Source organism: Corylus avellana, chromosome 11 (assembly GCF_965113065.1).
Source record: "Corylus avellana chromosome 11, dhCorAvel1.hap1.2, whole genome shotgun sequence".
NCBI classification, from domain to species: domain Eukaryota; kingdom Viridiplantae; phylum Streptophyta; class Magnoliopsida; order Fagales; family Betulaceae; genus Corylus; species Corylus avellana.
Genome location: NC_142500.1, coordinates 4,468,388 through 4,599,276, shown reverse-complemented (window position 1 = coordinate 4,599,276; position 130,889 = coordinate 4,468,388). Strand labels below are relative to the sequence as shown.

The 130,889-nt window shown below is 36.9% G+C and overlaps 13 protein-coding genes and 1 non-coding gene across 17 annotated transcripts; 4 read left to right on the top strand and 10 right to left on the bottom strand.

Moving 5' to 3' along the window:
* Positions 1 to 6,097: 6,097 nt before the first annotated feature.
* On the bottom strand, positions 6,098 to 6,179 carry TRNAS-AGA (transfer RNA serine (anticodon AGA)). Its single transcript has one exon. It is a non-coding gene; the product is annotated as a tRNA-Ser (tRNA).
* A 4,500-nt stretch (positions 6,180 to 10,679) lies between these two features.
* LOC132166532 (uncharacterized) lies at positions 10,680 to 13,402 on the bottom strand. The gene is made up of 5 exons (XM_059577361.2): positions 13,282 to 13,402; positions 13,073 to 13,193; positions 12,787 to 12,890; positions 11,049 to 11,180; positions 10,680 to 10,940 (listed from the first exon to the last, which is right to left on the bottom strand). The coding sequence occupies exons 1-5, from the start codon at positions 13,282 to 13,284 to the stop codon at positions 10,914 to 10,916; spliced, it is 387 nt and encodes a 128-aa protein (XP_059433344.1). The 5' UTR covers positions 13,285 to 13,402; the 3' UTR covers positions 10,680 to 10,913.
* A 1,305-nt stretch (positions 13,403 to 14,707) lies between these two features.
* Positions 14,708 to 26,844, bottom strand: LOC132166201 (Alkaline-phosphatase-like family protein). Its single transcript, XM_059576982.2, has 20 exons — positions 26,499 to 26,844; positions 26,377 to 26,411; positions 26,171 to 26,292; positions 25,766 to 25,855; positions 25,528 to 25,647; positions 25,326 to 25,409; positions 23,989 to 24,066; positions 23,426 to 23,551; positions 23,250 to 23,339; positions 21,231 to 21,266; positions 21,068 to 21,123; positions 19,417 to 19,564; positions 17,297 to 17,741; positions 17,097 to 17,188; positions 16,123 to 16,672; positions 15,744 to 15,870; positions 15,546 to 15,587; positions 15,233 to 15,386; positions 15,048 to 15,131; positions 14,708 to 14,960 (listed from the first exon to the last, which is right to left on the bottom strand). The coding sequence occupies exons 1-20, from the start codon at positions 26,768 to 26,770 to the stop codon at positions 14,820 to 14,822; spliced, it is 2,892 nt and encodes a 963-aa protein (XP_059432965.2). The 5' UTR covers positions 26,771 to 26,844; the 3' UTR covers positions 14,708 to 14,819.
* Positions 26,845 to 28,199: 1,355 nt separating this feature from the next.
* Positions 28,200 to 32,672, top strand: LOC132165927 (uncharacterized). The gene is made up of 8 exons (XM_059576639.2): positions 28,200 to 28,349; positions 28,799 to 28,911; positions 29,580 to 29,651; positions 29,908 to 29,943; positions 31,207 to 31,252; positions 31,511 to 31,604; positions 32,006 to 32,063; positions 32,343 to 32,672. The coding sequence occupies exons 1-8, from the start codon at positions 28,271 to 28,273 to the stop codon at positions 32,391 to 32,393; spliced, it is 549 nt and encodes a 182-aa protein (XP_059432622.2). The 5' UTR covers positions 28,200 to 28,270; the 3' UTR covers positions 32,394 to 32,672.
* A 693-nt stretch (positions 32,673 to 33,365) lies between these two features.
* On the bottom strand, positions 33,366 to 40,386 carry LOC132165381 (chaperone protein dnaJ 49). Of its 2 annotated transcripts, XM_059575915.2 has the most exons (3): positions 40,175 to 40,386; positions 38,838 to 40,071; positions 33,366 to 33,626 (listed from the first exon to the last, which is right to left on the bottom strand). In XM_059575915.2, the coding sequence occupies exon 2, from the start codon at positions 39,965 to 39,967 to the stop codon at positions 38,852 to 38,854; it is 1,116 nt and encodes a 371-aa protein (XP_059431898.2). In that variant the 5' UTR covers positions 39,968 to 40,071; positions 40,175 to 40,386; the 3' UTR covers positions 33,366 to 33,626; positions 38,838 to 38,851. The 2 variants fall into 2 exon arrangements, with proteins under 2 accessions (XP_059431898.2, XP_088367869.1); XM_088511743.1 differs by having other exon boundaries at positions 38,838 to 40,386.
* A 6,345-nt stretch (positions 40,387 to 46,731) lies between these two features.
* Positions 46,732 to 50,152, top strand: LOC132166542 (adenine nucleotide transporter BT1, chloroplastic/mitochondrial). Its single transcript, XM_059577373.2, has 3 exons — positions 46,732 to 47,751; positions 49,078 to 49,239; positions 49,330 to 50,152. The coding sequence occupies exons 1-3, from the start codon at positions 47,167 to 47,169 to the stop codon at positions 49,801 to 49,803; spliced, it is 1,221 nt and encodes a 406-aa protein (XP_059433356.2). The 5' UTR covers positions 46,732 to 47,166; the 3' UTR covers positions 49,804 to 50,152.
* Positions 50,153 to 51,914: 1,762 nt separating this feature from the next.
* On the bottom strand, positions 51,915 to 54,259 carry LOC132165795 (uncharacterized protein At2g34160). The gene is made up of 5 exons (XM_059576477.2): positions 53,993 to 54,259; positions 53,756 to 53,804; positions 52,965 to 53,027; positions 52,770 to 52,834; positions 51,915 to 52,234 (listed from the first exon to the last, which is right to left on the bottom strand). The coding sequence occupies exons 1-5, from the start codon at positions 54,110 to 54,112 to the stop codon at positions 52,130 to 52,132; spliced, it is 402 nt and encodes a 133-aa protein (XP_059432460.1). The 5' UTR covers positions 54,113 to 54,259; the 3' UTR covers positions 51,915 to 52,129.
* A 7,442-nt stretch (positions 54,260 to 61,701) lies between these two features.
* LOC148583020 (large ribosomal subunit protein eL34) lies at positions 61,702 to 63,323 on the top strand. The gene is made up of 4 exons (XM_088511687.1): positions 61,702 to 61,876; positions 62,014 to 62,093; positions 62,795 to 62,904; positions 63,022 to 63,323. Exons 1-4 carry the CDS (start codon positions 61,798 to 61,800, stop codon positions 63,113 to 63,115), a joined length of 363 nt encoding a protein of 120 aa, XP_088367813.1. The 5' UTR covers positions 61,702 to 61,797; the 3' UTR covers positions 63,116 to 63,323.
* A 1,452-nt stretch (positions 63,324 to 64,775) lies between these two features.
* On the bottom strand, positions 64,776 to 70,415 carry LOC148583019 (DEAD-box ATP-dependent RNA helicase 37-like). Of its 2 annotated transcripts, XM_088511735.1 has the most exons (6): positions 69,480 to 70,415; positions 69,295 to 69,378; positions 67,761 to 68,003; positions 66,867 to 67,034; positions 66,283 to 66,396; positions 64,776 to 65,638 (listed from the first exon to the last, which is right to left on the bottom strand). In XM_088511735.1, the coding sequence occupies exons 1-6, from the start codon at positions 70,137 to 70,139 to the stop codon at positions 65,111 to 65,113; spliced, it is 1,797 nt and encodes a 598-aa protein (XP_088367861.1). In that variant the 5' UTR covers positions 70,140 to 70,415; the 3' UTR covers positions 64,776 to 65,110. The 2 variants fall into 2 exon arrangements, with proteins under 2 accessions (XP_088367861.1, XP_088367862.1); XM_088511736.1 differs by lacking the exon at positions 67,761 to 68,003.
* Positions 70,416 to 72,650: 2,235 nt separating this feature from the next.
* LOC132166100 (binding protein) lies at positions 72,651 to 78,869 on the bottom strand. Of its 2 annotated transcripts, none has more exons than XM_088511617.1 (8): positions 78,695 to 78,869; positions 78,495 to 78,623; positions 77,737 to 77,852; positions 75,821 to 75,902; positions 75,538 to 75,597; positions 75,347 to 75,454; positions 73,809 to 73,854; positions 72,651 to 73,267 (listed from the first exon to the last, which is right to left on the bottom strand). In XM_088511617.1, the coding sequence occupies exons 1-8, from the start codon at positions 78,764 to 78,766 to the stop codon at positions 73,035 to 73,037; spliced, it is 846 nt and encodes a 281-aa protein (XP_088367743.1). In that variant the 5' UTR covers positions 78,767 to 78,869; the 3' UTR covers positions 72,651 to 73,034. The 2 variants fall into 2 exon arrangements, 1 of the variants encoding a protein (XP_088367743.1); XR_015909415.1 differs by having other exon boundaries at positions 73,214 to 73,267; positions 73,809 to 74,097.
* A 4,758-nt stretch (positions 78,870 to 83,627) lies between these two features.
* On the top strand, positions 83,628 to 91,040 carry EMB1187 (Protein kinase superfamily protein). The gene is made up of 11 exons (XM_059575879.2): positions 83,628 to 83,990; positions 84,307 to 84,398; positions 84,520 to 84,626; positions 85,339 to 85,444; positions 86,432 to 86,554; positions 86,717 to 86,808; positions 87,510 to 87,594; positions 89,895 to 90,000; positions 90,103 to 90,169; positions 90,489 to 90,581; positions 90,676 to 91,040. Exons 1-11 carry the CDS (start codon positions 83,866 to 83,868, stop codon positions 90,802 to 90,804), a joined length of 1,125 nt encoding a protein of 374 aa, XP_059431862.2. The 5' UTR covers positions 83,628 to 83,865; the 3' UTR covers positions 90,805 to 91,040.
* Positions 91,041 to 91,851: 811 nt separating this feature from the next.
* On the bottom strand, positions 91,852 to 95,751 carry LOC132165358 (F-box/kelch-repeat protein At1g55270). Its single transcript, XM_059575880.2, has 2 exons — positions 94,855 to 95,751; positions 91,852 to 93,334 (listed from the first exon to the last, which is right to left on the bottom strand). The coding sequence occupies exons 1-2, from the start codon at positions 94,879 to 94,881 to the stop codon at positions 92,075 to 92,077; spliced, it is 1,287 nt and encodes a 428-aa protein (XP_059431863.1). The 5' UTR covers positions 94,882 to 95,751; the 3' UTR covers positions 91,852 to 92,074.
* A 5,929-nt stretch (positions 95,752 to 101,680) lies between these two features.
* Positions 101,681 to 105,294, bottom strand: LOC132165359 (testis- and ovary-specific PAZ domain protein). Its single transcript, XM_059575882.2, has 4 exons — positions 104,142 to 105,294; positions 102,296 to 102,460; positions 102,155 to 102,206; positions 101,681 to 102,064 (listed from the first exon to the last, which is right to left on the bottom strand). Exons 1-4 carry the CDS (start codon positions 104,396 to 104,398, stop codon positions 101,975 to 101,977), a joined length of 564 nt encoding a protein of 187 aa, XP_059431865.1. The 5' UTR covers positions 104,399 to 105,294; the 3' UTR covers positions 101,681 to 101,974.
* Positions 105,295 to 106,069: 775 nt separating this feature from the next.
* Positions 106,070 to 111,219, bottom strand: LOC132165360 (RNA polymerase II transcription mediator). The gene is made up of 8 exons (XM_059575883.2): positions 111,054 to 111,219; positions 110,456 to 110,651; positions 108,961 to 109,074; positions 108,657 to 108,742; positions 107,893 to 108,280; positions 107,342 to 107,806; positions 106,924 to 107,244; positions 106,070 to 106,602 (listed from the first exon to the last, which is right to left on the bottom strand). Exons 1-8 carry the CDS (start codon positions 111,140 to 111,142, stop codon positions 106,279 to 106,281), a joined length of 1,983 nt encoding a protein of 660 aa, XP_059431866.2. The 5' UTR covers positions 111,143 to 111,219; the 3' UTR covers positions 106,070 to 106,278.
* Positions 111,220 to 130,889: the final 19,670 nt, after the last annotated feature.

Below are 130,889 nucleotides of genomic sequence, written 5' to 3'. Positions count from 1 at the left end.
TCACTCGTGGGTGCTTGTTTGTGTAGCCCCCACAAACTTTTAGGTTATCCTGTCTTTGAGGAGGTACTTGGAAATGTTTTAATTTGTTCTTGTTAAGTTTTCTCAATAAATTTGTATTTATCCAAAAAAAAAAAAAAAAAAAATTGTTGACAATGATGGTAAAGTGAGGCCGGCACGTAAAAAATCCATTTGGAGTGCATATCAGACAGTGAGATTGAACAAGGAAATGATTGAGAAATGGGGTTGAACAAAATCATTGTTAACTCATCATAATATATAAAGAGTTGACAAACACTCCAAAACATTGATCCATGTGCTCTTCACCTGCGCAGGTACCAACTGCCACCACTAAGCTGTACCATATAATCATATACCCACCGGCCATTAAGCACTGAAGCAAACATGTAACGTGGAAAAGAAATCCCCCACTGAACTCGGGAAGAGAAAAAAGCCAAACAATACCTAAAATATGGCCATAACCTCACAACCCCTCTGTGGTCCAACAACTCCTCCCCCTTCCTTCCACTAACACACAATGTGCATCCGACGATTTGTTTAACTCCTCTTCTGTCTCTTGACAATTATCACATCAATCGCATCGACTGAAAAGTTCCAATAGACACGTACGGGGCCTACATAAGGATAGAAATTTATCAAATTTATGTCTTTATTATGAATACACTTAGTGATAAGACGTAAATATAAGATTATATAGATCAATATTTATTCGATGAATTTAATTTATTGTGTCAGATCCTTTAATACTAATTTGGTAGTTTCGTATTGAGGTTGTGAGTGGTGTTAAAAATTATTTATCCTAAATATTGTGTGTTGGATTCAAGTTATGCTGATGTATTGATATAAGACTATTTAAGTCAACCATTGTTAGATTATATATGTATAGCTTGGTTTTTGTATCTGACTCGCTGGACCTGGTTCGACATTTAAAGCATTACAGTTTAAATGAGATATTATGAGGCTTAGCCGCTTAGAGCATATCTGGGATTGCGTTTGAGAAATAGAACTTTTAAGTCAAAAAGAGCTTTTGGGCAAAAGCTACATTTTTTAGTTTTTGCGAAAAGTCCGTTTTAGTCATTTTTAGGTTTTTTAGACCCTTAAAAGTGCTTTTAATTTTTTTACCAAACAAGTATTTTTTTCTTCAAACGGACTTTTTAAGTATGAAAAGCAATTTTAGGCCCTTCAAACGCAATCTCACACAGGCCCTTAATCCATGGAGCAAAAGCTTGGCCCGTTTTGGTGTTTTGACCAAGTTAGGGGTTGTATTTATAGTCACTTCTAACGGGAGAGTTTTGTACAGATGTAATTGATGACGCCTATATTGTGTCTCTCGAAATAGTGAAAACCTCATTAAAACTCTATTGACGTAACCCTCAGTGATGAACCACATAAATATTTTGTGTTTGTAATTACTTGTTTTTGCGTTCTTCTTCATTTTTCGCATCTCACCAGTTCTGAGAAATATTATAAATTTTTTAACAACTATAATTGAACCCATTTAATTAAGTCAAATTTTTCAATCATAACTCAATAATTTTATATTAATTCTAATCGAATATGGGGGTAAAATTAAAAATTGCCGGCCATACGCCTACATATATATGTCTCTGTACATGAATGCTTCAAGCGTAAAGGAGGGCCAACATAAAAACTGTGTAAATATTCTCTTGGCTTTGGCCCTTTGGAGGAAGAAGAAAAGAAGATAATTCTCAATAAAAGAAAAGTGCTTGTTGTTTGAATCTGAAATGGAAAAAACGACATGATGGAATTGGTATGAATGATTCGCAATTATGGTTTGGTGTGAAAAAACATACTTTTGGCATCAAGGTTTTCAAAACATTTAATCATTTATTTCCCAATTTGTCTTCTGTTTGACTATTTCTTCTTCCTTCTTCCATCCTACGGCACCAAACGGAATTAGTATCACTGCAGTCCGCATAGTGTTTAGAATAACCCTTATGGCTCGTTTGGTTTGCAAAATAAACTCTTAAAATGAAATGGCTATAGCTATTCCTATGGAATAGTTATTCTTTTATTTGGTAATAGTATATTCCTAAGAATAGCTATTCTCATAAGAATCAACAATCCTTTACACACAAGAATAGCTATTCCTCTAAAAAAAAATGAGAGGAATAGCTATTCATAAGGGAAATGAAAAAGTTTTCCAAAAAAAACTATTTTTGTTCTCTTCTCTCAAACTTAAAAATAAAAATAAAATAAAACAAAATATCATGTAGCCGACCACCCCAATGGGTGGCCGGCCACCCACAAAAGACCCTAGGGTGACAGTGCCACCCCCGGAGGACCTCATGGTGGACCGGATCCTCTTTATTTTACTTGAAATTGACAAGAGCTATATATTTTATAGTTGAAATTTTATTTTGTTTCACCTACTTACATATATGATGTCGCATAAGAAATTGAGAGTTCAGAAGCATCTTCAATTAATGTTGATTTTATTTGGGCATAGTACTGAATCCATTACTTCATAATGTTTTACAAGATGTTGCCAAAATATAAAACCGTGTAGATTAGAAAGAAAGAAAAATAAATAAATAAAAGAATAAAACCATATAACATATATATTTCTTCACTTGTATGCACCTGACCTTGTTTATAGGGTTGTAATTTTTTACACGATCTGTGGACTCAATACGAAATTAGGGAGTTAAAATTTATGGGTCTAACCCCATACATTACATTTAAAGTTGTAAATCTTTTATACGACCCGCAAACTGGTATGAACCCAACATAAAATTAGTGAATTAGGGTTAAGGGGTCTAATCCATTTAATTAAATAAGTTAAATTATTGTTGATTTATATACTCTTTTATTTATGTCTCTTGACATAATCCGAACCCAACACTTAAACACAAATTGTCACCCCTACCTTATTAGTTATTAGTCATCTTGACCATGGATGTGTTAGTCATCTTCCCAATGTTAAATTTTGTATTTGTTTACAACAAAAAGGCTTGCAATTTGTGAAAGAGATCAAATCAATCCGCGAGGACGAATGATTAAGAAGCCAAAATTAAGCTTCTAACTTGCTTTCACTTTGACCCTAAAGAAATGCACATTAAACAAAGATGCTGCCAGCACTAATGATGGTCAAGGGGGCGGACTGAAGAGATTTTGACGATGGTAATCAAATAAATTAATGATCATCATACATTAATTATAAATCCAGTAAGATGAGTCCAACAAGGCACATTCATTTTCCTCACTATATTTGTCTCTATTAACCCGGTGACTCCTATGGTTTTGTATTTTCCTTGCTTTTTTCATTCCAATGAGAATGCCGTCTACATGTGAAAATAATATTATTTATATAAACAGACGGACAAGATGCATACATCGTCTCTCCTATATTTTATAATGATACAAATTTCAAGTAAAATTTACTTTTGAAAACTGACTTATGAGAGGTTGGTCGCCATTTCTGTTACTCAAGCACAAAGTTGCAACTACTCATTCGATCTAATACTCAACGAGCTATCTATGTCCAATCTCATACTTGACATGGTAGCGTCTCTAATACTAATTGATACAAATTTCAAATAGAAGTAGCTCATTCTTGAAACCCGACTTGTAAAAAAACTATCTACCCATGATTAAAATTATACTTTACTCATGTGAAACACTTAGAATCGTAATATATAACTTGTTTCTATGTGTTAAGGCTCCTTAATTAGCATATTATACTTGAAAAAGTTGTCCAAATTATTTGAAGCGGGAAAGATCTGGTTCACGGTGATGAGATTGGTTGTGTTTATCCAGAATGGTGTGCATTAGGTGTCCACATAAAGAGGAATCATGTCATGCTTAAAAGATTTGCCCAAGTTGGTGGCAAGCAAGAAAAATAGGATACGAATCGCAGTGATGTGCAATCAGAGGCAAAGATCATGCGCATGCGTTATGGGGGCAACATATATATATATAAAGTTTATTCTTTTTGCCTGACGACACGTATAGTTTATTTATGTGCTCAATAATTGTGACAAAATTGTCGCATGTCGCTTTCACTTCTAAAATATCTGCTTAGAGGTCGAAAAGCCATCAATAAAACAAGCGGCTACCATTAGTCAAATGTATAGCATTTACGAATGAGCTAGACTTGGGAGACCAAACCCTAATTTAATTAAGGCAACTTTTTTCAACGATATCTTCCATGAGAACGACGTCGTTGATCTTTTACGATGGAGTAAGCCAACTTTTCCACCTAAAAAAATTAAAAAAATTAAAAAATCAAAGTAATTGTTGTAGGACAGAACGGATTAAAAGTGCTGAATCAATGCTTTGTTCCAAACTAGGTTTCAACGGGGTTGCAAATGGGACAATTTGAGCTGAGTCAAAATGCATGTTTTGTTTGAAATTATATTTGTTTGAAGCGGACTTGCAAACACGACATTTTGAACTGATCAGACAGAATGCTCAGCTCGAAACCAGGTTCGGACATGAATGCAAACATGATAATATGTGATAATTAGTCAGAATGTCCCATTAATTCAAACGTGTGTTATTTTGAGAATTTATAATGTCCGAGACAATAAAATGTATATTTTATTTTTTAAGGAAATAATAAAATGTATAAAATACCCGCTAATTAAGGTGAAAGTGATATCAAGTAAAAAAAAAAAAAAGGTTTTGAGGGTAAAACGATAGATTTTGAGCTAAAATATATTCTCGTCCAACTTTACTTACTGACCACGACGTATGCGCTAGAAAGAGTTTTTCGAATTAGGGTTATATGCACAATTCCAACACATGTAGCAAAAGTTATGACCAATTTATAATCGCATGAGCTTGAAAATGTGCTCACCCAACTTTGTTAGGTGACCACGAATGCTCACTAGAAAGAGAGTTGGGGTCATGATGTGCACGATTCCAACACCCGTAGCAAAGGTAATGACCAATTTATGATCACATGAGCTTGGAAATGTGCTTACCCAGCTTTACTAGGTGACAAACATAAATTCAATGATCAAACAAATTTAGAATCTTTACAATGTCCTCAAGTGATAACTCAAGCAGCTGAAACCACGCATAATGAAGCGGAGGTCACTAGTTCGAATCTCATCTTCCCTCTCGCGCGAACATGTCAAAAAAAAATAAAAAAAAATCTCCACATATCATCTAAAGGAAAAACCTACGACGGACACATACAACGAATCAAACAAACACAAATTTTGCTTGATCCAAAATAATTTTGATCGAAAATAATATTTCTACGTATTAGTCAATGTGTGAGGTTTGGTGGGACGAGACATCACCTGACAACTTTGAATGTGTGTTTGATCGAAGGAAAATAATATCTCCGTGTGTCACTCGTCATGTAGAGTTAGGTGAGACGACGGAACCTTTTTCTTGTGCCTTACTTTCGCTTCTTCAAGAATTAATTCAGCTTGTAAACTAATCCAATCCTATGTTTATGTTGCACAAATGTGAAATTTAGTGTATAGTATATATTAATATATCTAGTCCTCCAAAAATGATAATTTCATAAACATTTCATTTAAACTAAATAAATAACAAACCTCAATCTCTTATTTCTTGATATCTGGGTTTAATTTTTCAGAATCAAGTATCAAAGTTAGAAATTATGGAAGGTTTATGATCGAATGCGATATTTGTAAAAACTATTGTTAATTAAGTGGTGTTAAGTTCATAAATTTGATAAGTTCATATATCATAACATAATATTAATTATGTCTTCAAGAGGTAACTCAATTGGTTAGGGACCACACCTCATAAAACGGAGGTCACTAGTTTGAATCTCCCCCTCTCCTTCTTGTGTGGACATGTCCAAAATAATAATAATAATAATAATAATTTTAGAAAAATAACAAAAGAAGTTAGAACATTAACCTTAACTAAAAAAAGTTATATTACGAAATTAGTTATCTTTCAATCGAAAAGAGAAAACACCAAAAAAAAAAAAAAAAAAAAAAGTTCGTTGACATGCATCAAAGATTGAAGAGAGTAAAGGGACAATGATATTCAATTAAAAAAGTTAAAAATTTAAAATAAATAAATAAAAGGTAAAAGCCTAAAAAATCTCAGTAAAACGGTAGAAAAGCGTGGTCGGCAGGATTCGAACCTGCGCGGGCAAAGCCCACATGATTTCTAGTCATGCCCGATAACCACTCCGGCACGACCACTTGAATGTTGAGATTATTGACAACTTTTAGTAAAGTTGATTACTATAACTCCGCCATCCTTTGTATTCATCATTTGACTCCCATTCCATTAATTAACATACTTTGAACAAGCTTTAGGCATCTAATTTATTGATATCCTAAAATTTTTATGAGACTAAAACAACACTCTTATTATTATGTATATCATATTAAATGAAATCAAACAATGTTTCCATATTTGTTGTGTTGCAATAGATTCTCATTTACAAAAATTAAATAGCTAGTTTAATGAGTATGAGGTACAGAGCTGCTTATTCTTCATTTGACTCGTGATCCTAAAGTTGCACATGAATCTTTTAAAATTAATGATACTTTTCAATGGATAAACAGGTTTTATTCACAAGACTTTACCGATCATGAAAAAACAAAGTTCAAAATTGAACTTCACTATTACGAACATAACGTAGTTCAACAACTTGTACGGATTGTCAAATATTTATGAGTCATGTGCCAGTGGTTGATAAGCACCAAAAGACCAATTTTCTACTAACTTGTTTTTCAACTTCTATTTATGCTTACTCTTCTTGTTTTTACTGCAAACTACAAAATAAGCATTTTCTACACTCTGTACTTGTGCTTATTTTTCCCCTTTTTGACTGACTGTTTGTTATTGTACATCAAAAAATAAATTTAGTACATATTCAATTGTAAATGAATTTCGGGATCTAAAAGAATATTGGGTTTTATTCTGAAGAAAACCTTACCCACCCTGCCTACCAATGCAAGGCAATTTGTCCCCTCAATATCCTTGAAAAGGCAGTATGTCCCCTCAGTATCTTCAAACCCTTTGAAACCCAACCCAAATTGCTTTTCTCTAGTTTCCGAAGCCACTTTATTTACCATCTTGTCACAACTTGATAGCTCAAAGCCTCATAGTCATAGATATAGAGAAAATCTAACCAACTACCAATGCAAAGCAGTATATATGTCACAACTTGATAGCTCAATGTCTTCAAACCCTTTCAAGTCCCAACCCAAATTCTTTCTCTAGTTTATAAGCCTGTTTAGATATGGAGAAAATCTTTCCAACCCCGCCTATAAATACAAGGCATTATATATTGTTCTCTGAATAATGTTATTTGGTAGACTGCTATATAACTGTCATACAACTTGATGATATAACACTGAAAATTAATCATTGTAAAAGACAAATTATCAATTGCTGGTTTTTAGTGCCACAACATTCCAATTGTCCTTTTTGGGATGTGACTATGTTGCTTAATCCAAAAGCCTAGTATTTCTATGATAAAAAATGAAAAAACAAAAAAAAAAAAACAAAAAACAAAACCAACTGTAATCAACTTTGTTAGGTCTTCTAGGGTTGATCAACCCATTTCAAGATATTAAGCTTGAAATTCTAATGAGCCCATTCCTTTAATGAAGGATTACATAAAGACAGGATTGAAGGCAAAGATGGGATATTGTACGAAAAAACAGTAATAAGTTATATTATTCATGAATAATTCAAGCTCGATTCTTATAAATTTAACCCTAGTTCAATTTATTAAATAAACTCTTTCAATGATTTAAAGAGATGAAAAAACTCATCTTTCTAATGTAATAGACAGATGATGTGTTTATGTATGAACATCCATATATCCTAAAAGGATATACAATATATAACCTCAAGATTAGATCCCTTAATTTATAAATAGGGTCATAATATTTTAATATAAACAATATATTTTTTAAATAAATAAAAAAATAATAATAATAAAAATAAAAAATAAAAAATAAAAAAAAAGGTAAAGTCCACATACCCCCTCAAGCTACCACCAAATTGACAATATCTCCCCAAACTTTTAATTGTGACAATGTCCCCACAAACTACCATAACATTCTGAATGTCACTCCCAAAGCTAGCAAAAAGATAAAAATGCCCCTATATATTTCTCAATAAAACAAAAATAACCTTATCAATTCAAAGACGAAAAATTTTAATTTAAAAAGAACGATTCTTTTATTATTTTTTAAACGAAAATTTTTAATTTTTTTTTAAAACGATTTTTTTTTTAAACGGAAATTTTTATTAAAAAAAAAAAAGAGTTTTTTTTTTAATTTTGTTTGAAAAATTTTATTTTCTTAAACGAAAATTTGTGAATTTTTTTAAAACTGGAAATTTTTATTTAAAAAAGTTATCAAACAAAACAAAAAATCTCAATTTTTATAAAATTAAAAAAAGAAATCGGATTTTTTAAATTTTTTTCTTATAAAAATGTTTTTTTTTTAAAAAAAAAAAAATTTAATTTGCCACCCTTTGGATTTATTTATTTTAGTTTTAGATTTTTTTTCTAGAAGTTTTAATATTTTTTATTTTTATTTTACTAAGGGTCTAGTTTCATCAATGTGGGAACATTGACAATTTTTTGTAGTTTGGGCGGGACATAAGGGCATTGTCACAATTGAAAGTTTGGAAGGCACATTATCAATTTGATGGTAGTTTAAGGAAAGGTATATGGACTCTCCCCAAAAAAAATTATATATGATTTGTTACAAATCCCAAATTAATGAAATTAGTCTTTATAAGTTCATAAATAACAAATTAATTTAACTAATTAACTCAAATGACATAAACTTAACAACAACAAAATAGCAATGATTAACATAGACTTGCAAACATATGTAAATAACTACGGTATTCGTTTTTTATAAGCAATAAATTAATTAAACTACTCCAAAAATAAATGAGCCAAACGAAAATATATCATCTAGGCGTGGTGGTGATAAGCTCAAATCGCACTCATACTCGAAACAAGAAGATTAAATAAACCAAGCTTAAATCTTCAATACCCATCCCAACTCAGCTCTATTACATCCTACTAATATGAGAGATGGATAAAACCGCCACACAAGACCCCTGATTACTCTTCCAACAATATTTCATCGACTTTTTTTCTTTTTTCTTTTATTTTTTATTTTTTTTTCTAATCAAGCAAGGGAAAGGGGGTACATGATTAATCAAACACAAAAGGAGAGGGCACCCGACAACAAAGTCCAAATGGTAAATGCAGTACAAATACAGGAACAAGTTCTGGATCTAGTCCAAAAAGACTAAACAGCAGGCAATGGTGATTGTCAATGGTCCCAAAAAAACCATAAGCAAGTTCGACATTTTCCAGGGCCGCACAGAATGGTACAAATTGCAAAGAAACTCCGTGAAGAGTCCGTTGCGGTAAAAGCAACAACCACTGTTAAATGGTTGTTGCAGGGTAGACACTGCAGATAACCAAATAGGAGCTGTTGAAAGACGACCACCAGCATCAGTCTCTTTCTCAAGATCAAACCATATCATGGCAGGGAAATAAAAACCCACAAAAAGCAAGAAAAACAGCAAAATAAAACAAAAATTACAGAAAAACAACTTAAAAATTACAACAAAACAAGCACCCAAAACAGCAACACCGGATCGGATGAGAGGCGGTTGATAATAGGGCGGAGCGAATGGCGACAAGTCAGCAATGGAGGAGCAAAACACCACAAAGCATTGGTAAGGGCGAAGGTCAGAGCGGAGGAGCGTCGACCAAGCTTCGGAGCATGCAGATCATGCATCCGCGAGTGAGATCCACTCTCGAGCTCGTGAGGCACATGCGTCGGTGAGCATTGGCAGGATGGAGATGCTGATGACTGCGACAGGAAGCGTAAAGGCCGTAGAACTTGATGGTGAGGCATGTGTTATGGAGTAAGTGCCTGATGTTGACAAATCAGGTTCTGAAAAAAAACCAAATCAGGAAACACTAGTAAGGGGGCTGCGAAGGTTGATGGGTGGCTAGTAGAGGCTGGGCTCGGCCGATCTGTGGCGAAGATAGGAAGGAGCTGAACGGCAACAGTGGCGGAGCGATGGGAGCTGCTGAAAAGGGGAGAAAACGACTAAAAATGAAAGAAAGGAGGAAAGCACGAGAAACAGGGAAGAAAAGAAAGGAGAACAAGGGGGAAAGGGAGGAGAAAGGGAAAAAACTCCATCCCTCCTCTCTCAGGCAGCCGCATAAGGTGGAGGATGCACAAGGTGAAGGAGAGACCTCACAAGGTGGAAAAATTTCATCGACTTAATCACTTAAAAGTGCTCACCGCAAATATCTTTGGCATTTGTGCCAAATTCTTCAATATGCCAAGCCAAAGCAAAAACCTAAACGTGCAACAAGATTAAAAAATAAAATATAATAAAAACACAAACAAAAAGGTAACAAGAAAGCCAGCTAAAAAATTGTAAGGTACACTACCAAAAAAACCAAAAACTTGTAGATTGTAATTCAGAAGGGTCGGGACTAGGAAAAGCTTATAGATCAAATTAAGTGAATCAATAATATAAAAGAAATTATATTATGACACCAATACCCTACTTTTATCTTAGTATAATATGACTACTAGACTCTACTCCATTAGTATAATAAGATAATAAGATAAAAGTGAGATGTATTGCATTACTCATAATAATAAAACGGGAAAAAAAAGGGAGGAAACTCATTGGGCCCATTAAACTGCAGCCGACAGGCAAACAAATTACATTAAAAACACGTTGAAAGAGTTCCTGCAAACTACTAGCAAATATAATTTGAAGAGTATTTGATCACAATACAGAACTAAAAATCTTAATATACGTCACTAGTAGCACAACTTCATCAGTCAAAGCCTCTAAAGGAGCGACCACTATGATCCAAGAAGCCCATCATACCGAACCGAACATGCACGCCATAACACTCAGATCAAGAGCTTCTCGATGGCATCCTGCATTTTCACAATCAAAATCTCAGAATCCATGACCAAATTCAATGAAAGCCCACACAAGCCATTATTGAAGATAACATGTAAGAAGGCAAACAGTACAATGAGTACCTTGAGTTGTTGTATTTGGGATTTCAATTGGCTTCCCTCATTTGTGGTGACTGAACAGGCAATAACAGGTCTGGTGACTCCACAAGCTCGGCCAAGTGCTTGCTTTGAACTGACAAATACATAGGGCACATTCTGCAAAATTCAAGTAGAATTGTTACATGGATCTGAACACATTGAAGGAATCAAGGAAAAAACCAACTATATAGGAAGCTATAAAATCCTACAACTCAATTTTTAAATTTTTTTTCTGTTTTGCTCTACGAAATTAAAAGGTCAAGCTCCATGTCCTCGACATGAAGGAAGAATTGTAGGGATTGGTGGGAGCACGTCTCAAACCAAGACCCCAACTCAAGTCAAGCAAGAAAGGTATCAAAACCTCTTCATTAGTAGCACAACCAGGATGAAATGGTTACTGTGAATCAAGACTGCAATTTGCATATGACATGTGCCAGGCAGCTCATGAATTATTTTACTTTGTAAACTGATTCCAATAGCAACCATTCTAGAATCAACAGCATATATTGAATTGCATCTTAATAACATTAAAGAAGTTCAGAGTTCATAACCAATACACGTTATAAGTCACAAAAAGCTACCATAAATACACAAACCAAATGACCCTTACAAACAAAAGCTCAAGAATCCAATAGTATTTTCTTCTTGGGATAGGTACAGCATATGATAATGATATAAGTGACCATTAAGTATGAACCACAATAAAGTATATACCGTTTTGTTATTTATAAAGCAAATGAAAGCATCCAAATTATTAAACAAGTTAGCTGCCACATTAGTGCAAAATAAAGGCTGCAGATGCAACTAAAGCACACAAAAATTGAAGATCCATAAATTCAATAGGTTAAAAAAAAGCTGGTCTGGAACCATTTCTTAGCATGATAAATCCTAGGTTAACACACATGCTTTCAAAGACCATTTTTTGGCACATAATATATCTTCAAAAAAACACATTACATCCATATACAAGGAAACAAATAGCCCTACCTTCTTCTTTTCTTTTTAATAAGAAAGACAGCTTATTACCATGTACCAACCTAGAGCCAGAAATATACTTCTTCCAGGTCATTTGCCCAAACCATTTACCTTGTAACTATATTAGTATATCTTGATGGAAATATTTACCATTCCACGCCTCTGTTTACATGTAAGAACCTTCGAAGACAAAGTTATTTAGAAATCCCATGACTTTGCAGCCTGGTGGTATTCCCCCTAAAAAGGTGAATTTTTGGGGTCCAACCCCTCAAAGGTATGAGATTTATGAGGAAACAGATTATTCTACTGTCAAACCAAGCAATAAAAACAAGAAAAATTAGCACAATGGAAGAAAAAGGACCATTATTTGCCCTGCAATTGAAACGTATCAGGAAAAAGAGGAAATCGTGGCAGAAAATCTGTTCAGGATAATGTAGAAAGGAGGGAAACGGTCCTAATTCAAACCACTAGTTTTTTTTTTGAAGATCCACATGAATGATCTTCACACTTACTCTCTTTGCACTGCCTCATTCCAAAAGCCTAACAGCTTATTTCAACCAGACATTACACAAAGAAATCATAATCATAAAACGTTACAACACTATCAATTAAAGGGAACTATCTGCAAAACTCATATACCCAAATGAATCAAAAAGTTAATTCCACGAAAAGCCCATGACATGAATAATTTAACACTTCAAAAACGAGTAAATTTTCCTTCTCCGTGATTAAGAATATAAAAAACTACCTTATCTTCAGCAAGCAGCGGAAGATGGAGAAGGATCTCAAGCGGCTCGGTGTCGGCAGCCATGACTACGAACTCAGAAATACCCCTGTTCAGTGTCTTCGTAGCTGAAACCCCATTATAACAAGTAAACCAAAATCAATAAAACAAAACAAACTGACCCAAAAACCAAATATAAAACGGATCCTTCTCTAGCACCTTGCTATTTCATCCCCAGTATTAGAAAGCAAATACAAGTTTCTAAAAAGTACAAAGGAAACAGCAATCAAAATGGTGAGAAAGCAGAGACCTTCATTAGCGCCCTTCTTGAGCTGCTTGTAGTGGGCGGCTTGTTGAATAAGGTCCAGAATTGTGATTGTGAGCTGAGAATCGGCCAAAGGGTACGCCTTCGAATTCACTGCCTCTCCTGTCTGCAAAAAGAAAATAAGAAATACGCATAAGCAACGACCAGATCGTATATCAAATTACTCTCACAGAGCAGAGATAGAGAGAGAGTACCATTTCGGTGCGGATGATTGGTGCGAGGAGAGGAGAGGGCTAGGGTTTTTGCTGAGACGAAAAAGGGGACACACAGATTAGGGTTTAAGAGTAAGAAAGAGCAGCTGCTAGGCCTAGGAGCATCGTAGAGATTATATAGTGAGAGATGAATTATCTAGCAATACGACGTCGTCGGTACCCTACTCTACTCAACGCCCTAAAGGAATAGGGCCTAGAAGCCTATGGGATCAAACGTTTTGGGCTGAGACTGAGATTATGGAGTTCAATTAGACCTAGCCCGGCCAGCCTGATCAGGCTTAATTTGTAAGACAACATAATTACTGGCCCAAATTTAATTCACGACCAAAAATAAAAGTTTGATCCTATCAGGAATAAAAAATAAAAAATAAAAAAACATCATAATAAACTTCCCTTTTAAAAAAAAAAATCTCAAGTTTTTTCATCTTCATCTATAACAAAAATCTATTTGTTAATATTTATTAGAGGGTGCTTTTTATTGTTTCTTCTTTAAAAAAAAATATTTTGATGTTACATAAAGATGAAAGTAATTTTGATTATTTTAAAAGTGTTTGTGTTTTTAATTGTTTGTTAATGCTTTTGTTTTGAAAAAAAAAAGTATTCTCAAACAAATCTTGTTATAAATGTTCCCAATTGATCGCAATATGACATTCACTTGACCAAAACAAAGACATCGGTAAGTATGTGACCCACCAAACTGACACAAACTTTGGAGAAAAAACCACCATACCTTTAAAGATATTAAGCTGTAAATGTATCAAAATAAGAAGTAATAGTGAATGGATGTACATTGTGGCATGCTATGCATGGATAAGAGGCAAACAAACTAATCCCCAACTCCTCAACATGCTCTACGCTAAAGCACACTTTCCTTCATACTTTTTTGCTTATTGAGTGAAATTGAAATATATCAACTCAAACAATTGATGCAATCATGTAGTAAGTTTACTCCCTCGATATGTTTTTCTTATTGGGACTTCTAGGGTTTTCAAGAAGGTGCGAGAAACCACAAATGAATCTAGAAGAGGAGCATTCACAAAAGACGCAAGTGATTCGAAGAGTGTGTTGGACCTGAGAGCATCTTTCAGCGAAGAAATAAGTTGGCTTCTTTAGAAATACACAAAAATTGCGTTCAAGGGAGACGATATAGCACCGATGAATTCCTATACATTTTATTGTAAGAGAAACCGATCCAAGCGGCTGGCTAGAGGCTTTTCTCGGTAGAACTGATAGAATTAATGCGTCACCTAGGGCTAGGGCATGGTGGGCATCATATATGGCCCATGTCCATCTCATCCAATTTGATGATTTAGTCATATATGAGAGGACAAAAAGATACTGTTATAGACAAGACATGCCTGCTTTGGCAGGTTACAAAACAAAAAAAAAAAAAATGGTTCCACAGAACTTGAAGTAAATAGCTCATGTATTTTCCACCTTAATCTTAAAATGAATTGTTATAAAAGCAATTAATAACGTAGCTAGGAAAAAAGTATTCCGAGTCGATAGTAACATGACATTCACTTTTCAGTACTTTCATTTTGTAGCACATCGTCCTCCACTTGACCAAAAGAAAAAAGTGAGGCCAAGCAAATCAAGACATCTGTAAGGATAAGACCCACCACATCGAAAACAAACTTTGGAGCAAATAACCCCCATACCTGTAAGGATATTATAGCACTAAACATCAGTATGGCATTATATATACACAGATTTGATATAAATTAAACAATCTTTGCAACATTCACCATTAAATGCCGCCTGTGAATTGTGACACATAACATCGTGACCATAACCGTAGCGGCCGTAATGAGCCCATATATCATATACACCTGAAATATTAAAAGCAATCAATCACCATTTACCAATTAAAAGAAAAAGAATAAGAGAAAGTGACAATAAATCAAAAAATTGACCAAGTGATTTAACTTACTTGAGATACCCGCATTAAAATGAACTGTTTCTTACTCGACATATACTGGTGAGCAACAAGAAATGGTAGTCCAAATATCGGAAGGAAGTGAGAAAAACCAAATGTGTCAATTGTAAGAAAGATTGCTTGGCGAACTAGGATAAATTCATCAAACCTGAAAACGATTAGTGTCAAATCATTCATCAACATGGTAATGGCAATTATAACAACCATTTCTGATTTCAGGCCTAATAATATTGGCATAACAACTACATCAACAGTGGGGGAGTCAACCGTTAATGAAATCTCATGCTCAAGAAAGCCCATGACTCACCCGATAAATGCAGCACCATATCGAAGGCCATCGAAAGCACACCTGGAGAAAAAATTATTGCAGGTTATGCAAAATAAATTTATAAATGAGTGAATACTCGCCCACACATCTATTTATGTAAAAAAACTAGCCTATTGGTGGACAACCAAATGAATTTCTAGAGCTGCAAATCGAGTAAGTAGAGAACAAGAAACATACCAGTGACCGGTGCAGAAAAACAGACACACAGCTAAAAGGTTCCATTGTGTTACAGGAAGAGGATCAACAGCCAAAACGTCACTGGTTCCATCCTGTTCTATATTGTCCAACCTAATTATGCAATAACCTGAAAAGACATAAATCTACATATAAAAAATTCTTTGTAAAAGCATGCTACAGTTGCAAAGCTCATGGCACTAATATGCACAGAAGTATTATCTTCAAAGAAAACTCTATGACTAAACAAATACAAATCCTCAAAATCAAATAAGCGGAAAATCCCTTAGATTAATGTAAATATGAAATTGCAAAAAACATCTTTCTAACCTGGGTATAATACAACCTACGGCAAGGAGAAGCTACAAAAAATAACAATCACCTGCAATTATGGATGCTAAAGCAACCAAGGGACCTTGTTTTCCTGATAGAAGAATGACTACTGGGCTCCAAGTAGATAGCATCCCCACAGTTCTAATAATTAAGTTTTTCTTGCAATCTAAACATTTATCTTTGTTGAACACCTGACCACATGCCAGTAGTAATAATTGCCCAAACCCAATAGCATAAACAATTTGTGGAATGCAATTTCTGCCAATGCCATAAGAAACCAGAGCCAGACTCCACATGCTACTTTCTGAGGCCCAATGCACTGCTATGAGCATATAACTTAAAATGGCTCCCATGATCACGTACTTCCAAACACCTTCAAAAACGCTGCTGGAAATAGTCTTGTATAGCAAGTATGACAAGAAAATCAGCACTAGCAATGGCACAACTTCAGCTGCATATACCAGAGCAGGAATCCCTGAGGCAATACTCATCATCCATGAAGGATATACATTCAGAAATTGAGATGTTGCAGCCTGCTTTGATAGCCCAACTTCAATAGTAAATCTGCAGAAGGTGGTCAAGAGAAGGAAGACAACTGCCTGCAATACATGCCTGAAACATTAGCTTCAAAAGAAACAATCTTAAATAACCTTCCAACCATACATTAATCACAATTATTAAATAAGTATGGGGGTGTTTGGTGAACCGCATAAGTGAGCCAAGCATAATTACAGTAACTGATTTATTATTATTTAATAAACTTTTTTAAATTGTGAAACAGGTTCTTAATTTGACATTTTTGAGTGTAAGAAAAAAATTCCTAAAACAAAAGGCTTAGCTTCCAAATTAGTTCACCATCTAGTCTTGACAAAGCGCAAGTAAAATTATATGGGTTTAAGTTTGACTTTTTCAGTATCGTCTCAGAACGAAATTGACCAAAATCTTATGCTTTGTGAACATCCCCCATAAGAAAAAAAGGTTACTGTAAAATGAAAATCACAAGAATTTAAGTAAAATACCTACTTCTAATAGCATCCTCTTCTTCATGACTGAATAACGTAACTTAACAATGCCAGTTGTAGTCAAAAGAAAACTAGCAACTTTTCCTTCTTCCACTGATCCCAAGGTTCCCATAATAAAAAGAACAACAATTGCAAATGTCAGCATACAAAACGGAACATGCAACCATAAGAGCAGTGCAAATTCAGAGACTGAGAGCTTACAGATATAACTATTTGAGAGGAAGCTGCTTGCACGTATAACCACTACAAAACATGCAACAATTAAGCCAAAAGAAATCCCAGAATCTTCGCATGAAGTAACAGAAGCACCATGCTGCCTCGTCACCCTCTTGATAGAAAAGAAATGGATAAGGAGTGACACTAACATGATGCCGAAACCAATACCCATCATGTTTAGATTAAACTCGGTCCATTTTGAGCGTGCTAGCTCAGCAACACTTGTTTGGAAATTAACAAATAAATCAATTTGCATCTTAAGAGCAGGTAATAATGAATCACTGCATTCATTTTTTTGTAACAATAATCTCTTTGTACTATGTGACCAATTCTCCTCTGCTTGAGCATATATGTCTGCTATTTGCAACAAGTCTTCATGCGAAAATCCAATGACAGATGAAGCTGAATATACATCAATGTACCTTTTCACCTAAACAAGAAGAATCCTTGTATTTCTGAAAAGAGATGATGAACCCAAAAAAAAAAAAAAAAAAAAAAGGGTCTAAATGAAGAACTTGTAGCCTGCCTACTTATCATTCAGAAAATAAAGTATAATACATTTTTAAAAAATAGCCCACAAAACTTTCAACCTTCTTAATACATAAAGGTCTGAAGCTAAATCCTCAAGGAATTTTTTTAATGGATATAGATCTTTATGCATTTTGAAGATATTCTGGACAACTTTTTTTTTAAAAAAAAAAAAAAAAATACATGTTCTCTCAATCTTTTTACATTCCTTCCTAACTCTCTTGCAAAAGGTGCAACAGTTTTGATGGCGTAACAAGATTAGAATAAGAGGTTTTTCTGAAATGAACATGGACAGGATGGCTGGACTTAGTAGCGCTTAGAAGGATGCAAGTTAATTCATCTCTTTGTACAAACTCAGCCTTGTAATCAATAGGTTGGAAAAGCTTATCATTGACATTCTCTTGGCTCGTAAAAAATGAGTTTAAGTACCACAATGTGATGTGTCAATGATGGTGTGCACCACCTACGTGGGTCTTGCTGTAATCATCCAGAAAAGCGCTAGTCGCATATGTACTATCACACAAAAATAACTAGTCAAGTTGCAATTGGAGCTCCCTAAAATCACCTATAAAGCTTAGTCTTACCTAATAAATAACCAATGTGGAAGTTTGCACCCATGAGAACTTTTATAATCCATACACTCAATGCGGGCAATCCATTGGGACTAACTTTCTGTGATATCACAAATCTCTCCCACTCAAATCCCCGACATCCTCGTCGAAGCTCATGCCATGTAATGCCTCAGTGCCATATGGTGTTACTAAGTAACGACTTAGGGAAAGCGCTAACTACATCTACACTATCACTCCAAAAAATACTAGTACACTTGCAATTTGAGCTCCATAAAATCATTTATAAAGCTCAGTCTCACTTTGTAAGGAACCAATATAGGACTTTACACTCATGAGCAGTAAGCACCTTTTTAATCCACCAACTCAATGTGAGCAATCCATATTTCCAATGTGAGACTAACTTTTTGGGATATCACACTTGCGGTGAAGAGGTGGCTGAGAATCAATCTCAAAAGCATGATAACAAGATTGGGGGGATGCTGGAAAATTAAGGTGCCACAGTATGTGCAGGATTAGCCTTTATAACTTTGTTATTAATGGTCATAATGATTGTGTAAAAGGGTTAAGGTTCAAAATGGGAGATGAAGGTTTCCAGAAGGAAAAAGAACACATGAAGAATGAAAACTCTCAACACGGAGAAGTTACCAAATCTTTTAGGGATCTCAGAGGATAAAGAGCTATAGTGTGGAATAACAAAAGAGTTAGGGGAGGTGGGATAAGTGTAATTGGAATCTTTTTCCAATCTAAATTTCCATGCCAAGAAGTAGAAAGTGTGCTACCTTTCTTCAAAATGCTTTACTTAAGAGTCATGTTGTGAATACCAAATAGCATCCACAAAATTATTTGTCAAAATCTTTTCCAAGCTAAAACTCCACCATCTTGATTACATTTTATAACCCACTGAATCATTCATTAAAAAAAAAAAAAAAAAACCCATTGAATTAAATTGAAAGGAGATGAATCATTAAATCTTCATTAATGATCTAAGTGCAACAAGATAAATACCTGCCAAGAATTGATACAGAGCACATTGACATAATTTTGCATCCATTGTTCCAATTTTGACTGATTTTCACAATTTTCTATATCAGTGCCTTCCAAGTCCAATGTACCAGCACCTAAAGCATACAGATTGGCATCAACACGCCCAATGCTGGACAAAAAAAGAATGTCATGAGTATTATACCTAAAAGAGAAAATTTCCAGAATAACATGAAAGCAAAGCTTAAACACAATGCATTAGAGGTGAGCTAATGGTCAATACATTGAGTATTGTCATATATATTAACAAGTTTTCTGAGGAATAAGAGAAAAACAAGATATGGTTTTGAGCAAATGTAAATCCAAATGGCTACTTCTACAAATATATCAATTTAGGTTGGCCAGCTTCACTCTCAAAAAAAGTGTCCACACAAGGACACAAACTAAATATCAAATTAACAACATATAGCACTACCATAAAAGTAGGCTAATATGGACAAACTCTTGCGGTCGACTCATTCCATTTCCCAAAAACTCAGCTAAAATTAATAGAGCCCCTGCAGAATGCAATGCTGCACATCTGTGAACATCATAGAAGTTTGCCACATTGACAGCTTTGTCTCATTAGATTACAGAAAAGGTACTTTGCAGTTTCAGAAAAGAGAGTGCATGGCCGAAACTAGACTTTTAGGTAAGGGGGGATGGGCAAAAAAAATAATAAATCAGGGGGGTAAAAAATTAATTTGATAGGGGTTATCCCATAAAAAGAAATAATTTTTGGGGCATTTTGAAATTTTAGGGGGGAAGTTTGTGACACTCCAATCCTATATTGGGAAGATGAGGAGTAGCCCACACAGAGTGGGTGGTTTATAAAGATAGTTATAAATGCTAATTCCTATATTGCCTAGTTACTAGGTAAAACTGAACTTTATAAGGACATCTATGGAAGCTTCAAATTGACTACTCATTTTAGGGTGATAACACAAATGTTGCTAGCACGTTTCCCTGGGTCATTACACAGGTAATCAATCCTTGGTTTCGGAAATTGCTTTTCCTTGTTTATTGGACTAGGATTCCTGAACTTGAAACTAAAAGATCTTTTTTTAATAAGTAATCGATATTATCATTAAAAGTGTAAAAGCGCCAGTAAGTACACAAGAGGAAGCACCTAACTAGAAGGAGAAAAAGGATCTTAGAAAGTTAGATTGTTAAAACAAGCTTAAACCACCATAGGCTGGACATAAAGTCATGGGCTATTACTAGAGCCTATCCTAGTAAATATGGAAGTCATAATCGCTGACACAATGAAAAATAGTTGGAACCTAGATGGTCTTGTATCATCATTATCTATCTCAAACTAAAACTTGAGTGTGGGGAACAGCCTTTGCTCCTCTCTCAAAAAGTCTTCAATGGGTTGCCAGAAACATTCTAGGTCAAAACTCTACCCCACCAAACTGTAACAACCCAGCCCCTCTACATTAGACCTAAACTTTAAATATCCAACTTATAGTTCTTAATCTAACGGATCATGCATCACTAGCCCAAAGCATATTACAACGAAGTGAGGAAAGAGGAAGTTGAGGTTAGCAATCCATTACAAAATTCATAACATAAGTGTACAAAAATAAAATGAACATCTAAAAAAATTGATGTTGACATGATGCTTACACTGCACCTTCCAAAAGGAAAGGGGACACCAATCAGCGCTGACAGTGTTACTGCAAAGTCGAGCTGCAGAGAGTGACTTCACTAAATAAAGGTCGTACAAGAAATATATAATTATATCAAGAGAAAAGATGTGCCAAACATATGCTATCAAAAAGATAAACCATTTCAACCTGTTGGATAGAGCTGATGCACATCTTCCTCCTATCCTGAAATTGGAAGATGAAAGAACTTATTCAGGAAGATGAAAAAAGAATCAGAAAGAAGAAAAATCCAAGGGCCTTGACTTGTAAAAACCCAATATTTTTTTTCTGCTGATTCATCAAAGACATTTCATATTTTTGAAATTCAGGGACAAATAATAGGGACTGGAGCATCATATAAATCTTCCTCTATATGGAGAGCATTGTAGAAAAAATGGAAAGGTGTTTGGCTAGTTGGAAGAGGTTTTATTTGTCGAAGGGAGATAGGGTTGACCTTGATTAAAAGTACATTGTCCAATATGCCTATGTACTATTTGTCCTTATTTCCCATTCCGATTGTTGTGGCTAAAACCTCAGCGAGAATTTTTAGGGGGAGGAATAAATGATGCAATTAAGTTTCATTTAGTAAATTGGCCAAAGATTTGTTCTCCATAACAAACGGGTGGTTTGGGGGTGAGAAATTTGTTTCAGTTTAACCAAGCTCTTTGAGTAAATGGCTATAGCATTATGCTAGCAAGACGGAGGCTTTGTGGAGATCAATGGTGAAAGTAAAATATAATAGCATGAGCGGCCGTTAGTGTTCTAACTTCTAAGGAGGTAATGGGACCCTTTGGAGTTGGTTGGAAATATATAAGGAGGGGGTGGAGAGTTTTTTTGAGATTTGTTAGATATGAAATAGGAGATGAAACCAAGTTAAGGTTTTGGCATGATTTATGGTGTTGGACCAGCCACTTAAGGAATCTTTTCTGAAGTTGTTTAGTATTGCTTGCTGTAAGGAGGCGTGGGTGGTGGATCATTTGCAGTTTTCTAATGAAAGTATTCAGTGGAATTTATCTTTTATCAGACTTGTGAAGGATTGGGAGGTAGACTTGGTGACGACATTTTTTTATGTGTAGTACTCTCTCATAGTGAGACAAGGTGGTGAGGATAGTATTTGGTCAATCCCATCCAAGAGGCGAAAGCTTGAAGTAGAGTCATTTTATCAAGCGATATCCATCCCAACTAGTTCAACATTTCCTTGGAAGAGTAATTGGAGAGCCAAGGTTCCATCGAGAGTTTCTTTGTGTGGACAGTGGCTCTAGGGAAGATTCAGATTTCAATAACCTAAAGAAGAGGAAAGTCAGAGTGGTGAACTGGTATTGAATGTGTAAAAGGAGTGGGAAATCCATATATCATCTTCTTCTCCATTGCGAAGTGGAAAGAGAATTATGGACTTCGATTTTTCGTCTTTTTGGAGTAGAATGGGTTATGCCTAGAAAGGTAATAAAGTTGTTAGCTTGTTGGAGAGGTCAAATGGTAGTCGTACCATTTTAGACACTTGGAGGATGTCCCCTTTGTGCTTAATGTAGTGCATATGAAGAGAACGGAATGCAAGGTATTTTGAAGATCGAGAGATTTTGGTGGAAGAGCTAAAGAAGATCATGGTCAAATCTCTGTATACACGGACAAGGGCGTCTAATATCTCATATATTTCTAACTTTTCTGAATTTGTAGATTTTTGTTCTTATTTTTCTTCTTAAATAGGTTTTCTCTTGTATACTTCTTGTGTACTAGGATTGAAATCCTTTGTGCTTTTAATGAAATTGCATTACTTATAAAAAATAATAATAATAGGGATTGGAATAGATACATATTTTCTATGATTCTTTTTTTCTTTTTTTTTTGATAAGTAATAAGAAGTTTTATTAAATTTTACATCCTTACGTTTCTATGATTCTACATAAATTTTTTTTTACTAAATTTTGTTTTCTATGATTCTACATAAGCCAAATCTAATTACGTTTCATTCATCCTTACAACTTTCTCCGTTTTCCCTTTTCCTATATTCAGTGTCTTATTTTTGGCAGAAGAAACATGAGCATAAAAAGGAACAACACCAAAAATGAAGCTATTCCTAATCCTGCTAAAGTAAATAGCAGGCAAGCCAAGTAGAAGCAACCGATTGAGGGGAGGATTCTTGAATCCAACAGCTTATAAGAGAGGCAATACCAAATCTTGTTCACAAGACAAACTATCAAACTCCAATGGTATTGACAGTGGAGGCTTCTTAAAATTCATGGCGAATATTGATGTTTCCACCTGCACTATGTGACAGGAGTCAGCATGAGCAAAAGATTTAATACCCGTAAAGTAAAATTTGTAAGAGAACAGGATATAAATTACACCTCTTCAGGACTCCCTCCACCATGATCACCATTTAGGGTTTGTCCGTGGTCACCCATCACAAGAAGAATCGTATTATCATGTAAGTCACCTGGTCCAGACTGGTTCTGCAGCACTTCAATTACTTTCTGAAACAAAATAAATGATAGGTCCGAAAGAAGATGACGTCAAACTAAAGCAGGATTTTAGGTAATTCAGGAATGATAACAGCAAAGTACAACCTTACAAAATAACTTCTTATGCTCCTAAAACTTTATATTCCAGGAAAAGTAACCCCTGAATAACTTAATCATGCAAGTATTTAAGAAACAAAAGAAAGAAAAGGAGCAAACGCTCCACTATTTCCAATAGTTAATTGTAAAGTAACATCTACCAGTATAAGAATTAGGAATCACTTCTCTGACTCTGGTGGGAAAAATTATAACTTTACAAAACCTGAAATCTTTATCACGGGCCACGGCGACTTGATTTGTGCCAACAGCAAAATGAACATGGACCCAGAATTCATGGAAGCAAAATGCAAGATCAAGAATAAACTTTGTATGTATATGTTAAACAGACATACCTCCAAAATGTCATTGTATTGCTCCAATTTTTCTATCATTGGACTGGAATCAACACCAAATATGTGGCCTGCATGATCCTGAACCACATAAAAGATCATGAATATAATTTTTCCCATACAGCCTGCAACAATATACATCAAGGGTAGACAATAACTTATGACTCATATGAAGCTCTAAATGACTTGATGTGGCTCTTCAGGAAAATAAAATAGTAAACATAACATCATATGTCTCAGTGCATTATAACAAAAAGGTTGAGAAAAATGTGGGGTCTAGGCAAAGATGATACTAATTGACAACATTTTTTCTTCCAGCTCTTTAAGGGTGAGCAATCTGATCGACTAAACACCAAGTACCAACCAGGTAAAGCTTGACTTCGACCCTCAAAGGGACTTGCAACAAATCACATACGAACATAGCAACTACTGGTAGCCCAACATCCCTCCCCAAAAAGCATAATGATAAATTTCAAAGTAAAATAAGAGGCTAGTATGCAGCTTGGACCATCACCTATCAGACTTTCTTTAAGAGTGATAACCCTAGGGCACTCCCTAACAATCTTGTTCTCATCATAGAATCACCAATGTCCTATACTTGTCAGAACATCACCATCACTAATGCAAGTTTGAAATCCACAAATTAAATAAATTATCATGGCTCAAGGCCAGGGCCATATTGCTGCATCTTTGAGAGGATACGTTCAATAGTATGAAAAAACTTCAGTCAGTTAAAAACTGATTCCCAAGTTGAAATATGGTCAGTTAGTCAATACCCACAAATACTAATCCCAAGTACGGTTATATCATTACTTTGCAGCATACGCTTGCAAATTACCTGATTGTGCCCTTAAGATCAGGAGAAATTTTTTTTATATAAGAAAATGAAAGCGCAAAGGGCACAACCCAAGTACACAAGAGAGACACCCAATTAAGAAGAAGAAGAAGAAAAGAATACAAGTCCATAAATTCTAGAAAATTAGAAAAGCAAGCACTGCTATAATCAATCATCCAAACATAAATAGATTTGAACATTCTATCACCCTTCGCTCACAAATCACAATCTTCAAAATTCAAGTATTGCGTTCTCTCTAAATACACCACATTACACACAGAGGAACCACCCTCCATACTTCTCTATTGCGTTGGTGATTTCCCCAACAAGCCAACAGCTAATACTTTTAAGAGATTTTACCAAACTGATCTCAGGAGGAAAATTAAACACAGAAACAAAGATTTTAACAAATACTTTTAAGAGCAGTTTTACAACCACATACACACAGAAAAACCAAAGATATCCAAACCAATTCTTGCTTGACAACAAAGAAAGTCAGTCATACCACACCAAGAAAATGTGCTATAAGAACATCCCAATCTTCTTCATACAAGGTTGGAAGTAGGTGCTCAATGCATCCATTGTCTACCTGGAAGACAAATTTCATTAACTTTTATACAGTGTAATAATTAATGAACAACATATTACTCAATCAAATATTACAGGGAAACTTGAAACTCAAACATGCATGGAGAGCTGATGCATACGGTATGTAGATCTTTAACATTGAAAGAGGGGTACGGATAAGACTTTTTGAAATGATTAGGGAACAATTGCGTCCATGTATCATCGCCCATCATCACTACTCGCTTTCCATTTTGAACCAACTGCAAGTGGGCCATATATTAGATTTAAAACATGGTAAAAGTTAACAAACAAAATAATTCCACACTAAGAAAACCAAATTACCACATAAACATGTGCAAATGAAATCAAAAACCCAACCTGATGTATAAAGTTATCTTCAACAATTGCTGGAGCACCGAAGCTATTCCCAACATCAACAAAAGTTGGCAGTCCACCGGTTGTCAGGCCCTAACAATATTTCAAGAGGAACAATATATCATTAGAGACTAATCCCATGCTTCACATGAACCAGAATATAATGCCAAAACATAAAAACTCTAAACTTTGCCCAGGTCCTTCAAAGTTGGAAATAAGTATGAACTAAAAAAAAAAAAAAAAATCCACCAGGACCAACAAAAATAGATAAAGCGTCTCTAAAGTTGGCAGTCCACGACGTGAATCTCTCAAACATCAGTCAAGCTCATATTGAATTCCAATATTTGGCATCAACACAATACTAACAATCAAATGCACAAAATCAAAATTAGAAAGGAAAAATCTCACTTTCAAACGCTGCAAACTCGTGGTAGGAGGATCTGCTATAGCTTTGAAAATCCTAGCAGATGATCCTCGCTCAGAGGCCAGCTTTTGTAGCACTTTTAATCTGTCCATCCATGGTTTCGACTCTGTGAAATTTACATGCACTCAATAAATCTTAACTTAACTATTCACAGGTTAGTCAAATAAACTGAAACACTAGAAATGCTAACCTCCGAAAAATGCACTGGGAGCAACGAAGTCAAACCTAAAACACAAAAATATAAACAAACATAAATAATAAGAGTGAAAGAGACAAATAGAGAAGAAACAGAAAGTGAGGGATTGGAAGTGCCTGAGGGCGTCGAGGACAATGATGACGATACGATCTACAGCAGGCTTCGTCCAGCAACGCGAAGAGTTAGAGGAAGAAGAAGAAGAAGAAGAAGAAGAAGAAGAGAAGCAAGGTGAGTGGGAAAGATCGGAGCAGTGGCTGTAATAGGGAAGCTCGGTCCGGGTGAGTAGAAAACCTCGGGTGAATATAAGAATGGCCGCGACGTGAAGAAACAGTATCAACCATAAGACTCGAGTCTGCTCCCATTTCCGACTCCGCCACCATTTCTGCATTTCGCCCCGCCTTCGTCTGTAACAGAGTCACCTCAACTGGGGCTTGAAAAACCGAATTTTATCGAGCCGCCCTCGAAAGGTTGGAAATTTTCAGACTGTAAAGGCGAAAATGTCGTCATAACAACGGGTTTCGAGAAGGAGCAATGTTCCTCCAAAAATAAAAAATAAACATAGTACATACTTACTCTCATCTCACTTTTATTCTAATTAGTTGTTATAACAACGTTTATAAGCGTTTAATGTTATTTAGTAAACAACTAAAAGTAATATTTTACATACTCATCTCTTATCTCACTTTTATATAACTAACTTGATGTGGCAATTTGGAGCGGAACTAGCATTTAAAGTTTGAGAAGGCAAAACTAAAATATTTAAAATTTTGAGAAGTAAACTTCTAATTTTTTAAAAATTACAAGGGCATTTAAAAAAAAAATGGAAAAACATGGAGGCTTGGGGCCTAATACATCAGCCATTTGATCTGTCTTTATTAAAAAAGAAAGAATATAAGCGGTGGTGAGCACTTTTATACGATTGCTATACAATTTGATAATGTGACAATAAAAATTAACATTTATATCAGCACTTATAAAAAATAAAAATAACGACTAATTTTCACTGTTACATCATCTTAATCATATAGTAATTATATAACATTATACTAAATATAATTTCTTTTTTGAAAATATTTTATAGAATTATAGCAATCCGACTAGATAATCGCTATAACTGACTTAGGTGATCAAATCACTCCTTTGGGTGTGATTAGTGGAAGAAGCCTTCCTAAAAAAAAAAAATTGAGTAACGTTATTCTTCATATTTATTTATTACACTCATTTTAATTGATACAGTATATTTTAAATGATTTTTTATGTTAATCACTTTTTTAAAAAAAAATGCCTAAAGTATAACAGAATGAAGTGTTATACATTTTTTTTTTCAAATCGACCTACGAGAGCTACATGTGATTTCACATATTCAACTATGAATTTGCCATCTCTTATGAGAAATAAATAAAAAATGGGCAGAAGACAAAAATTTATCAAGAAGTAGAGATAGTCTTTTGTTTTTTTTTTTTTGATATGTCCGTACAAAATGGGAGAAGGGAATTCGAACTAGTGACTTCCACTTCATTAAGTGTGGTCCCAGCCAATTGAACTACCTCTTGGAGACAAGAAGTAGCGTTAGTCATAAATAAATAAATTGACTCGAGATGAATAACATGAGAGAATCGGACCGTTCATTTTAAATGAACGGTTGTGATTTTAGGAATGACGCTCTATGCAGAGAATGCATACTCCTTGCCACATGTCGCAACAGCATTCGGTGTGACACGTCCGACATTATGGTCCCCACAAATTCTACGACCATAGAGTACGAAAGAATATATAGAACTTGTCAAAACATAACCCTCCGCGCCATATATATTATATTTAATCCAACACCGCCACACGCCAAGCGTTCAAACTTTCCGAAGAAGCGCTTCAAGTAGGAAAGAAGAACATGGGATGGATCGGAGACACCGTGGACTCTGTCAAGTCCGTTCAGATCAGAAAAGCTCTCTCCCAGGCCGTCAATCTTGGTCCGTTTGATCACTGTTACTGTTATAGGTTTATATTTGATTCAAATATTGCGTATTTGAATTCATTTGAATCTTGAAGAGGAGCTTTTTACTATACAATTTTTGTTTGTATAGGAATCACCAAAGATACTCTCTGGTTTTGCTTTAAAGCAAGCATGTAATTGTGCTATTTGTTGCATTACAGGCCTTATGCAGTCAAATGCAATGCTTGCATTGGCGTATTTTCAATAAATTTCTTCTTTTTTTAGGTGGGTTTGGGATTGTTCATCTCAGGAATTTGAGGGGGGGACAGAGACATATTCTTCAGTTTTGCTGATGTTCTGTTTGATATATAAAAAGGGGTTTTCGTTGCAAATGATGTTCAATGTACAACCAATACGATACAGTTTCTGTTTGCTGCTTGATGTTCTAAGGATCGTGTTTTTCATTTGCAATTTTTTTATTTTCAGGAGTAATTGTTACGTTGGCGCTAATTATATGGAAAGGACTAGTGTGTATAACTGGTAGTGAATCACCTGTTGTGGTTGTGCTCTCTGAAAGCATGGAACCTGGCTTCAGAAGAGTAAGTCCTTTAGTAGAACATAACAATTTTTTTGTTTCTGTGCAATTCGATTGTAGCAAAGTGCTTGATGAGTTAAATGATGACGATTTCTTGCTATCAAAATCATATTGCTTCAGTTTTTCTTCTATTGTATAATGATCAAACCGTCTAGAATGGCCGTCTTGTGTCACTCTAAGCCTGTGAAGAATTTTATTATCTGGATTAGTAGAGAAAGAACTTATATCTAATCTTAATTAAACTAAAATTTGCATGATTATGGATATGGAAAGATTATGGATTACTGGTGTGATATGGAAAGATTACTGGTGTTTATGAAGTTATGATAAGGAGTTGCTGCCGTGTGATGGCCATGCATTAGCAGTTGTATGAGTGATAACTCAGTCTGTTGTATTAGCTGATTCTATTTTTTGTCTATTTGCTGAAAAATATGTAGAAAAGGTTTATTGGATGATGTATAATTGAAAGTAAAATCTAGGAGTGAATACCTACATTTATGTGATGGTGGAGGTTCTTACTATTATGCATGGTGCTTAGTTCTTTATGGCAGTTTGTTTCATTATTTACTTTATACCATCCATATTGAAGAATTGTACTGAAGGGATTACATGTGAAACCCATGTATTTGTCTTAATTTGGTCTATTGATGAAACTTTCTGATTCTCTTGCAGGGTGACATTTTGTTCTTGCATATGAGTAAGGATCCCATTCGTGCAGGAGAAATTGTCGTGTTTAATATAGATGTATGTTCCTTTTTTCTGGTACCCATCCGTTGTTCGTTTGAGTCAGTTAGACCCGTCTATCTCTGAACCATTAGGTTCTGTTTCTGTTTCTGTTTAGGCCTGGACTTTGAGAGGGGCTATTAGGAGAAGTTCCATATTGGTTGCATGTTTGTAATTGATATGAGTTTATATGCTAGTTGCGTTTAGGCCTCTCCACTTACAAGATTAAAGTTTTTGGATTGGATTCCTCTAAAAGTATCTTTTACATATTGTCCAGGGACGTGATATTCCGATTGTCCACAGAGTAATTAAGGTAAGAATTTTCTGTTGAAGTTTGTTTTCCTTTCATTTCTATGTTTGTTTTATTCAAATGTCACCCAGACCCCTTACTTTTCCCTGCTATACTTGTATCAACCCAATATGACATAATTAAGATATAAATGCCTGCCAGGCACTCCAGAATGGTTGAGAATCTTTGGAAAAACAGGCAAATCTGACACTTAGAACACACTTGCACCAAATACCAATACCAGCGTTCTTTAAGTATAAAATGTCTTTCACAGGGGCTGAAGCAAAGCTAACTTTTAGGAAGAAGGTAGGAGCAAACCCATCATATTACCCACTTTTGCAATTTCTCAAGGACTTGTGCTCTATCTCTACCTGCAGTAGGCAGTTTGTGATTTTGTATGAAGTTGTCAACTATTGTTCCCAAATTAATCTTGAAAACCACTCGGAATGGAAGAGCAGCTAAAATGTTGCAATAGGTACTAAACCTAAACCATATGGACTTTTAAGGGAATATCTTGGTATGGTGTGTAACCAATTTCTTACTAGGGTTAAATCCTATTTTGGTCCGTGTGCTTTGGACCATTATCAAATAGCTATTTCGGTTTCAAAAACTATTATAAGTAGTGCTTGGAGTTGTCTAATTATTAGTGTTAGTCCCTCCGTTCTTGTTCCATCCAAAAACTTAATGATCCGCCATATCAGGAGCATTATTTAAAAAAGTTAAATTTTGAATATAAAAAAAATAGGGGAGATCATCCTCGCCTACCACCAGCGGAGATCCCACCCCACAGTTGTGGGAATCGCCCCTGCCTTCTTCTTCTTTTTTTTCTTTTTTTTTTTCATTTTTACTTTTTTTTTTTATTTGTTATTTGAAATAATGCTGATGTGGCAGAATGATGTGGTGAATAGGATACTTGTTGATCTCTGAGAGGTCCTGCCGTGGCGGCCCGTTAAGTTTTGGACAGAAGGACTAACACTGATAATTAGACAACCTCAAGTATCACTTATGTATCTATTTGATAATTGTCCAAAGCACAAGGACCAAAGTAGGAGTTAACCCTTCTTACTATTATGAATAAATGTTTATTCTTACATCAGCTGATTAATGCTTTTAGGGTTGCTTTATGGTCAGTCGTTCCTGTCTCAATATCTAAACATTGATAACTTTTGCTGTGATGAATTAAGTGCAAAACTTGTTTGCTTCTGCTGCATCAGGTCTTATTCCCTCATTGTTGTTTAATTTTAACAATGTATCTGTACTTTTGATGCATCTAATATACTTTGTTAGGTTCATGAGCGGCAAGATACTGGAGAAATTAATGCCCTCACAAAAGGTATTATATTCTTGACAATGCTCAATATGAAATTTTTCTCAACGGACTTCATTTATCAAAGAATGGAAGTGAAGGGTATAATTAATTTCCCTCGAGTTCATTAAGTGATTGCATAATCTTACACCAATCATGGTTAGAAGGCTCATTCAAGTTGAAATTTAGTTTGTCACAATTAGTATGTGTGAATTTAATTATTATGGTTCTTGGTTTAGCAATTACCACTCACTTAGTAACTTTGACTTCTCTTGGCCAATTTAGGAGACAACAATGGTTTGGATGACAGGTCGGGGTTGCTGTATGCTCAGGGCCAACTTTGGTTGCAACAACGCCATGTCATGGGGAGAGCTGTTGGGTAAAGTGCATCTGTGGACTAAGACTTTTTTTCTTTTATTATGACCTTGTCAAAATATCAAAGCAATTTCAATATGTTACATAGATTTTAGTTGTGTGCAGCGTAAGGTTTTATAATTGATGAACATGACATCACAAATAACTTGTATATAAGGCACCATAAATTGATTTATGTGCATTTCAGCTTATGCCGATGTCTGCCATTTATCTCATGTCATGTAATTAGCATATCCATTTCCTCAGAAGTGTGTCCGACTCATTCCCCATCAAATTTTCTGTGCCTATATGCCTTTTAATAATGTCAAATCATAGCCTGTGTTAGTTAAATGTCTCAATTATCCATGAGGTTTGATCATTCTATCATTTGCCTTTGATATGCATTTATGCTTCTTTTCCACGCAGGATCTTGCCTTATGTTGGTTGGGTGACAATTATCATGACTGAGAAGCCCATATTCAAGGTTTGCTTATGATGAAATTTCAAAGATTTTGCCCCATGCTAATTTTTATTTTCATAAACAGTCCCTCAGAACTCCCTTCGAATTATGCATTTTTCCATTTATATGACAAAAATAGTTCATGCAGTGAATAGAATTGTTGGATCATGTAAATATATCTGCAGGCTAGGCACTTGTAGTGACATCAAATTGTTTCTTTGCATCTCTCTCTCCCCTTCTCCCCGTCCTCTTACCAGTAGAAACTTGTACATTTTGATTGTAATTTGTATTGTCTTCTTGCAGTACATACTTGTAGGCGCATTGGGATTGCTGGTCATATTCTCAGACGATTAGGGATACAAATTTCCAGTTTCACTACATGGTTCTGACCATAAAAGATTTTCCTTCCTAAACAGAGATCCAAAAAAAAGAAGGATAGTAGACATAGTCATCATACTCAGAATTTATAGATCGGAGTACCCTTCCTGTTCTGTAAACTAACTCTCAAACACAAAATGTTTCATCTGCAAATTGGATGAAATGTTTCTTTTGTTGATTTAGCTCAGTGCCTCTGATAAAATATGTTTTGTCTGCAAATTGGATTAAATGCTTCTTAAGACAATTAATATTAATTGGATGAAATGTTTCTTTAGTTGATTCAGCTCATTGCCTTGAGTAATGCTAAATAAAATTATTATTAAATTTATGATAGATCATTGTTGGATTTTAATTCAATGATAATTTTAAAACTTTGGAAAGACACGGGTCTTTCTTTTAGCATCACTCCATTGCCTTTGATAAAACGATCTTACAATGTCAGAGGATGTGATCATACTATGTTTATAAAAGAAATTTAATCTATCTACTGCTGAGTCGGCTGTTTTTTTTTTTTTTTGCGAGATTATTCGTTGTTGGCCTGACTAAACCAGTCATTAAACTACAAAAACTAGCATTTGTTCCACCGTTATTTTTCTTTTGTATCACTTTTTGTGTAAAGGAACGGTTTCAAAACTTCAAAAAGATTCTGTTGAAGTCAGTTGCGTATGATGAAAACTTTCTTCTGGTATAAACATCTCAAATCACATTCAACATGTCATCTGCAAATAATGCAGAAAATGAGAAATATTGGAAAGGGAAATTAGAGTTTAGGGTGGAATAGCTAATTCATTCGTCATAGACGAATAACTACTTTTGAATACAACATCAATTAACAATGCACTTGATCAGATTTCCACCACGCTTCAAAAAAACGAGGGGGGGGGGGGGGGGGGGGGGGGGGGTTGGGAGAGGGCAAAAGGCAACACTCAGTTCACATACACAGAAACCTTAAAAATGAAGAAAAATATTCTCAACATAGGATATAACCTTAAAAATGGGTTAGGTTTTTAAATTCGCTGGATATGTTCATGTAAACTGCAGCAACAATTAAAAGACAATAATGTTACAAAATTTATGGCGCATGGCACTAGATATACAAGCTAAAGGGTGCGCAACTGAAATGTCACAACTATATAACCCTTCATCTCTTGCGCTGTTTCCAGTCTTCTGAGTAAGAAATGCTAAACCAGTGGGCAATGAACAACCAATCTGCAAAAAGAGAAACAAATGACTCCTATTTTTACTCAATTTGACAACAATAATGCAGAAGCATAAAGTATTAACAGTCATACATCTATGGCAAACTCTGCAAATAATCCCATTATATGATTTTACATGCATTATTTATAAAGTAATGGACAATTCAACACGAAAACCACAGGCACAAAGATGCCACCTAATTAATCTTCTTTCTAGCCATAGACATTTTTTTTTTTTTTTTTTTTTATATATATATATAAGTAATCAAATTTTATTAAAAACGAGACCTAGTCAGAAAAAGAAAAAAGATAAGTAAATCATGAAGTCTACAAATATGAAGACAATCATAGGTAGTTGTCCACTAGTATAGGGTTTTGAAGAAGGCATTTAGATCCAACCACTGATCTCTCACAATCCTCAAAGTTACAATCATTTCTTCCTCTTTTCTCTCTAGATATACCGCATCAACAAGCAAGACAAGATCATCTTCCACACTGCTATCTTTAGATAAGAACCTCGCAGCCCTTTCCAACATACAAAGAGATCCCCTATCCTCCAAGGCATAACCCACTTTAACCTATAAAGGTCAAAGATAGAACTCCTCAAAGCATAAGCAGTCTCGCAGGGGAGTAAAAGGTGATCTATAGATTCTCCACTCTTCTTGCACATGCAACACCAATTTACCACTATTAAATTTTGTTTCCTTAAGTTGTCCATGGTGAGCATTTCCCCTAATGCGGCCATCCAAGCAAAGAACGTCACTTTTGAGGAAACCTTATTCCATCAAACACTCCTCAAGGGAAAAAGTCACTATCATGGGTGGTAAGGGCATTATAAAACAATCGAACATCAAACAACCCTCTCTTGGAAGGGCACAACACAACTTGTCTTCTCCACCCCGCCTTAGTCTAATGGAGTATAAAAGATCGAAAAACGTGGTAAAGAAATCTATCTCCCAATCTTGCGCTGCTATGATAAAACTGATGTTCCATTAATGAGTCAATAACAAGTTGTAAATGATCTGCCACAAAAGCATCTTTGAAGCAGGCCATTAAATAAATTCGGAAAAACTACCTTAAGGGTTTGTTCCCTGCACCACGCATCATGCCATAATCCAACCTTAGAGCCATTCAACACCTCAAATCTAGTGTATCTAGAGAACTCCCCCCAATCCTTTTTGATAAATTTTCAAAGCCCAACCCCATACAACCCATTAACCTCACAAGAACTCCACCGACCCCACAAGTTGTCATATTTACAATCCACTATCACTCTCCTCAAAGCCTCTCTCTTAAAAGCATAACACCATAACCACTTTCCCAAAAGAGCTTGGTTGATAACTTTAGCCTTCCACAACTTCTCATCGCATAAAGTTCTCTATTCTTCCAAAAGATCAAGATCTCGTAATTCTTTCAAAAGAAGCGAAGTCTCCGCAATCAAGAAGAATATGGAAATGATCCGAGCATAGGCTTCGCAACCTCTTATGAGACACTTCAAGAAATTGGGCTTCCCAATCAAGAGTGGCTAGAAATCTGTCTATTCCGGACCAAGAGGGGGGATCCCGGTTGTTTGACCACATAAAAGCTTTGCCTACAAGAGGAAGGTCTATAAGACCCTGATCAAAAATGAAATCTGAGATAGCTGAACACAAATCGCTAGGAAAACGAGTGGCATTGAAATCTCTCCCAATGCACAGAGGCAAGTTCTACCAATTGACTACCCCAACCAACTCATCCCATAAGAACCTTCTATCGCAATCACAATTAGGACCATAAACACTAGCAAAAGCCAACATTTCTAAAAGAACAAGCAACGGTATACTCACCCACACACTCCTTCACTTTCTCCGCCACCCTACCATCCCACATAAGTAGAATCCCACATGAAGCCCCACTGTTGTCTAGACAACACTAATCCACATGTTGGCATCTACACAAACTACTCACAAGGCTAAGAGACATGTGATCCAGTTTAGTTTCGTGAAGACATAACAGCTGAGCATATTTCTAACCCTTACGCGCATAGGCCCCTCATTCAACCTTCTCACATTCCAAGAAGGCAATTAGGCTTCATAAAGAACCAAAGAAACCCCACCCCTTAACTCTGTCTCAACGGGCACTTCTATCTTTGGAATCATAATTATAGAACATGATATCTTGTTAGTTCCTTGTTCCCTCTATTAATAGCCCCACAATATGACAGAAATCCTTCACTCTTTGCAAAACCCAATCAGAGATCATTGATCTTGAACAATCCAGCATCTCATTCACAACAAGGTGACAAGACCGACTTACAACATATTGGATCCCCCCTCCGATAACAAAAAATTTGCTTCTACCATCATCCCTCCACAACCCCCAAACTCAGAATCATCAACGAAGCCTACACAACAACTAACTCGGCACCAATAACACCCAACTCAAAAGCCTCTTCACCTAATACAGGGTCCAGTCCATGAGCAACCTGCTTCTCCAATACCTCAGCTTTTGTTTCTGCAACCAAGCCCTCACAACCCACCTGCTCAGTTACCACGTCAATGCTAATGCTACATCCAACCTAATCACCTACCTTAGGTAGCCTAACACCAGAAACAGCCATAGCAACATCCTCAATAAGCAAAATCTGAGTATAATAATTGAGAAAATAGTTCTGGTTGTTCGATGATGACACTGTGGATGGGGAAATGTCAACGAGAGGACTCCCATGAAAGCACACCCCACGACGCTCTTTCTCCCCTTTCGAAAAACTTCCACATGGACAACATGTCTAGACAGAGGGACAAGTAGGATCCAACATGTTGGGTTACACTTAGGCCTGCACCAACAAAATAGAAACCCATACCCCAAGTCCTTGCCTAACAAGGGCTTCAACCCAACTTGCACCCACTTAAAGGTGGGTTTTAATTTGGGCCACCTTCTCACCCGAGAGGCAACTGGGCCTTTGCTCCTATAAAACACACCCACAACTTGGCATAAAAGCTTTGGGCCTTTAGCCCTAATAGATTTGTGAACAAGAACATCCATCTCTAAACGACTAAGCTTCGATACAACAGTTACAGGCCGCTTTGCGCCAGCTTTGCTCACTGACCTAACTGTCTTTTTACCAATCGCCCCATCCTGCTCTTTGTTACTCGACCCAATTGGCTCCCGGCCCAAGCCCATGCCCAAACTCACAATGAGCTTATCCACATCCCCTCTCAAAAGATCCAGTTGTCCACTCAAAAATCCCAAAGAGAACTGTTGACGTCCACATCTTTCCTCAATTCACACGACATGACTACAGTCACTACACCACGAATTGAGGCAGCTGAAGGCCAGGGATTCGTACCTTTCCAAGGAATTACACGTTCGTCGTCATATTGACCTTGAGGTATGGAGCCTTCGAGCCTAGCATTAACCGATCCCAACCCCTACGCAACTTGAGCATCTGTGTATGACCGATAAGGATTAATGGAGTATCCTTGACCAGAGCCTAGGGTGCGATTCCCAGGGACGTACAGACAAGCTAGATGGAGGTGCCCCACTGATAGACACCCCCAAACGAGAGGCTTTAGGAAGAACACCACAGGATATCCATAAAACTTCTAGAATCTTCTGCAACTCGAGTGCGAGCCCCAACCAACCCCTACCACTTCTGCAACTGCTAAGAGATGTCCATGACTATTCGAACATTGTTGGGGCAATATAAGCTTTGGCACCTACCCTAGATGATCCATAGAACTCCTTCGCGCCCTTTGCTAGAAGCGGAGCTTCCATGGTCTCAAACAACCATTTCACACTAAATAGCCAAAAGAAATAAAACACACAAGACCCCTGTGCTCCTTTTGAAAACTCGAGCAACTAATACCCTCTCTTCACAACTGAGCTTGAAAGACTTGGCTTCCATGTAAAACCTACTTGAATACCCCATTGCATAACCCAATGGGAGGACTATGCTTACAACAATACGAAACGACCAACATACAAACTAAAAAAGACAATGCTATGTTGCACACAACTACTATAAAAGGATTATCTATCACTTGAGTAAGCATCTAACCATTACAGTTAGCCAAACACCATTTTGGTCTCAACGATGTTGTTTCTTGATCCAAAATTAAGCTCCTATGGTAGCAAGTTTTGAAATTGCATTTCTAATCAGTATAACCATTCTCCCCTTCCAAATTTGGACCGAAATAGCTCTAAGCCACTGAAAAGTAAAACATATCTTAAATCTATGTTGTGTGATGATCGTACGAAAACAGGGTCCTGAAAGGGGAGGGTGAGAAAGGATCCTAACCTTCACCTTTTTTGCATGTAATAGCGGTTCTTAAGAATCAAACTTGACAGCTAAGACTTTTGAACATTGCAACAATCAAAAGCTTTTCTAGATTAGCTTAGATAATAAAACAGTAATTATTGTTTTGAAGCACCATATTGAAAACTTTGGTTTAGTATACAATGCACTAAAGTTTAGAGATCCAAGTTTCTGTTTGACTAAACAGAGATCCAAACTGGCCCTCAACTAGTTTCCTTCAACCACCTGTAGACAATATAAACATTGCGTGAACTATTGGCTGCAAACTTACCCAACAAGATACCACTGCTTTTTGTTTTAACTCATTGAAAATAGTTTCTTCACATAACTACAATCAACAACTGGGCAACCTAGGATGTGGTAGGTCACAGCCCTTGATATCACCCGACCCTTTTTACCTGCCTTATGGTACAACTTTCCTTCTAAAAAATTACTTCAGAAGCATTAAACAATTGCATCTCTCTCTAAATTCCAGATAAAGTTTAGCAATTGATAACTATCAAGTTAAAGAAATTCAAGGACATGTAATTTATCTATCTAAATTAATGAATTTTCCAATGAAGCAAAGGAGAGAGCTAAGGTCATTGCTTTCGATGAAAAAATTATCTATAACTTGTGGATAAAACCACCTCCAACAATTAAAACAAATAAATTGGCAAGCGTGCAACATTAAATAGCAGAATACTGAAAGTAACAATCTTTCCATGTCACAAAACGAATATTTTGTCATACAAAAGCACATTAGTGATGACAAAAGCACATTAGTGAAATATCTATTCCAAATTTTCCTGCTTATAGTCTGCCTAGCAAGAAAAGGCACAAAATGACTTATTCAGCATTGCTTTAACTAATATTCCATAGACTGATCCAAAACCTATGTAATACAGAAAATTTGAAACAAAATATAATAAGATTAACAATAACCTTGATCCAATTCGTCAAGCCACGGACTCAAACCGCTGTAACATGTCACAATGAGGTGTCTCACGAATAAATCCCCACTGGCGACGTTGGATCTCAAGCCGACAATTCTGCGCCAGTGTATTAAAATACTCCCTCTCAACCCTCCCTTCAAGGGTCACACGATCCGCGCTACCCGACGGGTAATCCTGCTCAAACTTGGTCGACTTAACATAATAATTGACACCCTTTTGCGTAGTAAACCGGTACTCATATGGATAAGTACGCGAAAGCGCATAAATTGGGTCGGAAGATGGAAAAAAGCTGAGAAGCAGAATAAGCAGCACGGGCAGCAATTGAATTAGCATCCTCACATTGAACCCACCACCAGAGCCGTTATCAGCGGGCCTATGCCCCATTCCAGGCCCGAAGCTAAACCCGCGAAACTGGGTGGTCGCCGGAGCCATCCCTCCTCCAAAGAAGAAGTTCCTAAAGATCTCGTCCGCGTCAAACTCATCATAGAACCCATTGTACCCTTGCGGAACACCACGCTGGGCGGCACGCCGCTCGTAGACCGGCTCGTCGGACCCGGAAATGTCGTACTTTCGCTTATTCTCTTCGCTGCTGAGACACTGAAAGGCCTTGGAAACGGCCTTGAAGGCTTCCTCAGCACCCGGGGCCTTGTTTTTATCGGGGTGGACCTTCAAAGAGAGTTTTCTATAGGCTTTTCGCACGTCTTCGACGGTGCAAGTCCTCTCCAGCCCCAGAATCTCGTAGTAGTCCTTCTTCTTCTTGATCTGCCTCACCACCGCGATTTGCTCTTCCGTGAATGCGGTCGAGGCGGACGAAGATGCCGAAGAAGAAGACGGTCCTGCTGGTGGAACTCGGTGGCGGAGCGAGGGCTGATCGGATGGCTTCGATGATGGTGGCGACGCTGATGTGCCTTTGGCGGGCCCATTTGAGTCTGGGGCCGGTCGATCGGTGGGCCCATTGGATTCGTTCTCTATCGCCGATAAGAGATCGTCGACGGGCAGCGTGGGATCGAGACGGCGAGCTTTGGTGATGAACTTGAGGGCCCGCGTTCGATCGCCACCTTCCAACGCTTGTTTCCCGATTTTCAAGCACTTCACAGCCTCGTCTTTGTTTCCGTCCATTTCCAAAATCGAAGCAAACCCCCAGAAATTTAAGTGCAAAAGGGAAAGAAAGAAGAATTGGGGATTTCGACTCTTGAGGAGTATCAACAGGTACTCATTTGAATCTGAAACAATCGGTTTCGCGATCGATGAAAAAAAAACAACTAAAACAAGAAATTTGATTGATTAGAAACCGCAGAAAAGAAGAGGAACTCGAATGACTCTGACCTTCCAGATGGGATCTGAGCAGGCGTGGTGAAACTGTTGGATCGAGGAAATTAACCGATTAGGGTTTCATGGGTGACAGAATTGAAGCTTCTTGTTGCTGTGATTGTCCATGTGAGGGAAAGTGGGCGCCCAGAGAGAAGGTGGAAATTTGGGGAAGAAGATGCGGGTGAGAAAATCTACGCTAAATATCGTCCTTGGATTTTATAGGTGAATATTTTGGGTCGTCTTTGCGTGCTACAGTATATTTCCCTCACTGACTTTCTGGTCGAACGGGATTCATCAGCCGGGCATGTGCTACAAGTCGTTTTGTCATACAAGTGGTAGATGAATGAATTTTGCGTGAAAGTCATGCCCGTGCTACACGTCGTTTAACAAGTAGTTTTGGTCTTCTATGAAACGGTTGGTGACAGTATCGGAAATCAATGAAAAGTCTGAGGTGAAGTTGCACCCACTCGTATTTTCTTTCAAAACCAGAATCAGTCTTCATCTCAAATTTGAAGTCAAACCCGGGTCTCAAGGTGAGTGGCCCACCATGAAATTAAATTAAATTAATCTCACACGTTTGGTATATAAAAAAAATAAAAATTCAAAAATTCAAAGAAAAAAAAAAAGATAAATGCAAAATTGTCGATCACTCTTTGTGGTATAATAAATAATATATAGATCTTCAGGTTATGCTAAAATAACAGTTGACTTTTTAAAATCAATTTCTGTTAAATAATTTAATAGAATCCGTTACTTTGTCACATCATACTGCTACAGCAAATCAACCTAATCTCTTTTATCTCCAAAAGTTTACTCTGTGCTTAACTTTTCTTCATTTTCATCTTTCTCGCCACAACTTAGGAGCATTTTACGAGAATTTTACAATCGCATTTTATGAAGCGGTTGAGAAAGATAAAGATGAAGGAGGGTTACGCATATGGTAAAATGCTGAGAATATCAAATATGAGATTAATTTATTATATCAGTATGACGTGGAGTACAATATCTATTTTTTAAAATCTATTTTAATTTTCAACTCAATCATCTATTAAAATGAAATTTGGTTTTCTTTTAGATGTGAAAATTATCTATAATTAAATCTCTACTAAATTCAACTATAATTTATTTTTCGGTGTACAATATCAAAGAACAAATTAAAAACACATTTTCAATTTTGTTAACAAATCTGATTTTGACAATATTCATGTTACTTTTTAATTGGAGCATGTTAACATTGTAGAAGGCCCAAATGGCTTCCAATAAGAAATGTAGCTGCAGCTCATGAGCACCACCTACAAGTTATAATTTCACGTCTTTTAACCAATTAATTGCCTTCTTTTTGTCTTTCTTCTTATTTTGTTTGTTTTTTTCTATTGATATAAGCAATTTCATTTTTATGTCAATGTTTTTTTTCCAAAATAGGGGAGGCTTGGGCCATAATGCCTAGAGAAAATCATGTTAACAACAATCATAATATCTTTCATGGCCCATTTGTACCTTTAACATCTTTATTGTAAGGACAACTGATGCAATGCCGGTGCTTCAAGCATTGCACATAGCAAGTCATCCCTAATTCCTCGATCGTGTTGATACCCAAGCACACAATTAGTGATGTCGTAATAGCGATCTCATCGGTGGGTGCTTACTGCTAAAATAATGATTAAGTGATTAAATTTATATATTCTTACTAGCTTAAGTTTTTTGGACAATCGGTAATTTAACATGATATTAGAGTAAGAGTCTGTTTGGGATTGTGTTTGAGGGGCTTAAAAGTGCTTTTAACACTCAAAAAGCCCATTTGAAGAAAAACATACTCGTTTGGTAAAAAAAATTAAAAGCGCTTTTAAGGGTTCAAGAAGCCTAAAAATGGCCAAAAAACACTTTTGGCAAAAGCTTAAAAATGAAGCTTTTGCTTAAAAGTTCTTTTTGACTTAAAAACTCTATTTCTCAAACGCAATCTCAAACAGGCTTTAAAAGTTCGTATTGAGCCTCACCTATTAAAATGAATTTTGAACCCACGTGTAAAAGGAAAGTGTTAAAGTATTGATTAAATTATTATATTTATTTCTTCTTATCAGTTTAAACTTTTAAGATAAGTGGTGATTTAACAGTTACAGATCCAAGGTGAATCTCATTCATCTCACTACTGGGCTACAATGTCAAGTTTGTATAAATGGGTAGACACATACCCCACAATTCTTCATCCCTTTTTCCCATTGTGGTATGTCATCCAATTATTTTTATTATTTCCGATTTTGTAAATATAATTTGTTTGTAAATAAACATAGTAAATAACAATGCAATTTAAATCAAGAATTTATTTTAGAAAATACGACGATGATTAAAGAAGTTACATGCACGGTAAAAATGCACGTTTATGAAAATAAACGTGTTCAACAATAAATTGTTTATGCGTTCTTATGGGAGATTACTTTCCTTACACTTGAATCCCAACTGTCAACTCCATGAAAAGTCTAGTTTTTTAATCCACATTTTTGCTTTATCATTAGTCGTGTTTTTAAGTCATAAAACCTAAAACCTTTAGGACCTGCGTTGGGATTGCGTTTGATGGGTTTAAAATATTTTTAACACTCAAAAATCTGTTTGAAGAAAAGAGTACTTGTTTGGTAAAAAAATTAAAAGAGCTTTTAAGTGTCCAAAAAACCTAAAAGTGGCCAAAAAGCACTTTTAGCAAAAGCCTAAAAACATATTTAGGATTGCGTTTAAGAAATAAAGTTTTTAAGTCAAAAAAAGCTTTTGGGCAAAAGTTTCATTTTTTAAGTTTTTGCAAAAAGTGCGTTTAAGCTATTTTTATGCTTTTTGGACATTTAAAAACATTTTTAATTTTTTTACCAAACGAGTATTTTTTTATTTAAATTGACTTTTTGAGTGTTAAAAGTACTTTTAGGCTCCTGAAATGTAATGAAGATTTTGTCAAAAAGCTTTTTTTGACTTAAAAGTTCTATTTCTCAAACGCAATCCCAAACAAACTCTTAATTCTACTTTTTGAACTCTACCATTCGAACACCGCCTAAAGACCGTTATAATTGTCCACACGGCCTATTTAGGTGCGTTAGATGGCTAAAAAAGTACTTTGAGTAATTAAAATGTTGTGCTAAACAAAAGTTAGCATGCTTTGTAAAAAATTTCAAAAGTACTTTTTGACTTTTTTACGCTAAAAATGGTCAAAACATATTTTTAGCATAAGCTTTTAAGTCAAAAAATTTTTTTTTTGACTTAAAAGCTCTATTTCTCAAACGTAATCTTAAACAGCCTCTAAATAATAGATAGCACCGTTCTAACGATGACCGCACATTAGCCATTTTTGAACCTATCTTTATCCAAGCTCCAAACGTTTACCTCATATTTGTCACCTAGGTGTCATAGAGTCATAAAGTTACTTAGTTTACGGGCCTTGCGTTTGGGTCTTAAAAATTATAATTTTATCTTAAAATCCTTAAAGTAGTCAATTACCATGCCCATTTTTACTCCTAACAACAAATTTGGAGAAGGAGAATTGATCTATCCAATCCTAACCATGTATCTAAATTAATGAGGAACATTGTTATCACAAATGGCGCTAACTGCATATATAAATTTTTGCATGGTTAGGCTGCAATAGAAGATGTTTAAAGCGGTTCAAGAATCTAGTAGACAATCACTTTGCCCATCCCTAATAGCTGAGCCTGCCGCGCTGCTGTATGTTGTTTTTTGTTTGTTTATGTTGTATTGGCTTTCAAGTTGAGGACGTATAATTTCTGGTGTGATGACTTATCTTTTACGGCCAGTTAAATAAAAACTATTGTTGTAGGGATATGATTTACTCATGTCTTAGACCTAGTCTATTAAGAACAGATCTATGCCATAAATAAAGTTTGTATATAGGTGAGATCGGAAGTCATGGATACGATTTAATTGTTAGATTTTTCGATGTATCTAAGACTTTGTAACCACATAGCTTTTGTCTATGTTTTTAAGAGCTTTATGCTCTATAATGCAAGAGGTTTATGCTCTAAATCTTTTACGGAATGAAAAAAGATTTACCTATTAAAAAATAAAATAATAAAAATAAATAAATAGCTCTTAGTTTTTTTTGTTTTTTTTCTGCATTGATTTGGTTGTTATGACTTATGAGGTTGTTGTAGGGATACCCCATCCCATTTTGTGGTTGTGCTTTGTTGTTTATTTCCCCTCTCCTCTGCTCATGTAAATTGCTTAGAAAAAAAAAATCGTGGATTTTGTGTCAAAACCACGTGATATGAGATTAAACCAATCTTTTATGGCTTAATCTTTATTAGAGTATATTTGAATGACTTTAAAGTCAGAGATTTAATGAAGATTAGATTAGCTTAATTTAGAGATTTAATTATGATTTGATCCCCTAAATTAGATAATTTGATTAAGATTACATTTATGTATAAGCTCTATAAATAGATTATTATCTATTGTAAACAATTCATTCAATAAGAGCTTAATGTAGTCCTATGGGTTTTATCTGTGGATGTAAGTCGTTGACCGAACCACTTAAAATCTTTTCTCTCATTTATTTTATTTCCGCAATTTGTTTCTATTTTTATTTCATTAGGAATTTCTTCTGATCCCTAAATTAGAGAATTTGATCTTCATCAAAACCATAACTTTAAGGTCATTCAAATATATTCTAACAATCTTATACTATCTTGATTATTTTATTTTTTGTGAATGAGATTTTTCTTTTGTTAAAAAGCAAAAATATATTATCAAAAAGCATTGTCAAACGAAACGATTGTTTTGTCATTGAGATAACGTGAGATTATTACGATTTTTAATAGTATTTACAAATTTTCTCTATAAAGTTGATGAGAAAGAGAAATACTATTTTTTTTTTCATGTTCCATCAATTTTTATTCATATTTTTTAAAAATCAACTATTGGATCTGACGTACATGGATTTGAGATGCAAAAATAACTTATCTCAATGTGGAGTAATGCTAGAAGTCCTTCTCAATGTGTGACAAAGTGACCGAATTTTTAAAATTATCATTGGATCAAAATCAAATAGTAATCTATCACAAATCCAATGATAATTTTAAAGCCACAACAATTTCAGATAAACACATGAGATACACAAGGAAAATTGAGTGTGAAAATATATAAAGAAATGTTTGATTTCATTCTCTTATATACATAGTTACATCTTTTGTCCTTCTATGTACAAAAAATGTGCAAATCCACCATTAAATATGAGTGTGGATCTTATATATTCGATGGTAAATTTATAAAAGAAGATAAACAATAAATATGTAAGAGAATGACACCAAATATATCTCATAGTACAAATGCTTCATCAAAGATTTGGCTTCAGATTATTCAATCAAATTATATATATATATATATATATATATATATATATATATATATTGTTGAGCCATGCAGACAAAAACACTTTACATCCGGCTAGCTAAATTGGCCAAAAAGTTGTTGAGCAGCTACCGTGCTTAACAATTTTGCTAAGCACAACATTCATCACATCCAGCTCAGCAATTTTTTGGCTAAATTTTAGCCAAAACATTATCTTTATCTATTTTAGCTACTTACTTTTTTAAAACACTTACATCTCGCTCAATATTTTAACTTATTACTTTTATTATCTCATTTAAATATTATTTCTCCATCATTTAATATCATTTCTTTATTTCATTTTGCTTCAAACGAATACTATATTATATATTATATGCATTGTTGAGGCTAATTACTCAGTACTTGGCAAACATGCTGAGTATTGTAGCTCCTCAACAATTGCTAGGCCATTTTAGCCCGCTGTTGGGGAGGGTTTTTAGCATTTGGCTCAACAAAATAGCCACTTGCTGAGGCTACTGTGAATGCTCTAAGCCATATCTAATATTAATAAAAAATTTGTTTTATCATCCCTTTTCTAATAAAAACTTATTTTATCATTTCCCAATAAAATAAAAAATCAGTCCCTTTCTCCCTCCTTTTGTCAAAGTTATTTTTGCATATTTGAACTTATGGGTATGGTAAAATTTGCAATTTTGGTTTAATCTTTTGGTTTTTTCGTATGGATATTATTAAATTCTTTAATAACATATTCAGTAAATGGTAATATATACTATTAAATTTGTACAATTTAATGTAAATCATAATAATTCTCCACCAATTTCGTTGAAATTGTTCTCTAACCGAACATGTGTACTGCTTTTCTCACTAACCCAATATCCATGAACCGAATCAAAGTTTGTGCAGGGTTTTATTTTTCTTGAAATCAAACTTTAAGAAATATGGTTGTCTGAGAAAAAATAAAAAAAAGAATAGAGAGAAAAAAAAAAAAGAGTAAAGTCCACTTAACTCTCTCAAACTACTACCTCAATGACAATTTACCCATTAAACTATCAATTGCAACAATTTACTATCAAAACTATCATAAAAAAAAAAATAACAATGCACCCTTCAAAGCAAGTCAAATGTGGTTTTTGTTTCTTTCTTTTCTCTTGATCTTTACAAATTGACTGAAAAAACCTTCTCTCTCTCTGTTTTGGGGGGACAAATTAAATGTTGATGTAGACCAGTTAGGTCAAATTCTCAATAGCGCTTCCAAATTGGCGCTCCTAGCTAGGCCATATAAGAGTGTCTCTTCTTGCCCACAAAGGGACAGCTTTTGAATGACAAAGCAATACTCATAGTATTGAAGATTTCGCCACCCTTTCTCTTCTCTGCACAGAGGCAGACAAAACCATCTTCTGATCTCTAGAAATCGAATATTTCAGATATCTTTATTCTTTCTTATTTTTTTCTCTATACGGGTACGATTATTTGCTTCATATTCTCCCAATATTCGTTTTCTGGCCAATTCTTTTGATACCCACTTCATAAAGTTGCGTTTTTTGGGTGCCCATTTGCTTAAAAACCGTTCATTTCCTTCACAAAATTCCGACTTTTGCAGTGCTATAAGCAAAAGTGGTTCTGGGTAGATTGAATACCTTGGGGAAAAATAACTTTGTTTGGTATTCATGGGTAGAAGAGGATTGCAAAGTGTTGTGCGAAGTAACAAAGATGTGGTAGTTTCTAGTTCCGGAATGAAGATCCAATGGAGTCCTCAAGAGGGTAGTTCTCTTTCTGGTGGCATATTTGCAAGCGTTGGCCAAGCAGGAATGGGGTTTGGGATTCCATCAAATCCTCAGAATCCTATAGAGAAAGGCACTAAGTTCCTGTATAGCACTTCACACATGATATATGTGTCAATGCCCGAATCAGGGTTTCGGTTTCCTGGGACTCCGGAATTGGTGACAGGTGAGTCATTGGACGTTGGAGAGGAAGGGCTGGTGAAGAAGAAGCAGAAGAAGGGTGGTCTTAAACTGAAAATTAAGGTTAGTAACCCATCGATGAGGAAGTTGATCAGTGGGGCAATCGCGGGTGCGGTATCAAGGACTGTTGTTGCACCACTGGAGACAATAAGGACACATTTGATGGTTGGAAGCTTAGGACACTCGACAACTGAGGTGTTTCAAAGTATCATGGAAAGTGATGGATGGAAGGGCTTGTTTAGGGGTAATTTGATTAATGTGATCCGGGTTGCTCCAAGCAAGGCTATTGAGGTGTGCAGTTAATAATTCTAAGTTTTATATTTGGATATTGATGCATGGAATGTTATTTTTGAATGTTAGATGGTATATTCTGATAGTCGTGTTGATTGCTAAATTTGACCATTGCTTTGCCGGCTAAATTTTTTTTACCATCATCTGTCTTCTATCGATATATGTATGATTTTTTTTATAAAATATTGACTTGAATTTTAAGTATTCTGTTTTGGCTGTTCCGGACATTGTGTAGGGAAATTTTCATCTTGAAACTATTTGTTGATTCACTTGTTTGTTTCATTCTATCATGAATTTTGAATGATTTACTACATTGTTTGTCGCCCAAAAATATCCCTATATCTCAACAGGATGAAGGTGACGGCCTTCTTTGGGATATAGGGATGCTTCGGCGGTGCTACTTAACCTCAAGTCCCCTTTGGCCTGCCATGGCACTAATTAATTGATGCTTTACTATGCTTGCTTTTGGCATCAATCTCTCTCTAATATATAACCAGAGATAATTCATTTGTTTATTATTGCTTTGGAAACCAGGTTGTCTCATGACTCTCATTGCATACCTGGTTTTCCCCAGTAGTTCAGGATAATTCTTCATACCTTGCTTACTTCTTCTGAATCAGTCTATATATATATACATATAACATACTGTTTAGCTCCCTCTTCCCCACCCTGATCCCCAAAATGAAAAAAAAAAATGTTGTTGATTTTGTGATCCTTTCTTTCAATCAGTTCTATTTCACTTTCCATTCTCCCCGGTAAAAAATAAATGGATGCTGAACATCACCCTCCATGCATCAGATAATTCATATTTTCTTCAAATTAGTTGGGTTTGTATCCTAATATGCTCATGGTATTCAATTTCAAACAAGGTGCAAGTCCTATTGGTGTTTTTATTTCTGTTATTTTTTATAGTATTTCGCCTTCTGTATTGACTGGAGTATATTCAGCAATTTAACAATGCCCATGGTGTCTTTTGGATTCTGAACAAAGCTTTTATGATGCTGACAAGTTTCCATCAATATTAAAAAATTTGGAAGGTGTTCTTGGCACTAAAGATATGTTGTTTCTGATATTTTTTTTTTCTCCTTTCTTTTGATTAGATTCTGATAATAAATTGTTTGATCGTGGAATTGGAATGTCAAGTGACATGTATATGGCTCCAGAATGATTGTTTTTGTCACAAACCTCGAATTACATATTTCACGACTTCTATTTGAAGATGTTCTGGTTTGCTAATGTTAATTTCCTAAATGTACCTTGTATATGCCATGTTAAGTTCATTATATTGACAGGCTCTGTTCTATTTCTGATGGAATCGTTTGGCAGTTACTTGCATTTGAGACGGTTAAGAAGCAGTTGACTCCTCAACCTGGGATACAGCCCAAAATCCCAATTCCTGCCTCATTAATTGCAGGTGCCATTGCTGGAGTTAGCTCGACCTTGGCTACATACCCTCTTGAGTTACTCAAAACCCGATTAACTGTCCAGGTAACTCAAAGAATCTACTAAAACATCATCTTCTTCAATCGGAGTCGTTCTAATTGTTATCTAATATTTTCTTATTTTAACCAATTCTAGAGAGGAGTGTACAAGAATCTCTTGGATGCATTTCTAAAGATTGTGCAAGAGGAGGGGCCTGCAGAATTGTATAGAGGCCTCACCCCGAGTATTATTGGAGTAATCCCGTACGCTGCCACCAATTATTTTGCTTATGATACACTACGAAAAGCTTACAAGAAAGCCTTCAAGGAGGAGGAAATTGGGAGTGTTATGACTCTCTTAATTGGATCAGCAGCTGGTGCAATTTCCAGTACTGCAACTTTCCCTCTTGAGGTGGCTCGGAAACATATGCAGGCAGCCGGAGCTATCAATGGAAGGCAGTACAAAAGCATGCTTCATGCTCTTGTGAGCATACTTGAAAATGAAGGGCTCCCTGGTCTGTACAGAGGATTGGGTCCCAGCTGCGTGAAGTTGGTCCCTGCTGCTGGGATATCTTTCATGTGCTATGAGGCATGCAAGAGGATACTGATTGATAAAGAAGGAGATGATTAAACCTTGGAAGAGGCAGAATTTTATCGTTCCTTTTCTGAAAAAAAATTTATGGCCTTTTGAGTTCATAAAATTTTTAGATAAGAGGAAAATTCAGTTTCACAATGGGCGAAATTGGCTTACATTTTACATTTTTTTGGAATTTCGTTTATTATTATGAGGCTTTAGCTGCAGGATCTTTATTTGAGATGATAATTAAAGTGTTTTTTTAGCATTACTGTTTCTTAGAATTTGTCTTTGATACCTTTTTTTGACTTTTGTATTGTGGTCAGGGGTTGATGAATTGCGTAACACTCCTCCCAGTTTTTGAATTCTTGTGAATCTTTGAAAACATTTTTTTGATTGTAAACTATGAATGGATATGCTAATAATTTCATCCTTAAATGCAGTAGCAAACTAAGGAATTAGGATCCTCTTTATTTCATTTGAACTAGAGAATATCCAATTAGTATAGTAAAAGGGTATTTTTGTCCCCTCAAAAAGTAAAAGGACAAAATTATCTCTCTACTATAACTAACTAAATATTATTCAGTTTATTTGAACAGGAAAAGATCCCCTAATCCAACTTAGGAATGGGTGCTTATCCTTTTGTTGCTTTTATTTTTCATCTATCTACCTCTACCTTCCATCGTTCTGTTCTCTTTCACTTTATGGCTCATGTCCTCACATGCGAACTATACGTCCCCACCAGTATCATGGATCTTTTACAACATATCCAGTCTCTTGGCTTTCCTTCGAAGAACCTTTTTGGACCTTTAGATTTTTTAGATCCAAAAATGAACTTTAACAAAATCTGTTATTGTTGGGCTTCTGCCTCGCCGATATCCTTCAACTATTGTATATACAACTCTTAGTTTATCAGGGTTCTTGGAATGTGAATAAGAGCTAAGTGTTTAATGCAATGAGAGTTGTTATAATCAGCTTTGCTGATAGCATTCTCACTCGACTCTCCGCCAACAAGGACTCCCTCTTTGGCAGTGGGTGGTCAATCTTCTCTATGGTTTAATGTTTATATTTGGCTAGATGTACTTACAAGTTACAAAAAACACACAAGTACATTCCCGCTTGCTCTCATACTCTCGTTTATTCTACACATGTTTTCTCTTCTTTTTTCTTTTTGTTTTTGGAAGATGCCATACATCCATGCCTCACCAGTGAAGAGTCTACCGTTTTTCACTGGAGATGGACTAGAATTACAGTGAGAAAACTTCATCTTCAGTGAATAACCAAGCATTGAGAAACATGCTGATTTTTAGTTCAACGAGATATCCATTGCATTTAGACATTATTGTTTTTCTTCCATATGAATAAGATTTAATCCCATCAACTCAATTTCTACGTCCATCAGTTAGAGATTGTCAGCCTCATTCTGAGTTTCACTGCAATTTAAGTTGCGATAAAAGAAACTTACAACTATAGGAGACATTTGCTTCCAGTCCCAGGGATGTACAAACAATAAAAACATTGTAAAATTTTATAGCAAAATCAATGAGAAATGCTTTTGAGTGTCAAATTTTTTTACCAAAATATGAGTGCCAAAATGATATAAAGCTTATTCATTGATTAGCTGTAGTATTTCTCTTTATTAATTATTTTGATCATCTCCCATAAATACGCTCAACATCATTTTAGTAATCATCTTTTACCCTATAATTTCTCAAAATCAATAGCAATGCACATACTAGGGAAAAACTAAAACTCTAAACATTCTAAAACTTCAGCACTATTCAATGTCCACGATGTAGACGTCAAACCACACATATAACAGAAATAACAAGAACATTGAACCCTCGTGCTAAAACAATATCAAAGAGCATGTTCGGGATATTCCCCTAAAGAAAAATAGTGATATCGATTTAATATCAACTATTGAACCTACCCCAGCTTGGGGGTGTAGATGCATGCAAAGCTTTGAAAACCCAGATCAATTTTACAAATACATTGCTTAGATTAACCTTCAAAAAAAAAAAAAAAAAAAAAACTTGAGTAGCAGTAGCTCATAAGCTTCTTCCTTTTTAAACTCATCTTGTAGAGTTCAAATAGTAAATATTAATTCAACCATAATCTTTCAAATGTGATGATATTCCAAACACCATAGAAGCCAAAAATTCAGATAAAGAAAAAAAATCAGATTTTGAATAGCAAGCAGATTTGGTTTCTACACTAAAGCAAAATTTTCACGTTTACCAAAATCATTAGGACCAGAATATCTTAGATAGCTACAAATCTTCTATAAATAAAATTTGTCTGATTAAGTACATTCACCAGTACCAGGACCACAAAAGCAAAATCAAAACAAAACAAACCAGATACTACGAAACAACCCCCTTCAACTTTGCTCTTCACCATCTCCTCCACCTGCAGCTTCCCTTTCCTCTGCAGCCGCCGCCATCAACTCATCAAAGTTTTCAGTCTTCCCCAGCAATATTTCAATCTGACGACATAAAAAATATTAACCATCTGTGACCAACCTCACAACAGGATATTTAAAAACTTTTCAAAATTACAGTGACTATAAATTGTGGGAAATTCACCAAGATGACATATCAATATAAAGAATACATCTGTACGTGCGCTTGTGCGTCTTTATGCGCGCATGTGTTTCACTAGATTATGTGTGTGTGTGCGTCTTTATGCGCGCACGTGTTTCACTAGATCTAACACCCAACTTTCACCATCTGAATATAACAATGTAGCAGAAGTACTCACAGAATAACTAGAAATACCTAATTTGATTCCTTTGAGGCTAAGACAAATGCATTAGATGGACCTCATTCTGCAACCCCAACTTGACATGCATGTTGGGTAATATTTTTTTTAATAAGTAATTGGCCTTGAGGGGAGGGGGAATGGGAGATTAAAACTAGTGACCTCTACTTCAAATGGCATGATCCCCAGCTGATTGAACTACCCTTGGGGTTGTATGTTGGGGAAAGTATTGCAAACATGAATATTCGCATCAATTTTACCTTTGCTTTTTGGATGGGTCTTCCCCTAGAGTCATCCTTTATATCGACAGTTGAGGTCATGATCTCTGCAGAGAGTGAATGTTATTTTCTATGAGAATCAGAAGTAAACTGTATGCTTAAAATATTACACAAATATAGGGAAGACAGAAAAGCTTTTTTTTTTTTTTGATAACTAGGGAAGACAGAAAAGCTTACTCTTCTCAACAGCCAATCCATTATTTTTCAAAATTTCTGCTATAGTAACAACCGTGGCAATAGCTGCAAATATAACAAAATAAACACATTAACAGATACAATGCTGCAATGAAGTACTGAGATTTGTCATTTCAAAGCAGAAGAAGCAACAAGTCCTAACACATGCCCACCAATAACAGCTACAATCAAATTATCCACATGGAAAGAATTTCGACAACTTAAGCTGAGCAACGCATATCACCATCAGTTCTATTTAACTTTTGCACACCAATCAAGGAGTATAACACATCATATGATATTTAACTATACAAAAGGCATATCAAATGCACATGACCATAGTCCAAGAGTAACGGAGCAGTCCCTTGAACATATATCTGGTGACTTTTACCAAACCAGTAGCAGCAGTCATCAGAAGCAAAAAAGGATTAAAATAACAAAGCAGAAAAAATTCTATCTTCCCGGAAACCAAGGCAGAGAATGCTTAAAGGCATATTAGAAACTATACTCCAATTTATTACAATTGAATTGCATTACAATTTTTTTTATATAAGTAATTGGCCCAAGGGGAGGGTGGATTCGAACTAGTAAATTACATTACTACTTCACTCCAAATCACAAATATCAAGAGGACAACCCCAAAACTCCAGATGAATCGCGACCACATCATCATATTTAGACAATGAATCCCAATTCCCACGAGAGTTAAAAATAAGTGAAAGGGAATCTAGGAAATGAAGAAAACTGAACAAATATATTTTCAGAAACATGGATATAACCGAATGCAAAATTACCCATTCCAAGGGCAGACAGCTCAACCTCGTTATGCTGTTGCATATACCTCTGCAACACAAAATTGAAGATCAATGACACCCATCATTAATCGAATACAAGAGGCAAATCATAATCCCTAAAAGACATTAAATAGCAGCAAGTTATGCAGATTTAGTATAACCGTACCAAATACCTAAAACCCAGATCGCAAAAGGTACATGCACTTAGTGAGAGAGAGAGAGAGATAGAGAGAGAACCTTGGCGAGATTGACATAGAAGAACAAGGGTTTCTTGGTGTTGGAGACTTGGATCCGATTCTTCTTGTGGGCGTCTCCGACCAGGTTTATGGCATTCACTCCCTCCGTGATCTCTTCCATTGAGTTCGGCTGACCTAAACCCTAAACCTAAATTTCTCTCTTTATCCGATGAGATTCGAGATTGGTGTCAGAGGGGAAAGGAACGACGCAAAAGCTAAGCACTTTGAGAAATAAGCCAAAAGGTCTCCCTTTTCTGGAACAGTGGATTTGGTTACTATTTATAGTGAGAGAACAAAGGGTAAGCTAATCTGCCCTATTCTTAAATGTGCCTTAAAATAAAATGTGTCTACTTCATTTATTTCTTGTTATATATATATATATATATATATATATATATATATTTTTTTTTTTTTGACATGTCGACACAAGAAGGGGAGGGAGATTCGAACCAGTGATATTCGCTTCATTAGACGTAGTCCCAGCGAATTGAGCTATCTCTTGAGGACTTGTTATATTTTTATTATTCTTTGATGTCCAATCTTTGGATTGTGCCATAAAATAAAATAAAAACAGCAAATTTTCTCTTAAAACAACCAACAATCCTGATTTAATTTAGAAAAAAAAAAGGCTAAATTGTCGGGAGAATGAATTCTTAAACACGTAACAGGATAAATAATAGGTTGTGAGGAAACATATTTATATATACCTTTTAGATTTTGAGTGAATCTCGGCATTTTACAAACAAAAGGTTTAAAAATAAATTTTTGCTTATTTTAATTATTCAACCATACTTAAAAATAAAATAAAATAAAATAAAAAATCAACTTGTAGAGGTGGAGATAAACATTGATAATAAGGAACAGTATAAACCTCCTACTACCGCATTACTATTGCACCATAGTACAACAAATAATAAAAAGACTTGACTTAAATAAACACTATAACTATCCTTATTTAATAGAAATTTACTCCAGATTATTTGTGTAACATACTTCTTCTTTGTTACTACTATAGGTATTGTCTGTCTCTCTCTCTCTCATATGCAAAGTCCCTTTACCTTATTTGTCAAGCACCACTCTCCCCGGAGTCCATGATGGTGTAAGCTTCATCAGCTTGAATCCAGCTAGTTCTAGTGATCTTTCTCCTACTGTGACCTCCAAGCTCACATGATGCTACAATTGGTGTTTTAACAGGCAAGTCCGCCTTTGGTTTGCTACTTCAAACTACCATTTATAGCAGTCTTATTCTTGGCTGAAGAGCCAAGAATCAAATAGGCTGGGGCAACTTTTTGGCTCATTCCCAGTAAACTTTAAATTTAGGTTGCACCATACTGATTGTTTTGGGGTGTTTTGTAGGGTTACCTCGCCCTTATTTTTGTGTTGTGATAGATGCTATATTTCTCTCGTTCTTATCATCCCTTTGTAATTGCTTTGAAAAAAAAATAGTGACAATTCTTGCTTTGTCTAATCCACAAACTCGTAGGTCTCACTTTCTCCCTGAGGCATTTCGGTTTAGTTTTGAAATAATAATTTGAGTTGAAGAAAAATGTGAATATTGAATAGAATCTTGGAGATTATCAGAGCCACCTTTTGTGGCCTTCAATAAATGTCTTTGACGTTTTTCGGCGCTCCCTTCAGCGACCTCCCAATTTCGGTCATCGGCGCGCCGCCAAGCGGTTTTCTGCTTAAAATCTCGTTCACTCCTTTGGATCTACAGATTTGTGGAAGATCCACAGCCATCGGCCCTTCGAGCTCCTCCACGCTCCTTCGGCAATTTCTGCCTAAGCCAATCGCCACCGTGACTCCTCTTGGCCAAATAACCACCAAAAGTGGTGTCTTGGCCCCATAACGGTGGATCTGTGCAATTTCAGCCTATTCCAGCTTTGCACGCGCCTCCACGCTCCGCCCTCAGCAACTGCCGTCGCTCCAACGCGCCAACACGCGCGGCTGCCGCTCCTCCGCACGCCTCCACCTATGTTGGATCTTCGTGGTTTTCACTCTGTTCGATAGATCCGGGCCAGACGAGGTGAGAGCCGTCGAGTACAGCCTCATCGGAACCTCCACGCGCCGTTAGAAGCTTTTGACGTTCAATCCACGCGCCGCCACGTTGACCTGATCAGCAAGGGTGCCGGTCCTCTCCATAGATCCGCCGCAGGCCGTCAATAATATGTCTAGAAATCCACCAGAAGACATAGGACGCGCCCCCATGCGCAGCAGGAATTCTCTGCGCATGGGCCTCACGCCCCCTAGTGCGGCCACTGGTGAGGCGCGTGTACTTCACGCGCTTGATGATTTTCCCTCTTTGCCAGCCATGTGTCAATCCCTCATACTGCCATGTTAGCCCTAAGCTGTGTCATCCAGACTCCAGTGCCACGCCAGCGAATTTGCCACGTCAGTTGTGCCACATCAGTAGGTGCCACATCATCCTTTGCCACATCATCACTTCGTTCACGTCAGCGGATCTGCCACGTCATCACCTTGACATGGTTGACTTTTCCTTCGTTGACCGTTGACTTTGACTTTGACCACTGAAAAAGTTGACCAGGTGTTTCCTACTCAATTTTTCATCCTGATTTCAAATTTGTGGTCTATTTTTGCTTTTGGCATTTCTATATGGTAGAAAACAAGATTCTTCTCCAAATTTAGGCGCTTGTTTTGTGCGGTTCAAGTTGGTTCATGCATTGTTCAATTTGGTTTCATAGCCTTTTTCTTTGGCACAGTTCAATCCGGTTCATTCTTCTTGCGGTAGGCACTCTCGGGTCAGACCAATCTTTCCTTAGGTCCATGGGTTTTCGGGCCAAAGAAACCCTTTCAACCGGCCCACTTATGCCTTGTCAAATGCCGCCATCACCGGTCACTGCAGCCTTTCCTAGGCCATTGATCCATTACTAGTGAGAATTTTTTGGGTCAGACCTTTCAATAGTCCAAGGGTTTCAGGCATGATTAGCCTTTTCAACTGGCCCTACTTATCTCAGCCGACCAGGCGAGACTGTCTACTAGTTAGAATTTTTGGGTCAGACCTTTCAACGGTCCAAGTGTTCCAGGCATGATTAGCCTCTTCAACTGGCCATTTTTCTCCCTACTTAGCTCAGCCGGCCAGGCAAGACGGTCTATTAGTTAGATGGGTCAGACATTAGTTCAGCCGACAAGGCGAGACGGTCCAAGGGTTTCAGGCATGATTAGCCTTTTCAACTAGCCCTGCTTATCTCAGCCGACCAGGCGAGACTGTTTACTAGTTAAAATTTTTTGGGACAGACTTTAGCTCAGGCGAGACGGTCCAAGGGTTACGGGCCAAACAAGCCCCTTTTAACTGAACCTACTTTTCTCAGCCGAGCAAGCGAGCTCTTCATTATAGTATATGGTTTTCAAGTCAAATTACCACCAAGTGAACCAAGCTCCAACTTAAATGCGTAGCTCAATTCAGGCAGAATCCATCGGTCTCTACCAACTTTTATGGCGTTTCTCCGGCAACTCTTTCGGCACAAGCGACTTTTTCGGCGAATTCATTTTTTTTTCCCTTTTCTTTTATCCAAACTCAAGTTTACACATTAAGTTTGAGGGGGGATGTTAAGAATATTATGTTAGGGTTATTTACTTGTTATTTACTTCCTTAGGTATTATTAGTCTATTAGGTTTACCTTTCTTTAGTCTACTAGATTTACCTTTCCTTAGTCTATTAGGTTACTTACCTCAAAGTTCAGGCTCTATGCGACCGTTCTAATCGTTCTCATGTGCACCTTTACTAACAATGCTAAGAATCTCCACAGATTCATGGGTATTGGGTGGTCTTGGCCATCTCTCAACTCCAAAAGTTAGATCAAAAGGTAGGGGTGTCAAAAATTATCGAGGAACCGAAACCGGGAAACCGAGGACCCGGTTCCAGTTCTGGTTGGGAAAAACCAAAAACCGGGTACACCAGTTTCGGTACCCGGTTTTTATCAGGAACCGGGATAATTTTATATATATTTTTATATTTTAATTTTTTTTTAGGTTTAGGTTAGGACCTTTACTCCCTATGCCCTCTTTTTTTCATCTTCATTTCTCGCGCACATGCAGTCACACCGTCGCCCATTCCGCCTCTGCCCTCTTTTCTCATTTTTTTCTTCCAACACCCGGCCTCTCTCTCTCTCTCTCTCTCTCTCTCACATCTCACTCGTCTTGATGTCTTCACTCCACCGGCGCTGCCACTCCTCTATTTTTCCCCATTTCATACTTTTCCCTTTTCTCTTCTGCAATGAATGGGAGAGAGAGAGACGAACTAAGTGAGATTCTTGAATATTGGGGGTTTTTTGTTTGGGCTAAATTGTGTGGGTTTTTTGGTTGGTTGAGTATGAAATTCTAGTTCTAATTAAGATGTTCTTGGGGTTTGTTTTGAGGTGGTTTTGCTGGGGTGTTCTCTGCCATGGCCGAATTGTGGAGTTTTGGGTTGTTAATTTTCTGGTTTTGCTAGGGTGTTCTCTGCCATTGCCGAATGGTGGAGTTTTGGGTTGTTAATTTTCTGGGTTTTGCTGGGGTGTTCTCTGCCATGGCTGAATGGTGGAGTTTTGGGTTGTTAATTTTATGGGTTTTGTTGGGGTGTTCTCTGCCATGGCCAAATGGTGGAGTTTTGGGTTGTTAATTTTCTGAGTTGATTTCATAGATGAGTTTGAGTTTTGGTTTGAATGTTTTCTTGAGTGTTTATAATAATGGAAAAACAACATTGCTCTTGTATGATTACATCTGTAATGGGAGTTTGGCTGGATTACTCCATGAGAAGAGGATGTTCTTGGACTAGGATGCAAGATTTTTGTGGCTGGGTCCAGCAAGAAAGTTGCCGGAGAAGGTGACCGTGGGTCACATCAAACAATTTTCTTAAAAAACGGGTTATCGGACTGGGTACAAACTGAAACCTGAAAAACTGGTTACCAGACCTTGTTCCTGGTTCTGGTTGCCTAAAACCAAGAATTGGGTACTCCAGTTTTGGGCCTTTTGGCCAAAAACCGGGAAACCGGATCGGGTTGACACCCCTATCAAAAGGTGAGACTTTCCTTCACATTTATAAACTTATCATCAGCCCCTTCCACAACCGATGTGGAATAACCCCAACAATCTCCCCCTCACACATCGGGCCCTAAGTCGGAGTAGCGATAACCCGTTTCTCCCGTGGACTATTAGGCCGAGACTTGTTGGTAAACCTAAGCTCTGATACTAGTGTTGGGTGGTCTTGGGCATCTCTCAACCCCAAAAGTTAGCTTAAGATGTGAGATTTTTCCTCACACTTATAAACTCACCACCAGCCCCTTCCACAACCGATGTGGAATAACTCCAACAATGGGAAATATAACCCTTCTTTAATTTTGTTGTGAATTTTTCACGTGTTTGGCAGTTGATGTTGTCTTAGATTTTGGAACATTATGAAGTTAAAATATGCACAGCTACTTCCTCGGATGGGGTACCTAGAAACATTGAGAAGAAAGGTTTAAAAGCTTGTCATGGTGAGTCGATAGGAAATACATGCGATGCATATGTCAATAAGAGACTTGAGAAAAAACTCTTATTCCTTGAAGAAAAGAGAATGTAGTCTAGTGTGTGCTTCAAATGCATAAATGATGTGCTTACCTTCCCTTTTGTACTTCAGTCTTCCTAACCCAAGGCCATGCCTTCCTCGTATAGTTTTACCACGTGTGGCCTTTTGGCTGGGTGGCATGAAGCCAATTTGTAGAGGGTGGTTCACTAGCTTTGGCAAGGGGTGTAACCCTTCTCTATTGCGGGAGAGGCAACCTTTAATGTTAAAGTGTTCAACTCCTCCGATGATAGAGGAGAATGGTGTCCCCTACCTTCATGGGAGAGGAGCCATTTTGACAAAATGGTGTAAAGATGAAAACAAAACTATCCTTATCTTTTAAGAAAAGGACAATTATGTCCCAACATGTTGGCTAAATGGCTCCTCACCATTTCATTTGAAATGAGAGGATCCATTTCCACCTTCATGTTCCCTTTTTACAAGTAAAGGAAAATATTTGGTGTCGTGCAACCCTATTGTAAGCTTTTTGCAGCCGCAAAAATGGGTTGATGGGCGAATTTGGGCTTGGGCTAATCGTTGCTTGAAATGGGCTTATAGGTCCATGCTCCATGGGTGAAATCCATGTGTATAAATTGCCCTCCATTCTTGCAGTTGGCCTAGACCATTAGCCAACGTGCAGAAATTGATGCCTTAACTATGGAATAAGATATTTTATTTCATTTGAAATTGAGAGTATCAATTTAGTGTAAAATGATGGGTAATATTATCTTAACATTAAAGTTGAATGACAAAATATACAATATTACAATTTTTTTTTTACACTCAATGGATACTATCAATTTCATTAAAGTTGAAGGACAAAACCACCGTTTCACCTATAGATCCAAAACAATAGCCACACGAAGGAAGGAGATGTTGCCATGCGGTAGTAGTTCAAGGTTGCGTACTCATTTATGTAAGTTTTTTTTAGGGGAAAACACGCTTTACTCTCTGAACTATCCACCCATTTGCATTTTTAACCTCAATGTTTAGAAGTGACACTTTACCCCCCCAAACTTCCAAATTGTTGCAATTTAACCAATCTGACTTTTTTTTTTCCCAAAATGCCCCCATCCCAAGTTTAAAAAAATTAAAAAATTAAGGGGTGGCTTAATTTTTTAATTTTTTAATTTTAATTTTAATTTTTTTAATTTTTTTATTTTTTTTAACTTGGGATGGGGGCTTTTTGGGAAAAAAAAAAAAGTCAGAATGATCAAATTGCAATAATTTGGAAGTTTGGAGGGGTAAAATACCACTTTTTAAACATTGGAGTTAAAAGTAAAAACGAATGGATAATTTAGGGGGTAAAATGTATTTTCCTTTTTATTTTTTATTTATTTATTTTTATATGTAATTCAAGTTTTTTAATTCTTCGGCAAGTAAAAAAAGCATTGTCATATTCTTCTTGTATCACTTCAAAAATAATATGACTTTAAAATCACAATTTATTTTATGATAGATCACTATTGAATTCTGATATAATGATAATTTTAGAAGCCACATCATTTTTAAAAAGAAAAAAAAAAAAAAAACATTTAGCACTACTCTTCTTCGACAGAAAATTCTTAGGGTCCGTTTGCGGTTTCAATAAGTGTGATTTTAAAAATAGTATTTTTAAAATCACTACTTTTTAAAATCGTAAAGGCGTTTGGTAAAACATGTTAAAAAATATTTTTTTATTAAATATTTGTTATGCGAATTCATGATTTTGGTTTAAATTCGCACTTTTTCAAATAAGTACTCTCTAACCTGCTTATTGAAATTGCAATTTTTTTTTTCTATTTTAAATTAAGTGTTTTTTAAATCACAATGTCAAACGCTTTACATTTTATGATATCTTTAATAACGGCACACCATTAATAAATGAGTTAATACTCTCTTAATTTGTATTATTTAAAATATGATTTTTTATTTTGTTAACACATCTAAAAAAAAACATAGACGAGGCTGAAGCTGAACCGGGTTGATCTACCATTTAATAGGCTTTTTAACTTGGCTTGGCTTAATACTCAAGCCGACTGATGCTACAGAGCACGACTTTGGTCAGTTGCTAGAATTAGCCTACTCAAGCTATAGTCGAGCCGAGGCCGCCGAGTATCTGGCTCGGGCCGATTACAGCCCAATTTGACTCCTCACAGCTGTCCGATCTAGGGCATTAAACACTCGAAACCCTCAAATATATTTCTCTCTACCACGCAGTTCCTAGCCTCCTCTGCCATCGCCCAAAGCCCTAGTGGAGAGAGAAAGCTCAGAGGTTCTCAAAGATGGTTCAACGTCTCACATATCGCACGCGTCACAGCTACGCAACCAAATCCAACCAACACCGTATCGTCAAAACTCCCGGTACGCCCTTCATCTCTCTTTCATCCTTAGTCTTTATTTTTATGGGTTTTATATATTCAGTGCATATGCGAGGGATTTGGTTTGGGATTTTGATTTTATTTGTTGGGTTTTTGTGTTTGATGTTTTGGGTGTAATAGGAGGGAAGCTAGTGTACCAGACCACTAAGAAGAGGGCGAGTGGCCCTAAGTGTCCTGTTACTGGCAAGAGGATCCAAGGGGTATGAAGGCCATCTCAGTTTTTTTCAATGGTTTCTTGGCTTTTTTCTTTTTTTTTTTTTTTCTTGAGATCTGAACTTTTCATTTTTGTTCTATCATTTTGAGGAGTTTATGCTGCTTTCATGTGATTCATTGTTTGGGTGAAATCTGCAAAAGAAAAAAAAAACTTTTGCTGTAATGTGTGAATGGAATTGAAGACGTAGAGTTAAATTCTAGGGAGAATGTTGTTATTATATTTCTTATTAACGTTTTGTTGTTGGGTTGGTCAATAGATGAACGAGCACAATTGAATTGTATATTTGATGACAAATTTTCAACAATTGATAGTGTTTGCTACGTTTCTTCATTATTCTAATAGGGTTCTGTTTTACAGTGTTGCATGACCTCTGTACTTTGTTGAGAAAAGAAATGACTTCTTTCTTGAATTTAAGCATGCTTACGAGTTAATGGCCAAAAAAGCATGTAACTCATCTTTTTGCTGTACAAAAACATCAATTTATCTTAAATCACATATCTTGCTAAATGGAATAATTCAAGTTCTGTTGAATGTGTTGATACTATACTTTTGAGTTTTGATTTATAGCAAGTTATGATTGATATTGTTATAATGCAATTATGGAGATAATGTGTGATTTATGTCTTGTCCACCTGAATTATTACTACACTTTCTGCCATGATACAAAGCTTGCTGCTGTGTTTGCAGATTCCTCATTTGAGACCTGCTGAGTATAAGAGGTCTAGGTTATCGAGGAACCGGAGGACTGTTAATAGGGCTTATGGTGGAGTTCTTTCTGGTGGTGCTGTAAGGGAAAGGTTTGTTTTTCATAGACACAAGGATTAACAGTTTATCCATCTCTCTTTCTCTTTTGTGTGTGCTTGCCTTGGGTTGTATTAAATGAGCATCCGAAATTTGTCCCTACTGTTTTGTAGGATTGTTCGAGCCTTTTTGGTGGAAGAGCAAAAGATTGTGAAAAAGGTCTTGAAGATTCAGAAGGCAAAGGAGAAGGTAGCCTCAAAGAATTAAGATTCAAGCAGTTTATATGAGTTTCAAGCAGCTTTAGTGTAGTTTTTGCAATGCCAGAGCATTTAAAAGTAATTTGAGATTTTCTGGGTTGGATCTTTTATCCTTTTTGTGCGTTTTGCTTTGGCTGGATTAAACCATGATTTGTATTTTCTATTGCCCCATTTTGTCGACAAATCAATTATGCTAAGATTTTAACTTGTTTTTATTATTTTTCTGTTGGTGGTGATAATATATATATGTACACTTCATCTTAGATTGTTATAACTTTAATGTGAAGTCATATTAGTTTTCTACCCTTTTTAAAAAAAAGGTCCGCCTCAGATATTTCGTAAGCATTAATTGTCATTTTGTGTTTATTTTTAATCCTCAAACCTGTATGCTATTTTTGTGATGTTTTCTGCGCTGTAGTCAATGGGTCATATTGGAAATAGATAACGTTCTCGTTTAAAAAATTGGAGAAGAGAGTAAGAACTTGTAGGAGAAGCTCAAGGAACTGAACGTTAAAAAGCTTGTTGAGGAAGTACTTGTAATTTTACAACATCCCTTGGAGGACCTGTGCAATCCTTTTATTTATTTATTTTTTCTAAGAAAATGTTTTTGTTTTAAAAAAGAAACCCCTTTTTTTGGGAATTGGGAAATAGTCATTTCGAATGGTTAAGTATGGTAGGGAACATAATCCAAAAATAAGAAAAATAGAGCTTTAAAAGAATTAAGTAAATATTCTACGGGAAAGCACCAATAATAGCATTTCTCCCATTCATTATGCGTGTGGATTGTAGATAGCCAGCAAGAAATTCCTCTCTCTCACACAACATTCTTATACACAGCACTGCCCTTGTACCATCACAGCCTCTCCCTCTCCTCCCACTTCCCTTCTCCCTGGCTCTGTTCTACTTTCTAATTATAGTTTTGACGACCTTGCCTTTTAACCCTGTTTTTTTTTTTTTTTTTTTTTTTTTTAAAAAATGTTAGGGTTTACTAAGAGAAGCTTATCAAACTGATGTGTAATTCATTCATTAGAGAGAAACAAAACAATTAATTAAAATAAATGTAACTGATACCAATAAATGAACTACACATCAGTTTGGTAAGCCTCTCTTAATAAAAAATTTGATAAAAATTAGTTGAACAATGTTTATACAAGTAAACAAAACATTTACAAAAAAAAAAAAAAAAAACAAAACAAAACATTTACAAACACTCCCAATATCTGGAACTCAGCTACTAACCGTAGCATACAAACAAATCTCCCAACAATTACACCTCAAAAAGTATAAGCAACTATACACACAAATAAACATAAATCTCAGCTAAAATAAGGAATCCGGTGTCCCATCTCCTACACAATTCCAAATTTTAACCCTGATTCTCTCATTTGTTCAGACAAAAAGAACAAAAGGCATTGGTGCAAGACCCTCTAGTTGGGCAAAACATTTGAGTACAACTTGCTTTTCCTGGTCACACCGTGCAAATTAACGTGTAATGCAGTAAATAAGTCTAGAATGAAACCACAGACCACCTGACAGAAGATGTTAGTTTAACCTCCAAAACCACAGCAAGTATAAGGGAATCAATCATCCAGCACAAATGACATTTTGGCTGAATTTCCAAATGCTGAAATTAAAGTCAATATAAAAATTAACAAAGACGAGGGGTTTTACTTATATTGCAAAAAGTTTCGTCATTACAAAGAGCTACATGGAGAAGCTTTATACCCAACTGGTGAGAAATTAGTTGAACAATGAAAATAAATCCCTGATAGGCAGCATTTTTAGTAAGGTCAAAACAAGACAAGTAAGAACTATGACGCATCCCCCAACCAAAAAGCTTCAACTACTTGCATAGAAAAACATCAGTTCATTGCGGTTAGTCTTCAGCATCTATTTGTATGTAAAACGTAAAGAAATATTATCATATACCATATCAAGAGGGATGAGGCTCTAGTCAAAACCACTGGCACCAACAGATTAATGACGAAATCCATATCCATAAGAATCAACACCAGCCACTGGCATAGGAATTAGCACAAGCAGCAGCAGCGGCAGCAGGGTGAGAAAGAGCATAAGAGGAAGCAGCATAAGAGTCCACATTAGGGTCAGTGTTGCCATATGTGCTTGAATAATAATCGTTTTCACTCTCAGATTGGGCATCTCTTCGGAAGTCATAGCCACCAAACTTGCTGCCCCCAAACCGCCGGGCACGACCACCACTGGCAATAGTAGATGCTCTCTCAGCAGAATTGCTGAGCCAATGCGGAACTTCTTGATTCGCTTCCTGCATGAGTTCCACAAGTGCCTTTGCAAGAGGCAGGTTCTTGTCACTAAAGAAGGCAGTTGCCAAACCAGATTTACCAGCACGACCTGTTCTCCCTATCCTGTGGACATAGTCATCGATATCTTTTGGCATGTCAAAATTGATGACATGGGCAACATGTGGGACGTCCAAACCTCGTGAAGCGACATCTGTTGCCACCAGAATGGGAGTAGTACCATTTTTGAAAGATTTCAAAGCCCGTTCTCTCTCCTTCACAATTAATAAGTAAACATAAGGATACAAGCCAATATATTTTTTTTGATAAGTAAATGATATAATATAAAAAGCGCAAAGGGGCACAACCCACATACACGGGAATAAGGATACAAGCCAATATATAAGTAAAAGATAACTACAAAGTCAACCAACAATCATCAAGCTACTTTTTTGACAAGCATTATAATTTTTACTTTCATTCTTTCTGTTATAATGTTGGGATATATATCTAGGTGAGTAACCCTCTACTGCAAAAAGATAAATAAATAAATGTTAATTCTTTACTTAAACAAAAAGAAAGAATGAGATTTTAAACACAACACAAATTACAGTAATTCAATATTGATGTTTAAAGATAATATAGTGGTATTCTCTCCCTCAATCACATGGTTGGCACTCAACATATGGGAGCCAAATACCAGTCAAAATAGAGTTCACATTTTCATGAATATGAAGGAAATCAAAATAGAGTTCACATTTTCATGAATATGAAGGAAATCCGTATGTATGCTCAACATCAAAGTATAAACAGAAATGCCGCGCCGAATTTATGCAACATAGCCATGAGAGAACAGATACAGATATTACTGATATACAAAACATTGTAAACAGGGGAGAGAGAGAGAGTATAACCCAACCATTTGCACTTTGTCACCATGTATAGAAATTGCTGGAAACCCATTCATGGACAACCAGCGTTCTAATGCATCTGCTCCTCTCTTTGTCTCCACAAATATTAAGGTCAAAGCAAACTGCATAACAAAAAACATAAAAGAATGGTTTATGATCCCTGGCTCATGATAACAGATAAGATCATATATATATATATATATATATAATGGTAAATTACCACTATTCTTAAAAGCTTAAGCTGATAGTAAGGGATGAATTTAATCATTTAATTTACATTAACAATGTCCGTCATGTGTGGGCTCAAACTCTCCTTTAATAAGTAAACCCCAACATGCGAAATATAATTGAAATGATAAGTGAATGACGGAGAAAAAGTTCGAACTCAGGACCTTTACTCTGATACCATATTAAATCATCATTTATCCCAAAAGTTGAAGCTAACAAGAGGTGATGAATATAATCATTTAATCTTATTCTAACAAATAATATGGCTATACTTCACACATGTGCATGAAACCAAGGCCAGAACTGGGTAACTACGAATCAAACGAATGCGTGATTTGAAAAGAACAAAAAACTGTCAATCTACCTTGCCATGGGTTCCATTTTCCCTTTGGCCTTGAAGAAGGTTCATAAGATGATGCCTTTTGTCCGTATCCTGAACAAATTCGACTCTTTGAGCAATAAGATCGGTGCTGGAACCAACTCTACCAACAGCCAGAAATATATAGTTTGAAAGAAAATCTGATGCTAGTCTCTGCAGATGAAGCAAATTATGATTGTTATGAATGATGTGTTCCTGAGACATTCTAAAATTAATAAAAATAATATTTAACTAGAAACCAGTCCTGAACCAACTAAGACTAACAATGCTCATGCTCAATCGCTGACCCAAAAAAAACTGCATAATTAAGCATCGAAGTAGTAGTCAACTGATCAGCCTCGAACTCTTGAAAGAGCAAGCATATAAACAAAAACCAAAAAAGATCACAATATGCTCATTCTTCTGCAGGAGAACCATGCATTTAAGGCCCAAATATATATATATATTTTTTTAATGGCTACAGGAAAATGATTATAGGACCAACGTAAGATGGACAAGATTACAATGAATAGGAGCATATATATATATATAATATATCTAACATGAATATTTCCTATATCACTTGGAAAATTAAATACAACTATGAGCACTCCAACCACTCAATAAGACAATGAAATACAATATTCTACCAATTAATCAGATCAATGAGACCTAAAAATGAGATTTACAAGCAGATCAGACATACAAGAGAAGCTTTGGAATTCTCTGTTTAATCTGCACACAAAATTATTTGATATTGCTTACATATGTCAACATTATGCAGAACATGATTCATCTGATTCACTGCCCACGTGGAAAGACATATCAATGGCAAGATATGGCCAAAAAAAAAAAAAATCAAGGGAAATAGGGAAAAAAAAGAAGAAAAAGTCAAGTGACCTGTATCTCATTTGGGAATGTAGCACTGAAAAACATTGTTTGTCTTGCACCACTAGGAGGCATGTCCATTTGCTCAACAATCTTCCGGATCTGGGGCTCAAAGCCCATGTCCAACATCCGGTCAGCCTCATCTAATGCCAAATACTTTACCATCCTAAGCGAAACTCTTTCTCTTTCAATCATATCCACTAACCGCCCAGGTGTGGCCACTAAAATGTCAACTCCTCTTTCCAAGTTTCGGAGCTGCAGAATCAAAAGTTAGAAGGAAAGCAGAAGCAACAAAGACAAGGAATTGAAACTCATTTTCACCAAAGATTGGAGGAGGGCTACACCTATGGTTGTAGCCCATGGAGGCTTATACAATTGAGAAAAAGAAAATGAATGATTGTAAGTTCAGAACTCTTGTGATCATGTTAAATGAATTAAGAACACAAACAGAATAGTACATGTGGCAGACTCAAAGAATGTACAGAACATGTGTCAATAGAAACACATGGACTTGATCCAACTCACAATCTGGCTAGATAACAAATATAACTCATTTGCAAACTATGACAATTGAAATAGAAAGTGAAATTAATCACCAACAACATCACCAATACCAAATAAAAAAAAAAAAAAAAAAAAAACCCCCACCAAGAGCACCCTATGACAAAGCATGGTAGGACGTGACAACAAACATACAAGAGAATCTACGAAAATATTAAAAAAAAAATGACAATTGAACAATGAAAAATAATTCCTTATGTAGAATTTTATTTATACCAGCTGTTTTCAAAGTGAGGTTAATTAATAGCGGGAAATACGGCAAATATGACATAAGATGCAAAAACTGGGACATCATGTAACATAATTTCACCTTACTGATGCCCATCACCAAACATCCTAGCAATCGTATAACACACCTACTTATATAAGAAAAAAGCAAAAGTATAACACACCCACTCTAAACACTTCTTAACCCCCATATCTAGATATCTACAACTACTTAACATTATATCGGCAAACCAGGTCATGTAACGGGCCAAAATGGATTGGACAGGGTAAAAACAACAGAAAAGTAATAGAAGTACTTCAAAAACAAGAGCATGAAAAATGCATAGGAACGTAGAACTTAACCCTTCATAAGTGATGATTACATGACTTAGTAGAGACTTCTAAATCATCCGTAAAAGATAAGAAACCCTGAACTTGTATGTCAACAGAAACTCGTCCTCGAGGATTTCATGCGGATACCAACTCAATGAAGTCCAAAATAACATTCAAATTTCTGATTTTTTTTTTTTTTTTTTTTTTTTTTTTCTTTTCATACTTTTTCCTACCAACCAAAAAGAGTGCGAGACAATAGTACTATAATCGACAAAGTAAAGAAAAAAAAAAAAAAAAAAATTGAAAACAAAGCCACAAACACAACGTAGTTAATGAGCATGTACATCACCATGATATATATGAAGAACCAAAACAAGATAAACACAACAAAGCGGGATAAAACATGGAAAATTTTGAAGCAGCAAAATCGCGAGAATCCACAAACCTGCCGAGAAATCGGAGCCCCGCCGTACGCAACAACAATCTGGACCCCGGTTTGATCCGAAAACTTCCTAGCCTCCTCATGTATCTATCCCACGAAATACAAGAAACCCAAACTTAATCTTCCATATCGAATCCAAACACCGAAACTAATTTCACATAAAAAAATATTAAAAAACAAAAAAACACCTGACAAGTCAATTCTCTAGTCGGGGACAGAATAAGCGAAAGCGGGCAAGCGACTCGACCCGGCCTGGAATGATGGTTCCGGTTCAGAATCCCACAGATGATTGGGAAGCAAAACGCAGCGGTTTTGCCAGACCCAGTCTGGGCACAGGCCATTAGGTCGCGCCCGGCCATGGCAATGGGAATGGCGTAGCGCTGAATTGGAGTGGGCCTCACGTAGTTGCACCGCTTGATGTTCCGGTTCAGACCGTCGCCCAAGTCGATTTCCGCGAAGCTACTGACCGGTGGAGGTATGTCCGAGCCACTGGCCTGGACTGGAATGTCCTCGTACGCCTCAAAGTTGATCGACCCAGACCCGGTGTTGGTCTCGTTGTCATGATCGACCTCTAGTTCGTCGAATTTGGAAGAGATATCAAATGGGGCATTGCTTTGGTTAGGGCTCCAGCGCTCAGTTTGGTTAAACCAGCCACGCCCACCTCCACGTCCACGTCCACGGCCTCGGCCACGGCTCGCACCGGTTCGACCGAGCTGTGCGGTACGGAGCCCGGGTTGATCCGACTCGTTGGGGACGAAGACGCCATTGTTTCTGAGGTGTGGAGGGACGTAGGTAGGTCGAGTCGGGCGCCTGTAGGTTGACTCAGCGCCATAATCAGACCATGTCATCGTCGTTGCTCTCAGTAGCTCAGCTTCTAAACACAGAAAACAGTGAAAACCAACCTAAAACCCTAAGAACAAAGTGCTCTCTCTCTGTAAACTGGCAAACAAATAGAAAGCATTTTTGTATATGTGATCACATGGAAGAACCTTTCAGAATCTGTATGAACAGAGACAAGTGGGTCAACACTTTCATTCTGTGAGCGTCAGGGTATGAATAGGCGTAGCTATAGGTCATAGGTGGAAAGCAGGAAAACCCTAATCACTGCATACACAGAGAGAGAGAGAGAGCTTGCAAATTCCAATGGAGCAGGAGATACTCACGTTCACTGATAAACTAAACGCCTGGACATTTTTCTGGACCAAATTGTCCTCGCGGTTAAATTTTATTTCGGAAATGTCCCGGGATGGTGCGACGTGGGGAGCGTGGATCGTGCGAGAGAGGGTTGCACGAGGTGCGGAGAGGAGGTGGTCGCAGAGGATTAAAGTAACTGAGAAAATATCTTTCAGGTGCCGTGGACGTGGTGAATCGGTATTGGTTGCAAAGCTGGTAGCTGGTGGCCCGTGGGGAGTGGGGGTATTATAATGTTGGGAGCTACGTAACACGCGCAAAGCATTCGCGTGGACTGGTACCTTTCAGAAGCTCAACTGCCGCGAGGGTAGAATCGGAATGTGGGAGAGGTTGGTTTAGGCGGCGATTTAGTGATGGTAAGTTGGTAAACGTAACGATTATAACGAGTGCAAGTTAGTCAAAGATTTTGTAAGGTTCCAAGGCCATGCCAATCAACATAGCGTAAAAGGCTTTGCCTTCAAAAAAAAAAAAAAAAAAGTAAAATGACAAATTTGCCATCATATATTTTATAAGCATCAAATGAATCGGAGAGGATCTAATTCTAATGGATGAATTGGTCTTTCTAATTTGTATTCATTAGTTGAGAAATGTCTGATATCGTTCTCTTGCACATTTGTTTTGTTGTCTCTTGTCTATCTTTTATTTTGTGGGGGCATGAATGAAGATTTACGGTAATTATATATTCGAATTACTAGCTATTAAGACAAATAATAAGAGAGAGTTGAAATAAAACTCACTTTTCCTAGGATAAATTATTTGAAATTGCTAATAATTTCAACAAGTTATTATTATGGATCTGAATCACCTTAAGCTTTATAGCCCTTTTTCAGGGGGTTGTGGAAGGCTTCACAACCCCACATGCCCTTTGAAAGCAAATTCATGTTGTCTTCTTGTGTATTACTACTACTACTCGTGTTATCAATGTTGGTGATTTTGTCTTATTATTAGGTCAGAATTTGGGCAACAAAAAAAGAGTGATTCATATTTTTAGAGGTTTGTCATTTTGTGGTGTTTTTGGGTTTCTGGGATGAAGAAAAAGCAGATGATGATGATGGTACGGGTACAACCTCTCTGCAATTTCCAAAGGAAAACAAACATGTTCAACATAATTCATTTCTGAGCACAAACATTGGGCTCCCACCCATTTTAACTTTTGGTTTGCTTTAATGACGCCAAGCCCATATCACCTTTTTGTCTGTAGTGTACACATAATCTCATTTCAGCTTTTAGAGTAATTTAGCTTATTTGTGATTTATTAAGAATGATATACCTATTAAATTCATCATTTGATCAAAATTTAATAATAATCGATCATAAACTTAATGATAATTTTAATAGTTACATTATTCTTAATAAGATACTTCAAATATATATATATATATATATAAATTTAAACTTTAAGAAATTTAAGAGTTTTTTTTCTTTCTTTTTTTTGGTAAAATATTTTATAAATCTAACACTCATCTAAAAAGTTCGTGTGTACCCTAATTGTCATAAAATGATATAAATATGCCACTTTACCCTACCTTTCCTAATAATTTATAACGACAAATGTTATAAGCACTCTTACTCCCACTCTTTCAAGTGTAACGTGGTAGTAAAAAGTATTATTGAATTCAAAATTTAATAGTGATTCATTTTAAAAATTTAATGGTAATTTTTACTATCACGTAAAAAAAAATGTTAAATTAAAAATATGAGAGTGTGTATAACATTTTTCAATTATAACAGCTAATGTCAAAGTAAATGAGTTGATACCTCTAATGATTAAAAATGGTCTAAATTGTTGTTCCTATCTTATCAACAATTATTGCTCACAGTTATTGTGCATGTATATATTTGTTTAGAGTAATACTATTTAGTAAATTGCTATACAATTGTCATACAACTAGAATAATGTTGAAATAAAAATAAGCCCTTTTTTTTTTTTAATTACTTTTTGTTTTTTTTTACAAGTATGACTTCAAAGGTTAGTTTTCACTTTCACATTATCACGTTATATAATTGTCTATTAAATAACATTTATCATTTGCATGCCTTGTAGAGATGTGTGAGTTCCAGTACAAATAACCCTAAATGGCGTTGTGTAGATATTTAAACCATCATAAAGAACAGGTCTAGTCTAGATTAGCACATCAACAGATGCTTGCTTCATTAAAAAACCATGGTAGCAACAAAAGCTATTCATCTTCTTTGTTGACAAAAATGCCTGTAGCACCAATTAGTACAACAGCTAATCCAGTGATTAACAAGACAGTTGAGTTCTCCTAGGCACAAAATGGAGCAATTTCCAAACCATATTTCTTATTTCAAGATAATACAAAAAGGTTACACGAAAGCAATGCTTTCCCTATCAAATATCCATCACAGCTTGTTACTCTAGGCTAAATGATATCAGGATGTATGGTGGGTAAGCTGATAAGAAAGAGATGAGCAAAAGCAGCTCATGCATGTAATGTAAGTCACCCCAAGCTCCCCAATTTCTTGAATAAACTCACTTCATTAGTTGACTTTAAGCCCATATCTTTTAGCTGGTACTCATATTAGTTTAGCTATGCCAAAGAAATATCCGATTTATGTACAGTTGCAAGCATACGTTTCTCTTCCTCCTCAAGTCTATTCAGCCATTTTAGGCCAAGATCACAGCCCGCTTTTGCTGCAATCTGGAACTGTTCTCTAGCCATCTCTACTGGATCCATCACAGGGCTTTCTGCACTCTTCCTTGCTCTGGCAGAGGAGGCCCTCTTCGAACTGAGTTTCGCAAGAGATTCGGGGACTTGAGCACCTGATGCATGCCAGTATGCCCTTAAAGTAAAAGCTTTCAAATCAGGGGAAAAAAAAAAAAAAATTATTTATTTCGAATAGTGGTGAGCCACCATTGTGTTCACCTGAAGGATTTCACAAAAATAAAAGAAAAGGGAAGAAGGATGATCCCAGCCATTGCAATTGCTGACACCTGCTGGATTGGGGTGTGAACTGTGAAGGTTTCTAAACAGATAATAATGTCTTATTCCTTTTTAGGCTGCTAAAATTTATCATTTTTAATCTGAATGATATTTGAGGAGGAACCTTATGGTGATTTAGATGATCCACAAGTCCACATATATAAGGTCTCATCCACAATCCAATAAATGCCAATCACAAATGTGGTCACTTGTTTATCTTCATTACTAGGATATGAACAAATCGAATTAAGTATGAACATAAAATCTCAATCTAAAAAGAAACCTATAGATTAAATGGTATCCATTTGAAGTTAATCTTCAGAGATCTTAAAGATTGACATAATTAACATAACATAAGAAGGATGGGTGGGAAGAACTAACCTCTAAGCAAAAGGGATCCATATGCTATAGCAGCACCAGCATGTCCCTGCATGTGAAGTACAAAACTGAACAGTTCAACATAGATGCTCTAGTTTAAACCATATATGTGGGTTAAAAGTAATAATGAGATCTCAAGTATAGGGTTTAAACTATTGCATTTTCAATTTTTGCTCATAAGACAATGAAACGAGATTATATATCCTCTTGTGCAGACATTAGTCTCATTTGGCCAAAGAGCATTACAACCGCCTTGGTCAGGAAGGATTATGGTAAAATCCTTCAGGGTTATCTACAGGAAAACACCCTCAGCATTAAAACCATATACTTTCTATAACTTCCATTTCTAAATTTCTAAACAAATTGCAGAACATATAATATCGACTGTGTACAAAAAAGTAAATAGCATAGCGCTATTTTTTTTAATCTTCGCTAGAAAATATATAATCTTACATCAAAAAGAAATTTGGTCAAAACCTGTCTAAGAACTTACCTCATATCTATATCCAGCCAAATAACCATTACCTATCAATTTCTTGAAGGATTAAACATTCTGCAGAAAATTATAAAGAACTTATCTTCTAATTTGGATCCCTTCAATTGATGATATATCAATATGTCATATTATATTTTTAGTGGCGCTTGATATGAAGTAAGATAATGGAATTGGTGTTTATAATCAATTACCATTCAATGTATCATATATTTGATTTCACTGGTTTTCAAAAAGAACAAATTAACTACAAATAACTGAGTGATAAGGTCTGAACTTCTCAGCTTCACAGCAAAACATACTACTATGTTGACAAATCAGTAGTCTCAGTCAACTAATTTTACATATCTAAAACTCTCTAGGTACTAAACAAATGCCGCTCAAGAAAAGCCAATACAGACTTACCTTAACACATTCGCATAGCTGAATGGCATCCAATTTAACTAGTTAATATGGTATTAAAGCATATTTGAAGACTATCACTAATTTACAGTTAAAGAATATCAATGAGTCACACTTGAAAACGATCACTAAGTTACAGTTGAAGTCTAGCTATAGTTAAAGACTATCACCTATCTAACCTATCTAGAATAGAAGTCTATTTGTATCCAACATGAGTCTCTTATAAATAGGAGCATGCTATATTGTAAACATTACTCAAAAAATAAGATCGCCTTAGGGTTTTATCGACGTAGGTCATAGACTAAACCACGTAAATTTTTGTGTCTCTATTTATTATTTCCGCTTTATATTTATATTGTTTATCATATTATCAGTTTCTATAGTTTCAAAGCTCACCAGTTTTGACCAAGCAATCTAAAAGACTAATTGCCACAATTTCTACTTTCAAATATTATCAATTCGTGTGCACAATTTTAAGGTCAACACTATTAAGCCCAAGAGCAAGTTGTCTCCTCTTCAACATTTCCACTACTTTCTTGCCTACCCTTATCAGAGTTTCTCACCTAATAGATAGTTTTCACCCACACAAATACTCCCTATGATGATCTATTGAAATTGATTGATCCATGAGAACGAATGCCATTACCTTCTCTGATGCCCTGTGGAAACACCATAGTGCTGAGGCAATATCTTTTTTCATGCAGTCCCCAGTTAAATATACTGCACCAAGAAGATAAAGAGCACCTGGATGCAACTAGAACATGGCAAGCTCCAGTTAAGTTTTGAAACATATTCTGACAAAGCATCATTGGAATGCATTACCTTCTGAAAACATACCTGGTCAACTGCCTTTTCCAAATAATAGAAAGCTTGCTGATCCGATTGGACATAATCATTCTATCCAAAAGACAAGCCAAAAAAACATTACAAAACAATAGCAAAAACATTTAGAAACTCGACTGAACCCAAATAGACATCAACCCCAACCAATTAGGTCAACTATATTCAATTTCATAGAAGTTCAAGAGGCTCAACTAAATCCATGGCACTGCAGGCTCAACCGATTAGGGTAACTATATTCACATATATTACATGCAGTGCAAAGTGCAGGGAGCCTAACCTCAACTCTCAGACGACAACCCAATTCGTACTGAGCATCTGGATTACCCATATCTGCAGCTTCAACTAACAAAGCGGCCCCTCTGTTATGATGAAAGTCAAACAGTAGCAGTAAATGCAAATTTAGATTATATATACTGATGACAAACAAATAAAGAAAGTGCTCTGCACCCAAACAAACAAATAGAAGAAAAGTGTTGAAGTAACATTAGATGATAACACTGCATGTCACCAATCAAAATGAAGATAGATAATTGAAAAAAAAAAAAAAAAAAAAAAAAAAAAAAAAAAAAACCCTTAAAAGTGATTTCTTGCCTCCAATTGATAGCACTAAATTAACTTTAGATAATAACACTGCTTGTCACCAATGAAAATCAAGATAGACATTCCTCAAGCTTTGGACTGGCGTTTTAAGGAGCTAGCAACACCCAGAAAGTTCACTCTAAAGCTAAAAACTGATTCAAACTTCCCAATTTCATAAACTAGGAATGCAGTTCGATTCGGATTGTTTTGTTCTTGGGTAGAATAAAAGTGGTGCACCTATAACTTCATATCCCAATAATATAAAATATAAGACATGTACATATTTAAGATATTACACAAACAAATTTCATTCGAGTTAGATCGGGTAACACAACTCTTAACCCGAGAACTGAACCAAAACTGTTGAGTCAAAAAGTTTAGACCCACAACCAGTGGCTGAGCCCCATTCTCACCGGTGGGTGCAATTGCAACCACTGGAAAATGCTTGGGTATATCTAAAATTTTGAAGTTGTGAAATATTTTTACTATTGAACCTACTAAAAATAATTGTGGAGTCAATTATAAGAACCCTTTTTATAGCTGCATGCACAAAAAAAAATAAAATTGTAGGGTCAATTATGAGAACCCTTTTTACAATTTTAACCATTAAAAAATTGTGTTCTCACACAAAACAAAATTAAAATTTATTTACTTAAAAGTAGTCCCAATATGTCAAAAAAAAAGAAAAAGATCCCAACTCCCAAAACATAACTGATTCATTCACTACCCCCATTAAAAATAAATAAATAAATAATAATAATAAAATTAAAAAAAAAAAAGATTTTCCCTATCCAAAACAAGAGCTCCGCCACTGAAGCCGAACATAGAAATCCTTGTACCAAATGCTTTTAGCTTCTCTAAAAAACTTCCAGCCTTGCTGTTCAATCAAGGTTGATCCATCTTGCTCATTTTTTTTTCATGAATTTTCAGCAAAAGATCTCACGGTACTCAATGATCAGCTGGATACTTATATTCTTGATGTGCACTCCAACATAGAGTCTTCAGAACTCAAAGGGATAGGTGGCCTTGCTAAGAGAAAAAAAACGAAGACATTGTGTACCCATTGATGTATTTGCTTGTAAAATTGCCATTGATTTTACCTATATCGACTGCAACTGTATAAAGGGTTGTTTCAGCAATGAGAATCATAAAGAATCAATTGTGTAACCGAATGGGGATGGTTGGATGAACAATTGTGTTGTTACATATATTGAGAGAGATGGTTTTGATAGCATTAGTGATGAAGCGATTCTTTCCAAATATGCAAACTCGTAGAGGACAACTGAAATTTATCGAAGTAAGAAATTTACTAAAAAATAGCATCATATCAATTTATTTTAGTTAGACTTTGCACCCACTTAAGTAAAATCTTAGCTCCGCCACTGCTTACAACCAATCCAAACTTGATTAAGAACTGAACCAAACCAGGTCTACAAGCACCCAAAAACCGAATTGGACCGCTAACCATAATTTGTTTCATTGTTTTATGCAAAACTAGGCACCCTTTGACACTTTACAGCAATAATTATGTTTGGAATGAACATTATTATCAGGGTAGTAATAAAAAAGAATGAAGAAAACAGTTGCTTTAGGAAACATTAACCGTTCACTTACATAGCTTTACATGCCCCTGGAATATGGTATTTCAAATGTAATTTGGACAGCCAATACCTCGCATGGGTGTTCAAGTTGTCAGCCTCTAGAGCCAACTCAAAGTTCTCCTTTGCCGTCTGATATGAAACACAATATACATTTTTTTTTTTTGATAAGTATGAAACACAATATACATAAAAAAAGATAAGAGCAATATTGTCAGATCATGTTTGAAATTCTCTACATGAAAGTCAAAAAAAAAAAAAAAACAGTTAAAATCACAAATACAGGTGCCATGAGGGAAAAAGATCAACCAGCACTAATATACGAATGAATAAATAAACAACTAATGATCTTAAACCGTATAACTCATTTATCTGGTTAAATTATCTACTCAACTCATATCAAAACAACCAAGTTGATAGAGCAGCAATAGGATTTGAAATTAGGAGCTCTTATGCACGTCTATGTTGCTCGACTTCCAAAGAAATTAAGACCATTAAAATAAGTTTGGCCGAGTTTAGAATTTTTTGACAAGTGCTAGACTTGGCCGAGTCTAGTATTGTAATAATTCAAAATGTTAATTTGTTTAAATTCAACTGAATCAAACATATTATCCTAAACCTTTTCATTTTATGGTACATAAGATTCTTGACTGGATGACTGAATTTTAAGACACTTCCTGTTTCCTTTCCTTCATTTTCTCAGAAACCAAACAGATAGAGAGGAAAATGAAATAGATACTATTGAGAGTGTGGATCAATTCATATATTCAGTACCCTGAGTAGAGGGATGAGACGACGATCATTGCGCTCGCAGTAATCAATGACTCTATCAACTTCCTTGAGAGCACTCCACCCTTTGGCTATGAACTCCATTGCCTTCTTGTTCCTACTGTGCAGCGCTCTCTGAGGGAGATGACCGAAATGTAAATAGAACTAATGAAATGACGGTATCTTAGGAAACTCTCATTACTTACCTGTTGATTGAATTGAAGAAGAGCAAGAGCGGTGCCCTTCCCAGTAGGCTTCTTCAAGAGCGGTCTCAGCATCTTTTCTGCAGACAGCGATTTGTTCGAGCACTAGCAGCAGCAGTCACCCTAAAACCCGCAACTGAGAGAGAGAGATTGAGATACAGAGAAGAGATAACTGTTCCTAAAAGTTATCTCACAATGCGAATATTGTTAATAACTGTATCCGTATTTTCACCCAATATAGGGGCACGTGTTTTTTTTTTTTAATCAAATAAAAATCTCATGTTTATTTTTCTTTCATTTTACTTATGAGTTGGTCCAAAATATTTGGGCCTCACTTGGGCCAACTTAGCCCATAAGAAAAATATTATATCTACCATGTTTGCTTTAAAAATGTGTGAGAAAAATACATACACTTAATTCTCTTAAACTACCATCTCATTGTCACTCATGGATTTGAGGATATTTTCTCCATACCTATTTAGAATAAATTTATGTCTAACTACCAATTTGGTCAATGTTCCCCTAAAGGGCCTAAACTACCAAAACAATGCCACTGTTCACCTTAATGCCAAAAATTCATTTCACAAAATAAATAAATCAAATCAAATAACTAGAAGGGAAAAAAAAAACTATTTTTTTAAAATATAAAATAACAAAAATAATAATAAATAATAATAAAAACAAAACAAAAAATGAAGAACCAAGGAAGTCACTTTAATTCTTTTCATTTTTTAAAATTTTCAATTAATTTATTTTTCTTTTTGAATTTATAATGATATTTTTGTCTTATTGAATTTTTTTTAATATCATTAATGTCTTTTTATTGGTCTTGGGTGAGACATTGACATTGTTTTGATAGTATAAGAAGTCAGTTGAAACAATTGTCAATTGGTAGCTTAAAGTATTAACAATAAGATGGCAATTTGAGGAGAGTATGTGTACTTATTCCAAAATGTTTTTAGGTTCTTATAGAACGAGAACATGGCACTCGTATTAAATTACGCATCATACCTACTCAACCCGCAAGTGCCTAAATATGAGCCATTGATTTTCACCTACCACTCCTACTTTATTTGACACATAGAGGTGTCATCTTGTTCGAACAAGATTATTGCACACTTAATATCGACGGTTCATTTTTATGCACGCATTATGTCGACATGTGAAAATTCATTATTGTTCAAGCGAGAGTTGGTCTTATTCGAACTAGACATCATTGATTCGAAATTTTAAAGCTTTTAAACTTATAACTTTAGGAAAAATGTTAGGTTTACAAATAAATTTTACAACATAATGTGACATAATATGATTAAGTTTTTCAAAAGTTAAATTTATTTCATTTTCAATCATGTTGTAAACGTCTTTTTGGTAAAATTTGTTTGTAAGCCTAGTATTCCTTTAATTTTAATCCCTTAAACTTCACATTATCTTAAATATTTCATCTATGATTGTAAAGGAAATGAGGAAAATACTTGGCGGTAAGAAAACGTAAAAGCAAAAAACAAATGACTTTTTATGTTCAAGTTGGCCCAAAAGACATCATCAAATAGGCCAACATCTCTCAAATTTTTATATGGGTTGATGGATCTAACTTAAAGTGAGAATCAACTCTTTATTTAATGAGCACGTGGATAAAGTCCTTGACTCGGTGTTGAGCAAAAACGGATGAGCATCTCCAGCAGTTTAATTAAAAGAGTAATATTAGCTATATTTAATTATTATTTTTTTTTTTTTTAGCTCTAACAGAGTAATTTATTATTAACTAAAATAGTTACATTGTTAAAGTGAATAAGAATTTGGTGTTATTCACTATAACACACTACATGAATAAAATATTGTTTACTTTTCTTTTGTTTGTTGTTTCTTTATTTTACTTCTTTTCACCCAACATCTTTTATTTTTTTTGAATACCTCTTCACATCTGCTAAGTGTCTCTCAAACACAAAATTTTTTCACACAAAATAATTCTTTATGGTTTTCTTCTGCAAATGATTCTTTATGGTTTATTGGTTTTCTTCTACAAATATTTTTTTTTGGCTCTCTGTACAATTTGTTTCTTTCATGGGTACAGGTTGTCTTTGACTCTTTGTCAAGTTATCATTTTTTTTTTCTTTTTTTTTTTCGTTATGTTTGTTCAGTACAGAGGATCCTCCATTTCATTTGTACAGATCAAAGCTTTTTCGTTATGTCTTTGTACAGATCAAACCTTTTATTTATTTATTTATTTTTTTTTTAATGTTCATGCGTCCCTACTGTATTGGGTTATTATGTAACTGTAACATGCAGATGAATCATATATGTTTATTTTTGTTTTTATATATGTGTTTGTTTTTTCCTTTAATTAAGTATTGACAATAATATAATAAAAAATAATATTTTAAAGCAAATAGAGAATGAAATAGAGAATCTATTAAATATGCAGTGAAAAAACAATAGCTAAAGTAAAGAGTTGTCATTTTTCATTAGGTAAATACTTAATGTTGCTGGAGATGCTCTGGAATTGAGAAATAGAGATTTTAAAGTTATAATATATATATATATATATATATATATATATTAAAGTGCAAGTTGACATTTTTTAAGAGTATAAAGTAAAAAAGTACTTTTAGAGTTTTTTTTTTTTTTTTTTTTTAATCAAAGAGATTAGCTTTTTGCTTAGCACAAGTTTTTAAATACTAAAAATACTTTTGAAGTCTTTAATAAAACTTTTAAACAAGCTCTGAATTAGGTGAGTAATGATATAAGGTAGAGTTCTCTTAGAGTCATCTCAAATGTGATTTGTCATTTAAAATCACTAATAGATCAAGATTCAATAATAATCAGTGGCACCCCCAAGGATTTAAATTTTTTTTTTTTTAGACCCTCAAAATAAAATAAAATAAAATATTCTTTTTACAATTTTACCTACATACCCATTACCCAAGACACAGCAACTCTTCTCCTGCACCCCCATTTAACCCATGGCAACCCTTCTTCCGCACCCCATAAAAAAAAAAAAAAATCTCTAAGACGCTCTCTCTCAAACTCTCTCTAGTCTCTTCATTCTCTGTTCTTTATATCACAAATTCACATGTAACTCCTCGTCTCCTCCTCCTTGGCTTTTCAGTCGCTTTTGTAGTTTTATGTTACAGTTTTTCTTGCAAATAGTTTAGTTTTTTATATTGAATGAGAAATTGCTGAGAGTTTTGATTTAGATTCGATATTTGATGATTTTGTACTTCTAAGATACCATAAAGTGCAATTCTAAACACTTTTTTTTTTTTTTTTTTGTATTTCTGTCCTTTTGATATAGTGTCGACATGTTACATTTCTAATATATCAATTTGAGCACATATTTATGAACTTTTATAAATATTTTTTGTGATACATATACTGTGTGAATTATCAAATTTTTAGGCTGCCAAATTTTAGCGACACCCCCATTATAAAATCGCTGGCTCCGCCACTGATAATAATCATTTCAAATTTAATGTTGATTTTAAAAGTCAAGTCACATTTGAGATGACTCTAAGACGACTATAGTCCTCTTTATATCATTACTCGAATTATGTTGATCGTCACGTTTTGCGACCTTATTTGGTTTCTCAAGAATAAGGTTGTCCAAAATGGGGTTGTCTTTGATATTTTGGTTGTGGCCAACTAGGTCAAGAAAATTTCTTTGCTTGGAATTCACTCTCCTCTCCTTTAAAATTATGGACCTTGCTGCGTCATTGATAGTCTCTCTCAATCTCAGTGACTTTATTTTGGAAGGTGATTCTCAAATTGTTGTCATGGCTTTGTAGCACCCTCCATCCTTTAAGATTGAAAGATTGCCGACTTGATTTCTAACTCCATCTTCATTATTTTAGCCTCTTTCACTTGAAAGGCTAAAAATGTTTATAAAAGTGCCAACTTCTATACCCCATCGTATGGCTTATTAGGCTACAACTATAGCACTAGGATTGTGCCGATTAACCGTTTATCTCCTACCAACTACCATCAAACTGTCGTCGACCGACAATCGACTTCCGGCAGTTGGTAGACAGAATAAAAATACTATTTTGACATCGGTTTGGTTCGGTAGGCAGTAATTTTTCTTTTTTAATCGGTTAATTGACTTAGTCGATTTTTAAAGTAAATTTTGAATTTTATGTGATAACTTTCCTTATTGTGTTTGTCTAGTTGATTTGTGGTTGTCATTTTAGACTGTGTTTCATGAATTTACTTTTTCTTTTCATTTTTATAAAACATATTCTTTATTGATTATGTAGTTACAAGGAAATCAATAAATCTTAACATAAAAACTTATAACTCATAATTGACCAACTTAACTAACCACTTATTCACTGATTAATGAAAAAAGTTAAAACTATTCATTATCGGTATGAAGTTGGTTAATTAATTGAGGTGACCAACTTTTACGAATCGGTAATCAAAAATGCCCTTATCGACACCGACCGAACCGATACTCACTTTTATATAGCACACTTTGCCTGCATTCTCACATATTTTTGTCGCTCGCTCCTATTCCTTTTTGTAAGAGAAAAGATCCACCCCTTTGTTTAGTTTGTTTTCTTGTTTTTGTAGCTATTTGAATGTACTTCAAAAAAAAAAAAATAATAATAAAATAAAACTCTTGGTTTGATCAGGTGGATCAAGGGTGGCAATATATATATATATATATGCAACTTTGTTGAACAAAAACCTAAATGTGCCTACTGACACGTGCCGTGTCGGCAAGAGTGTGGTCGTATCCACGTTTTGTAATTGCGTGTGAAAGGGCCGGCTCACACCTGGAAAAGGTGATCCAAACTCCAAAGGAAATCGACTTTCTCCAAAATATATAATTTATATTGAATTGTTCAAACAATGAAAAGTCGTTACCATTAAATATCTCATTATTTTTTTGGTATCATTACATATAGTTTACTTGTTGATTTGTTTAATTATGATATGTCAAAATTGCTTATTATAGACACGTCCTGGTTATCGAAGTCCCATCCAATTAGCAAAGGAAATCACGAAAGCGGCTTGCAACGACCAAGGGGACATATTCGCCATTCTGAAGATTTCTTGTCCGTTCTTTGAGTTTGGGATATTCTCACCCCCATAAGAACTTCCCGGTTCGGTTGGATCCTTCTCGCAACATTGCGTTTCGTTTGAATTTAGCGAATAGAAAGAACAGTTGGAAGCCAATGGGAGCTACGGAGATCTGGAACGCCATGGAAGTAGCACGGGGAGCTCGAGTCTTCGAGATTCACTCTTCGTCTCTCACCATCGACCACTCTCTCTCGCTCCCTGACATGACGCCTCGCATCATGTTCGTCTACCTTACTCTCTCTTTTTCTCATGTGCATTTCTGTGGTTTTCGTTTAAATTCAAATTCCCGAGGCTACAATAGTTGTTTTGGTGGCTCTCGATTTTCGTCTTCCGTTTGGTGCCTCAGAAACCGTGGGAAAATTTGAAACTCTTACATCTTATTTTGAGCTAAATGCAACAAATTCTTCTTGCTGTTGCGGAAGGCAAATAAAACATGAAGCAGGGAATTGTATCTTACTTTACTTCTGGTTACGATAGTGCTCTCTCTCTCTCTCTCTCTGTCCGAGAAATTTGATTCGATTAGCTTCTCTTCGCAGAGAGTTGTGCAAGGATATGTTCAAGAAATGGTCGAAATTGGACGATTCTCGCTTTTCTGTAGAGACTGTTTCTGGTGGCATCACAAATCTATGTGAGTATTTGACTTGATTATTGTAGCTCAAATTGATATATATATATATATATATTTGATTTGTTATCGTGTTGATTTTTGAAGTATTGTTCGAACTGAAATTGGTGGCTGATTCTTGTAGTGCTGAAGGTTTCTGTTGAGGAAGAAAAAGGAAAATTGGAGTTGGTGACAGTTAGATTATATGGGCCTAATACCGAGTACGTTATCAATCGTGAACGGGAATTGCAGGTGATCCCCTAAGCTTTCTGATGTTTATGTGTAACTAGTGTAGAAGCACCAGAATTCACATATGCTAACCAAATGGTTCTAGTGCCACTTGTTTTAGCTCAATTATTTCATATTATATTGGGGATTGGTTTGTACTATTTTGGCTGTAGTGTTTTTGGAGCTGATTCCCTATCGAATTTCATGTTATCTTAAGCAAGTTGGAAATTGTATATTATTATGCTACTATAATAGCTAGGTATCAATGTTTGACCATATGTACACTGCTAGATCTCTGCTTTTTATTTTCTGTTGTGATGTATGTACGTATAATGTCTAGCAATGTAATATCTTATGAGGCTTTGTTATGGAAGTCTCATTAAGATGTAATAGAATCATCATAGTTGGCAAGTAGAATTCTACTTGTTTGGCGAACGTCCAAGGATATTGATTCTCTTGAATCTTTCCTGTACTTGTTTGGGAGTTTGATTACAGAATCCGTAGTAAAAAAGAAACGTAAAATACCCAAAAATTTAGAACTATCAGATGTATCAGACAGCTGGATGGGGAAGGCATAGTTGTTAGGCTCATGACAATGGTTTTTTCTTTTGATGATTATATACTGCCGAAAGGTGTTTCACACAGTATCCTAACTCAGTTTACCCAGTTTTATGTGGTTGATGAGTATCCAGTTTCATGTTTCACTTTGTAATTGCTCACCACGTATTGTGTTTAGGCCATCAAATACCTATCGAACGCAGGATTTGGAGCCAAGTTGCTTGGAGTTTTTGGAAATGGAATGGTGCAATCTTTTATCAATGCTCGTACACTAATTTCATCAGGTAGACATTACAAAGTTATATGTAAGGGTGGGACAACACTATTGGTTTTGGTCAAGTTAATTGATACTTTATTTTTACTGTTGGTGACTCTCTGCTGAGTAATTCAATTATCTATAGAGCAATATAGAGTTTGATGGCTTATTGCTAGAAGATTGTGTGATTGTTGTTGCCCTGTCGAGAGTTTCACTCAGAAACAGACTTCAATTTTCAGCATTAATTGCTATTGCTATGGTGTTCCTCATGTACAAAAGACTTTTGAAGTAGCAATAATCCTAAAATTGAAATTACATTTCTATAATTGCATGTTGAATGATATCTCATTACTCCCTGTGTATCCGGGTTTCTTTTTTATACTCCCTATGCCTGGGGCACCTTAGGTTTTTAATGATATCTCGCTTACTTATAAAAAACAGAAAGAAATAATTGCATGCCAAATTTCTTGTCATCCAATTCAACGGCATCGATTAACAATGTAGGAGGAGGGTAGATCCCCTTTTGTTGTACCATTTCAATTTGAAGTCCAAGGTGACAAGTATCTATGCCAAACTGCCCCCCCTTCTTTCTCTTAGGGCACATGGAAAACAGAAATAATGTTCCTTTACTTGTCTTTGAAATAGAGATGGGTAGTCCTTAAATTGAATGGAAATTTGTTCTTTTTATGGCATCATAACATACTTTTTCAATTTTCATCTTCTTTATAAGCCTATGTTTTGCCATCCTTATCTGCCAAATAATCTTTCTTTAGGCATGGACTGAAATGGCGACTAAAATAAAAAATAATAATAAAAAAAAACTAGAGAAAATTTAGGCTGTTCACATTTAAATAGTATAATCACACACACATAGGCTGTTCACATTTAAATAGTATAATTACACGCGCGCGCGCACACACATTTCTCTTTGCATATACATTTTTAATATTTCTGATGATGTGCAACCTTTGTAGTTACATTATTTAAAGTAGACACACATATTTTCCCTTGGCAGACATGAGAAAGCCAAAGCTAGCTGCTGAGATCGCCAAGCAACTACACAAGTTTCATGAAGTGGAAATTCCGGGCTCTAAAGAACCTCAACTATGGAACGACATCTCCAGGTTTTTTGAAAAAGGTTTTATATCTCCCCTTGATGGATGACTAGCCATGCCTTCTGGTCAATCTATACTGTTCGAAGCTAGTTTACTTGGATCTGGTGTTCAATTTTCAGCTATTTGTCCTATTCTTTCCCCAATTTTTTGATATTTGATATTTGAGTTGCCAACTTCTGTTGCAGCATCTGTTCTTGAATTTGATGATAGTGAGAAGAAAAGAATGTATAACATGGTTTCATTTAAGGAAGTTCATGATGAGATTTTTAAGCTCAAGGTAGTGGTTGTTTCATAGATTTTCTTTTTGCATGTGTTTTCTCTGTTTTGCTATCTTCTAGGAATTTTGAAGCTTGTCTTTGATACCTGTCCTTAACTAGACATGAACCTAGAGGTTTCATTACCTACCATATTTTTCTGACCTTCCAGCTCAATAACAAGATATAACCTTTTGAGAAGCCCAACTTTGCAGCTTCATTGAAAAACAAGTGGAGGAAACAAAGTCTAGAGAATGCATAGTTAATACAGTCTTTACCTATTAACTTGCTGAAGAAACCTTGCTATTACTGTACATTGATTTGGTAAATCCGAACAACTGAAATCATATGACAAAAAGGTTTCCTCAAAAATAGACACATAACTGGTCCTTTTTTATTTTTTTACCCAATTAATCTGGATGCCATCCTTGAAGAGTTTGGTAAAACCATATCCAGATGGAGCTATAATGTGAGAATGTGCTAGATCGGTATATGGGAATCCAGAAACACAATTGGGAGATGCAGTAGGTGCCTAGACTCGTAGTTACAAGCCCCTGGCATTGTCTTAGTTTTGTTCTTTTTACCTAAATATAGTTCTTGGCGTGAGGAATCCTCACAAGATTTCAGCAAATTGAGCTAATGTCATGGATAAAGGCTCTTTATGTTGATTAAGGTGAAAAAAGACTTTATTTCTCTTTACGGACATCTTCTGATAATGAAACAGGAATTGACAGGCCTTCTTAATGCTCCAGTTGTGTTTGCTCACAACGACTTGCTTTCGGGAAATCTGATGTTTAATGATGAAGAAGGTGTGTATGACCTTCCCTTTCCAGTTCATATGCTTCTTTCCTTTTGTTGACTATAGCAAAACCGAAGTATGATCTATTTCTGTTACATGGTTTTATTGCTGGTTGGTTTCTATTACAACGTTTATGTGCCAATTTTATGATGCAATTTTCAGGTCTCTCTCTCTCACTCTCTCTCTCTCTCTCTCTCTCTCACACACACACACGCACACGCACACTCTCAACATGTGGAGAAGCACACAAACGGTTCTACACCCACCTCCACCAATCTTGTCCACAATTCTTTTGAATACAAAGTTAATAGGCATGTTTTGTTTTTGCTTTGTAAAGTTATTTTTTTGATAAATAATAATTTATTGATGAAGAAGAAATGCTCGCGTACACGAGAAGTTATTTGCATGTGCTAATTACACAATAGTCATGAGCAAACGCAAAGTACAAATTACATATACTGAAGAAATCTAATGTAATAATTATAAATATTATAGACATGTATGAGGCGTTTGGATGGGGTATCCTTTAGGATTCTAAAGATTACCTTGTTTGATTGCACTTAAGTGGAGCGAATTCAAATACCCAAGGAAATATAGATTTCCTCCTAACTGCCTTTTGTTGGGAATGTGGATTCCCTTCTAGAGAGGTGAAAATCCATATTCCCTTGGCATTGGGAAAGTATTTAAAAAAAAAAAAAAATGACACAAATGCCCACATCCCCTTACCCATGTGTTTTTATTAATAAGGCACTAAATCTCCTCTCGTATGCTCGTTTATTTACAATTGTCAATTCTTACTCTCTCTCCCTCTCCCTTGAGCCGATAAAAAAACTCCCTCTCTCAAATATAAGTATCTGTTTGGTTTAGTTCTTCGCACATTGGTAATTTTCCTTCCTCTGTTGTGGTTGCTTTTGGATTAGAAACTAGGTTGAGTTGTGGTTGCATTTGGATTCTCACATATTAGCTTTTTTGAAGACTTGTGGTTGTTTTGAAATTACTTTGTCATATTATATCTTTTTTAGATAATTTTATTGTCTTGATCAAGTGGGTTCTTCCTTGGGAGCGGAATTGTTGTGTTGGGACGGGAATTTTGGAATGTTTTGAAACGAAGAGTTGGGATTTAAGTGCTTTGACATTTTATTTCTATTTTAGAATTGCTGGGAAATTTTTGTTAATTGCTTTGAGTGTTACTGTTTGAAGTTGGAATGTGCATGTGGAAGCATTTGTGTGTTATTGCTTCTGTCAAAGACTTGAATGATACTTGTTAAATCACAATTTGTCCCAAAAGCTTAAGTTGATAGGAAAAAAGTAAATTTAATAATTTAATCATTACTTTAACACTCCCTCACGTGTGGGCTCAAACTCCCTTTTAATAGGTGATGTCCGACATGTAAAATATTTAATTTAAATGAGGGGTAAATTGATGGAGTCAAGATTTGATCTTAGGACCTTTGACTTTGATACCATGTTAAATCACCATTTATCCCAAAAACTTAAACTGATAGGAATAGGTAAGTTTAATAATTTAATCAACACTTTAACTATACTTATGCTTTGCTTTCTTGAAGCAAAATTTGCTTCAAGTGTTTTGTTTTTGGTAAAAACAGAAGAGAGAAACATAAATTTTTTTTGAGAAGAATAAATAATTCCTATAAGATGCTTACGAGTAAACCAAACATGAGAATCTCATATTTTCAGGAATCCTATTAGATTCTTAATCATTTCCAAACGTGGGTTTAGTCACATTTTTGGGAATTTAGATTCCCGGGCATCACATTCCCAGGAATGTGATGCCCGGGGAATGTTAGATTCGCCATGGTGTTCTATCTCTTAATTTGATAGGTCCCTAAATGGTAGAGTACTAGGGTATGATATGACTTGTGCGGAAGGCTGTGTTGTGAGATTGCAATTATTCAGGTCCACTAGATTGGAGATTAGGCTTTGCTGATGCTAATCATATGGAGTTGTAGCGGAAGAGACTTTCTTGGTGCCATGAGTAGATAATGGGTTCAATTTGAATAGTTTTGAACAAAGAATGCCTATGATCTGTGTAATGGGTTGCTTCAATTATCTATTGCCTAAAAGATGTTTAGCGGGTACAACTGCATGCTTCTGGCATCTGGAATGATTGACTTACGAGATGTCCAAAATGGGACTGCAACACAGGCATGAAATGCGATGTTGGTGCCTAAAGTGCTGTCCAACATCTATAAAGGAAAACAACAAACAACTAGAATAGAATGAACTCTTGGTTAGCTGATATGGTTTTACATATTCTTCTTTAACCTTGTTTGTTTGGTGAATGTTCAGAGAAACTCTACTTCATTGATTTTGAGTATGGGTCGTACAACTACAGAGGCTTCGACATTGGAAATCACTTCAATGAATATGCAGGCTTTGATTGTGACTACAGCTTGTACGCATTTTATCCTTTGTTTTCTGCTTGCTTTTCTCTCATTTATCATGACTACTTAAACAACATACTATTTCTGAATGGTTTGAAATGGTTTTATTGCAGATACCCTAATAAGGATGAACAATATCATTTCTTCAGGCATTATTTGCAACCTGAGAAACCGCATGAGGTACATAAAGATTGTGTTCTACTTCAGCTTGAAAATTTTAGTATTAACAATGTTTTTTTTTTTTTTTTGGTAAAATGGTTTATTAACTTAGAATATAGCCCCATATAGAAGTCACATTTAATTTTGCTTAAGGTGTACAAAATCAGAATTATAAAGTCTGAGGGTTTTGCCCATAATCATCACTGCCGTGCAAATCACTTGCAACTTTACTACTATTTTGCAGTTAGAATGAAAAGCATTCAATTACTACTATTGACTTCACAATAAAGAAAAGCTTTACTTACTTTTCATGCTTTAATAATTATAATTTGGATAACAGGTATCTGAAAAAGACCTCGAAACTCTTTACGTCGAGTCAAATACGTATATGTTAGCTTCACACTTATATTGGGCATTGTGGGGACTAATCCAGGTATCTATCTCTATTCCTCCTGCTTTGCTAGTGAGTACTCCCTAGTCCCTGTGGCAGCTGTGACTCACAATCTCTTTGTGTCTATTGTTTATAGGCAAAGATGTCACCAATTGATTTTGATTATCTCGGATATTTCTTCCTGCGATATAATGAATACAAAAGGCAGAAGGAAAAGCATTTCTTGCTAGCACAATCTTACCTCTCGGTAGTTGGGGCTGGGTAGATATTCATTCTTATTTTTGCTTTGCTGTTATACCGGCTTTTAGGAAGATGCCCGTGGTACCTCTAGTTAGACATTCTTGTAAAATCTTCTTTTATAGCCATTATTACGATAAGGAAATTTGAAAACAAATTTGAACAAATGATTGCTGTTTAGGGCAATTTGATATGTTTTCTTGTAATTCTGAAACATGTATTTGATACTTATTTTTTTCCTTGAATAATATTTTGCTTCTTTTTCTCTTTAATCTGCTATTGGTATATAGAAGCCTATCTTGTGGTTAACAAGTGGATAATCATCCCTTGGTCAAAGGGTTTTTACTTGTACTTGGATGGGCATAAAGTTAAGCAATTTGAGAAAAAAAAAAGAAAAGTGGAGAAACAATTCCACACATTACTTAACATGTTATATAAGCTTCCCATGGGATAAAATTCAAGGTGATTCTAATTATAAATTTCGTTATGTTGGAACAAGCTAGAATAGTAATATCAAACTGCTAAAAGATCCTCCTACAGGTTTGCATTCCACTCATGACTCACCCCAAAAGAGAACAAAATCAACTTGGCCATTAAATCATGTCTTGAATGCGAAGGTAATGTGTCAAATTGTTGGACAGTGCCTACTCATGAACAGAAACTTTTAATAATTTTGTTGTTCAGGCTGCTAACAATCTAAACAGCAAATTTGAGCTAGTTCCATAAAGCCTACTTGACTTGGTAAGTTTCGGGCAATCTATCTATTTTTTAGGGCAAGTGAGTCCCATAAAAGTTCTCTTAACAATTTAGACCGGAGTTACCGACCGACTGCCAGTCCATTACACAAATGATCTTAATTTGTGATGAATGCAGCACTTTCTTCTTTTATTTATTTATTTATATTTTATATTTTAATTTTAAAAAAGAGTATCTACGACAATATGACAAGAACTAAAACGTAGTCGCGAAATGGGTCTTCAATTTTCAACTTGTAAGATGTGTATTATATATATATATATATATATATATATATATATATATATATATAGATATATGATTTGTAAAACTAGGAAAGTCTAGCAAAACAAACATCCTCATCCATCTAGCATCCCTCACGGTAAACATGATCTCTACTTTGAATATGATGAACCTACGACAGATTTATGTGCATCACCAACACGACGAATCAGGCAAAGGTTTCAGCTTTACAATATGCATGTTATATAGCCCATGAAATGCAAAAAAGGGACACTAAAAAGTTCTGACCCACCTTTACTTCTGATATACAGCCTCTAGCTTCAAGCTTGAAGAACCTGGCAATGAACAATGTGACTCTTCAGGCGGCTCCTGCCAGCAAGGCTGGACAAGAGATTTGTGACCAGAGTCTTGAACTGTCCTTTCCCTGCTATAGTTTCCCATAAATGTTCAGCTGTAGGGCCCCTTACATCTTCAGATTTCAAAACGTCAACCAGAGAAATGCTCATATTGTTTCTGATGATACACAGTTTTCCATTCAGGGGAAGAAGAGCAGCTGCCTCCAAAGCCTGAGAATTCCCCAAATGCATTTTACTGTCAATATGCTTGCTCCAGGAATCACTCACTTCATCATAAACCCTAAGTTTGCACCCATCCTTGCAGTCCGAGGCATAAAGGTGCCCATTTAGGGAAGTACTTGGGTTCCTCCAACCTGCAACCATTCCGTCATAGACCGGGTACCAGCTGTCTGTTTCTGGTTGGTAGACCTCGCTTAGAACCTGCCGATGAGACCCAAGCCCCTTCAAGTACCACTTGCCCTCATAGACAACCCCAATGAAGGGAACCATTGCGGTGCTCATGTCCGAAATAAAGGACCACCGGTTCTTGTTTGGATCATAGACTTCAGCTGATCTCAAGGATCGGTGCACACCCTCATTCTCTCCACCCGCCACGTACAAGCAGTTGTTTATGACACAAGAACCAAAAAAATGTCGCCGACGAAGCATGTCAGGGGCACGGTGCCATTTATTAGTGCGGGCACTATAAAAAATTACTCGCCTCATTGATCCCTTCATCGGGTCTTTGCCACCAAACAGATAGAGGTGACAGCCACTAAGAACAGCACAACCAAACCCAAGGGCTTCAGAATATTCCTTGGGAACAGGAGGGAGGGGCTGCCACAGCTGATATGTAGGATCAAAGGCATGCCATGATATTTTCCCATCTCGGTCTCTTTTGATGACATATATCCATTCTTCCGCGATACCAAGGCTCTTGCGGAGTGAGTAAAAGAAGTTGCCGGCCAAAAGACGATACCATCTTTTACAGACCAGCCTAAGTTTGCGATGCTCAGCCCTGGGGACCCGGATTAGACAAGCAATAGCAAGATCATCAGGAAGTCCTGGAAGCAGAGGGGATTGGTTTCTGCTCCTGTCACCACGTGATGGTTTGCACCTTGTTGGGTGAATGGATGGTTTAATGTCAGGCTGAAGACAGAGTTTTGATCCAGGAACAAATCTTTTGGCACCGGCAACAGTTTTGAGGCCTGCATCTACCCTACATAAACATGCTGTTGTATCAACCTGCAAAAATCCATGTGGACAATAATTAACATTCTCATAACTACTTCATCTCTACGATATTAGGGAACTCAACTTACATAATATGTTATCTTGGTGTCTGCATTAAAGAAAACTATAAAAACTTGGTGTATCAGTGTGTGACTTTGTCTTCTGATAAAGAACAAGATGATCAACTAATGTCAGCAGGCTCCTAATCTCCTAGTTGGATTGCAGTAGTACAAAAGATAAAATTTAGAATACAATATATTTCGCATAACATTGCTAATATTTGCAGTTTTATCTCTTATGAACATTTTTACTTTTGCATAGAAATGCTTAAATGGGAGCAACTTTTCTTTTTCCTTACTTTTTGGGAAAAAACAAACAACTTCTTTGCAAAGATCAAACTATATGCAAATTTTTGCATATAAGACTAACATGATTAATGAGATAAATATTACAATACGATAAATCACAGCCTGGAGCCTAGATCAGCATTTGAAAGACATTTAAGGCTTATGAACGAGTTTTTTTTCTTCCACAATTAAAAAATTATGTAATGAGGCTTGTAACAAGGTAACGACTGTCACTGTCAGGAATCTCATGACGCAACATAAGAAACTCAAGCCTCAAAGTTAAAGGACTAGATTAGTAACCTCATCCATTGAAATAGAAAGTTATTCCCTAACCACAAAACGGGGCAGCATGAGAAGAATTTGGAATAATGCATAACTTTTGAACTTAGCAAAGATGTGCACTGATTCCAACACTAGGAATCTTGTCTTTAATGTCATAACTGGGGTGAAAGGACTCCATCAATCGTGTGGCTTTACTTTTTTGCTTGAGTTTTCAACTTCAAGACCTGCCGACTTAAATAATCCTGGACAAGAAAGCAATTTTTTTTTTTTTAACTTTTTATGCCCCAGGCAAAGCCACGAGGGGTTATGGATGACCAAGTATTAAGGACTCTCGTGATGCATTTAGAATCAATCTATTGAACCATTTATATATCATTTTCCTTGCCAAAGAAAGCAATTTGACTTGGATGATCACAAGCATTCCCAAGTATCATCATCTAAAGTAACAAACAACATTATTTCCTGGATTCAAGAAGTGCAGCTGAAATACCTTATCTAATTATCTTTATCAAACTCTTTTAGCGATATTTTAGCCAAGGATCGGCGGACAAGAGAATAAATACTAGCATAATTATTGTACAGCAAGTAACTCCGTTCATAAAAGAGTGCATTTTCCAATTTCTGAAAAACAATTTGAAGATCGGAGTAGTCTCATTACTCATTATAGATTTTTTAAGCACCTGACCAGTCAAATCAGAATTCAATTAGAACAAAACTCAACAACAGGAACAACCAAGAAACACAAACTTAGACACAGGCATGAGAACAGAGCAGTTTCAAAGAGTAAGAACTATACACAGGATACCCAAGATAGCATTGGATTCCATCACCAAAAAACAAAAGAATGACATTAGATGTAAAATAAAGCAGAAATTTAGCAGTAAAGGCAGATGAGCGAATTACCAGAGGAGGTTGAATCACTCTGTCCATTTCTCTTCGTTGAAGGACTTGCCAATACCAGATTTATCAAAAGCCCACCTCCCAAATCAAGTACTTATCTCTCAATCATCATCATCTCCCACACGAAACACATAGATGTAACAAATGCACGATTCATCACAAAACCTACCAATCAATGTCACTCGAGGTCCAAAATTCGCCTTCAAAACACAAACATAAATCACTTTTTGATTATTCAGTTAAGTTTCCTCTTAATCTTCCAAAACCCACCTCCAGAATTAAACACCCATCTCAAGAAACCTCCCAGGCAGCTCAAAACCAACCTCAGGATCACAAGCTAAACACATTGAAGAAGCAATACCCATAAGCCAAAGTCAACCGAAGTTGACCAAAACACAACCCCCAAAATCATTACCACATTATCTCCAAAACCCATGACCAAAATAAAAAACCCATGTGCCAAAACCTCAGAAAGTCAGCTCCAATGGCCTTCAGGCAGAGAAATCAGAAAGCCCAAGTTGTTCTATTTTTTTTAGAGAAAACCCCAAGAAACCCAAATGCGGGACAGCGGGAAAATGGGGGCAAAGGGAGCACTGAGAGATGGATAGAGACCCCTCTCACCATTAAAATCTTCAGTGGAGTTTCGGGCCCATCACCTCAACGGCACAACCTACCAAGCACAAGAGTGTGTTCAAGAAGAGAGAGAGAGAAAAAGGCAAACCTAAACCATTAAAGGAAGAGAGAAAGAGGGGGCTTTGAATGATGACATTTTGGTGGTTGTTTTTCAGGAGAAGAATAAAGAAGAAAAATTCGCACTTCAAATTGGAAGATAGCTCTTGTCTGAGAGAGAGAGAGAGAGAGAGAGAAGGAAAAACGAGGGTCAAAACTCTTTAAAATGGGGAGAAGTGATGCCTTTTCTTTTTCTTCTGTTGCTATTTTTTAAAGAAATATAGACAAAGATTCAAGAAATTAAAAAATATTTTTAGGTGGCCCCACCAGATGCTCTTAATCATAAAAGATTTTCTTGTACGTGTTGACCCACCTCATCTCCTCTCACAGTTCCTACTCCACAAAGGGTATTTTGGTAACTCTGTCAGTTGGGCCCTCTCTCATCTTTTGCTGATGATCAAAATGGGCCCTTGCCTTCGGTAGTAAGATGATCTCTGCTCTACTCTGCCTCAGGAAACCAAAAAGAAATACATGGGTAATTACCTTTTTTTCATTAGCTACAATGCATTGTCACTTTATCCCATAAACTAACAATTTTATTGTCTGACCCTATAAAACTACCACTTTGTGCTCAAAACTCTCATTTCGTCAGTTAAAGACGTTAACTTAGACAGTAAAAGTGACAATGTGTTGTAGTTCATAGGGCAAAGTGACAACACGTTGTAGTTCAAAGGGGCAAAGTGACAATGCGTTGTAGTTTATGGTGGAAAAGTGATGGGTTAACTGTCTGAGTTAACGTCTTTGATTGACAGAAAGGAGTTTTGGGCACAAAATGGTAGTTTGATGGGGTCAGTTAGTCGGATTGTCAGTTTATGGTGGGAAAGTGACAATGCGTTGTAGTTGATGGGAGGAAAATGTAATTACCCCAAAATTATGTATACAAAAGGAAATAAGCTTGCATGGATTGTGATTTTCAGTAATTATGGATTCTTATTTAATAATTATTTGTTCGAATTTTTAATAATTTATACAGATAATATGAGAGATCTAAACTTACCTATTTGAGTAGATGATGGATTTTTTTTTTTTTTTGACATGTTCACACAAGGGAAAGGGGAGGAGGAATTTGAACTAGTGACCTCTGCTTCATTAGGCGTAGTCCATAGCCGATTGAGCTACCTCTTGAGGACGATAGATCTCTTTTTTTATGAGTAATGTTAGATGGAAGAAGACTCATGTTTTCTTTACATCTTCTTAAAATTAACGTGACTTTTAAAAGCACCTTAGATTTGTTATAAATAATTATTAAATTTTGATCTAATGATAATTTTAAAATTTAGGGGAAACTTCACTAAGGCCCCCTGAACTTCCGGCCGATTTTGCAGACCCCCCCTGAACTTCAAAAACTCTCATTTTGGACCCTTAAACTTCTATTTTCTCTCACTTTGGACCCTTTTAACATTAAACTACGTCGTTTTGGATGTTTTATACCCATTTTACCCTTCCCCAAAACTACGTCGTTTTGTGTCCTAAAATTACAACACCTACCCAGCCAAAAACGACGTCGTTTTATGCATTAACTTTTTTTATTTTTTATTTTTTAAAAAAGAAAAGCAAAATAAATAAATTAAAAAAAGAAAAAAAAAAAAAAAAAAAAGAAATCTGAAGCCACCCCCTTGGCCAAAATGGGGTGGCCGGACCACCCCATTTTTGGCCAAGGGGGTGGCTCCAGCCACCCCCTGGCCGATCTGGGGGTGGTTCGACCACCCCCATGGCCAAGGGGGTGGTTCGGCCACCCCCGTGGCCCAAAAAAGAAAAAAAAAGAAAAGGGGATCGGGGTGCTTTGGGGGTGGCCGGACCACCCCCAAGGGGCTGGGGTGGTTTCGGCCACCCCATACCGGCCGTATGGGGTGGCCGAAACCACCCCCAGCCCCTTGGGGGTGGTCCGGCCACCCCCACGATCCCCCCCCCCCCCCCCCCGCGTTTTTTTTTTCGGCCTTTTGGGGGTGGCCGGACCACCCCCATGGCCAAGGGGGTGGTCCGGCCACCCCCAGACCAGCCAGGGGTGGCTGAGCGACCCCCTTGGCCAAAAATGGGGTGGTCCGGCCACCCCATTTTGGCCAAGGGGGTGGCTGAAGTCACCCCCGATTTCTTTTTTTTTTTTCTTTTTTTTTTTTAAATTATTTTTTTTAATTTATTTAATTTATTATTATTTTTTTAATATTAATGACCAAAACAACGTCGTTTTGGGTTGGGTGGTGATGTAGTTCTGAAGCTCAAAACGGTGTAGTTTTGGAGTAAAAACGACGCAGTTTTGTTTAAGTCCAAAACGGCGTAGTTTTAGTCGAGGGTAAAATGGGTATAAAAAGTTAAAAGGGTCCAAAGTGAGAGAAAATAGAAGTTTAAGGGTCCAAAATGAGAGTTTTTGAAGTTCAGGGGGGGTCTGCAAAATCGGCCGGAAGTTCAGGGGGCCTTAGTGAAGTTTCCCCTAAAATTTATGACTTGAATCTTTTGTCTAGCATTACTCTTTTTTACGATGGCTCAGGAAAAAAAAAACCCAATGAAAGAAAGACTACTGACTGTGATTAGATTATGATAGCCCAAGCCATCTAATCTATGTTCTTACTTTAATATATTCTTTACTCCATTGTATTTTTTTCGTTCTTTTTGAGTGGAAGGGGCATTATACATGGAATGTGGATGATGGGATTTTAACCATTAATCAGGTTACTTTTATTAGGTAGATTTCTTGTGCTTGATTGTATTGTTTGCCTTGTTTTGACTGCATCTTTGAATCCTAATCCAAAAATATCTACCACCTATTTGGTGTATCACATAATAAACCTCTTGGAGGTGGGCTTCTTCGGCTATTAAACTGGCCTATTTTTGGCATAAACCGAGGTCATTTCATTAACGATGAAACCTATAACTCTAGATCAATTTGGCTTAGGTCGGCCGGACCTATTTCAGTTAGGCAGGTCGGACCTAGTTCAATTAGAAAAATGATTACACATGGCCTAAAGAAGGGTTACGCCTGACGTTCCGTTATTATTGGAGAATGATGAAAGTGTGTTCAGGAAAGTAGGAGCCACATAATCAAAGTATGTTAGTCCTTGAGTCTCTCTCAACCAACAACGTGCGGGAAATCATTCCTTAAAAGAGAAGGAAGCTAAGCTATTTGGAGGTAAGCTCATTTTCTAGTCAAACATTATTTCTTCTTTAAACTACTTTCTTTCTCTAAAGTTAATTATGAGTTAAACATTAGAGTGAACCCTTGCTGAACTCTCAACAGAACACTTTGAACTTTTCTTTCTCTTTGTCTTGCTGGTGCTCTTGATTAAGGGCTTGACATGCGATTAATTGATTCTTCATTGCTAAAATTTTTATTTTTTAGGTTGAAGTATACATACTCCTCTCCTCAAATTACCACTTCATTGTCAATGTCCTCAAACTACCAATTGTGTCAGTATCCCCCTAAATTACCAGAACAGTGTGAATGTCCCACTAATGATAAAAATATCTTTCATAATTTTTTTTTAATTTTTTTAATTTTTTTTTAAAGTCTCAAAATTATAACCAAAAAAAAAAAAAAAAAAAAAACTAAAAACAATTTCAAAAAATTATAAAAAAAAAAATTACGACAGTGAAATTGTTTTGGTAGTTTAAGGGGGAAACATTAATACAATTGGTAGTTTTGGAGGACACTAATAATGTGGTGGTAGTTTGAAAGGGGTATATGATTTTTTTTTTTTTTTTTCTATTTTTTTTTTTAAAAAACAATTCAAAACATAAAACAGTCAAAATTATTATATCACGTAAAAAAAAAAAAAAAAATTCCATAAAGCACATTAACAAACATCATTTCAAGTGGATAGTAGCCAGCCTCAAGGCAGGCTTCTAAGTTCAAATTTTGAAATGCTATTATTACCATTTACCAATGGAGTTTCTTCTTTTTCCTTTTTTGTTCACTCTCTTTTTCTGGATTGAATAATTACGTGTTGATAGATGTTGAATTGGAATTATGAGCTACAAATATTCTCCTACGATGCCCTACATCTTGGGATACCATCATAACTCCCACCCCTTAATTAAATCATCCCCATCTAATCTGGAAGGTCTGTAAACATGTCCTTTTCTGTGCATGTGTTTGGGTGAACATGGCATTTTCCTTCAACTTCGACATCGTAAAAAATATTTTGGTTTAAAAAAATTATAGTTTTTTCAACGACACTTAAGTCAAATTAAAAAACAAAGGGTGTTCTAAGGCCTCCAATTGGCCTCTAAATGAGGGAAGATTTTCATAGTCTAGAATGTGTTGATCTTTCAAATAAGTGGCACCCACCCAAAAAAAAAAAACTAAGGTATATTTTTCCAAGATTTGGAAACCCTTTACATATTTGAACCCATCCATCACGTTTGATCTTCCACAAAAAGTCATCCTATCTGTCTAAACTCTTTTGTCTGATTATTATATTATCTTTAAGAATCAATGTCATGCTTACACATTTTCTTTTTTGTTTCCATTCAGAACAATGATTCAAAACATCCGAGCAGGACAACTCATTTGAGGTTAATTGAAATTGACCCACTAACCATTCTTTAACCTTTTTTTCCCCACAAGTTACAAAAGTTTTAGGCAGATTGGGTAGTAGAATATTATGTCAATTATATTCACTAACAATTGCTTTCTACCTGAACTGCTTGACCTGCCTTGCTTTTTTCTATCATAGCATTAATATTATCATTTACTCTCTTTTTTTTTTTTTCTGCAGGAAAAATGAAGAAAATGTGGGTCTTTTTGATTTTGTGGTGAAGAAATAGTTGGAATTGATTGATGTAATGGCATTGCTGGCTGAGTTTGTCGATTACAGTTTAACTTATTCATGATTTAGAAATTTAAGAACCCTAGCTCACGTAAGGCCATGTGCATCCTTCAAAGAGCTGCTTAAATTCAATGTTATCTCTTTCCATGGAAGTCATCAAAATCTTTGGCTTCCATTTCAACACTGGATTCGACAAAAACACGAGTTTTGCGATAAACAAGCCGGTTAAAATCTGCGGCGTAATTAGTCATAGTCACTTGATGCTCTGCATATTTAATAAAAGACAGCATCTTAAACAGTCTCTAGCATCAGAAATTCAGTGTGTCACAATAATTTCATGCAAACTCTCAAATTATTCTGAGCACTAAGATTAGAATGATTAGGCTACTTTTCCTTTTTGAAGGATGGGGGATGTTGAAAGATGTCTATCCCAACTTAGGGGACAAGGCATGGTTGAGGTCCTCTTGAGGATTAAGAAAGTCAAGCAGTGGGGTTCACATTAACTTTCTCATGCACACACTTACATTGGTAAACCACATAAACAAGAAGAATAGCAAGATATAAATCATAGAAAGCAGTATTGAGTGAAGATTGTGGTTGTGTAGTGCAAATCAACTCCATGATGTTATATATATTATGGTAAAGAGAAGTTCTTGATTATTTGCTTCATGTCTTTCCTGGTCATCTTTCACCTAAGTCCCCCCAAAGAAGACAAGGCTTAAAAGACACCTGAGAAATGCAGTTGACAAGAGTGGTGGTACTCATGGGTGATTTTTCTAAGAGATGATCTTCTATCAATCTATGCCTTGGGGGAGCACATCGTTGAAAGCAGCCATGGAAAATCTGTACAAGTTGCTGAAATGGGTGTTCATGTCGGAGACAAATCCACAACGGCAATACCAGATGGGCTAATCTTCCCAGAAGAAAGGAACCGCAAAGCATAGATTGAAGTGCTTCAAGCAGCTGTAATTGATAAGAGTTCACGAAATACTTACCTTCTATTTCTTCAATATTCAGTCGGGTAAACTCTTTAAATATCTTAACAGGTTGTGTTATTAAGCCTATAAAGTTTGGGCAAATAGTTCTACAATGGTGACAATGATGTAAAACTACAGTACCCTAACAAGTAGAACAACTTATCAAAGGGATAAGAAAAAACATCAAGTGATTAACCAGAAAATGATGAAAACTGAATTATATAACAAAAATAAAATCACAAGCGCCTATTCCGAAGACGCATTCTGAAAAAAGAAAAGGCATTAGATGACAAAGATTTGACTCGGTACCAAATGAATAATTATCCCAAAGATGTGACTATATCATGACTCACTGGCATCTAATCAATGGAAAACTAATTTCATTTCAATGAGACCTTTAGTTCTGGGTATACAAAAGAAATTGACACGAGACTATATCATCAGTGTGTATGAATCATCAAGGTAACGTTGATATGTAAAATAAAAGCCGACTGATTAAAAAACAATCAACTTTACCATCATTAGCACCAAAATGGCCAAAATCAGAAAGGAAGTCAAAACTTCAATCTATAGGCCCGCCTACCAACGTCCCATATTTGAGTTAGCAACTCTTCATCTATGTCAGTATTGTTTCTCGCTTGCATCCCAGGAGGCCTAATCTGTACGTAAAATATCATCTTGTGGCCTGAATCTCCCAATCAAAATGTAGGGAAATGTAACCATGCAAGCCATAAACAGTGTGAACTGCAGCAATGAGAAGAGTAGTTAGACAGTTGCAACATGTAAAATATTGCACAAGAAGGCATTACAAACCCAAAAGCATGTGAGCTATACCAGAAGAGGAAGAGTCAGGAAACTCCATATTGGCCATAAAGCAAAAGAGAACCTACAAGGGAAAATCTCAGCAAAACAGGGGTAATTTTAAGCACATCATGCAATAAGTTTAAAAATATTAAGCATGATGGTTCCTCTTACAAGCAAAAGGAGACAAGTCCAAGAAGGGTAACAAATGGCAAAGCAGATATACTTGTCAGTTCCCATTTCTCATCAAACCTCCTGACACTCCCAACTGACATGCTTGAATAAAAGAAGAAGAGAGCATTCAAACCAACACCAACCATCCCAAGGTACAAAGGCATTCTGCAAGAGAATAATAATATATAAGATTGCAGACCAAAAAAAAAAAAAAAAAAAGCTGAACCATGCTCATTAATTTGGTTTTTGATCATGTTCATGAATAAATACTACTGTCTTACAAATGACCTTATAGCCTGACGGTACTTCTCTATTCAAAGTCAGAGGTCTGGGCTTCAACCTGTTATTAGAGGGTGCTTATGCAGTTCTCTATCCATTGTCCAACACACACGCACGCACGCACACAATATCTACACCCAATTATTAAGAGGGTCTGTGCTCGCATCCCATTGGATCATTGGTTCTCAAGATTTCTTATTTACACAATACTATCCCACTAATGGCCATATAGCCTAATGGTATTTCTCCTTTCAAAGGCAGAGGTGTAAGCTTCAACCCATTATGGGTGAGTACTTATGCAATTGCAGGTTATTCTATCATTTGTCCAAAACGCACACACGCACACATATACCGTCTCAATCCAGTATACATATCTGAAATGTCTGTGCTCTCAACCACTAGGGCATGAGATCAAAGTCTCAGGAGCCCACCATTTATTCTAAAAAACAAATAAAAATTGCAAAATCATTCAAATTAATAGGGAAGAAAGATGCTAGCATGAACATAGTTTGGAAAATAAAAAAATAACAAGCGAAGAAATACCCTACATAAATTACATGAACTTAATGATTTTGAAGTCTTAAGTTCCCTAAGAGTATCCATAATTTTTGTCACCGCATATTTACAAACTTCAGCAATAAGTCACAAGGCATCTTGGCCTGTTATGAACCCTAAAAGTGCCTCATTTTTTAAATTTAGAGAGGCCTCAATAATCTCGGAGGTTGGTCCTTGGTTTTGAACATGTTAACATTGCTCTTGTCTGATCATAACAATAACTTCAAGAAAACATGAATTCAAGTAATTGTATGCAAATTTTTACATAAAATAGATGCTTAAGTAACCTTACCAATGTCAAAACCTCACTTTGAATAAAGCTAACAGTGCCCTCAATCATTGAGAAGCACTTGTCTAAAGTTGTATAACTCGGTTATTATGAATATTGCAATTTTGCAGAGACTAAATTACCAGACACAGTAATATAATAGTCCATTCTGCTTTTTTTCATACCTATCAAATCCTATTTCTCGTTATTTCTTGCCACATATATAATATGGCAAATAGTTCTGATATAAAGTAGACTTCAAAATCAAAATAGAGGCACACTACTACATATAAAATTCGGAAATATGTAAAAAATGAAGAAATAATGATATAGAGAAGACTTCTATGGATAAATACTGTCTACTCCACAACCAACCCAAATAACAACATGCAATGCATTTTAATAACCAAATAGAACCTTATGATCTAAATATGACTTTCTAGATGCTTATATAATTATTAAGTCTTGTTGCCTTGGCCTAAGAATTGGTCAATTATGCATCAAATGAATCTGGAAGCTAAGAGAAAGAATCACACCAAACCACAATGAAATTTATAAACTTTTGTGCAATCATATGTATGACTTCAATAAAATTAAGGACTAAGCAGCTGGATGATATTATATCTCTCAAGCAATAAAACATTGACATTCGATAAACACGATAACAGAAGATACTAATTCCATCAAATAAACAAATCATTAATATGTATTCAAATATCAAAAAATAATTGGCAAATTTTTTACCTTCTGATTCGCTCATCATGCCACACAAGATATATCAAATTGGAGTGCCGATCACCATAGTATATAATGAAAGCTGCCGAAGCAAGCCAAAGGAAATTCTCCAAAATCTCAATCCACGTCCGTTTTCTCATACTTGTAGGTGATGTAGGACGTGACCTCGAGCATGCGTCATCCTCAAGGTCATCACCACTTGAGGCATACCCCTGGCTGTGCCTCTGCCTCATATATCCGCCACCAACCGGCGTCCCACCAGACATAATGACACTCAAATGACAGCCAAACAAACAACATGCAACACAAGAGTCTCCCCCCGGAATCAACAAAATCACTCCAATCCCCAGACTAAGAGATGAATACAATTCTCCAGGAACCTAGTAGAAGATAACCAAGCTCACAACACGTAAAACAACAATCTCGCGGCAGTATAATCAACAAAACCTCTCCAGTACAATCCACTAATGAATTCAATTCGAAAAAGAATCTAACAAATATCTGTACCACTTCATCACTCTTAAACCCCAACCAACATCACCAACAAATAGGTTTGAAATCTGCTATAATCTCCGAGAATTGAATGCACAAACCATAAAAGGTGCAATAAACCACACGTCTCTAATCACTGATTTCCGTATATCACCTCAAATCAAAAACCCACATACTGATTGAAACAAACAAAAAAAAAACAAAACAATTGACTATTAAAAAAAAAACCTGCTAATCAACAAAACCCAAATCCAAAATCCGATATTTCGCAAAACCCTTATCACGAATACATTCAACACAGAGAATCAAAGACCGAGACCGAGATTTCCACAGAACAAACCCGTTCAGCCCCTCGCGTACTCCGCTCCAAAGTGAATGCTTCTGATTCTTCCAACCCACATTCTGATATCAGCATCTCTTCGATTCCCACACAGCAATCCCTTGGGCTTCTTCAATTCCAGTCATCAATGCAGACAAGTAGAAGAGTAGGAATAAGAAAACAAGAAGTGTAATAGAAGGAAACCAAAAAGGGTATAATGGTCGTTTGGTCAAGGAGTTAGGAGTATGTGTATGTGCGTGTCCGCGTGTATATGCTTGTAGGTTGACGAGAGGGATCTGTGTGACAGAATGTTCAATCATCGCCTACAAAGGTTTGGACATGCCAAGTGTGCAAGCGATTCCTTTCGTGCAAAGAATGTAGGATTAGAATCTTCTCTAATAACAACAATCATAATAATAATATTTTTATTACGTGTTTGTAAAATTTTTGTACTTTTTGAGTGCCGGTAGGGTGAGGCAACGGCTATTAGTGCTTATCAAGCACGCCATTCTGTGGATTTGAGCTGTGCTTGCTCACCACTCAAATGGGGTTGGATAACTTTCAGCTCAAGCTTTCAAAAATAAAGGAAATGTTGCCTTTTTAAGGGGTGGGATGATATATACTGGGTTACCCACCAAAAGTATTATCATAACGTGGAGGAGATTGGAAGGATTAATCATGCCTTCAAAGCTCAGATCGAGATTCTTAGCAATTTGAGTACTATATAGATAATCGGACAGCAATTCAGACAGTCAATTGTTGCGATCCTCAACGTTAAAACACATGTCTAATTTGATGTTATTCCAATGATATATAATATGATATTTCCGTCTGAAAAGAATTTTAGTATTTGAATGGCGTTAATCAAGCATGTCTAGGACCATTTATATGCACAAATTGCGGCATGGGAGTTGTTTAACATGTAGAAGTAGAGGTCAGTTTCAATACCCACGAACTCAGCATCCCATTGGTTTTAGTAATTGATATTAGTTGAAATGAAAGTGACCTGTCCTGATATTTCGAAGAAGGATTCTTCACTTGGCTTCTTTGTGCTAAGTTATGATACAACCAATTGTTCCAACAAATATCTGTTTCTTAATCTTATCGTCTTAGGAAACAGCTATAATAAGCAACATAACTTCTTATGCAATAATTTATTTAATTAAATATCTTTTTATCTTCTCAATCACCTACCTGTGACCTGTCTACTAACCTTGAATTTGATAAAAAAAAATAATAATAATAATTAAAAGCTGAAATTACAGGCAACATCTACCTACAAAAGCCACTAGAAGCTTCTCCAAAAAAAATAAAAGAAAAGATTGTTAGGTCAGGTCATTGGCTACCACCTCCACTGCACAAGCTCACCAAATCCATCAGGGTTGAATATAACACATCCAGGGAAAGATGGCCTAAGAACTTCCTAAATTCTGATGCACCATCAGAATCCAAATGAAGTTTTCGATCTTCAGCGAAACCATCCTCCATAAGCAACCACCAGGAGATGCATCCTTGAGTATCGTCTGGGTCCACATGAGCCACCAGGCTAAGTGTTTCGCCCTGCTCCAGCTCAAAGGATAAGCATAGGAAGTCTCGGTTTGCCTTCATTCCCACCAAAAGAGCTTCCTCATGAAGCCAGCCAATGACTTGGCTTGCAGCCTGTTTCAAAAATACAACATTATTTCAACACCATAAAATAATTGCATGGTCACTGTGGGCTTGTTTGCTAATGTTTTTAAAAGGTGTTTTTTTTTTTTTTTTTGGTTGAGATGTGACATAAAAGTGAAAGTAGTTTTGATTGTTTTGTATGTTAGTTGTCTGTTAATGTTTTTGCTTTTTTGCTAAAAAACAAAAAGCAATCCTAAAAAGCATTAGGAAAGGGGCCCTATATGTCTTTATTTACATACATTAGACAAGCGTGCGTGTACTCATTGGTATGTCCATGCATGTGTGCACCTACTTTATCATGAAAAGTCTTACCTGTTGCAGAATTATCGTAGGAAGATCTGCCAAGTCACAGTCATATCTGTTCATAGAAGAACTTTCCCCCGAATTCCCTTTGAACTGGCCAACAACATTAGGAGCACCTTCCCCTTCTACGTTGATGCAATCATCATTCACCACCACCTTAGTCCGGAACTCTGTCTTAATGACATTTCTCACATGATCGTGGGATGATGTAGGGGCTTGGCAGCCTGCATGAAGGATGGACTGAGGAACCCTCATGAAGATTGTCCATGCGGATGTCCTAGAATGCCAAGTTGGATTACATATCAAATGGAGATAAGGGACCCTGCAAACCTACAGATATCAACTAAAATTTACTGAGAAAAATGTCCAATCATATAAAAATCAAAGATTCTGTTTTATACATGTTAAATGAGGAATAGGTCCATACCACATTTTCCAGCTCCATAAGAACTTTGTTGGAAAATATTCTATGACCCAGAGACATGCAGAAATGACCCAAAAGGCTGGACCCATCCTTTGCCCCTTGTGTAGATACTCGTGCACCAGTGTAAACGGGTCTATCCTTTGCTCTCATGAAAATATGCTCATGGAAAACCTGTTGCAGGTAGATTTCATAGCTAATACGATTGGGAAATCCCCACTTTTTCCTAGGGGTATCATGTTCTTCCTCTGGTAACTTCACTCCATCCAACGTGTCCAAAGGTAAAATTGCATTTTCTAAATTCTGGGGGGCTAAATTTTCAAGCATTTGATCTCCTTGACTAGATGGAGTAAGTGATATGAACACAGAGGTTCCTTGACCTATGCTCAATTGCAAATAATTTTCTCGTATACCAGTCACATTAACTCCTAAAGATGGGTTAAATGCTTCACGATTGACCAAATCAAACACCTGGACCACAAGAACCAGTGGGTAAACAACAGTAAAAAGAATATTAATGAAATACAAAATAAAAGATGTATGGGAAAAGAAAAAACCTGCTCATCAAAGATTGCTCGGTGAACTTCACGAACAAGCAAATGTGTTTCTTTAACATACTCATCATCACTTAAGGATTCTTTCTCACTTTCTCTTGAGTGATGGTCCATTGAGGGATGGGTTTTGGTTTTATAGGGTTCCCTCAGAGTATCATCCGAATGTCGACCAAGAAAGCAAAATTGAAGAGAGCGGCATGAATTTGGAGGTAAATTTATTGAAAGCATGCCAGCTGAGTCATGGTCAACACGAACAGTAGATAAAGATGATGGACGGAATACAGCTACTGGATCATACAGCGAATTGTCAAACAGATCAATTGTGAAGCCTTCACTTCCAGGAGCTGAAGCTGCCCCACGCTGCCGTTTAACTTTCCAGTTTTGCTGCAATCTATCCGCTTGTCAGGAAACGAGGCAGGGGATGTTTTAGCAGAACTAAACTTAAATGGGATAAGCATTTTCACGCATTTATAGGAATGAGTAAGTTGAGAAAAGATCTTTTATTGTGGTACTATGTTATAGCAATATAAATCATTTTGTGAGTGTGCACAAAGAGAAAGAGATGCAGTCTCAAAGACTTCAAAATCATATAATGCTAGCCTCTAACACCAATTCTTTTTTTGTGTGGTAACCCTATAACTGCAAGCTAAACAAGGAAAAGTAGTTATAACCCCAGTTATCTCCAACTTGTGTTTCCAACTTTCCCGCAGTGTGATTTTAAAGCAATGTAGTGTAATTAGTTAATAAAATAAATGAGACAAAGCTACCTGATTAGTGCACCATAAAATCTTGCTTCCCTAGAAACCTGCTGTTCCAAAGTTTTGGCAGACTGCTTAAAATATTTACCAAGATGCTGCATCGGATACAAAAAAGAAGAAGAAGAGATTTTCAACAACTATCAGAGACATTATCAAGATGAACAAGCAATTTATTAACACATCATTTCGTTGGAGAGCAACTGTTAGCAAATCCTACATAAGTGACGATGGCCAAAATTACATCAGAACATTCACATGAATTGGAAGGATAGGAAGTAAAACATTAGTTTAGAAGTAAACAGAGAGAGAGTACCCGGAAGCATTGTAACTTGGTTGAGGCAGATACAGAAAGGTCAGACAGGATTTCATTTGGCAATGGCTTTGGCCTGGTCATACTGGCCACTGTTACTGCATCGTTAGCTTCCACCTATACATATTAATTTAAAAACAAATTACACATACAAAACAAGTCCACATTCATCTGTGATGATTAGTAAATTCTTTTTCCAATGGGTATTGCTCACAATGCTTGTGCGTCCATAACATAAGCCAACAAGTTTTTTATTTTTTATTTTTTATTTTATTTATTTTATTTTTTTATAAGTAACATAAATCCAAAGAGTTATCTCAAGCTTTTCACTTTGTGGCGTTGACTGGGTTCTCTGATTGGAAAATCTAAAATCCCAACCATCCATTTAGTTGCAAGGACAATGAAGGGCAAAAATAAACAACAGTACAGAATTTTAAGTTTGTAACATTTCTCTTTCCCCAGAGGGAGCTAAAGAGAAGTGATAAGTTCAACAAAGCAAAATAGTTTTTTTAGGCTCTATTGAGTCTTCAGTTTTCTAGAGTTTTCCAGATAAAAGATCTACTGGGCTCTGTCAACAGCTATGTTTGTAGCAATGCCACATGCTGTTCAATGACGATGTCCTGGTACATTAAACTAGAAACATCATGATTTATGCAAACTTATAACCGAAATTTAAACAGACCTAGATGGAGTTAAGTTAGAATTGCAAGCAACTGATCCAACAGAGATGGCTCTTGATGTCATTATAAGACAGCATGATATGAATCACAGGCGTTGTGACAGGGATTTCCCCCCTTTCACCTTCTTTAATTGAATGAAATGTTAATAAATTGTGGGGATAAACTCTAGAGTTTCGCCAATAATTCTGTTCATCTTGAACAAGCATCTCCAGTTTCTGGTGGATATTGTGATTTATTATTTATAGAACCTGTGTGTTGAATGGCTGTGTAATTTTCTTCTTCTTTTTTCTTTCTTTATTTATTTTTATTATTACTTTGCCTGCGCCTGCGGGGGAGGGGTTGGGGGTGAAATTGGTGTGGCAGACTTGCTGCCCAACTTAATCCTTCCTTGGTTTTGGCTTTCTCATGACAAGGATTATTTAGTTGGTTTGAGGATGGAAAGTTTCTTCGTTCCCTTACTCATTATAGTTTTTATAAAGTTATCATGGTTATTAATCGAGGTTGATAGACCAGGTAAGCAATCACTGCACAATTTAAAGTTGCAAATAACCACTGATATGGTGTTGAAAAACCGACTAAGATGAACATCATAATCATTAGCATTCACCCATCTCGTGGTTGCTATGCAACAAAAGAATGCCGATCATGTCAAAGTTTCCAGATTGTTTGCAATTGGAACTTTACATCTAATGGTTCACCCCTAAATTCTTTCTTCAATTAAACAATATCAGAAACCTAACAGTTATCTCTAATATCTATAAACTTCACAACGCAATATGAAATTAGATTCGACTGTAAATGTTATATGCGTTACTCACGGTGTTAATGAGATCTATAATGACAGAGAGCTCCTGATGAGCCAACTGCAAATTCTCCACCATGCTCTGCCATTGCCACGGCGTCGAGCTCTCCTTCGAGCTCTTCTTCTGCTTTTTCTTATCGTCTTTCTCCACCGCCCATGCAAAGTCAATTCGCCGAATCAGCGAAAGCCGCTTCTCGTCATAATCTACATCTCTATGTAAAATACAAAAAAAAAAAAAAAAAAACAAAACAAAAAACAAAAACAAAAACAAAAACAAAACAAAAAATGTAAAACCTTCCGTTTGGTAGCTGAGAAAACTGAGGAAAATAACTAAGAATTGAAATTTTATCAAAACTCTACTACTTCATTACTCGACTACGTTCCTTGGGGTTAATCTAATAACCTAAATCACTAAATAAACATGCAAACAAATTACAAAAGCTCAAGAATACAATGCGCTTAATCCTTCTCTCGAGTAGCCAAAGGAAACTGAGGAAAAAGGAGTAAGTAAATTTTGAATTTTAAGCAAAACTTTGTTCTTTGGTTATATTTTCTTCTCCTACATTTTATCTAAAGCCAACCGGTGTTTAAGCAAGGGAAAAGAAGAACCGTACGGAGGGAAGCGTTCGGCGCCGTTTTCTTCAATGGCGTCCAAGCGCTTGACGGGAAGCTTGTCCAGAGAGACTTCCAGTTTCCCGTCCATCTTCTCTCAGCGATTTTCCTGGCAAATTTTGGAGAGGAACCTCGCAATTGATGCTTCACTCTTGAGCGAGTTTGGTACCTTGAAAGACCGATATATCCCTCAGAATTGAGAAATTGACGTGGATAAGGGCATGGGACGGATCGGGGTTGGTTTGGAAGTTTTTTTATACCCAACCCGCACCTAGTGGGTATTTTAAATTACACCCGAGACCCGGCTGTAATGAACAATATCCGCAGGGTCTCAAATTGTGCGGGGCGGGTTTTTTGTGTCTTTCTTTTGCAAAAGTGAGAGCAACCCCTTCAATCATTCTACAGAGAGAAGTAGATAGAAGAAAAAGGCAAAAGCAAGAAAATGAAGAAAAGAATGAGTAATGTTGAAGCAGTTTCTAGTACGATGAACTCAAGAGAATCCAAGCATCCGAGCTACGCCTTTTGTTGTTCACACTTTTTGTCAGACTTGCAAAACTAGAGCACGCGTTAAGAGGACGTGCCGGGTGTTGGCCGGTGGTTCCTCCTCTGATGCTTAAGTCAGTGTGTATGTAAACTCAGTATATGTTTTAGTGGTCGTCCTTTGTACCTTTGGACTCAGGTCTTTTATAGTTGATCATGCGGAGGTGGTCATGATGACCGAGCGGAGGATCCAGGATTTGGGCGTAACGGCTGGTAGAGTTAATATTCATGTCTCCTCTCTTTATGATTGGCAAGAGGCCGTTACATGTATTGATAGGATTCTGAGGATGGCGTGTATCTATCAGGAGTCTTTTAAGAGCATGATCATAACCGTTCCGATGATCTTGTTATGTGTGAGTTGTCCATATAGCTAAATTGTATCCTGATTGTGATAGATGCATCTGGATGTTAAGTGTAGGAGATTCATTGTGACACAATATTCGGTTTTTGGCCGTTCGAGAGTGTAAGAGACGACGCCGTATCCATTGATTTGTGCTGGGTTGCATTCATAGAGCCCATTTGGATGTATCGGGCTTTCTTGGGTCGTTGGGCCTTTGACCCGCGGGTTCGAGTGATGAGTTTATGTGTAACACTTGGGTTGTTGGGCCTTTGACTTGCGGGTTTGAGTGATGGGTTTATGTGTAACAGTTACCCCCCAAATTCCTTCTGCCGAGATTTCGGGAGGAGAGAATTCAAACTCTCGATCTTCTTATAGTGTTCGTTTCTCGAGGGTAAATTATTTAAGTGCTTTTCCCTACTCGGTTCCCTGTAGCCGTTGCTCTTGGCTTCTAAACCATTTATGGAACCTAACACTTGCACGTTTCGGATATTCCGAGATTTGTTGCAATCTTACGATTTTTCAAATCTTTTGTCTCTATCCATGTAAATGCGCTGTCGTTTGTCCACATGTTCTTCTAGACGTGGTTCGAAAATTGACGAAACAGGTGTCGATTTGTGAATGGTGCCTTTGGTTGCGTTTTTTGAAGGGAAAGATGGCTTGAGTCTCTTTAGTTCAGGCGTGACTGCAGGCTCATGATGCCCCTATATTAAATACCCTGCGCTTTGTCCGAGGTTTCCGATTCTATAAAGATTTCGCCGTCAACCTTCATTGCTTAAGCCTCATAAATCTCCATCCATCTTTCGAGAGCTTAGTGCATTTTGATTTTTCCAGTGATCATGTCTTCCTAAAAACTTCCAGCACAGGTTGACGAGATCGTCGATGAGCAGTCAGAGGAGATTCCTCTGACTCACCGTTCAGGCGGCTCTTCCGCCAGAGTGCGTCCAGTTGGTGAAGCGTCTCCTTCATCCTTGCACTTGGACTTCCCGCGTTGGCAAAGATCTTATTTCTCGGTGGAGGATGAGAGGGTGCTCCACCACAACTACGACATTCCCTTGTCGGTTTCTCTACATTTTTCATATGGCTCCACCTGAATAGTCGACGGTCCTGAAGATATATGTGTTCATAAACGTATGTTCATGGCAGGGGTTCGCCTACCCTTTTCTTCCTTGGTGAGAGAAATGTTATTTTTCTTGGGAGTGGTTCCTATACAACTGATGCCAAACGGTTGGTGTTATTTCATGGCTACGCTTCTGCTGTAGCCTTCTGTATTTCTGGGGAAGATCCTATTGATCCCCGAATTTTTGAACATATATGGGCTTCATTTTTATCTTACTTCTGAGACGATTACCTTCATGGTTCGCAGGAAGAACCAATTTATCGAGCTTGAGAAGATATACTCCAACAACAAGCATTGGACAGAGTAGTTCTTTTACATATCCGGAGTTTGGGAGGCGTCGACGTCCGAGATTCTACCTCTGCAACATTCTATTCCCCGAGAGTGGGGGGTCTCCCGAGAGAGCTGTAAGTGTTCTCGGTTCTTCCTTTCTTCTTCTTTGTCCTGCTTTACACGTCCTTATTTCCTTTTCCTTGGCAGGGAAGGAGTGCCCTGCTCTAAACCCGGAGCAGCAAGGCCGAGTTGATTACATCCTCGAGTATTCTCAGCTTCCCAAGAATGCGAATCAGATGCTTTTCAGTAACATCATTACTGATTCCGCTCTTCGTGAATGTCTGGGGTACCTGATTTTAGAGGACAAGGCTGTCTAGGATTGTCAGGGGAATCCTAAGAGACCAAATCCAACTAGCGACAAAATGGTTCCGAAGTCGCCTGCTCGGCCCCCAAGCAAAAAGAGTCGAGCACACAAGAATGTCTCCTCTTTGGGAAAGCCAGCTACAGCCGCGGTGCCTATTTCCAGAGATTCAGATTTGGCTTCTAAGCCATCACATCTCCATGTTCAGGGCCAGGTTTCATCAGTCTCGGTATCCACGGTGGACCCGTCGGTGTCCAAGAGAAAGGCTGATAAAGGTAAAGCGCCCTTGGAGCTCCTCTCGAAGAAAGGGCATGTGGACAAATTAAGGGATCTCCTGGACGTGTTGTCCTTTGTTGGGTCTGATTTTGTACTGAAAACTTTCGGTCCTCATGGTGGCTCGGACGAGGCTTCAGAGCTCGTTTCTATAGCGGAAGTTGCTCTTCTCCATATAGTTTCCTTGGATGCGCGACCTCTGGAGTTGAGAGAGCCAGTGGCCACTCAATGTGAGACCCGCACTACGTCTCCTCCCGAGGATAGGCCTGTAAACCCCTAGGCTGAACCATCCAATCAGGCTCCGTATACTAAGGACAACCGCTTAGGGGGCATTTCGAGAGGAGTTCACCAATAATTAGGTCTTTGGCCTCAAGTTTGGTGGGAAACCTTTTATCGGCTGTCACCAGGTTGCTTGTAGCGGATTATACCCGAGGAGAGGGTCGGCTTACTCTAGAGATGTTTTTGGACAAGCTGATCCATTGTCATTATTCTGTAAGTTGTTTGCATTTCCTTTTTTGAGTATCTTTGTTGTTTCTAACGTGATTTTCTTTCATGTAGTGCTCCACCCTCTTCACGAATTGGTACAAAGAGTTTCAGAAAGGCCAGCGGGAGTATGCTGATGAGAGAGCCACTTTTCGAGATTTAGTTCAAAAGATAAGTAATCGGCAAGAGGCCTCTGGTTCTCAGGATCCTAATTCTGAGGTGGAGAGTCTTCGCCGTCTGTTGGCAGAGAAGGAGAACGAGCTCTTTGAGAGCAACCTAAGGCTTAGTGAGTCAAAGTTAGCCAATGCTCATCTTCAGACGCGTCTAGAAGTTGCCGACTGGAGGGGCCAAGAGTTGGCGAAACATGTTACGGAAGCGGAGTCCACAGCTGCCCAATTGGTTGCGGAAAATGTGAAAATCGCAGAGGAGCTTTCTGAGATTCAGGTTTTCGAAGAGGCCTTTCAAAAACTTTTCGAGACACTTGAGGCTCAATTATCCCAAGCAGAAGATGCTTGTGAGAAGCTTGTAGGTGATTTGGGAGCTTCCCAGGCCAAGTGTGATCAATTTCGCCAAGGGTACCAATACTGGAAAGCTAAAGCGGTTCGTTATCTTGGGGAGCTGTCATTTGTTCCCTGGCTTCAGGATTTATTGTGGGCCCGCGGATTTCATTGGGGTTTTGAGAATCATCGATACCTGACCATCCGTAGAGATCAGTTTGGCACTAACCCTGCCACAGTTGAGTCGAACTTCTTTGAGGTGTCTGCTGCTGCTGTTGAGGAAATGGTTGAAGCAAGCAGAGAGTTGATTCCTGATGCTCCGGAAGTCAATATGCATGGGTTCCACTCGGAAGCAAACTTACCCCCCGAGCCTTTTGGTCTCAAGATTGTCATAGATGATGATGCTGATGCTGATGATGTGGGAGCGGCTCCCTAGACTTAAACCTTTTTTTTCTTTTTTTTTTCTTTTTTTTTTTCTTTTTTTTTTTTGTGTAAGGATTTTTTGCTTTGTGCATATTTGAATTGTCTTTGGACTTCTAGTGTTTCTAGATGCTTTGAATGCTTTTTGATCTTTAGATGCCTTTTGATATTTCCGGGTGCTTTTGAATGTCTTTGTTGTTGTATTCTGTGGTCGGGTGTTCTACCACCCATGCCCGAGGATTAAAATGTATTTTTAAACCCCGGTCATTAAATTTTTCGTAAGCCTTTTGGTATCTGTGTTTTCAAATTTCAGAGATCATCATTATTATACACGATCTTCCATGGTGGAACACGTGGTGCGTCGCCATTTGGATTTCCTAGGGGACTCTGCGCGGGGCGTCTCTTCATATTTAAAGGTAACCTTTCATTTTCCAAGGGCTTGCGTACTATAAATATCCCTTTGGATGTAAGGTATTTTCATTCAACTGACTTCGATTTTTCTTTCTCTTTCATTTCTTTCTTCGTGGCTTCTACGTCTTCATCTGGGAGTTTGGCGGAGACAAAGTCATCTGCTGCTTCTGCCTCCCTTTCTCTTCTTGGGGGTATGGCTTTTTCATCCCGTTTACCAACTGAGTGGCTTCATTCTTGTGCCCCTCATGGTTTTGAGGCAGAAGTTGCCGAACTACGTTTGCTGTTGGAGGCAAGGGAACAATGCTTAGTGGACCATTCTAATCAGTTGGCGAAGTTGACTGCTGATATTGAAGTGAAGGACTATCAGATAGCGTGGAAAGATCGGCAGTTGGAGTCACGAGACCAGCAGATCGTGGATCTCGAGGCTTATCTTGTTAGCATTCACGAGAAAAGACGGGAGAAAGCCTTCGAATTTTACTCTGCCACTTGGTTGTTTATGAAGGAGGAGGAGAAGTGCGAGAGACTTCACAGAAAATACCGGCTTTGGAAGGCTAAGGCTCTTGAGAAAAATAGTCTGTCCAGTGAAGGTCACCGACAGGAGCCTTTGATATAAACGGCAATGACTCTTCTAGGGCCTTAAATTTCTTATTCATCATATTCCTGGGTGATTGCCCAAATGTGATTCTTTGTACAACGTCTCTTTGGACGTAGAGTACTAGATCGAGCCCGGATGCGATGCTTTTGATGTAGTTGGATAAACAAATAGCCGAGTGTCTGTTGTTGCTTTTCATGTAATTGTTTTGACTTGATCTTTTTGTGGCTGTTGTAATTGAATCTTCCTGTAATGTAAAAATCTTCAATGAAACGTTTACCTTAAATTCCTTTGTTGTGTTGCTCTCTGCTTTTCTGGCATGATTTTCGCTAAAGTTGTGCGATGAATCCTCTTCTTGGCTTTGTTTGTTTGTTTTGCCATGCTTGAATATCTGTATTAATGAATCCTCGGTATTCTTGGTTGGATTTTGTTAAGGGTTTGTTCCCTTGTTTTTGAGACGAGATTTTTTTTTTTCGTTAAGGGTTTACTCCCTCGTTTCCGAGGCGAGAGATTTTTTTGTTAAGGGTTTACTCCCTTGTTCCCGAGGTGGGAGATTTTTTTTTTTTTCGTTAAGGGTTTACTCCCTTGTTCCCGACGCGGGAGATTTTTTTTGTTAAGGGTTTAATCACTTGTTCCCGAGGCGGGAGATTTTTTTCGTTAAGGGTTTACTCCCTTGTTTCCGAGGCAAGGGATTTTTTTTGTTAAGGATTTACTCCCTTGTTCCCGAGGCGGGAGATTTTTTTTCTTTAAGGGTTTAGTCCATTGTTCCCGAGGCTGGAGATTTTTTTTGTTAAGGGTTTACTCCCTTATTCCCGGGGCGGGAGATTTTTTTTGTTAAGGGTTTACTCCCTTGTTTCTGAGGCGAGAGATTTTTTTTTCGTTAAGGGTTTACACCCTTGTTTACGAGGCGAGGGATTTTTGTTTTCATTAAGGGTTTACTCCTTTATTCCTGAGGCTACTGCAAGACAGGGAATTTGTCACCGGACCCGATGGTCGTTTTGACCAAGGGTTCTCCAACACTCAAATGAGTCTTCATGAATAGATTTTTATATTGAAATATTCAGGAATTGCATGAAATAAATATAATGGGAAAATTACTGATAGTATTTTTTCAGATGATCGGCATTCCAGGGCCTCGACAGTGGCTTTCCTTCCGCATCCTATAGGTAATAGGCTCTTTGTCAATGACTTCGAATGACTTTGTACAGTCCTTCCCATGTTGGTACGAGTTTCCTTGTCGCTGGGTCCCGGGTGGCTATGCTAACCTTTCGGAGGACCCAATCCCTAGTCTTGAACTGTCTCGACTTGACTTTTTTATTGAAATATCTGGTTGTTCTTTGTTAATAGGCTGCCATCATTGTCTGAGCATTATCCCTTTTCTCTTGGAGCAAATCCAAGCTTAACTTTATTCCTTCTTCGTTCATCTCAGGGTTATAATGCTTCACCCGGAAGCTAATCAAATCGATTTCTACCGGGATGACTGCCTCGGATCCAAATGCCAGAGAGAAAGGGTTTCTCCAGTCGGCGTTCAGATGGTCGTTCTGTATGACCATAGCACTTTTGGAAGGATTTCTACCCATGCTCCTTTCTTGTCTTTGAGCTTCTTCTTTAGAGTTTTCATCAGAGTTTTGTTTGTCACCTCTACCTGACAGTTGGCCTGAGGGTGTCCAGGAGACGAGAAGTAGTTTCTGATATAAAGCTTGGCACACTATCTTCAAAAAGGTTCACAATCGAATTGTTTGCCGTTGTTGGTTACAAAAGCATGCGGGATGGCGTACTGACAAACGACTGCTTTCCAGATAAAATTCCTTATGTTCCCAGTGGCTATAGTGGCTAACGCCTCGGCTTCTGCCCACTTAGTAAAATAATCAACAGCGACCACGACAAACCGACACCCTTCTTTTCCTGTTGGAAGTGGGCCCACTAAGTCGACCCCCTATTGTGTGAAGGGCCATGGGCCCGAAATTGGGCTTAATTCTTCGAGCGGATTGGCTAATATTCTATCAAACTGTTGGCATTTGTCGCAATGTTTTATCATTTCATGGGAATGTCGGTTCATTCTTGGCCAGTAATACCCTGCTCAGATAGCTTTGTGAGCTAACATTCTTCCTCTGGAGTGGTTGCCGTATACCCCTTCGTGAATTTCTCTGAGTACGTATGCGGCTTCATCCTTTGATAGGCACTTGAGTAGACGGAGGGTGTAACCCCTCTGGTACAAGACCCCGTCAACTTATGTGTAGCATGCTGCTTGGATGCGAATCTTCCATGTTAACTTGTTATCGGATGGTAGCTTGCCCTCCTTGAGAAATTGTAGTATATCGTGGACCCATTCTGGACATTACTCCCTCTCTTCAATGCACGCCACTTGGTTCGCTTGGGCAATCGAGGGTTCGGTTAGCTCCTGAATTGGGTGATCAATCGCTATGATTTCTTCCTCGGTAGTGAAGTTCATACGAGCTAAGGCATCTGCCATCAAGTTTTCTTTTCTGGGTACTTTCGTAAAGTTATTTTGTCAAAAAATTCCATGATCTCCATCACCTTCGCCAAATACTTCTTCATTTTGCTCCCCCAAGCATCCTATTCTCCCTGAACGTGTCTAACCACAGCCTGGGAATCACTTCTGACCTCTAGGCTTTTTACTCCCATTTACATTTCCCCTGCCATGTTCATTCTGAGGATAATGGCTTCATATTTGGCTTCGTTGTTGGTGGTGTTGAATTTCAACTGCACAGCTGCTTCGCATTTTTGACTGTTGGGTCCTTCGAGTACAACCCCGACCCCACTGTATTTCCGAGTTGAGGACCTATCTACAGACGCCACCCATGCTTCTCCCGAATTTATTTATTCTTCTTCGGAGGTATCGTAGAATTTGGCCAAAAAATCAGCTATCGCTTGCCCTTTTAAGGATGCTCTCGGATGGAACTCTATGTCAAATTCTCCGAGCTCTACGGCCCAGTTGACTAATCTTCTTGATAATTTGGCTTTTGCAAGATTTTCCTCAAGGGATCCTCAATCAATACCTTGATTGTATGCGCCTGAAAATATGGCCTCAACCTCAGGGCGGACGTGACCAAGCCGAACACTAGTTTTTCGATCCGTGGGTATCGTTCTTCGGCACCATGCAGGGCTTTGCTGACGAAGTAGACGAGCTTTTGCATTCCTTGTTCTTCTCGGATTAAGGCTGAGCTTATGGCTGATGGAGACACCGCCAAGTACAGGTACAAGGCTTCCCCTTCTACCGGTTGGCTCAGTAGTAGTGGGCTAACTAAATATTCCTTCAATTCCTAGAAAGCTTTGTAACATTCCGGACTTCTAGAGAAAGCCTTCTTCAGAATCTTGAAAAAGGGAAGACATTTATCGGTTGAGCGAGAGACAAACCTATTTAGCGCCGCCAGTTTCATACGACTAGGTGGAGTGGCACAAGATCTGCCTCTTTAGCGCCGCTATCCTGCCCGTTAATTACTGAAGCTGCTTTGTACTTTGAGGCGCTTGCATGTCTAGGATTGCCTTGATCTTTTCGGGGTTAGCTTCAATTCCTTTTCGGGAGACGATGAACCCCAGAAACTTGCCCGAGGCTACTCCGAACGCACATTTGGAAGGATTGAGCTTCATCCCATAGTACCTTAGCGTATTTGATAAGTGCCGAATGTTGCACATTCAGGCCCCTTAATTTACATATGTTAATTCCTTAGCGTTGTTATTTGTTTTGATTTTGTTTTGTTTTTGTGTTTCAGGTCTTATTTGACAAACCATTGAAAAATTGGGCTTAAAAGGGCAAAAAGCTGAGCATTCTGGATCTAGGATCGAGCCCAGCCACTCTTGAGCTCGAGCGCACCTGCGCTCGAACGTCTGCGGCCAGGGATCGAGCGCATGTCTGCGCTCGTGCACATAATAGCTAGGCTCGAGCGCACAAAACCTCGGATCGAGCACACTCGTGGGTGTATTGCATAGCAGCAATCCTTTTCCAGCGTGGATTTGGTTTTCAGTCTCCCAATTGGACTGGGAGATTGACCTTTAGTTTTTTGAGGGTATCTAGGATTTTTAGGGTTTTCCTAATCCCTATAAATAGGGCTCAAAACATTGTAAACAGACACAACACTTTCTAGAGTTAAAATTTCAGTAAATTTTCTATAAAGCTTAGAAGATCATAATCGGCTAAACCCAATGGTGAGGTATTGATGTAACCCTTTCCAAGCACAATGGTTTGATTGTATTTAATTTCTAGTTTTTCAATTTATGCATGTTGATTGTATAAATATGAGGAGTGCTACAATTGATTTCTGTTCTTCATATTAAATGCAATTGTTCTTTAATTCCAATTCAATATTAGTAAAATTCTTATCTTGTCTTAGAAATTATTTTACTATTATTGACCTCAAATCATTCTTATTTTCTGTGATTATAAAAATGATGGTTATACAATGGTTCTTAATTGGCATGCAATCAATAGGGTTAGATAGACCACACCTAGGAAAGACGGATCGTACTTCACCTTAGTTTAGTGTAATTTAGGTAGACGATCCGTGCCAACCGACGATGAGTTATGCTATTCCGTTGATTGTATGAAATTATTTTCATATGTTTTCTTGTTTAAATTATAATATGCATAGAATAAATTGCTAGAATTAAATATGGTTAACCATTGATGTGCGGATCGTGGTGAAATCAATATCCTACTCTCTCTCTCTCTCTCTCTCTCTCTCTCATATATTTACTCTTTTTATTTTCATGCACTTTAGTTTTTAAGCAAATCAAATCAAATCTCATTTTAATTAAGTTAACTTTAATCTTTTAAATTTTGATAATTAAACTCCTGCAGACCTTAAGGTTCGACACCCTTAATATAGCCATATCCTACAAAGATTCGTCCTATTGCGAGTAGTTATTTTTAATTGATATTTTTGGTCACAAAAATATCACATCAGTATCGAACGCCTCAGCTAGGTCCGTGATGTGGTTGACTGCTCGTATGCCCTTTACCAGCATATCATCTACATATACTTTCATGTTTCACCCAATCTGCTGTCGAAACATCTTGTTGACAAATCGCTGGTATGTAGCTCCTGCATTTTTTAGTTCGAACGGCATGACTCAATAACAATACAGATCAGTGTAGGTCATGAAGGCCGTTTCTTCTTGGTTGGACTCGTGCATGGATATTTGGTTATACCCCGATAATGCATCTATAAAGCTTAGTAGCTCATGTCCCGAAGTTGAATCGACAAGTTGGTCTATTCGTGGCAAAGGGTAGTTGTCTTTGGGGCATGCTTTGTTGAGATCTGTGAAGTCGATACACATTTTCCATTTCCCATTCAATTTTTTTACTAGTACCACATTTGCCAACCAGGTGGTGTACTAGATCTCTTTAATAAACCCGACTTCACGCAATTTTTCAACTTCTTCGGCAACAGCTTTACTTTTCTCAACTGAGTACCCCCTCCGTTTCTGCCGCACTGGCTTGAAACTAGCTTCAGCGTTCAACTTGTGCACCATGACTGAAAGTGCTATTCCTAACATGTCTTCGCGATTCCAGGCGAATACATCACAATTATCGTGGTGGAAGGATTGGAGCTTTTCTTTCACGATCGAGTCTAGCTGGGACCCAACTTTGATGATCCTGTCAGGTTCACCGATCGAGAATTCGTCAAGATCTTCGACCGGTTCACACCCTTTAATTGCTATCTTTCCTCCGTACTGGTGCTCCTAAGGGTCGAAGTCCTCGGGCATTCTTTCATAGAGATGTTGTAACATTGTCGGGCTGCTCTTTGATCGCCCCTTATGTCTCCAACTCAATGATCCGTTGGGAATTTCATCTTGAGATGTGGAGTCGACATGATGGCCCTTAGTTCATTGAGAGCTGTTCTCTCGATAATAGCATTGTAGGCGGATGGTCGGTCAACCAACAGAAAATGTACCATTATCGTCGCTTGCCTTGGGTATGATCCGGCCTTGACCGGTAGCTCGATTGATTTGACCAATTGAACTTGTTCCCCTGTGAATCCCATCTAGGGGCAGCTGGTTGGGACGATTCTCTCCTGTCCTAGATTTAACTTTTTGAATGCAGACCAATATAGGATGTCTACCGAGTTCCTATTATCCACCAGGATGTGATGGACATTATGGTTTGCCACTGTTAGGGTGACAACCAAAGCATCTGTGTGTGGGTGCGATATACCCATGTAATCCGCATCCGAGAATCCAATCACCATCTCGCTCCTTCGGGACCGCTTCATGGGTCTTTCTATAGTGTAGACTTCATGAGAGCTTTCCAATTGACGGGCGTAGGCCTTCCTTACCCTTCCTAACTTTCCCCCTTCAGCGAATCCACCAATTATGGTGTGGATTTCTGGGATGTTCGCTTGGTTCAGAGGCTCACTGGTTAGGCGAGTTGGCCTTCCTCTAGGCTCCTCCCGTCTTGCTCTCTCCTCCCATGGATATATACCGTGATTTCTGCGGTTGGAACTTTTGCTTCGATGTCGTTCTTGTTGTTGTTGATCCCTGGGAGGATGGTAATTTATTTCTTGGACGTAGTTTTCCCGAGGAGGGGCTACTCTTTTTTGTTCTACCCAGAATCACATGAGTTTACCATTTTGGATAAACTTCTCAATGAGATGTCGCAAGGCAATGCAGCCTCCTGTGTAATGCCAGTTGATCTCATGGAACTCGCAATAGCGATCTGAGTTCTGATTTTATGAGGCCACGGGAGGTCTTTCATATTCCAAATCTTTCTTAATCTCCATTAAGACCTCGGAAATGTTGGCGTTGAGCAGGGTGAAATTGTGATTATTAAACTTCTTCTTGAAGTGCTTTGGGGCGTCGGACCCCTGGGTGATCCCTGCTCTTATTTTCTTTCAATTTGTTGGGAGTTTTTCGAGCTTACCTCATTGCCTTCAAGGTTTCTTCTTCGTTGATAAACTCTTCAACCTTGTCCAGTAGCTCCTGGAGGTTGTTTGGCTGCCTTCTTGCGATTTTCCTTGCCATCGGCTCCTCGGGTGAGATACCGTTATAGACGGCGGAAAAGATTACACCATCCGTAGGATCTTCTACCTTCAATTTTTTGGTATTGAACCGAATCGTGAATTCTTTTGAACTCTCCCCCTCTCGCTGGTGGGGCGTCAATAGATACCCGTAAGGCTTCTTCCTTTTTCTGGAACCTAGGAAGCGAATGAAGAAAATTCGAGCCAAATCTTCGAAGATAGCCATAAAATTAGGCACCAGGCTTCGGAACCAGTCTTTAGCATTTCCCGAGAGTAGTTGGGAAGGCTCTACATGCGATTTCGTCTGGAATGGCTTGCAACGTTAGGTGCATCCAATAATTCTCCAAATGCTCGGTTAGATCTCTGACTCCACTATAGCTCGGGATCTGGGGTGTTTTAAATTTGTTGGGGAGTGGGTGATTGATTACCTGTTTGGTGAAGGGCGTCTCTATCCCGGAGAAGAGCTTGCTTACCACTGCAGTCTTATACTTCTCCTTCTTCTCCATAGCCTCCAGTTTGGTCTTAAGTTCTACCAATGCTTTGTCTACTTCTCCTTGCAGAGCCGTGATTGGTTGCAGTTCCGCTGTGTTGAGGGAGTTTTTGCCTTGGCGGGTATGGCTGCGCGGGGGAGGGCGACTCTCGCCTTGTTGGCTGTGACCGTCAGAATGGAGGTCTCGGTTATCGGAGTGATGCCCGTGATTTCTTTGCTCATCCGACTGTTTAGCCTGATTGATTTGAGATGGAGACGAAAATCGGAGTCATAGTTCTTCATTCTGCTGAATTAGAAGTGCCATTTGTGCTTTAGCTTGATTGATTTGAGATGAAGACGAAAATCGGAGTCGCAGTTCTTCATTTTGCTGAATTAGAAGTGCCATTTGTGCTTCGAGAGAAGCAATGCGCTCCTTGTCGCCGGTGTTCTGATCCGCCAGTGGTGACCTTTGATTGGCTTGGGCAAGTGGTTCTTCAGTGCGGGCTCGGCTTCTTGATCTTGTATTCACCATTACTGCGGATATTATTTTTGTAAGAACGGCTTAGTCGTTCCCATAGACGGCGCTAAACTGTTGAAGCAATTTCTAGTATGATGAACTCAAGGGAATCCAAGCCTCCGAGCTATGCATTTTGTTGTTCACACTTTCTGTCAGACCTGCAAAACTAGAGCACGCGTTAAGAGGATGCACCGGGTGTTGGCCGGCGGTTCCTCTTCCGATGCTTAAGTCAGTGTGTATGTAAACTCAGTATATGTCTTAGTGGTCGTCCTTTGTACCTTTGGAGTGAGGTCTTTTATAGTTGATCATGCGGAGATGGTCAAGATGACCGGGCGGAGGGTCCAGGATTTGGGCGTAACGGCTGGTAGAGTTAATATTCTTGTCTCCTTTCTTTATGATTGGCAAGAGGTTGTTATATATATTGATAGGATTCTGAGGATGGCGTGTATCTGTCAGGAGTCTTTTAAGAGCAGGATCATAACTGTTCCGATGATCTTGCTATGTGTGAGCTGTCTGATGTGGTATTTTTGTGACCAAAAATATCAATTATAAAAATAACCACTCGCAATAGGACGAATCTTTGTAGGATACGGCTATAGAGAGGGTGTCGAACCTCAAGGACTGCAGGGGTTTTATTATCAAAATTCAAAAGATCAAAATTAACTTAATTAAAAATGAGAATTGATTTGATTTTCTTTAAAAACTAAAGTGCATGAAAATAAAAGAGATTTAAAATAAGAGAGAGAGTGTAGGGTATTGACTTCACCTCTATCCACACAACTATGGCTAATTATAATTATTCCAAGAAATTCATTCTATGCATGTTATAAATAAACAAGAAACTACCTTATTAAAGAATAAGCATAATCTATCTTCGGTTGGCACGGATCGTCCACCTAACCACTAAGATGCGGTACGACCCGTCTTTCCTAGGTATAAATTATCAAATTCTTTAATAGGATACATACAATCAATGAATAAGTGTAACCCATCTTCGGTTGGCACGGACTGTCTATCTAAATTACACTAAACTAGGGTGTAGTACAATCCGTCTTCCCTAGGCATGGCCTATCAAATCCTATTGATCATATGTCAATTAAACCCATTGTATAACCATCATCCTCATAATCACAGAAAACAAGAATGATTTGATTTCAATAAAAGTAAAATATTTTCTAAGACAAGAGAAGAATTTCACAAATATTGATATTGAAATTGAAGAACAATTGCATTTAATATGAAGAACATAAATCAATTGTAGCAATCCTCATAGTTATACAATCAACATGCATAAATTAAAAATCTAGAAATTAAATACAATCAAACCATTATGCTTGGATAGGGTTACATCAACACCCCACGAAGGGGTTTAGCCGCTCATGATCTCCTAAGCTCCAAAGACAATTTACTGAATTTTTCTCTAAGAGGCGGTGTGTTTTTTCTCAATGCTTAGAGGCCTATTTATAGGGCTTAGGAGAGTCCTAAAAGCCCTAGGAATCCTATAAATTTCGGAGATTTAAGTCCAAGTCCAATTATGATAAAGAAAACCTAAGTCCAAATCGGAATAGGATTCGCCCAGAATTGCGTTCCTATCTTGCGGGGCAATTTTGGCAATGCGGCGCTCCGAATTAGGAAAATGCTATTTCACAATGATTTGTAGAAATTTTCGTTAGATTTCCAGTACCGCTTGAATCACCTCAATCGGATATTTGAGCTGAAATTTATGGCCAAAATACCGAGACGTATGCAGAATCCAAAATTGAATCCAATCCGATTTTGACTCCAATTTGAGAAATTCCGAATTAATCCTTTTCTTTATTTGATTTAAACTTAACCATGATTGATTAAGTTTAACCATATCTTCTAGGTCTTCTCAAAGTGTGCTTTTAAGCCCAAAATCAATGGAATTAATTGCATCTTGATTTATATCCTGAAAACTCAAAAACAAAACAAAATCAAACAAATAACAATGCTAAGGAATTAACATATGTAAATTAAGGGGTTTGAATGTGCAACATTCGACGCTTATCACACCCCCAAACTTACATATTGCTAGTCCCTTAGCAATATAAAACAGAAAATAAACTGAAAAACAAAAAGATAAGTCCATCTTTCGTGGGATGTACGATTGCATTTAGCATATGCAACAAGTCTTTTAAACCCCTAGGCATTCCCTAAAGGACGAGTGAAGTCTCGTGAGGGTTTTCCAGGAATGATACCCACAAACATTGTCATCATTATATCATTCAAAAGGATAAAGCATCACAAAAATAATGGTTCTCATTCATTAACAAGCTTAAAATTATAAACTTCATCTTCAAAATTCCAAGGAATTTACAAGTCAAATCACTTACAAATGGCAGATTGAGATACATAAATTTCAATTAGTGCAAAGTGAACTAACACATAATCATAAGGCTTCAAAATAATTCCAGTATGAATGAATCAACATCTCAGAATTTATTGGACTTCATATCAAATGAAACAACCAAGGCATACATTTTTTTTCTTTTTTCTTTTTTCTTGTTGTAGGCTTTGCAATGCTTAGCTCCCTTAAGCTTTCTAGTTGACCCATGTATCGAGTGTTAGGCCAATGTCTCCCAAACCAAATGGCTTTAGGGCACTAGGTGTAAAGACACCCCTAAGGACTTACTAACTCAAGTCAAAAAGGCTACGAAGCTAAGCTAGCCATTTTATTAATCAACCCAAAAAAATTTCACTTTTTGACGCGAACACTCACTGCTTAATGAGGCAAGATGTCAGGTTACTCAGTGAAAAATTCAAACTTGAATTTTTATTTTTATTTTTTATTTTTTTCTTTTATTTTATACATATATATCATGCCAAAGTTATTCATCCAATATGTCACCCAACAGAATTCAAGACATTGAAAACAAACATAATTGGTCTCAAAATTCATACCTCACAGACATGTGCTAGTGTGCTCAAGATAGATTTAAATTGAAACAAGAAGCATCTCATGTTGCCAAAAGTAAGTAACAAGACTTAAAATCCCTAAGTCATATGATCATGTGTTCATAACTTTAAGCCTATCAATGAAATTTAAACCAAAATCAAAGCTCAACCATATGCTTAAGAATGACATAACAACAAAAATGGACCGTGTTTTGTTTTTCCATACCCCCAAACTTGAATCATACATTATCCCCAATGTATGTATAGAACTAAAGAATAAGATCAAGAGTACAGAAATACCTGAATGAGTAGATGTGGGCATATCATACCCCCAAACTTGTATGCAAAAACACATGTCCTGAAAAACAAAGTGATACTCCAACCAAATACCAATCAAGTGCACACATTGTTGTAAAAAGATAAACAAAGAATGAAGCAACAATGGATAAAATAAACGTGGATGGAGATCATATGCCCTGGTGGAATGAGGAGTCGAGCGCACAGGGCCTGCACTCGATCTTATGAAACTGACTCATCTAGTCAAAATATATGGAATCCGCCAAGTCAACGGAATCCACATCCTTGATTCGCACAATATTCTCGGACCCTTAAGTTTAAATTTGAAGCACCAATCTTTTCTTCTCTTGGACCAAAGAGAATAAATTTTACCCACAAATGGGTAATTCCAAACGTCAGCATATCGAGGTAGATCCTTCTGAGTATTTCCAAACAATTTCTCATCCGAAAAGGAATCATGAATTGGAATAAAATGGGAAGAATACTTGGGGAGTTTTTCTACCTCGATGGTCTCTTTTTCCTCGTCTAACTGCCCTAACAGACTACCCACCTGGCCTCTTGGTAAGTCATAAGAAATAATGACCGGGATAGTGTCATCTGTCCCTAAAAATGAAGATTTCAGATTACCTTGAATAGGGGCTCGAGGCTCATATGGCATCTCAGGAATAGGAGGTGATGGTGAAGAAGCCTCAGTGCTCGCTTCCTTGCTTTTTTCCTGATGTAGATCCGGTGGGACCTCAATTTGCTCCTCCTTTGGCTCCTCCTTCCTTTCTTCCACGTGGTTTTCGACCACCTCTCCACTCCTCAATGTGGTGATAGCTTGCTCATGACACAAAGTACTCTCTTCCTCCATGTAGTTTTCATCAGGAATGGCCACCGGGTGACTTTGATGCTCTTCTTCTTCCATCCTATTGAGGTGGTTGATGATTTGTTCAACATGAGCTTCCATCCTGGCGTCTATCTCGGCGAAGAATTGAGGAGTATAAAGTTCCTGTTGAGATTTCACCGTCTGCTTTATCTCACCCGTTAGCTCACTTATCATTTTTAGTATCCGAGCCTCAAAATTAGAATCTGAGGGAGGTGGTGCGGCCTGGTATTGTTGTTGTGAAGACCAGTAGATGGGAGATGGCTCTTCTTGATATTCTTGAAAGTCAGAACCCATCGGAGGAGGTGGTTCGGTTTGGTATATCTGTTGTGGACTTGCTTGATATGGAGGAGAATAGGATTGACCATTGAATTGAGGATATGCCTGATGGTACAGTTCATGACGTTGTGGAGCATAATTCCCAGGAGCTTGAGTTTGCCACGAAAGATTAGACTGGTTGCTCCACGTCGGGCTATAGGAATCAGAATAATGGCCATTCCCCGGTCTAGAGAACGGTCTGTTCATATGCTCATAAGAATAATTAGAAAATTGTCCCGCTGTAGGACAATCTCTAATATGATGATAAGGACTATAGCAATATGAACATGGTCCATGGGGTGTTGGAATGCCTCCCCACATGAACTAAACTAATATAATTAACATAAAATAACAACAGAAAAATAAAAATAAAAACTCACAAACGGCCTTTAGGTGCCCTGGAAATTTGGAAGCCGACTACTGCTAATGCGCTCGATCGCATGGCAGAGTACGCTCGAGCCTACTGCCGCAGATAGGTGTGAGCACAGGAGTGGAGGGATCGAGCGCAAAAGGTGGAGTGCGTACATGCGCTCGATTGCACGCGACCTGCACTCGATCGCAGTCACAGTGAAGGCAGCTACGGACCTGTTTGCAAATTCTAAAATAAAACAAAAACAAAACACAAACATAATTAAAATTAGCAGAAAAATGAATTATTAAGCTAAAATCAATCCTTAAATTGTGACAATAAAACCGTTAAGCAGTCCCCGGCAACGGCGCCAAAAATTGATGTGGTATTTTTGTGACCAAAAATATCAATTATAAAAATAACCACTCGCAATAGGACGAATCTTTGTAGGATACGGCTATAGAGAGGGTGTCGAACCTCAAGGACTGCAGGGGTTTTATTATCAAAATTCAAAAGATCAAAATTAACTTAATTAAAAAGGAGAATTGATTTGATTTTCTTTAAAAACTAAAGTGCATGAAAATAAAAGAGATTTAAAATAAGAGAGAGAGTGTAGGGTATTGACTTCACCTCTATCCGCACAACTATGGCTAATTATAATTATTCCAAGAAATTCATTCTATGCATGTTATAAATAAACAAGAAACTACCTTATTAAAGAATAAGCATAATCTATCTTCGGTTGGCACGGATCGTCCACCTAACCACTAAGATGCGGTACGACCCGTCTTTCCTAGGTATAAATTATCAAATTCTTTAATAGGATACATACAATTAATGAATAAGTGTAACCCATCTTCGGTTGGCACGGACTGTCTATCTAAATTACACTAAACTAGGGTGTAGTACAATCCGTCTTCCCTAGGCATGGCCTATCAAATCCTATTGATCATATGTCAATTAAACCCATTGTATAACCATCATCCTCATAATCACAGAAAACAAGAATGATTTGATTTTAATAAAAGTAAAATACTTTCTAAGACAAGAGAAGAATTTCACAAATATTGATATTGAAATTGAAGAACAATTGCATTTAATATGAAGAACATAAATCAATTGTAGCAATCCTCATAGTTATACAATCAACATGCATAAATTAAAAATCTAGAAATTAAATACAATCAAACCATTATTCTTGGATAGGGTTACATCAACACCCTACGAAGGGGTTTAGCCGCTCATGATCTCCTAAGCTCCAAAGACAATTTACTGAATTTTGCTCTAAGAGGCGGTGTGTTTTTTCTCAATGCTTAGAGTCCTATTTATAGGGCTTAGGAGAGTCCTAAAAGCCCTAGGAATCCTATAAATTTCGGAGATTTAAGTCCAAGTCCAATTATGATAAAGAAAACCTAAGTCCAAATCGGAATAGGATTCGCCCAGAATTGCGTTCCTATCTTGCGGGGCAATTTTGGCAATGCGGCGCTCCGAATTAGGAAAATGCTATTTCACAATGATTTGTAGAAATTTGCGTTAGCTTTCCAGTGCCGCTTGAATCACCTCAATCGGATATTTTAGCTGAAATTTATGGCCAAAATACCGAGACATATGCAGAATCCAAAATTGAATCCAATCCGATTTTGACTCAAATTTGAGAAATTCCGAATTAATCATTTTCTTTATTTGATTTAAACTTAACCATGATTGGTTAAGTTTAACCATATCTTCTAGGTCTTCTCAAAGTGTGCTTTTAAGCCCAAAATCAATGGAATTAATTGCATCTTGATTTATATCCTGAAAACTCAAAAACAAAACAAAATCAAACA

Bases quoted from the DNA above. Each gene is read 5' to 3' on its own strand.
- LOC132165360 (XM_059575883.2), bottom strand. From the start codon at position 111,142: ATGGACGGGAAACTGGAAGTCTCTCTGGACAAGCTTCCCGTCAAGCGC. The intron at 107,807-107,892 runs GTTTTTTCTTTT...CTTGTGGTCCAG, and splicing joins GAGCAATCTTTGATGAGCAG to GTGTTTGATTTGGTCAATCG. The intron at 106,603-106,923 runs GTAAGACTTTTC...TTTTTGAAACAG, and splicing joins CTACGATAATTCTGCAACAG to GCTGCAAGCCAAGTCATTGG.
- LOC132165358 (XM_059575880.2), bottom strand. From the start codon at position 94,881: ATGGACAGAGTGATTCAACCTCCTCTG. The intron at 93,335-94,854 runs GTAATTCGCTCA...GGATTTTTGCAG, and splicing joins GAGTGATTCAACCTCCTCTG to GTTGATACAACAGCATGTTT.
- LOC148583019 (XM_088511735.1), bottom strand. From the start codon at position 70,139: ATGACATGGTCTGATTATGGCGCTGAGTCAACCTACAGGCGCCCGACT. The intron at 69,379-69,479 runs GTGTTTTTTTGT...TTCGTGGGATAG, and splicing joins CTAGAGAATTGACTTGTCAG to ATACATGAGGAGGCTAGGAA. The intron at 68,004-69,294 runs GTTTGTGGATTC...TTGATTCTGCAG, and splicing joins GGGCTCCGATTTCTCGGCAG to CTCCGAAACTTGGAAAGAGG.
- EMB1187 (XM_059575879.2), top strand. From the start codon at position 83,866: ATGGGAGCTACGGAGATCTGGAACGCCATGGAAGTAGCACGGGGAGCT. The intron at 86,555-86,716 runs GTTTTATATCTC...CTTCTGTTGCAG, and splicing joins CTCCAGGTTTTTTGAAAAAG to CATCTGTTCTTGAATTTGAT. The intron at 87,595-89,894 runs GTGTGTATGACC...GTGAATGTTCAG, and splicing joins GATGTTTAATGATGAAGAAG to AGAAACTCTACTTCATTGAT.
- LOC132165359 (XM_059575882.2), bottom strand. From the start codon at position 104,398: ATGTCTGGTGGGACGCCGGTTGGTGGCGGATATATGAGGCAGAGGCAC. The intron at 102,461-104,141 runs GTAAAAAATTTG...ATTCTCTTGCAG, and splicing joins CATGATGAGCGAATCAGAAG to AATGCCTTTGTACCTTGGGA. The intron at 102,207-102,295 runs GTAAGAGGAACC...TTTCCCTTGTAG, and splicing joins GGACTTGTCTCCTTTTGCTT to GTTCTCTTTTGCTTTATGGC.
- LOC148583020 (XM_088511687.1), top strand. From the start codon at position 61,798: ATGGTTCAACGTCTCACATATCGCACGCGTCACAGCTACGCAACCAAA. The intron at 62,094-62,794 runs GTATGAAGGCCA...CTGTGTTTGCAG, and splicing joins CTGGCAAGAGGATCCAAGGG to ATTCCTCATTTGAGACCTGC. The intron at 62,905-63,021 runs GTTTGTTTTTCA...ACTGTTTTGTAG, and splicing joins GGTGGTGCTGTAAGGGAAAG to GATTGTTCGAGCCTTTTTGG.
- LOC132165381 (XM_088511743.1), bottom strand. From the start codon at position 39,967: ATGGACGGAAACAAAGACGAGGCTGTGAAGTGCTTGAAAATCGGGAAA.
- LOC132165927 (XM_059576639.2), top strand. From the start codon at position 28,271: ATGGGATGGATCGGAGACACCGTGGACTCTGTCAAGTCCGTTCAGATC. The intron at 29,944-31,206 runs GTAAGAATTTTC...ATACTTTGTTAG, and splicing joins TTGTCCACAGAGTAATTAAG to GTTCATGAGCGGCAAGATAC. The intron at 31,253-31,510 runs GTATTATATTCT...TGGCCAATTTAG, and splicing joins AATTAATGCCCTCACAAAAG to GAGACAACAATGGTTTGGAT.
- LOC132166201 (XM_059576982.2), bottom strand. From the start codon at position 26,770: ATGCAGAAATGGTGGCGGAGTCGGAAATGGGAGCAGACTCGAGTCTTA. The intron at 23,340-23,425 runs GTGTAATTTATA...CACATAGTGCAG, and splicing joins GTGGAGGGAGTCCTGAAGAG to GTGGAAACATCAATATTCGC. The intron at 17,189-17,296 runs GTAAGCTCTCAG...CCTTGGGATCAG, and splicing joins CCTCTCAAATAGTTATATCT to TGGAAGAAGGAAAAGTTGCT.
- LOC132166532 (XM_059577361.2), bottom strand. The intron at 12,891-13,072 runs GTCTCTGCTTTC...ATGGGGTTTCAG, and splicing joins CAAGAAGGGCGCTAATGAAG to CTACGAAGACACTGAACAGG. The intron at 10,941-11,048 runs GTACTCATTGTA...GTGAAAATGCAG, and splicing joins CCCAAATACAACAACTCAAG to GATGCCATCGAGAAGCTCTT.
- LOC132166542 (XM_059577373.2), top strand. From the start codon at position 47,167: ATGGGTAGAAGAGGATTGCAAAGTGTTGTGCGAAGTAACAAAGATGTG. The intron at 47,752-49,077 runs GTGTGCAGTTAA...ATCGTTTGGCAG, and splicing joins CTCCAAGCAAGGCTATTGAG to TTACTTGCATTTGAGACGGT. The intron at 49,240-49,329 runs GTAACTCAAAGA...AACCAATTCTAG, and splicing joins AAACCCGATTAACTGTCCAG to AGAGGAGTGTACAAGAATCT.
- LOC132166100 (XM_088511617.1), bottom strand. From the start codon at position 78,766: ATGCTGAGACCGCTCTTGAAGAAGCCTACTGGGAAGGGCACCGCTCTT. The intron at 75,598-75,820 runs GTTAGGCTCCCT...TCTTTTGGATAG, and splicing joins GTTGTCGTCTGAGAGTTGAG to AATGATTATGTCCAATCGGA. The intron at 73,855-75,346 runs GTAATGGCATTC...CTTCACATGCAG, and splicing joins TCCACAGGGCATCAGAGAAG to GGACATGCTGGTGCTGCTAT.
- LOC132165795 (XM_059576477.2), bottom strand. From the start codon at position 54,112: ATGGAAGAGATCACGGAGGGAGTGAATGCCATAAACCTGGTCGGAGAC. The intron at 53,028-53,755 runs GTAATTTTGCAT...TTATATTTGCAG, and splicing joins GCTGTCTGCCCTTGGAATGG to CTATTGCCACGGTTGTTACT. The intron at 52,835-52,964 runs GTAAGCTTTTCT...CACTCTCTGCAG, and splicing joins TGGATTGGCTGTTGAGAAGA to AGATCATGACCTCAACTGTC.